Genomic DNA, 144,179 nt, shown 5'->3' with positions numbered 1-144,179 from the left:
CATTGAAGCGGAGGACAGAAGAGCAGAGTCCATCGAGGACATGACAGCGGCAGCTACTGCTCCAATACCGATGACAGAGATGTATGATGGTGTGAGGTACTGCAGGGCGATGGGGAGGATGGAGCCTGCCTGGTCCCGCTCATATGGGGTGGGCAGTCCATACCTAGTTGAGTTCCAGTCTGGGACGATGGACAGGTGATTATTTTGATTAAAACCAAATGAATGTTTGTAACACCAAGGGGAGAAAAAAAACAAAGATGCAAGAAAGGGGGGATAAATCTGATAAAGGAATTCAGTGAAATAATGAGGAAAGAAATTAATTGAAATGTCTAAAGGCCAATGCAAACATAAATCTCAAGAGGAAGAATGCCTTTTTTCTATTGTTTCTTTTCAAAACTCCAAGTTAAGAGTGCGTACCTGTAGATGCAGCCACAGCTCCCACTAGTATGGAGGGGATACCAAGCACCAGGCAGAAGGCCGAGGAGGCGAAGCAGGTCACTTGAGCCTGGGTGTAAGATGAGGCGGACAGGATTCTTTGGTAGAACGCCTGGTAGGCCAAGCCGCCCAGAGCCTGACACAAACAACACATAGTTGAGACAGGATGACAGAAATCAGTTTGTATAACTGTACAGGACAGGAAGAACAATCCTCTCATAACTCTCCTGTTTTTATGGAGAGTTATGGAGAGTTCCTTGGCTGTTTGCTGTTTAATTTAACTGCTGGGGTCAATTTAATTTAACTGTGTGAGTGCAGGAGTTCTGTAAATACTACATAAGCTGTGTATCCGTGTTGGTAGATGCACTGTATATACTGGAAGGACCTCTCACACTCCACTCACCAGCAGCATGAAGTCGTCAAACCACTTGCCGGCCTGATCGAGCTCCACCGTGCCAACCCAGGGAGCCTGGAAGGTGTAGTTGTAGGCCGTCAGTGAGATGTCCACAGAGTGAGGGTTGTCCATCAGGTAAGGAACACACACCCACTGTATAAACCCAACACAAGGACACAACTAATCTGATTATGGATCCGGTGGAGGTTTTCAGTCAGACACTGGGAATATGGAATCTAAACCTAGAGCTGGAGTTGAAGCTCCAGTTTGTGAGTGTTGTGCAGTGCTTTTGTGACTTCCGTGGCTAAATGTACATAGATCTTGTAGGTCCAGAATTATCAATATTTAGTTGACATAAAAAAAAAAACCACTTTGTGAGGAGCTTTTCAACCATATCATGTGTGGTGTTTTTGACAGGTGTTGCGCCTCACCAAACAGACTCTGACCAGAGAAAGCTCTTCTCTGAAAAAAGCACAGAACATTGTCCGAAATCAGAGGCAAAGACTGCATTACCCATAATGCCCGGCACAGCCGGACTACAGGACTACCGTAAACCCCCAGCTCACCGGTGGGCGGGGTCCTCTAAAAGGCCAACCAACGCAAAATATAAACGAAGAATGGACTTTCATTCCACCCTTTCGAACCGTGAGAAGACTGTAAGTAGTTGGACCATTGTAGACAGAAGGACCCGTAACTTCTTTGCAGAAGTTACCACGTGCACGGTAAATTTGGCCTTAAAGGATCTCCACTCGCAGGCTGAGCTGAAATCCTCACTCTGTGTATCACCAAGAATACACACAAAAACCCGGTTGAAGCCCGCTGCGACCCGCCCGGACTTTCTTTAACTGACGCCTGCAGAAGCGAGACAAAGGAACCCCATCGTGTCTCATTGATCGTCGACTGCTGTTCCTCCGACGCCCGGACAACAGCCCCGCCGTTAACGACTGTGCGCAGTCCCGGCCATGGTTCCTCACCGCAGCCCGCGACACAGCACGCCACGCGCCCAAGGAGGACTTCTTTTTCTTCACACTCGAACTCTTCCCCAGGAATCACAGTAAGATTCATCTTAGATCTGGGCAGATGTTAGTTTGATTTTTAAGTGTGTATTTATTGTTGCTTGTGATTTAAGGACCGCCGAGTCCCGTTTTGCTGCTACAACGCAGGTATTACTGTTAATGGTTTCTGTGCTGTTCTTTTCTGTTACCTCACAGTGTTCGTTTTATTGTTGTCTGACGCGATCAGACTTAGCGAGTGTTGCTCCGCTGTCCTGGTTGGATTCAGAACACCATCTGTTGATTGGGAATTCAGAGATGCGGCGGCGCGTCCCTTCGTAATAACAGATAGGCCACTCCCACTGAAGGTTTCCCCCTCTTTTTCTCTGTTACTAACACACTCTCAGGGCCGTAGATATTTGGGCGCGTGGTCCTTTCAGGTTGGAATTCAAACCTCCCTCCTGAAACGACCCCTTTGTTAAACACACGTGTATGATTCGCCATTACACAAAGACTCCGCCCAAGTACCTCCGCCATCGTCCTAGCGCGACGTCACCGACGCGGTCACGTCCGCCATTTTGTGTCTAGCCCCTTGTGTCGTGACGTCATCTACGCGGTTACATCCGCCTCACATATTCACAGATTCATATACTCACCCACATATAATTGTAATCACTCCGTACACACACATAGGGAGCACGCACATAGGCTATTTACGCACATATCTACCTCCCCATATCCACTAGAAGCGGATTGTTGTTCTTTGTGTTGAATGTTTGTGTAGGGCTAGTATATAATAGAGGTTTGTTATCATAAGTGTGGTTGGTTGTTAATTGATTTCACTGTTGTTAATAAATTCTGTTATACCTTAAAGAGAAATTTCCTAGTGTTGTTTGCATGTGTATTGTGACGAAGGTTTATTGACAGTCAGTGCTTGAATTCACAGACTTTCCCTGTTCAGTCTGAAATATCAATATCATAAATATTCCTATTCCAGGTGAACACCCTTTTGAGACTGAGATCACAGGTTTGGATAAATAGTCCCTGTTCACAGGGTGGTGCCCCGATTACTGATTTCAGTAATATTTTTATGAATATTAATATTTATCATTGGTAATTATTAATAATTTGCTAATTGACAAAATTGCTCCTATCAATCCACAACACAGGTGAAGCAGGACATAAATGCAGAATGCCCCCCAAAAAGGTGAACTTTATAAAAAAAACTAAAATCTAAATTCTTCTTGGGTAGTCCATCAAGAAAACAAAATGAGTAAAAACCAGAAGGAAAAACTGAACTGAATCACAGGGGAAAACCAGTGTGCAGGAACCTAACAGGAGCAAAATACACAGAACTGAACAGACGATTCAGCAACAACGACAGAAGGAAGCACAGAGACTATATACACAAAAGAAGAGTTGAGATAATTGCATTAGGTGAAACACAATAGTTCGAGCCAGAAAATCACTGAAGCAGGAAGTCCACAAAGAAAAAACTGAGTCTTTTAAGAGATCTTAAGGGCAGAACCATGACAATATGATCATCAGCTGACCATAATTGGCAAGTGTTCATGGAGCTTAAATGGAATTTGAAGCTCAACTTTTAAGTCAACACAAAAAAAAACCTTTTAAGTCCTTTACGGAAAAAAGAAACATTGAAATGACAACTGGCCAAACTCCATCTGCTGAAGGAGGTCATGTGATACGAATGAAAGCATCAAAAAACCTCTTAAATAGATCTCGTCTGGTCAGCTACTGTTTCTATGTTATAAAAAAAAAATTAAGCTTAATCTTGAAAAGCGGCTGGCTTGGTCATACAAAGATTTGAACTGGTAACATTTTACAAAAATCAATGGAACCACCACAATCTGTAATTCTGCGTGCAGGTCAAGGAAGCATTTATCTATGAAGAAACTGTCAGCTTGTTGCTAACTAACAATAGGCAATCTTGTTATGTCACACTGTGTGTCTGTGTATTATTCTCTTTGTAAATAACTCTGAAATAAAAAATTCACTTAATCCTGAAAAACAGTGTAAGCGGGAGTAAACATACATGGTACACATAAAACAAAAAGGTACTCAGGAAGCTGTTGTGGTGGACTAACATGTTCCCAGCTTTTGCATTTTACCAACTAGCCATGCCACTAATCCATACGCAACCACATATTTATATTTACAGGAGACATTTGGAACATGGAGTGAGGGAAAGTTCAAGTTTAGCAGGTAATTTAAGCTACTGGCTCCTCTCTTTATTAAAATTTGTTTCGTTTAGTCTTTCACCTACTTGTTTCTATTATGTAGTTGAGAGAGTAATCTGATAGGATGCATAATTGAATGATGTTGATCCTTCAAAACAGGAATTTAATTAGAGCGCTAATGTTCCCTGACCTGACAGTGAGTTTGGGGTTATTTTCCTTTCAGAAACTTTCTTCGCGTCTGTGACAACTGTCAGACAAACACAACCGCAAAAAAGAAAATATATCACAATTGAGGTGCTCCACAGCAACGTCACAACAACAGACAGTTAGCAGCAAAGTGCTCCACAGCAACATGAAACGTTCAAAATGGCTGACAAATACCCACCAGGCTGACAAAGATGAGGATGAGTTGGATGACGTCTGTGTAGGCCACAGAGTAGAGCCCCCCCAGCAGTGTGTAGATTATGGCCACCACTGAGGAGATGATGATGGAGTAGACGTAGGACAGATCCAGGATCACACTCATAGTTCCACCTGGAAAAATACAGAGTGGTGAGCACCGGAGGACTGGCACAGGCAGCAACTCTTATAATGTACATGTGTTGGTAGCAACAGATACATGCAACTATTTACTGTAATAATTTCATAAAGTGTTTTATTAGGTTCTCAGTCTCACTTTTGCTTTTAAGTCTTTTCTCTCACACACAAACACACTCATGTACATGCATACAGTACGCTCATATACTTTTACTTAGATTTAAGAAGCTAGGCAATGACATTGTCTTGTTGCCATGATGCTGTTTTTTTCAAAAGGACACTGACAAACATATTACACTTTTACCAACAAAGAGCAAAACCTTACATTTCTAATCTTCTGAGTCAAGAGCAAAGTTAAACTAAACATGGTAGGCATTGGTTTAAACCTTTAAAAAGCTTCATATTGCTTAAATGAAGCAACAAGGCAACATAAAAATGATAATGATAAAACTATAACAAACAAAACCGTACAGAGACATAACAGAAGCAGCCTATTGATTGTGACTCGAAAATATTCTTCTTTCACCCTCTTGGGTGAATTATCACACTTTAAATTGTGACAAATTTTGATATGAGTAAAATAAAAAGGAAAATATAAAGAGAAGTGTCTTCAAGTGGTGAAACAAATGTGTATGAAAAAAACAAAAGAAATGGGTAAATGTAAACAAGTGAATAACAAAAAAAAAGGAAAAGACATCTTGTTACTCAAACAAGGCAAGCAAAACGTCACTACCTTCACCGTCTCTTCTGCCACATTGCCAGGGTCCCCCCAGCAGCAGCCTGCAGCCACACCACAACAATGTCCTTAAACAGAGAAGTGTCAGATCGGCACCATCGCTCGCCACTCACCACCCCCACTGACCTTTCTGTCCTCCCCTCTAGTTTTGCATCATCTGTACGATACACACATGACCATTTCAGTTCGACCTTTCACCCTATGTGTTTGACAATATTGAAATATGATGATCTGTTATTCCATTTGCTTAATCACATTATCTGTTTTTTGTATCTTTCTTCAACAGACAGACTTACCCATCTCTTCATTACCTTTAAAACATGTAAATACTACAGTTATTAACCTTGTGTTCACACTTGGCACTCAAAGGCATCATGTCAGATAAGCTCTAAATACAGGTTGGAATGACCCCCAAACACACTGAACTTTTTCAGCAACACGACACTGCACAGCGTTGATGTGTGACCATCTCACCTCTACTATGACCCCAAGGCAAGGACTGTAACCCGTTTGTCTCTTTTTAGTCTTTTGAGTGCTCCTTTTAATTTTTACATTTTTCTGTCTGACTTTAAATTATTATGTGTAGCTTTGCTGTCTTTGAGTTTGTATGAAATTAAATCCGATAAGTAAAATCTGAACCACATGTGGCCAGTCTGGATGCTTTCTGATGCCATGTGTGAACTGAAATCCATCTCAACTAGATATTTACCGGATCTGGATACATGTGGGTACACATCCAGAACAAACAAACATAAGGCACTTATGGTGGAGCATGATGGAACACGTATCTTAAATAATTCCCGGGTGGTCTGTTTTCCAGATATAGCACTAGATTCTCTTATCTGTTCTGTGCTGAGCTGTGCTGTTCCCCTCTGTGCTAAATTTAGTAGGAGGAAAGGTGAAATGAGATTCAGTGGCTTCTGTGGCTTAATGGGCAGCACCAGGGATGGACAGAGGCAAAGAGCTGCCTAAATAGCCCTAGTGTTGTTTTTAGCTCTTTTTCCCACTTAAGACTTATGCACACACACACACACACACACTCACTCACTCACTCACACACTCACACACACACACACACACACACACACACACACACACACACACACACACACACACACACACACACACACACACACACACACACACACACACACACACACACACACACACACACACACGTCCCAAATTTCTTTCCAACAGAAATTGTACCATGCCTGTGTTGACAGCAAATGGCAAGTGTTAACCATCACACACAGTCTCCCAGCAACAAGGCCCTTATGGGTGAAATACTCAGCGCACTCTCTATAGTGTCAAGTGTTTCTGCGTGTCTATGTCTGTGTGTTTGAGTGTGCGTGTGATGCCAAGCACACATCAAGCATGTATCCATAACTGTCCCAGTAACAACGTCAGGAGGTGGAGGAGTGAGGGGGACCCCCCACCCCCCCGAGTCTATATTGGTTTAACAGGTTTGGATAAAAACGTCCCAGGAACATTCCTGCCTCCCTACCAGTCCTTTTGCGTCGCCACAGTGACTCGGATGCTGCCAATGGATTTCAGTTTCCCTTAAACTCTTTAGATTAAAAAAAAAAAGACTTTAACTTATTGAATTTCTAATTCAGCATGTAACCATAACCCTTATCAATCATTCAGAGTCCTGGCACATACAATGGAAAATAAGTTTGTAATGACACAATCTAGTTTGAATAATTGATCACCTTTCACAATCAACAGGCTGCTCGATCTTTAACCCCCTTTTTCAAATAACACTGGAAAAGAAAACAGCGTTAAAATACACACAAGAAAACATTATACACACACAACATGTTCTCTGCTCACAAACACCCACACACATTCACACTGTAGAGCACGTGCACACTTTCATCCCCAAAGTGCTTAAACACACACACATACACACACGCACAAAATTAAATCATCACAGATTAGAGCAAGAACAGTAAAAACAACAGTGCCACATGTAGTTACTTAAATAGAACAGTACACGCGGATCACATCACGAGGAGACACTTGTCCCCTGGTCCACATATAGTAATCATAATCCACTGCAGTGGTCAGTTATTCTTAGTGACTGACCCTCATTGTGCTAATAATACTAAGGGTCAACATGTTTTTTAATTTCATTTCAGCAGAGCAGCAAGAACAAGTGTCTACAGTCTCTAGGTGTGAAGTGTGTGTGGCAAATATTTTATGCTTTTCTACTTGGAGAGCTTGGTTCTGTCAAAGATTTAAGAATAAATAAAGAATTTTCTTTTTGACTGTTCGCTAAACTGCACCCCTAGTACTTACTGTGCTGTGCATGTAAGGCTTTCCTCATGCAGCAAATACACAGCGTACAATGTAAACTGTGGTAGATTTACCAGTAATTTTCGAAGCCATGGGTTGTTGATTTCAGACCATAGAAAAGCACAGGCCTCGTATTTGTAGGCAGCTGTGTCCAAATAGCTAATTGTGCTAATGTAAGCTCCAGCTCATGTGCTAATGTTAGCTTTTGAATATAAGGCTAACATCTTTCATACTGAGATTTTTTTATTATTATCTGAATTACTTTATACCACTATCCTAAGTCATGATGGTCAGCAGGTTAGTTGTATGACCACGAAATCGTTGTCATTGGCTGCTCCACCAAAAGGCGGGTTGGTGTTATATGTTGTTGCACGCACTGCTTTTCCTTCGCTAAAATTTTTAAAAAAAGAATTACATCGGGGCGAAGCTGAAAAGTTAGCAGGAGAGAGGACACAAGTCTCAAGCTCAGTGAGTGAAAGTTGGCCCTGCTTCCAGGGCCGACTTCCACATGGTTGCTGTGCTAGCTGTTCACTGGGAGTTTGGCTAACAGTCAACTTTGACTTTAACTTATTGAATATCCTACCAGTGTTGTTGTTTTTTTTCACTTAATGTATAATTCTTGTAATGCGAGTTTTATATTGAACTAAAGAATCTGATTACAGTGTATGCACCAAAAACAGATTCACCTGAGAATAAAATAAAAATACATCTGATACAGCCAATACAACAGCTCAGTAATAAATACTTTGTGAAAATGCTTTTCACCTTTTCAGAGGGGTGTTAACTGTTTGTGGTGGTGGTGGTTTTGTGATGTTGTCAGGTGTTCCCGTTAATGTACAACATACAAACCTGTCATGAATGATTTGGTGCCAAAAAATATCTTGGTACATCACTTCCAGCTGGGTTTTTTCTACTCTTGTTTGCGCACATCGTGTACCAAAACATGTCTGTGCCTGTGTGATTTCATAAGTACTCGTGTGCGTACAATATAGTGCCAGACAGTTTTAGAGTGTGAGCTGACTTACCCAGGCTGACGAGTGTGCGAGCCACCCACAGGACATCAGCCACTAATGCGGGAAGGATCAGCGCACTGCTCAGGACGTTCCCATACTTCTGTTGGAATGGATCCATCATTGTCACATACTTGCTTTCTCTCATGGGCTTTGCAAAAAAAAAGCCACCTGGAGCAGGAATGAGAGATCAGCATAAAATCAGACTCGATCAGGAAACGATGAGGCTATCAGGTTCAAGACATGCTTGCAGGAAGAGGGGCGAGCTGGAGAATGAAAAACAAGTGTGTGTGTGTGTGTGTGTGTGTCAACAATAAGAAAAACAAGTGTTCCCTCCAGATAACTCAATAAACACCTTCAGCTGAACCCATGGGTCCACTCCACTTGGTCAACAATGGACAAGAACAGAAAGGGGAATGTTAGATTTCCTGATCAGGGAATTTGGGGTTTCCATTTCCAGTTGAAGAGAACTGTAAAATGTGTTTCCCAAAGCTTCTACACACAGTTTATTAGGTGTGATATCAAACTGAACTTACTTCCGTCACGAGCTGAAGTGCTGTTGGCCACCAACACTGCTCCCATACCACCAACCCCCAACAGACTCCATGTACCAATAAAAGTGTCGCTCACGTTAAAAATAGGACCATGAGAAATCAGTTTGAGGCAACAGGTGCAAAGTGACTTAGATTGCCTGCTCCCAAATTCACCAAACTGACAAAGTAATTTGCCTGTAAAAATTTCAAACAGGTGACATTATAAGTGCACAGGCCCTCATGTTACAATGGCCTGCTTTTTTGGGGGGTGGGGGGTGGGGGGGTGACAATACTTATGGATTGTTACTTAGCTAGTAAACAATTGTCATCCCACAGGGCTTTCATTGGCTGTAGTGTAATCACTAGGGGTACAATGCATGTTAAATAATGACAACGAAAATCTTCTCTCCACCAAGCCTGAGTCATGTCAATATAATATTTTAATTTAACAGAAGAACCATAACCAAAAGAAAAGAAGAACAAAGTCTGCATTTATTGGAAGGTTTTCACACACTTTCAGCTTGTGTGTTAATATTTACCTTCCTGACCACAACTAATTTTACTGATGGTGTTCATTTAAAACTCTGCATACGAGACCATTACGCCTGGGGTACAAGACTATGTTAGGCTGCATAAAGTACACATCTACTTTTGTGTCTATTTAAATCTGCAATACTGTGTGTGGATGCTATGCACCATTATATCAGTTTCACTCAAGCAGTTGTATCCAATTAAATTTGGCCCCAGACTGCATCAGCTGACATGATTCGTTAAAAAACAAAACAAGGAGAGGATGACAGCACTGAGGGGAAGGTCAGGGTTTCTTGTTTCTGGATTTTGGCCTTGGGGGTCAATTGTGCCACTCACCTAAGAAGAAGGTCAGTACATAGGGCACAGGCATGAGAGCCCACACTGCTCCCAGTGTTGGGTTGTACGTTGCCTCAGCTATACCAAGGATGAAGCCTCCACCAACCCACGTAGCTGCCAGGAGACAAACACAGAAACATGACATGGCGTTCCCAGCTTTTTATGGATTCCAAATGGCCCCTTTTCTTAGACATCCTCCAAGCATTAATTATTTAAATATTTAACATCACAAAGACTCAAAATGATAAGTCTGTGTCTAAACTGAGTTCCCCTCTGACTGTTTTACCAGTAAGAGTGAAGATGCCAACTAGCAAGTTGATGTTGCGTCCAGCTAGTAGTGTCATCTCCATGCCGTCTCCCATGAACTTCTTCTCCTCTCTTCTGGAGCGCATGGATGCCCAGATGCCTGTGCCCAAGATCAACAGGTAGAACGCTGCCATCACCAGCAGACCAGGCACATTGAGGGCCATCCTGAACTACGCTGTGTGCGTTTTCCTGTTGGATAGAAAGAGAGAAAGACAAATATGAATTTTTGAATTGCTAAAAGCTAGAAAAGTTATTATAGAAATACAGTTTGCAAAGGTTGTTTATATCACTACAACATATAATACAGAGTGCATAAACAAAATCACATGATACATATTCTCATTTACTTTGTGTGTTCAAATATTTATATATAAAAGGGTGGGGGAGGCAGGTCTGCACAAATTCCTCTGTCATCTAAGATGATTCTGACAAACTAAAAATAGGCACATTCATCGCGTGAAGAAAGCTATTAAGCGCAAATGACAAACTAATGAATAGAAAACAGCAGCATGTATTCAAACAACTGCAGAGTGTTAGGTGAGCAAGTTGAAAAAGAAACTTTGTCTTCTTACAGAATGAAAAAGGATAAAGGTTGCAGTGGTGGATATTTATTTTACAGGAGTAGCCGCATCTCGGATGACCTGGCTGTACTTGGCAGACAGTGATGGGGAGTGGAAAAGAAGGAAAGGTGGGGTGGAGGTGGACGACAAAAAAAAGGCACAGGAAGGGAGGGATGAGCAGACGGAGAGGCGAATGGGGTCTCACCATAGTACTTGGCAGCACTGAACAAGATGGCGGACAGATGTTGTCCCCGTCTTCAGTGGTTGTGGTGGCACGAGTTTGGATCCCAAACATCGGAAAGTGAACACAACTCAGAGCCACGTTAGTCTGCATGTTTGTGTGTGTGTGTGTGCATATGTGTGTGTGGTTACTGTAACTGTGTATTGCACAGGTGGTTTCCTAAAAGAGGATTAAATTATGAGAAAAGCCTTTCTATAAACAAAGCATTCATTTTTTAACCTGTTGGTTTGCACCTACTTGCTCCCACTTCTCTGCACTTCAACATGGCTCATGTTAACTATGCTCAATCAGCTCTGTTTATGCAGCTGAAGGATAATCTTTTATTTATCTAAAATATCAGTCAGGCAGTTTTTTAGAACACCCCTTTCTTTATTACAGACAGAAACTTAGTTATCATGAAACACAGCCATCCTTTTTCGTGGTGAAAAACAAAACATGGCTCCCGCCCAACGGGATGAAAAACATCTGTTAAACAGAAAGCTTTGGCTCGAATCATAAAACGCGTGAAAGAAAGAATGCATGTATATCCACTTGGAAGAATATGGAAAGGAAAAGAAGGATATGCTTGTGAAAAGAAGGGTGTGAAAATACTGGTAGGAGGCAAATATGGGTGTATAAGTCTGTGTGCATGTGGGTATGGAAGGAATGAATAAGGGACGGGAGGCCTGGGGAGTTGACGCTGTGCCAAAGTCAACAAAAAGCCTGCAAGTGCACTCATGTGGCCCATATGTTTTACTGTATTCTGTATGTATGCATGTGTTTGTGCATACAGTATGCCCCCACATACCAGACATTGCACAATTCAGACTGCATCTTAGTTAAAGCACTGATATTTTTGGGCCAAACACATATCTTCAAAGAAGAATGAAAAGAAAAAAACATAGTAAAAATACAGTCTTCATTTGTAGGTGCAAAGCATTTTTGAAAAACAGTATTTCATAGCTCCTTTATGAGCATTTTTTCCTCAATACAAATATCTGAGAAGATGTAGTGACAAGTTCTTTGCAGGAAAACATATACATCAATTATTTAAGTTAATGTGAAAGATACTGTATGAACATGTTGACTTCATACATAATTTTTATTAAAACAACAACAGTCTCCTAGAGCAGTATTAGAACCTGTAAAAATGGATTCTCAGCATGGTCTAGCAGTACGAGCAGTCAAACTGCAGACCCCACCATTGCTTAGTCAAGTAATTGCTGCTGCCCGACAGCAAGCAATAACTCAGAGAATGCACACATTATAGTGTGTGATACCACAACTTGGAAGGCACACACCTCTTTTTTTTGGGTGCATGCCACCACTTAAACCAACAGCATTAATTTCGAAGAGAATGTTTGCAATCTTTCCAAGGGCTTGTACAAAAAAATAATAATGGGGCTTTATGCAACCACAGGGGTGGCAGAAATCCCAGTGGGCTTCTGGTATTTTGCATCTGCTTGTAAAACAAAAGAACATTCGAGGGAGTCGTGGGGACGCTTTGTACTCGTATACAATTACTTTTTTACTCTTTTTTAAGTTTGTTCACTTGAGATTTTCCGTTCAGGAACTTGAGTTTCCAGCACTAATCAATCTTTTATGCAACTTGAGGTGGAAGGGAGACCCACCTGACGTTACCGGCATATGTAGTCATTTGATTTATTGGTCAGGCCAAAAGTTCATCAAGGAGGCCAAAAGGAGATTTATAGTGCAAGTTCATTTCAGACTGAATTAGCTTTATTCATTTTTAATATGCTGTACACAGCAGGAATTTCACAGTCCCTACTTAAGCGTGCCCCCTCTTCTGTGTAACTGTATTCAAAATATTTCAGAGCAAGAGAGGTCTGGGGTCCCTCTATAGGGATCTGCACGCCTATTGACCTATTTTGGAGTGCAAGTCCCCTTATACATCTTCTACCCTCACTACACACATTTTTTTGCCCTCTTCTTTCAGTGTGATGACTTTGATGTCCATAATGAATTGGATCATCTGTCTTTTGCTCAGTGAGGCAGGATGTATTCATGTTACGGACTCTGGTCCAAATGAAACATAGGTAAAATGCATATTTCTGATATTTACAACTGATTCAGTCACAGTTCCTTTGCCTTTCTCTATTTATATTTTTGCAGTTATTGTATGTCTGGATTCACTGCGAGTTGAATTTCTCCTGTGCTAGATCAAGAAAACATCTGGCTGAAGTGATGGCGAGTTAATATTTAACTCATGTATGCCAACGGCAACTTCTAACTAGGCAACAAACTCGCAATAGCTGTTACTTTGAAGACACTCCAAACTGGCTAATGCAATGATATTCAAGAGTCAATGGGCAATTCATTGATTCTGTCAGAATCATTAATGCCAGGTACCATATGTAATAAAGGAGCTGTGCCTCAGTCCTTAAAGCACCCGTCTCTAACCTTTGGAGAAAACTTAGATCACATTCATTTCTGCAATTAGTAATGATAACGAGCAACAAGTAATGCAAAAGCTAAAAGTAAATGAACTGCATTGAAACCAGAAATCGAATTAGCGGTGTGCCACCATAAAGTGTCACGGGTGCTCAGTTTTAACTTATTTAAAGTTGACGAGAAAACATTTAGTCTTTGTTTCAGGTTATTATACATAAATGAACACATAGTTATGGACAATATATACAATTTCTGTGAATAAATTCTTCTCAATATTACACACTAGCTTTAAAAGAATTAAGGTTATATTCATTGCAATAATTCGGTTAGCAAAAGATGGCCAAAGAAGATTGTTTAGTTTTCCTTTTTTTTAACATCCTAAATCTTGTGCTTAATGATTCAAATGTTTTTTTAATCCTGATTAGGATGGTTATCAATTTTGTCATTCTAGAAATAGCTGTGGTGCATCCAGCTGTACATTCTATTCCTAACATAGTGCCAAGTGCTAACATACATTAGCCGCAAGGAAATATTTGCCAGCAGTCAGACAGAAAACTGCCAAACCTGCTCCATGGGTTAGTAGAAAATAAAAAATAAAAAACAAGTTAATGTTTCTATTGAAGCAGAATTTGGGAAGATTATCAAGCCTTCTGCGTGTGTTTATGAGTTGAAAATTGCATTTAAACTTCTCTATATTGGGGTAATTCACACTTACTGTCACAGCAGAGTTCTGTGGTGGTTGGATAGTTCGAAATGCTGTGGAGTACTTTTACAGAGAATGGTTCCAATATCCAGGACTTGTTGTGATGAAGAATTATTGTTTAATTCCTTTAAGCATCTGTCTGTGAAATTGTGGTTGTCTTCCTGTTTTGTGTTATAGATCAAAGATTGTGTGTGCCTTTGATTACAGGAGTGCGTTCCTTTGATTACACTTGTGTGTGTGCCGGATCACAGGAGTGTGTCTGTGCTTTGAACTTTTGATGATTGCATCAAGCAATCAACACAAGGAGCGCATAAACGACACACAAATCTAACAAGCAGAATGTGCACGACTGTAGCTAGCAGAACACTGTAACACAACTCAGAAATACTATCACAGGCTAGCAGTTAGCTTTGAATCACATTCAAATAGACAGAAGACAACTCTCCAAATACACTTACTGCTAAGTAGAAACACAAGCAACAGGCATGGCCTTTGTTTTTTAGTCTTCCTTGCTCCTCATTTGATCAGAAATAGCTGCTGAAAAAACTAAAATCCTTTGTTAAAATGTTTGAAAATTATGGATCTGACACAAAATGCTGACCTCAAGACACTTGGGGTTTCAAAAGATCATTTGGGTATACTTGATGCCTTCTGCACAAGGCGCCCAATGTCATGTAGAGGCTTGAATGCTACGTTTGGCTCTGCGGCTGAGAGTAAGCTGACATAGGCTTGATTGCCTCTGTGATAGTGTGTTTCAAGAATCCATGTGGTATTCTGTCATACAGGTGCCCAAGTGTGGCATGACATGAATGCAGCTACACTCTTTCTAGGAATACCTCCCTTCTAACCCCCACCCACCCTTCACACATCTCCCTACCTCTCAGTACTTTTCCGTTCTGAACAACTCTCGTACCAACTGGCAATGCCGCCTGATTCATCTCCATTTCCACCCTGTGCAGTTTTGTGATAGGGAGAAACATAATCGTCTGCTGCTGGTGGGTAGAAGGAGATGATTATGATGGTAAATGGCAACTTTCACTGTAAGCCTGCATGTGTACTCACATTATATAAAGGCTATAGGACTTCAGGTTGATGCAAACAGCCAATGATATTTTACCTTGCCACATTCCAGACACAAGCGTGTCGTCTTTCACACAAAGGGAAAGGAAGAAAGTGAGAGAGATGCTTTGTTAATAACCCTCTCCATCTTAATATGGAAAATTTTACTTTTAATGTCCACATCACCTCAGAGATTAGTTCTCTGGATCCAGTCTCGATAGAGATCATCTCATACGTCAAGCTCACAAGCAGAGCGAAAACAAGACGGAAGAGATGGCGGCCGGTCATCATAAACATTAGATTACTGCTCCCCATTGGTTTTGAAAGGTATTGCTCAACTAAATGTGAAGTAGGTATACCTACATACAGTCTGTTCAATTAATTCGAAAACCACGGTGTTACATTATTATTTTGAGTGGATTATCTGGTTATATTATTATTATTATTATCCCATTTAAAAAAGGCAAACAGGCCAATCACTTTGTGAACAATGGAATCTAATCTCTAAAGTCTTTGAATAGAGCCACTCACTTTGCTAGTTCACTCAATGTGCTGTGAAGGGGAGAAAGGTTTGGCGGCTATGCCCAGAGGGAATGACTTCAATTTACAGAGATTATTGAAGGCGAGATAACATAAAGGAATTAAGTTATTCCATGTGGTGAGCCTGCCAGGAAATACCACTGTGGGAAAAAAGTTATCACTGGTAAATTACAAAAACAATGAAAAAAAATGATAAAACTGCACCTATAGTGATGTACATGTAAAGATATATAGTTGAAAATGAATAAATGACAAGCATCCTTTGCTGCATCCTGCATAAACAGCCACTCTAAAGATGGCATATGGAATCAAACAAAAGTCTGTCCCAATAAAAACACATATATCTATATAGATATAGATATATATCTATATATATATATGTATCAATCTCAGCCGCTCTGTCTTCAGACCAAGTGCAGTGGAAAATTACAGCTTATCAAAAAGTAATAGAGTACAGAAAAAGGACACAGACAGATAGTTGTAGTCACAGAAGACAAACCACAAGAGCCAATTGGTCACTGCAGCAGAGCCCCTTGGTGCTATTTCTAGGACAGACACACACTGTCACTTAGTGTCCCAACTTGACTGAGCCAAAACGGAGTTTCTCATAGAAAAATGCACACATAATGTACATGCAAACAGACAGGAAAAAAACTGTCTTAAATACACAGTCAAAAAAGATTTGCATAGGGTAAACATCAAAACAGCAAAGGAGGAAAACCAGTGAGCACATTGGAGTTGTTGTGATTGCATACTGGATGATTCACTACATACCTGGGGTTAATGGTACGATTCTGTTCTTAGAGATGATGTGAAGAGCAAATAGAGGCTGCTCAGACAGGACGGAGAGTGGGCCAGCTGATGAATTCAGTCCAGGAGGTGAAACATTCACTCGACTCTCATCCACAGTGCTGGGGTGTCTTCCAAGAGATGTAGGCAACACACACACTCACAAAAAACAGTTCGTATTTCAAAAAGATAAAAGTCTATGTGAAAACTACAACAAGTGCTCGGCAGTGAAGAGGAGGGCTGAGAGTTAATGTTCAAGGCTCATGTGGAAGGTTAGAGGTGGGAGGACAGAACTCTCTGGAATCAACACTCAGCCCTCCTCTGGTTTTTAAACCTCACGGGGTGGGAGGGGTTGCAATGGACACAAAAAAGAGGGAAGCTGCTTCTGCTGCCACCTGATTGGTGACTGCGTCGGTCCTCCTGTGCTGCAGCCAATTAGCTGTGTTGGGAGCGCGGGGAGGGGTGGGGGGGTCCACATGAGGATGACTTTGTGGGGAGGCACTGACACCTCCAGCTGGTCCTGATGAGCTCTCTCTCTCTCTCTCTCTCTCTCTCTCTCACACACACACACACTCTCTTTTCTCTATTTATGTTGAAGACTTTCTCTTCACACTTCCTCTATTTCCAGCCAGACTAGAAACTTGATCAGACATCTCTCACCTACCTGCTGTGTTTCACAGTGACCGTACAGCCAAGGTGATACATGCCACCAGGGTCCTCTCCCATGCCCACAAAACATGCAGGGGAAAAAACAATCTTTTTTTGGTTTAACTTCTTTTCAGTTTATGACTGTGTGCTCATGTGTGAGTGTGGCCTCACATAAATGCCTCCTTGCCCAGGGCTTCCACAAAGCCTTGCTTGTTCTGTCCATATGGTTTAGTGTATCAAGCATTTAGTAAATCACATGGGAAGAGTCAGAGAGAAAAACAAGGGGTGGCAGACGCCGCAGTGGAGAATCAGGCATGAGAACTAGTTAAAAGAGACCGCAAAATAACAAGTGTGCAGTCTGTTTTCGCAGAGGAGCTCCCTTCTCAAAGTAAATGTAAATTGATACACTTTCATACACTGCTGGAAGAGCCAGCAGAAACTGGTCACAGTGGCAATAAACAGTTTTTATTCAGTGAGAACCTATGATTAATCATAACCCTGATTTAGTCTAAATTTCAGGACAATCATGACGGGATGAGGGACAACTGCTTGAAATTCGGTACTGTCACAAAGTATGTGTGAGTTCTTGCCTGGTTCTACAGTAAAAGGGAGCAACTCATCATTCAGCCTTCACATATAAAAAGAATGCAAAAACAACCATAACATGAATAAATAGTTCACATCTATATATAGTCGATCCAAATCATGGGATCAAAAACATTGCATCGTGTCTACGGATGGAGAAAAAGCAAAGAAAAAATAACTAAAAATAACTTTCCTATAACAGTTCCTCCTCATTTAGGAATGATTTATCCTAATTGAACTCCACAGGAGACCTGATCTGTCTGGCAACCACTTTGATCTCCCTCACATTAGGCAACTTCTGAAGTTTTTCTTTCCTCAGCTTGAGTCAACAGGGAGACCAGCAGTGCAGAGCTGAGGCCATGCTGTCCCTTTAAGAGTCCTCTTCCTGTAGCCTACCAAGAAACACTCAGGAACTCTCCATTTTATATACACACACACACACACACACACACACACACACACACACACACACACTGTCAGTCCTCTTCTCCTATGCCTTGCAGGCTTCCAAACATTAATTTTCTGTGCTTGTTATTTGTATGTCAGAATATCTGGGTCACAACCCCGCATATGGTTGAATCATAGCGTGAAAGGACGTAAATGAAAGGGAGGATAACATAATCTAAATGTAAGAAAAGGATTTGGGCAAGAATACAGGGACGAATTGGAAGAGGGACAGCAGTTGGGGAAGGAATATCATTACGGCCCGAGCGCCGACCTGCAAGAAGTCAGCCATTTTTTACTCTATTTGCATTAAACATCACACCGTCATAAACCATATGTGGTCATATATTTACCAAACTTTAAAGGAATGATAACAGTACTGACATTTTCATGTCAATGACAACAGGAAAAAAGACTTGTATGACAAACATCATCCGATTTACATGGTGCACTCGACGCGTTATGTACGTAGACACGGAAAGTGAAATCCGCAAATGACGACATGCTATAGTGTTAACTGTAAGTTCTGCCAATCAGTGAAATAGGGAGCGATCTCCAGAATTGAATATCAGCCTGGGGTTTTGCCACAAGAGAGGGATAATTGGCTTTGAAAAGAGAGGAGAATTCCTTAGTGATCTGAATCCCGAGATAAGTGAATGATTGACTGGAAATTTTGTAGTATAAATGTTGTCCTTTAAGCCAACTTGTATCAACTTACTTTTGGTCCAATTGATCCTGTTACCAGAGAAGGTTCCAAACATGTTTATTTTGTTTAGAATCGTGGGAAGACTAAGTTAGCACTAATTAAGTTAGCGCTTATTAGTCTATGTTAGACTAATAAGCAACAAAACATTGTCCGCATGAAGGGAAATTTTGTCAGATGTATCTGTAATGTTGACGCCATAAATATTACGGTCCATACGAATTGATATCAGGGCGCTGCTAGAACACACGGCGCCTCCATAAGGGAAGCTTAGAAGCGACAGAGCAATGAAATGAAAATAACTAAGTACACAAACATAAAAGGGACCTCTGTATAATCAAATGTCAACCTTAAAGGGGCCATATTATGCTCCAGGCACCTTTTCAGCCTGCCTCCACGTATATTTGTTATCTGGGGTGTCTGCCAGCCCACGGACAATGAAAAGAAAACAATGAGTCGTTGATTCGTGGTTTGGGTTGGCCGTGCAGACGGTCTGTAAATGAGCCATTCACAGCCCAGGCGACAAGTGACGTAAGTTGACTCCTGCTACTGGTGCAACCACGCAAATTTGACAATTCCACTGCACCCTGTGTCTTCCCGTGTTGTCCTTGCCAGATTGATGAAATGAATTGTATTATATAAATAAACTTGCCTTGCCTTGAACTCCACTACCTGCTGCACATCTTTCATACGTTTGGATCACATTATTCACTCTGTGAACTCTTTGTTTTTAAACCCCTTTAACTGATTCGTGAGTCTTGGTTCTGCGTTTGAGAGTCTTGGTTCTGCGTTTGAGAGATTTTTTGGGCCAGATTACAATCTGGCCAAAAAAATGGACCCAGCAGACTCACATTCTCTTCGCAAGGCTTTAGCTTCCCAAGGAGAACTATTTGGACAGCTTGACCACGCTCTACAAGAGGTAATTCACTGCCTTTGTTCATTGTAGAGGTGTGCACCTGTGTCCACACAGGCATGAACACAGGTGACTCCAATTAATCTAACGACCAAAGTTAAAAAAGTTTCAGTCTAGAGCATCAACAAATACAGTCCATACTCCACAGACGTTAAACACCTGAGATTGATCACAACATAGTTAGAACTGAAGAAAAGCCTCTTGGATGAAGGTGGAACGTCTTCAATTAACTTAAACCAAGTCCACTTGCTCCTGATTCAACACCTATGTGCATAACAATGACCTGGATGAATGAGAATGTCCACTGACATTTCTTAAATTGCAGTCAGGAAGTTGGAAGTTAGACAGAGGTGATGGTGTACATGAAGCATGTAATCTGAAACAAACTCTGACGGTCAGGGGCGCTAGTGAGCAGGCCATGGAGTAGGTTGAGTTTTTATTCAGCTCCTTCACCTTCACTTGATTTAATGAATAAACGCTTGTTTGTTTCCTCGTGGCAATAAAACTCTAAATAATGATCAAGAGCAAGAAATCGGCCACAAAGATGCAAGATAGTCCTCCAGTTTTGAGCGAGCTTGCTAGGGCTGGCTCACCGAGGTCGGCTAGCCCCATGGATGCCCCTGTGGAGGCGCCGGCGGAGGGATCCTCTTCCTCTATCCTGGAGGCCATAAGACGGATGAAAAACTTGAACACAAGGTTTGATAACTTGGAGTCAGCCCTCGCTGGGGTGAAATCGTCCATAGCCGCAAATTCAACCCACATTACGAACCTGGAAGAGACACGGGAAGACCAGGAGACGCGCCTCGCTGACCTGGAAAAAGTTTGCGATGAGCTGCAGACGCAGAGCAAACTCGTCCACCATCCAGGCTTTTGCCTTACAGATTGGATGAGAGGTCAATTTTAAATAATCATTTAACTTTTTTTTTCTTCGTATTCTTCCCTTGCACTGATTTCATCTACTTTGATGTTACATCTTGAATCCTTGTTAATGTAGTGTTTTAATGTAAAATTAGGCAAACTACAAACTAATCATCTGTCAAAGTGGAAAGAAATTTAGGGAAAAGTTTGCATAAACAGCTCAGAAAGTCTGCGAGAGAGCCCTCGCACAGTCAGTGTCACTGCCTTAGAGGGGCAGAAAGTGATTTTGGAGAAAGCTTGTCTCTCTTGTCTCTAGCGCGCATCTTAACGTGTCGGGGAGTGATGTTTACAAACTGCACTCACAGTGTTGCTCAGTGTCAGCTGGGATTGGCTCCAGCCCCTCTGTGACCCTTAAATGGATAAGTGATATAGATAATGGATAGATGGTGCTCTTGGTGATGTTGCCTGGTTCAATGTTGGCACTGGACAACTCATCACTACCCCATCAGTTGATCAAATGTATCCGTGGTTGTTCTGCAGTGTTCTTGTGGAGGAAGAAGAAAGGGTTTACTTAAAAAAAAAGAAAAAAGAAGCTCAGTGTAGAAAATGTTTCTTTGAATAGATTTATCTAATACTGTGGTGGACCATTCCTGTGAGTTTGAAACACCCGAGGCCTGTGCTACTAAGCAAGTTCAACATAGCCAGCATGTCTTTTCATTCTTTACTTTTCATGACTTCACTGAACCCATCATCAGCCATCGTGAATAACCTGTACAAGCAAATAGCTGGTTATCAACTGTCTCAGTTAATTCCCGGTTTTCAGATCCAGTTACAGGCGCATTCATGTGGAAGAGGCATAGCCGTTAATTACAAGCAAAATCTTCATAGCCATGAATTAAACTGCTTCACATAATATGAGAAAAAACGCTGATGAACCGTCAAGTTAATTTAATACAGGAACCATTCAACTAGTTGAAATGTCAAGAATATGATGAATATTTATCAATTGATAAAATCCTGCTAAGGAGATAAATTTAAATGAGCACAGGGATATAATTAAGATTCTGACTGCATGAGCATGTTTGCTCTCTGTCTGATGATTGAACAAATGTTATGACTGCTTTGCAAATTAAATAAAGTCCATTTTCCATGTCTGATGAGGTAAGTGTGCCTGTAATTGGGATAATTAAGAGATAATTATTATTATACAACAGCAACCTACCTGACTGTGTGTTGGCCAACAGCATTATGAGATATCATGTACTAGTGCAGATAAAAGTGATATCAATTTATGACACACAACATATTAATTATTCACCCTCTTTAACAGGACACTCTTCAATCGTAATTGGTGTAGTATTTACAAAACAAAAGTATTTGCAATAATGCAAACAATATTCATAATACATACACATGAAAAGGAGAAAAATATATTTTTTTGTTGTTTTATCCTTTTCTTTTATTGTGTTTGTATTTGGATTGTCTTGTTAGGGGGCAGTGAAGAGGAATCAGCCCTGGATGTACAGCAGAATAGGTGACCAGGTTTTATTGAAAGCAGTCATATTGTCTTTTTTTGATTTGCATGGTCAGTTAATAGATTGAGCCAATGATTAATTAAGAGTTTTGATCTGTCTTTCCGGTTGAGTAAAATTATTTTCTTGGCTACAGTAAGTGTGTGAAAGTTTGGAGATGTTATGGTACAGTGAGAGAGGAGAGAATGCCTAAAAGAGTGTTGAAGGGGGAGAATGGGATGCTGAGGCGGATGAACTCTGACCAAAACCGGCTTATAAGTGGGCAGAGCCAGAATGCATGGAAGAAGTCGCCTATTGTAGAGGGGCAGTGTGAGCATGTGTTGCTGTCTGTGAAACCCATATAGTGCATTTTGTGAGTGGTGAGTGGTACCCTGTATGATTTTATATTGAATGAGTTGAGTCTTAGAGTTGTGACATGGAGAATGTATAGTTGCATTTGGTTTGCCAGTCTATGTCGGTGTGTTCTAATAATGGAGGGTCAGGGTTGTGGGACTTATTGTTGATTGTCTCTTTTATGGCCTCTTTCAACTGTAGATACTGGTAGTGACAGGGGTGGGGTATGTTTTTATGTTTGTTTGAGAAGGTTGAAGGTCATGAGAGAGCTGCCAGAAAAAAAGGTGCCCCAGGCTGGTTATTCCTCTACATTTCCATGCAGGGAAATTGGTGGGTTGGTTATTTATATTGAACATGGGGTTGTGCCAGATGGGAGTGAGGGCAGAAGGAGATAGGTGAGTTTTAAGGATATAATTTGCTTTCCACCAGTCAGTAAGGGTGGTGTTTACTCTATGAAACATGTAGCAGTCGTGTGTTTCAATTGATTTGTCTATTAATGCAATGTGTTGAATGGGCAGATTATTACAGATAGTTTGTTCAATGTTAAGCCATGCAGGGGTATGGTTGTTTGTCCAGTGATGAATGTATTGAAGCTGGTGGGAAAGAAAGTAGTTGTAGAAATTTGGTTTCTTTTCTTTTGAGTAAAATGTATTAATAATTGTATTCAGAGAGGAGAACCAGCCAAGGGGTGGGTTAACAGGGGTCATGGCATATAGGTAGTTGATTTTTGGGAGAATTCTCATTTCGACGGTAGATATGCAGCCAATTAAGGAGAGTGGGAGTTTGTTCCATCTGTTCAAGTCTTCTTTGATGCTTTGTAGTAGTGGGGTGAATATATCATTTTGGTTGAAATATGTATTCCAAGGTATTTAATGAATTGAGTTAGTAAAGTCCCCAACCTCAGCAACCCGGTCGAAGTTGTTCGGAGGTAGAATCTCGGACTTAGACCAATTGATGGAGTAGCCAGAATCCCTGCTGTAGCCGTAGATCAGATTGTGGACTGACGGAAGGGATGGTTAGATAGAGTAAGATGTCATCAGCATAAAGACTTATTTTACTGTACCTGAAATACTGTAATTCTGTCTTACGACTGAAGCGAGTTGTTCGATGAAAAGTGCAAATAGTAATGGTGATAATGGGCATCCTTGCCTAGTACCTCAGTTTAAGCTGAATGATTAGGATATAATCCGTTGGTGTTTAATGATGCTGATCGTCTGTTATATAGTGTATTAATCCAGTTTATGAAGTGGGGACCAAATGGTTTAAGGAGGTGAAGAGAAAGGGCCACCCCACCCCGTCAAATGCATTTTCTGCATCTACAGTTGCAATGATAGCTGGGTGGTGATTCCTTTCTGTATCCAGGGTTTTGTATAGATGAATTATGTTAAATAATCTTTGCATGTTTTCTGAGGACTGTCTCTCTTTGATGAAACCAGTCTGATCTGGGTGCACGAGTTATGAGATTACAGGTTCCAATATTATTGCTAGAGTTTTGCTTATAATTTTGACATCTGTGTTTATAAATGATATGGGTCGGTAGTTGGCGCAGTGTGTAGGGTCTTTATTTGGTTTGGGGATCAGTGTGATCAAGGCAGAATTCATGTGGTGGGGAATTTTAAGGTTGATGTGGATTTCTGAGATTGTACTGAAAAAATAAGGGACCAGAAATTTTTGTAGAAATTAACAGGGTATCCATCTAATCCAGGGGATTTATTGTTGGGTATGAGCTGTAGTGCTTTCTTTAGTTTGTCTATGATGAGTGGTTTCTCCAGACTTTATGCTTGGTTGGTATTGATTTGCGGAAGGGAGGCGGCCCTCAGAAAGGTGTCTTCTTATGTAGGTGTAGTGTTGTTGTCAGGTGTGTATAGATTGATGTAGTATTTTCTGAATGCTTCATTTATTGCAGTTTTTTCAGTTTGCTGTTTTAATTGATTAACCAGAGGTTTACCAGTTTTATTGCCAAATTCAACATTTTGTTGCCGCAGTCTGAGGAGATTGAATTCTATTTTTTTATTTAGAAGTGTTAAGTTCATGTTTGGTTTTAAGTATTCCTTTCTGATTGTGTCTGTAGGCATAGGAGGCTAGGATGTCCTTTTCTTTTTTCTTTTTGTTTGTGGAGTATGCTATTATTTTACCTCTCAAGACTGCTTTTGCTGTTTCCCATAAAGTACTGATGCTTGTCACGCTCATTAGAGGATGGTCCCACAACTGCACGACTCAGGTAAGTACAAACGATTTTATTTGCAAACTGGCACAAGCTTACAAACAACAGTGTCCAAATCGACAGGCAAATGGGAAATCCAACAGACAGACAGGGTGTTGCCGGAAGAACTCACGAATGAGCTCCGGATCTAGGATGTTACTGGCTGAGACCCTGGACCTTTCTTCGGGCCCGTACCCCTCCCAATCGACCAGGTACTGACGGCCTCTCCCTCGTCTTCTGACCGCAAGAAGCCTCTTCACGGTATAGACAGGACCTCCATCAACAACGCGCGGAGGAGGGGGAGCGGGAGTCTCAGGAACCAACTGGCTCTGTCGAACCGGTTTCACGCAGCTCACGTGGAACGTCAGATGAACCCTCATGGTCCTAGGTAATTTCAGTCTCACAGCAACAGGGTTAATAATTTTTTTGACTGGAAATGGACCAATGAACCGGGGTGCCAACTTACGGCTCTCCACGCGAAGGGGAAGATCCCGGGTAGCCAACCATACTCTCTGACCCTCCGAATAGGTTGGAGCCTTGGACTTCCAGCGATCTGCAGACCTCTTGTACAGAGATGACTTATGGAGCAGGACTTGACGCGCCCTGGTCCATGTTTGCCGACAACGGTGAACTAATGCCTGGTCAGAAGGAACTCCCACCTCCTGCTCCAGGGCCGCGAAGAGGGGGGGGGGGGTTGGTAGCCATACGCACACTGGAAGAAAGTGAGGCCGATGGACGAGCAGGGCAGAGTGTTATGGGCGTACTCCACCCAAATCAGCTGTTTGCACCAACTGGCCGGATTCCTGGAAGACAGACAGCGAAGACCCACCTCCAACTCCTGGTTGAGCCGCTCCGTCTGGCGACTAGATTGCTGATGGTAACCAGAAGACAAACTCACAGTGGCTCCGAGAAGACTGCAGAATGCCCTCCAGAAACGGGAGATGAATTGGGGCCCCCTATCCGACACCACATCTCTAGGGAGTCCGTGCAATCTAAAAACATGCTGGAGCATTACCTCCGCCAACTCTTTGGCAGAAGGTCATTTAGGTAGGGGAACAAAATGAACCATCTTGGAAAATCTGTCAACAACCGTTAGGATAATAGTGTTCCTGCCGGTGGCTGATGAGACTGTTTGTTTTGAGCACACACAGGGCAGGCCGCCACGTACTCCTTCACCGAATCTCCAACTCCAGGCCACCAGAAACGCTACTGAACCACAAATATGGTTCTCCTCCCCCCCGGATGACAGGACAGAGAGCTTGAATGGGCCTAATGGATGACCTGTGACCTAAGCTCAGGAGGGACAAACAGGCGGTTCGGCGGACAACCAACTGGGACAGGTAAGTCAACAGTTGCTTGTCTCACCCTCTCCTCAACCTCCCACGAGACAGCGCCCACAACACAGGATACTGGGGGGATGGTCTCTTCAGACTTAGAAACGGCGTCAAACAGTCGGGACAACGCATCGGGTTTAACATTCTTGGAACCAGGACGATATGACAGGGTGAAGTTAAACCGATTGAAAAACAGGGCCCACCTGGCTTGACGAGAGTTTAACCGTTTGGCCGATCGTAGATATTCCAGATTCTTATGGTCTGTCCAAACCATGAATGGGTGCTCCGCCCCCTCCAACCAATGTCTCCTCTCCTCCAAGGCCACCTTGATTGCCAACAGCTCCCGGTTGCCTACATTGTAGTTTATCTCCGCAGGGGATCATTTACGGGAGAGAAAAGCACAAGGATGGAGCTTACGATCCGTGGGAAGACGTTGCGAGAGGACTACACCCATATCGATATTGGAGGCATCCACTTCCACCACGAATTGTCGACCTGGGTCAGGCAAAACCAGTACTGGGGCCGTCGCAAACCTCTCTTTGAGCCCCCCGAAGGCTGAGTCCGAGGTGAAGAGCCAGGCAACATATCAATGGCGCAGTCATATGGTCTGTGAGGAGGTAGAGCCGTAGCCCTAGCCTTGTTAAATACCTCCTTAATATCCATGTAGCAGGAGGGAATAGCAGAGAGATCAGGAAAATCTCTCTCCTCAGAAACCACCGTCACATGCGCCAGGGTCGACACCGGACTAATATTCCCCGAACTCCCTCCGGATCTGGACCCAAAACAAGTTCTGGAACAGTACTCTCCCCACCCCTAACAGCCCCCAAAGTCCAGTCAATGTGAGAGTTGTGTTTGAGGAGCCACGGAAATCCGAGGATAATTGGGTGTTGTGAGGACTCCACCAGAAGAAAATCAATAATCTCAGCATGTAGATCAGGAAAAACCAGGGTCACCAGAGTGGTCCGATGAGTAACCTGCCAAAGCAGCCGCCCATCCAGTGCTGTGGCCCTCAATGGCGCAGGCAGAAGAACAGAGTTCAGTCCCAACCCTCTAGCAAGGGAAATATCCATGAGGCTGGCATCCGTCCCGGAATCCACCATAACCTCCTGAACCCTGGAAATCCCTGTGGAGGACAGAGTCACAGTGAACATGGGACGAGAGGGAATGTTAGTAACGACCGCACGGCTCACCAGGACCCTCTCCTTTACTGGTAAGCCTCCCCTTTTTTTGGACACTCCCTCTTGGAATCTCCTCCGTCTCTCCTCAGGGGTTAGCCGAGTTCTCCCCAGTTGCATAGGCTCCTCCCCCGTGGCAGCTTGAAGTGACGCACCGGCCGGCCGGAATGATGGTGGCGAGGAGCGTTCCCTACCAGAGACGACACCTCTCTGAATATCCCGCGGAGAACCTCTGGAGTCTAACCTCTGGAGTCGAACCTCTGGAGTAGAACCTCTCCCTCTCCCGTTCGAAAAGCCGCTTGTCGATCCGAATGGCTAACGCAACGAGAGCGTCCAGGTGCTCTGGGAGCTCCAGTGCCGCCAGCTGATCCTTCAGCTCACCAGAGAGTCCATGAAGGAAAGCGTCTAGAAGAGCAGCCTGATTCCACCCGCTCTCTGCTGCCAGCGTGCGGAAATCTATAGCGTAGTCCAGCACTCGTTGTCTGCCCTGAGGAAGGCTCACCAGGCCTCGGGCCGGTTCTCTGCCCGGGGTGACATGTTGGAAGATCTGAGTGAAGGCTTGGGTGAAACGAGCAAATGAGTCGCAGAGAGGAGAATCTCTTCCCTACTCCGCCGTTGCCCACGCTTCCGCTCGACCCGTCAGATGTGAAATCAGGTAGGCAATCCTAGCCCGATCGGTGGGATAATGGGATGCCTGAAGCTCAAAATGTAGTCCAAACTGAGTCAAAAACGCTCGGCAGTCACCAGACTCACCGGAGAAACGTTCAGGCCGAGATAGATGAGGTTGCGCCGTGGAACTGACAGACGACTGGACCAGAGAAACAGCAGGACCACCCCCGACCGTGGAACCAGCAGACGAACCCGGGTCAGTGGAGCTCTGAGAAACCGGTGACGCAGCAGGAGACTGGAGAGCTTGAAACTGCGTCGTCAGGTGAGAAACTTGTTCGCCAACGGCCTGCTGTAATCCCAGCTGCCGCTTTGCCATGATTCTCATCTCTTGCTGCATGGTGGACAGAACCTCCTCGAACTGCTGAAGCTTCTGTCCTTGAGCTCGAAGAGCGTTCTGCACTTTACTAGAGTCGACGGAGTCCATTATAGTGGCGAGATTGTTCTGTCACGCTCACCAGAGGATGGACCCACAACTGCACGACTCAGGTAAATACAAACGGTTTTATTTGCAAACTGGCACAAGCTTACAAACAACAGTGTCCAAATCGACAGGCAAACGGGAAATCCAACAGACAGACAATGGTCAGAATCCAGGGGGGAATCAATACTCAGAAAATCAGGATACAGGGGAACAACGCTCAAATGCTGCACGTAAAGAAATCAGACAATCTCGCACTGGGGTAAGGGGAAGACAGAGCTTAGATATACTGGGCAGGAATGACAATGAGCCACAGGTGTCACACATTAAGGCGGGGGCAGGTAATCACCCAGGCGAAAGAAAACAGGAAGTATAACAAGCTCACACATAGGGGAACAGAGAATCACCAAAATAAAACAGGAAATGGAAACTAACAGCCGACATAACAATGCTGATATTCGGGTTATTGTTGGTTTCTAGGAAGAATGCCCATTCTTGTTCGAAATATTTGATAAAATCTGCGTCTTTTAGGAGGGATGTTTTAAATCGCCATCTGGGTGGGGGGTGAGGGTGAATTCCTTTTATTAGGGGCATGGTCTGAGATGGAAATACCGTGGATGTTGGATTCTGTTGCTCTGCGGAGTGAGTTGTCAATCAGAAAATAATCAATGCGTGAGTATGTCTTGTGGTACGGGGAGTAGTAAGAAAATAGTTTTTTGTCTGGGTTGCGCAGTCTCCAGATCCATCAGACCACATTCTGACATTGTTTGATTGTTAATGAGGAGTGGAAAGGCTTATTGGAGTTTGCCAACCAAGTGGTATTAAAAGACACAAAATTTGAATGGAGATCACAAATGTGTAGTCAAGGGGGTTCACTGTACTGCAGATCTGTCAGTCAGCATTGTTAATAGTATTGTGACTAAAAAAAATCCCCCATGAAGACAAAGGAAACCCCAAGCAGGGTTGGTGAAAAGCTTGAGTCAGGGGAAGGAGGGAAGAAAATTTCACTCACTGAACATTCCCCCAAAGTAGTCATTATAAAATGGAAAGGGCATGATACAACTGTATATCTAACTAGAACACACTGTCCTCAAAAACTGAGTGATTATGCAAGAAGGAGACAAGTGAGGAATCAACAAACTCTGAAGACATCTCAGATGCAGAGAGTGGAATGACTGGGCACACAACAACAACTGGCTGGGTCTCAGGTTTATTTGAGAGTGGAAAAAGGAAAGCCACTGTTAAAAAAACACACAGCATTTTAGCCAGAGGACACATGGTAGACTCTGAAATCATGTGGTCTAACACAACCAACATTAATCTATTTGTCTATCAGACTGAAAGTCATGTTTTGCATAAGTAAGAGGTATTTAAAATATAGACAACTGTGTTTGCTTGAGCTGTTAAATCGGTCTTAGTCATAGTAACAGAGTGAAGTAATCGGCATGTATACTGTGACATGGCTATCTCTGTGTGTATTCTTTATAACATGGCCTCCTGCTTGGCAATCCTAAATTGTCATTCAACTTTTCATCTCCATGGTGCTAGAACTTGAAACCACAACAAAAATACAATGAGTGCCATTATGAACATAACCGAGATATTTGCTACTTCAAGTACAGCTGATGGGCCTATCATGTACTTGTCAAACTAGCACTGAGGGAATCTTTGTTATGCAAGTGTGGAGGAAAAATTAGCTCAATGGTATTATCTGTGAGGAATGTGAAAATGATTAAGTTACCTCCTATTAGAAAGATACATTTTTGACACAACAAAGTCATTGTAGCAAAAGAGGGAGCACTGCATTCTTGGTAGCATGCTATGAGACACTTCAAAAAGTATGGCTTCCTGTATAGTAAAAAAAATATATATATTAAGAATATAATAAATTAATATCAGTTTATCACTAAAAAGTTAGGGACAGAGATGCAATTAAACACAAAAGAATAAAAATACTAAATAAAACAAAACAAACTAAACAACACAACAAAAAAAGAGCAAAGACAATACACAATAGAGAAACTAAATAAGCATGCCTCGCGGCTCTGTGAGGCTGTTTTTGTGCTAAATGCAAACCCCACCATCTTTTGTAAGAAGCATCTATATGTTTGTTTGATCGGGACTAAACACAAGTACAGTATTTGGCCATGAACCACAACACTGGACAAACTGCACATTTGGCATGATGGTTGTGCTCAAGGAAAATCCTTGCGATTCATCCTTTGGGGAAAATGTATATTCATGGTCTGGCCATGAACAAATTTGATAACTTAACAATTGCCCACATCTTTGGTCCTGAAAGATTTTGACTTGGTATTCATGACTTAAGACTTGACGTAGACTTGAGACAAATCAGACAATCAATGTATGTTTGCATTTTTTGTAGATTGAGTTTTGTTTTTTTAAACCCGAGTGAGTGATTTAGTGCAAAACGTGCAATACAGCAGAGCCAACCGCAAGAGGCAGATATCATGGAGGAAGCTTGTCCAAAAGTAATACAATTTGGATTCAAGGATTATGCTGTCGATGGAGGTAGTAAGAAGAGAACAGCAGTATATGCAAGGTCTGTAGCTCAGAAATCAGTGACACCATCAGCAAAACATCCAACTTTAACCCACAGATAAAAGTACACAAATGTCTTATTTGGCTGGTAAAATGTTAAATGCTAACAAGCTAGAGTAAAGTTCAAGCGATGTTATGCCAACCTGCTACAATTCCCATCTGACATTCGTATGACAAAAGCTGTTTTCACAGGAAAAAAGACAAATGTTATTTCAGGGCACTTTCAGAGCCAGCTACTGGCTTACAGCAGCTAACAATGGGTTTCCCCTGGCCCAGTTCACTGAGCCTTTCCTCCATCACAGCAAACAAACTATACATTCAAATATTACCTGTATTGCTAAAGGAGGCAGAGGAAGAGCTATACATAAGGCTCACAGAGCAAGAGAGAGCAGGAGAGGAAGAAGCTAGTATTTTAACAACTGTGGGATACGCAAGAAAGTTGCTAAAATAAGGAGTGCAATGTATGCTTGAGTAAAACTAGTGTACTTTTGAATGTACAATTAGCCGATGTGATGAAGAAAAATTGCTAAATTAACTGGGTTGGACACAGATTGAGCATCAGAACCCACTTCAAGTAACACCACTCACTACAAGTGAGATTGGCAACCAGAAGATGATACACTTAGTTCAGCATATCAGCATGTAGCCACGTCAGTGGAATATTGTGTGGAAAATTGTGGACAAATTGTGTCGTATTATTGATTGCCACAAAATGTCAAATAGAGGTAAGATTAATTAGCAGGTTGCAACCGTTTCTTTTAATGTTGAAAATAAAACTCATCTTTAACTCATAAGGACACTGAGGTAAGTCATCAGGATTTCGCATGACTTGTGACTTGCTTTTGCCAAGCAATGATTTATCTTGTGTTGCTTGACTCACAGCTTATAAGACCTGAGATGTATGACTTCCTCCCACCTCTGTCAATACCTCAGGAGAAACACACTGAACGAAAAAAAATCTCCATGTTCAACAGAAACAAAAAAGGTGTGAAGTGAACTTGTGTGAGCAGGGTGTTCCCAGAATCCTCTGTGTGCACACTAAACAGCAATTGTAAAGAGGAGAAGCACAACTGTACAAATGCATAGATCAATGCAGAGAGAAAGAGGCTGGTATGACAAGAGTGAAACAGACCAATAAGTAAAACTACTGAAATATGGAACGTAATGTGAGTGAGTGTGTGTATCACTCACTGTTCATCCCATTAAACAGGATGTGTTCAAAGCTAGGGAGGCAGTGTTCTGAAGGAATGCTGCTTCCAGCAAAAGGAAAAGACTTTCAAAAAGTTAAGAGACAAAATAACATAATTCAAATTTATTCATGAACTCAAAAACTCTTGCCAGGAAAGATAAAACAATCCAGGGGCATTTTGTCATAACAAAGCATAGCAACAAAGTTGTTCATCAGCTTAGGTCATCCTTCTCTGCTCTGCCTCATTCAAGGATTCAATGAAATGTCTCTCAGTTCTTTAAAGGTTTGTCTGACTTCAATCATCAAACATTTATAAGAAAGTGAAGGTGACACAAACCTTGCAGTGGTTTCCACGATATGCGTCTCTCAGTGAAACTTTTTCCCAAGATCTGTTTATTGTTTTCTGTAATGTTTTATAATTACTTTCCTTTTGTCTGCTTTTACCTGCTGTTTTTATGTTCCACCTATAGTATATACTGTATGTCTCATTAGGTAATTGGTTCTCTTTAGTGACCTCAAGGCAACCTTTGACCTCTGACCACCAAATTGTAATCAGTTCCTCAAGTGAATGTGTCAGATGAAATTAATTTCCCTCTTGATCTTCCTGATGCATTGTGTTCACAAAAATGGTACAGATATGAGTAACACTGACCTTAACCTTTAACTACCACAGTTAAATCAGTGCATCCTTGAATCCAAGTGAATATTTCCACCAAATTTGGAGAAATTCTCTGAAGGTGGTCGTGAGAAGGTTGTGTTCCACGTTGATGAAAATGGGATGAAAGGACGTACGGACGGATAGCCAACCCAGAAACAAAATACCTCCAGTCAGCAGAACGGTTCAAGACTAATATCATGGCCTCCTTCAGGATGCTTAATGCTGCCTCCTTGATCTCTCTCCAAGAGATACAGTATTTGACTTGCTGTGTGTCTTTATAGTGTCAACGCAATTTACTGAAGATACTAGGGATGCCCCAACCAAGTTTTTTTGCCCCCAATCTGAGTCATCTAATATTAAGTATCTGCCAATACCGAGTCCTGATCCAATACTTGTTCTTGAAAATACATTTTCACAGTGCACACTTCAAGTACATTTAAGTTGTTAAAAGCATCTGCGTCAAAGTTGTTCCTTAATGAGTTTGTTTGTTTGTTCTTTTGTTTTTGTTTTTAAAAACCCAACCAAAGATATTTTTATGGCTCTCATCATAATTCAATTTATTCCAGCATTTGTTTCCATTTGTTTTTATTTTTAAAAGAAAAATAACTAGCTTATGCATTGAGTCTATATTTTCCTGTAGTAATTGTAAACCTATTTCTTTTCTTTTCTCATATTTACTTCGTGGATCATATATACTGCTGCTGTCCACACGAAAAGCCGAAAGTATGTGTGCGAGTTTTGAAACTAAATAAACGCCACAGTCACATGTTTCGGGTCTAGAGTGAAGCTCCACAGCTGCATCGCTTTGCAGCCAGACCTGCTTGCAGCTGATGTGAAGATTTGGGCCTAGGTTCATGCTCAATAAACACTATCCTGATCAGTTAAAAATGCCTTGATCGGCCCCCACACAGATCGATCCCTAGAAGACATTAATAGGTATAATAGTGCAGACTTTTGGTCTCTTCTACAGGACACTCATGGTCTTGCGCTAATACAAGAAAACTAAGTTTTTGTGAAGAATTTAAGAAAAGTTGAGCTAAAGAGAGAAATTTACACACAACCTGGCCAATCAATGTGTGAATTAAACCAGCACATGTGCAATACCCTTTGTCTAAAAAACAAATAACACAACGAGCACTGCAATCATTTGTAAGTGTTCATTATGTGACTACATATAAACAGTCCAGACTCTCTTCTTGCTGTCCCTGCAGTGATATGGCGTCCATTTGTTTTTCTGACGCACATCAACAATTTCTCTGACCTTGAGAGATTCACTGTTAACCCACAGCTAAAGTCTCCTTTCCCTCTTTGGGGTAAAAGCAAGTTGACTGCAGCTTGTCTGCAGCTTGTGTCATTGCCTGGTGGAAGTGACAAATACAAGACAGAGATAGTTGTCTGTGTTTCTGTCTGTTCATGTGACAGTGATACCAGGCTGATTTATGCTACGTGTGCTAAGCTGAGCACACAGAGGTAGCTACCAAAGCCAGAGCAGACATTAACTTCAAAATTCCCAACAAAGATGAGGAAATAACCAGAGCTGAAAGGATCACTGACAAAAAATAATTTGGGCGGCTGTGGTTAAGGAGGTAGAGTCAGTCTTACACTAAACGCAAGGTCGGCGGTACGATCCAAGCTTCCCCTAGTCTGCATGCTGATGTGTCCTTGGGCAAGACACTTAACCCTAAATAGCCTCTTCTGACAGTGTATGATTGTGTCAAATATTGTCCATTCAATGTAATTGTATGTAATTTACTACACAACGCTGACATAGCAGCTAATGGCTACACAGGGCTGTTGTCTGGTTACCATGTGACTGTCTAAATAAAATGGCGATATAATGAAAAAAACAAAACTAGAAACCAGTTCAAAGAAGAACGTTTTGGAGATAAATCATGCCATTCAGACTTGCTAAATCTTACAAATGGAGGTCTACTGGACCAGCACCCCATCATACTGTATGAAGGATGAAATCATTATCACTACATTCGGATGCTTTCGTCCCCAAATAAATGCACAGATGCAGAGTTATAAAAATATGAAAATACAATATTTTAAAATTTTTATGAGGCAGTAAATAGGTTAGTCAAAAGAAAACAATACTTCAATAGCAATTCGTATAACACAGCCTTGGATTGGAAGGGTCATCTTGAGTTATAATAACTCCCTTGTCACCAATACTGGAATTCATATAATCCCGATAGCCAAATGGCTAGAGGGAATTAAAAATGTCAGAGCAGCTTAGCAATAGGGTAGCAACTGTTGCAGTCTGGAAAGGACACAAACATTATAAATCTCACAGTTCAACAGGTATCATACACACACTTGGCAAAGCTACAAGTCAAAAACATTAAAGATGGTTAACATGTTTACTCAGTATTTGCATATAAATTGCTCTACCACATACATAAAAACCAAGAACTGCACCGTTGAAAAATACTTGGAGCAGTGATCCAAAAGGTGCATTGTTCCTAACCGCCCACGCGTTTATCCCGAAGTATATTACCCTCACCCTGTTACCCAGCGGACTATGAAAGTCACTCAAGAATGTTTACGCCGTGTCCGAACACTGCCGTAGCTCACTCGCAAAGCTGAGTGTGGCTGCTCAATCATACACGTAGTGCCCCTTCCACTACGACACTCCGCAACTGGTCCGAACACTCTGCACCAGTCCGAACCCTCACAACACTGCCATACAAACGAGCACACTGCTAACTTTGCGCCCATGCGAGCCACTCTCAAAGGACCCAGGGCGCCTATTTGTATGCCTGCCGCCAGCAACAGTGCTCAGGACCCAAAGGTGTCTGCACACATGCCTGCTGCTAGGACCCACTCTTTGAACAGGCTAACTATTGTTGGCAAGCAGGAGTAAGTAGGCAATACCCTGGTCCACCAGGCTACATATATATAGCACACAGGTCAGACAAACATACTCCCACACTCAAAGAGGCAGTAAGCGATTTTAATCCAATACACTTTTTGTAAAAATCTGTGTGCGCCGTGAAAAAAAATCCTGTTTTTTGTCCCAGCCCTGGCTCTTTAAAATGAAAACCAAAAATATGGTGCGGACAGCACCTCACAACACGATGTGTGTTGTTTGTAAACATCCCTCTGCGACACCTTGAGACGTGCTAGGGAGTGATGCTACGACTTGCGGTTAGTGCCTTTGTCTCTTATACGCGAGGCTGTGGGTTCAAGGCCCACTCAGTGCATTAAAATCATCAAAAATAACAAAGAGAGAGATAAGCTTCCTCTGAACTCACCAAACCTCCATCCCCCCCCCCCCCCCCTACCCTTTTTCCTCTCATCTCTGTTCACTTACAAAGCAGATTCATAAGGATACAAAATAAATATCATCAACTGCACTGATGTGTTTTGGTGTCAGTGTGTCTTGCGTTGAATCGCGTTATTCAAATGACTTTGTGCAATTGTCTCACCTATGTGTTCCATTTGAACAAACGGGAAAGGGTTCTTGAATTTAAAAACAAACAAAACAAATACAACCTTGAAGGGAAAAGAAATATATCTAAAATTTTTCCTCCCTTCTTTGAAAGTACCTAGATACTTTCTTTTACTTTCTGAAATATTCATTGTTCTCTGTTCTGTGATAACGTGTGTACAGCTTGAAAAGTGTAAGTGATTAAAACCCTGCTGTTTGCTTAGTAGATTGTAGTTTATCAGTTTAGTGTGCATGACACACGCGCACAGCTACAATCAGGCTAACATGACTTTATATCAATAGTGAAAAGACCGAACCAGTCGGCTCACTCTGCCATGCCACAAGAGAGCTCACTCACAGTCGAGTGTTTTTCCATTACGTCTTGTGTGTGTGTGTGTGTGTGTGTGTGCGCAGTATATTTCCTCTCTTACATCACAAAACTTCACAACCTTTGGGATCTTTGCTTGCAGGAAGAGGATGACAGACACAGGTTCTCTGCCACTATGACTGACACTATGTAACACTTAGAAAATGCTACATTGCACTCATGGGCTGATTCTGAAACACACTTTTTTCCTTGAGTAATGCAAAACCACAGATATTTATGGATAAATAGGGTGTGAATCATTGAAATGAGCACGAATGTTAACTATTTCATGCTCACAACCTCTGCAACTCGTGGGTAATCTAGAAGATTTTACTGTATTTGTTTAGACAAATCACAGATTAAAGATATTTAATGTGTCATCACTCTACAAGGGGATGTGGGCACCTGTGTACCATAAACAAAGATGCAAAATAGTGTGTGTCCGGTGACAGTGTTTTGTGTTTTGTGTTTTTGCAAAAAAAACAACAAAGAAACAACTTTTGCACAGTAATGTATCAGAACACCTTTATATGAAATACAGTCACTAAAACACACTAGCATTTAGTCTGCTCTTGATCTCTTGTTTTAATAAGTGAGAAGGATGTGTAATTTGGTGAAAACCAGTTGGTTAACAGGTGCTAATCTTTTTGAGACAAGGCACAATTGACTTCTTCATAAATACCTTTAGTTAAGTACTGTAAAAATAATAACATAATCATAATGTTTGCCTGCCTACATAGACTTTTCTGTATATCATAATAATTCGGTACTGTCAAGCTTTCACACAAATTAATAGTTTGAATCCTTTTCATGACAGAGATTTTTTCTAGAAAAGAGAACCAGCTTTAGAATAAATGTGTAAAAAATAGACAAATTTAACCCTTCATGAGTAGACAATGGGCCGAAATCCAAGATCCTGATTAAATAAACTAATTAAATATGTAGCTTGGGCACCAAAGTGGACACCAGCAAACAGCAGTTTAAAAGTATAAGGTCTTTCAATGGCTGTTAACAGGCAAACAAGGATAGTAGAACTATAAGACGGAGAAGTAGCAAAAAGTAGCATCAAACAGAGCCAGATCTCAGCCAAGAATAAAGACGAAAGAGAGGGCTGGAGAGGTGACTGGTGCTAAGGCTCAAAACAATGGCTGAGGGACAAAAGCAGAAGAATGAGGAAAAGGAATTGGGAGGGAAGAGGTTGGCAGCAGAAAGAGATAAGGGCTATGGGGCTAGGTCGGACAGTTGAAGGGACTGCCCTGCTTGGTATCTGTGGAATGTTAAGTCGGACAACTTGGGGAAAACAAACTGAGTGACAGATAGTCGTTGAGCTAAGCAGCTGATAAAAACACCAGGAGCACTCTGACCAGCAGTAAGAGAGTTATTGAACAATGAAAAACAAATCCTTATTAAACTAGGAAGAAGTGGGACACCTTATCTCTGCTGATAGACTGAAACAGATCAAGTTTTTGGTGGATTCATATAATCGTAGCTGCTTAAACCTAAATGTATATTATATTTCTTAGAACATGGATACCTTACAACCCATATTACTCTGTTCCTAATCTGAGAACAACTGAGATTAAAAAATGTGAAAAAACAAATACAGGTAACCAGGAGCAGGATAGCAGCAGTAAAGACCATCTTAAAATGCAGTCCAGTATTGATCTGTAATTTAAATGTGATTTCTTAGGTCAGAGCAAAGTGCTTTCACATCATTTCAAAATGATTCGTTGACAGCTGCTTTTGGGTGTTTGATGAGAGAGATGTAAGTCATGAACTATAATGATAAAGACAATTTCAATTAGAGCTAAAGAAAACAAGCGGTATGAGGAAAAAGCTGGATCATTGTGTTTGCCTCTTGGATTGCAATGGCAATCAAAACCAGTCAAACCACTACTTTGGTTCTGACTAAAGTTTATCAACAACTATTTGATTGATTGCCATTAAATTTCGTAGCGACATCCACAGCCTCCAAAGTTTGAATCCTATTACTGATCAGTCTCAGCTGTACTGGATTTGAGCAAATTACCAAATCATAGTGTGCCAACATGCTAAACTATGATTATAAGAAATGTGAGGTCAGTAATTATAAAAATTAAACTCATTTTAAACTTTAGTTATGACACAACACTTACTGGGTCTAAAGTTGTATATGCACAAGGCTGCTGAAAAGAACAGCATTATATCATCTATTAACCTTTTTATCAATGGTATAACAGCTGCCTTTAGTGAGATATTGAAACCAGTGTCATCACAAAGACACATCTGTGTCAGGGATTCTGTCATGATCACGGGGATCATGGACTGTTGAGTTGGCCGACGCTCCTCGTCGCCGATCGGTGGGCCGATCGAGACATTCCTCGTCAGTGGTCCAGCTGAACCCTCCTTGTCGCCAGTCGGTGGGCTGATCGACAAGTTCCTCGTCGGTGGTCGGCCGAACCCTCCTCGTCGCCAGTTGGTGGGCCGATCGACAAGTTCCTCGTCAGTGGTCCGGCCAAAGCCTGCTCCTCGTCGCCAGTCGGCGGGCCAATTGATGCGTTCCTCTTGGGCCTTCCCCAAGAACTGCTATGCCTGCCTGCAAGGCCTCCGGGCTGTCCCCCATAACTGATACGCCTGCCTGCCCGACCTCCGGGCCTTACCCCAGAACTGCTACAACTGCCTGCACGGCCACCTGACCTCCAGGTCGTCCTGAACCCCCGAGCAAAGCCCATGCCCAGTTTTCCAGAGTCTTTTTATTTTTTGTTGTTGTTGGTTCTTGGATCCCTCCTCCGGATCCCCCTCCACCCACCCGGTTCAGTGCAAATTTTCTTTTTTTTGGGCCATCTGGAATTCGGCCCTTACTGTCATGATCTGTCATGGACTGTTGAGTTGAGTTGAGTTGTTTGTTTTGTTGTTCCCCTTGTTGTACTTTTCCTCGTGTGTCGGTTGTATTGCTTTCTTGATCCCTTGTTGTTTCCTGTTTTATTTTGAAGTCCTTTTCCTTGTGTTGCTGCACTTCCTTTCCCGTGTCTTGTTTCTGGTGTTTTGTTTTACTGTTTCTCCTGCCCTTGTGATTGTCTGCACCTGTTCCTAATGTGTCTCACTTGTGTTCAATTAGCCCCGCCCTCCTTGTGTCTATTTAGTCTCTGTGCTTCCCTTTGTCTTTGTTGGGTTGTTTGCTGTTTTCCCCCAGTCTGTACATGTGATTGTCTCCTGGTCTGTCCTTGTGATTATGTTCTGGTCTGTTCCTGTGATTTTTCCCCTGGCTCCAGTGTTTTAGTTGTACCTGTTTGGTACATGTTGTGGACACCCTTGGTTGGATTTGGATTTTTTTCATTTTATTATTAAATATCCTTTTTCACCACGTCTGCATTTGGGTCCAGTTCCTGCTCAACCACGACAGATTCTAGTCTAAATTTATGATGCATTTCTGAAAAGTCTTCCTGTTCTAAAATAGATTGACCCACATCTTAACTCAGTGGCTTTTTTAGGCTCTATACAACCCCATCCATCTGTCAGAAGCATATGGTGACAACCTCATGCAGACAAAAGGTCAACTCTAAACATGAAATTAAATAAGTTAGTCTCCTTGAAGTTTCAATAAAACATTCAGCTTTTCCAACTAAACCAATGGGGCATCCCCGGAGTTACTGGTGCTGCAGGTACAGAGACATAGTGTACAGCCTAGGTTGTTTTGTCAAATGAATTGGCCCTCTTTAAAATCAAAGGCCCAACTGTGGCAAAGGCCATCTGCTGAAGATTAGCTGCCCCTAAAGGCTCATGTTACACTAATGTTTACACTAAATTTAGCTCACTGGAACGATTTGCTGGGAGGTACAAAGTATTACATAACTCCAAGAAGATGTGCCTTCACTACTATTATTACCATACAGATATTACAATAATCTAAAAACAGATTTTTTCACCCCATATCAAGGTGGAAATAAATAGATAAATACTTCGACCACTGAATCTATATAAAGGGGACATCAGTCAAAGCTAAGCTAAGAAGCTTGGTTCCTACATTATCTAGGCTGCTCAGCGTTGCTAGCCAGCTTGCACTGTGGTCTTGTTGCTTCAGTTTGGTACTAGTTGTCCCAGTGAACATTACTTGAGAAAAGTTACACTGAAACTATACAACAGAACTGAAAAAAAAAAATCATCTGTCACTGAGATTATACTAGGCTAGACAAGTTGAAAATGCTTTTTAAATAATCAATTGTTCTACTGCATGTGCAACTCTTTTTGTCGAGACTTGGAAAAACTGTTACCAGTGTGCCTAAATTACATTGATTAAGATTTTCACACAACTTTTGGATGAAAAAATGAAACAATCAGCTGATTGAATGCACATCTGGCAAATAGGTGAATTCTTCCAGTCGATTGTGGTTTTGCTTTTTTCCCCTTCACTTTAAGACTCACAACAAGTGTGTAATACCCCAAGATCTTCTGAGAGGCAACAACTTCAAAAATACATTCTATGTCCTTAAGGGGATTAAAACTATTCCGTGTGCACATGCATTTTGGTTTTTAAAATATAAGTAGGCTTTCTCTTTTCTATATTTCTATTCAGTTTAATTAAATTGAATAGTTGTTTAGATCACCACTATATTGATCACCACTATGTGTCCAATTAATGAGAAACTCTACAGAGTTTCTTCCCTATCTTTATTCAACAGCATCGTCTTTCATTTTGAGTGTACTGTTATTTCTTCCTTTCATATCAATGTTGTTATACCTTCCCTAAAACCCTGCCCTCTCTCTTTCAAATGACCCCTGCTCTCGTGCAAATTTTCTCTGCTGCTGCTCAAAACTGTTTTTATGTAGCTCTAGCGTAAGTTCAGTCAGGAAGACATCTCCCATGCTTGCATTCGGCCTTTGCTTATTCTCATTCATCCTGCCTGTCACCCTCTCATGCATTCTCTATCAGTTTCTTGCTGTCATTTCCCTGGGCTGTCATTCTAGTGATCAGCTGTTCATCAGCTGGTCTTGTCTATCCAATAGCATGGCAACACGCCTGCCTTGTTAGCCTATCATCTTGCTGCTGTTTGTTTAAATATTATTCTCTCCCTGCCTTAGTCCTCTCATGCTGTCGGTGCATGCCCTGCAATCAGATATGCTATAGTTGGATAAAAAACTGCTTCAGCTTGAATTTGATTTCTTACACTTTGGACTGCTTCTGTGCACTCGTGAAACATTGCTTTTTTTGGTGAAATGACGCTGTCAAAATCCCCCAACTAATAGAATGCCAGGTACAACTTTGACCAATGACATCATAGTCTCATATTCACTGTTCAGGCTACTGTACCTACTGTTTAACCAGGATAAGTGGGTCATTCACATGATAGACATCACCTCCACCTTCCCGATTGTTCAAAAGGGTCTCGAATACATCCAATTCAAGGCCCTCTATTCTACTCTCCTTATGGTTTAAGTTTCAGATAATGGAGTTTACTTCTTCAAATCAATAGTTGTTTTAGGTTTTTCTCATCTGTAACCCCATTCTTGGTTGATGCAAGCTAACACACTCTGTATCTATAAATGGCTTTTTCTCTTTGCTTGTGCCACTCTTAGTGATCTATTGCGCTGAACAAGCAAGAAACGGGATACGACACCTTTGCTCATAAAATGAGGTTAGCCCCCAAATCTTCTTGTTGCAAACACCAGAGCCCCTTGGCAAAGTAGTGTCAAATTAAAATGGATTTTCTTAAATATGCAATATGTCCAGTACTCGTAGCAGAGTGAACACCAAAACAAACTCGGGCCTCACAAATATAAACACATACTTCTCTGTCCATTCACTATCGAAATTCCTGTTTTTTGAGTCAGTTTTTCTTTCTTTTGAAGTAGAAAGCTACATGACGTCAGAGATCTTTTATGTAATTATGAGATTCAGTTTGGAAACTGTTTGGTTCAGTATGAAACTGGCAGGACAAATTATTCAATTAGACTGTGGTTTAATGGGAAACACTGGGCCCAGTTGTTCAGAAGTTATCTGACTGGACTTTGGATTGGATCAAATCTTGAAAATGGGTTGTTCAAAACTAGAAAAAGGATAATGGATTTGGATTAGATCACGTAATCCAATCTTGCTTTTGATCTGGATCAAACCTTCAGTCTGTGTTCAAAACTTTTTGGTGGGATTGAGATAATTTTGAATCAGAAAATCTGGATTATTCTGATCCCAACAGAAGGCTGGATTCAGACTGGATTCCAGGAACCATTGTTTGCATGTTCTCCTTGTGTATGCGTGTGTTCCTCAACAACTATACGTGAAAGCAACTTCAAATTGACATTTCTCTAATTATATACACTAGTTAAGATCGTATTTAAAGGCAGACCAGCAACTCATGAAAGGGTAAAACAAAACGTAATGATGCCTTCGACACATTGGCTTTAAGGCAACTCTGTGTCTGTGGTCATCACACTCACCATCACCTTCAGCTTCTTCTTAGAGATGCTGTGTGACAGCATCTGCTGGCGATACAGCAGATGCTGTCAGATGGCTTGCCACCTTTCAGGCAGCAGGCCATGGTTGAACATGAACAAAGCGAGAGCAGAAAAAACTATGATGGTTATCAGGTTTTGGGGACTTTTGGACGTAGATGTCATCTTCGAGTCTGCAACCGGGAAGATGAAGAACAACAGGAAGACGTACAGCGTACTCGCCCAACAAAATCCTTACAATCAGCCCAATAACGTAACCCACCATGGCACCATAAGCATTTGTCACTTCAACAAAGAGCACACAGACCAGATGGGGGAATATGAGGGTGTAGGAAATGTCTGCTCCAAGAATCCAGAGGACCAGGGTGCTGTTGGTGAAGAAAGTTATAGATGTCCCAACCACACCCACAACCACCACTGTGATCCGAATCACCCATTGCATTTCATAGTCTGAGGCCTGGGAAAGGGAGACATACAAAAGGAGACTACACTTCCCTATTCATTCACGAACCTGTGCTTTCGGAAAAAAAAAATCATTTGACTTTTTTTAGTTTGCTATCATTATATAAAGGTTCAGGACAAAGAGCAATCAGCCCCCGTCCGCATCTCTAGAGACACCATCAACGCCTTGTACAGCTCACTTCTTTGCGCAGGATGTTCTTGTAGATGTTTGACGAGAGAATCGACGTAGCGGATAGCAGGCCTGAGTCTGTGGACGACATGACGGCAGCGCCCACAGCTCCGATTCCAGTGATTGAGATGTAAGACGGAGTGAGGTATTGTAGGTTCAGGGGAAGGATAAACATCTTTTCGCCACGTAAAAATGGAGATGGAGAGCCATACAACGTCAGGTTCCAGTCTGAGAAAAAGATCAACAGTCAGATTTTGGGGAGATTTTCCTCACAAAAGCAGAGTGATATTTCTGAAAGAGTTTGTCCATTTAACATTGTTGCACTGTTAAAATGAAAATACTGTGTAAGTGTTTTAAGGTGTGACTTGAAGGTGCAGTAACAAAGTAACCTGGTTCAGGTTGATCAAAATGATTCATATTTTATGGTAAATCAGTGAACTATATTCTCACAGAGAGCACAGCTTAGAGGTATATAAATGTGTGTAGGACCACCACTATGTGAGTATAGTTGGGTTTACAGTAGTACTGCACATCTTGCTGCTGTAAATATGTTTTACCACTAGCACTAACCATTGCGCAGAGTCCACATGTCGATAAAGGAAGGTAACTCGCCAAATTAGCACCGGCAAAGTTTCTAATCATCAATAAACACAAATTACTCAGGCCACGTGTTTGTATTAATGGTCTGTTATCTCTAAGACAATTCCCACCTGTGGAAGCAGCGACAGCCCCAACTAAGACAGGAGGAATTCCTAGTATGGCAATCATGAGTGGAGCAGCATAGCAGGTTAACTGGGCTGTTTGTGATGAGGAGGCAGACAGCGTCCTCTGGTGGAAGCACTGAAATGAAACACTTCCGAGAGCCTGGGGAAAAAACAGCAGAGGGAGATGAAGAGGACACATGATGAGGCCAGGTGATTCACTTTTGGAGCAAAGGTCAAGGTCAACATAAATATGGTCTGAAAAACACATTCTCCTAGATATCTCTGTAAATAATAGAAAGACTGTCTAAGCTTATGTTGATCTGAAAATTATTCATCAAATGATGTGATATGATAAGCAACGCCATGAAGAAGTCACCAAGAAGTCAGAAAATGACGTCATGAGTTTGAAAATGCACTTTTAAGGGATCACTGCATTCTATGTGAGTAGAAGCTCTACCTAGAGCTTATATGGATCATTTATGATCATTTATGTGGTAGGAATGAGAGAGACAGAGAGAGAGAGAGAGAAAGAGACCCTGGGGAACAGAGCACTGCACACAGCTCTACAATGAAGTGTCTACCTGTGTGTGTGTGTGTGTGTGTGTGTGTGTGTGTGTGTGTGTGTGTGTGTGTGTGTGTGTGTGTGTGTGTGTGTGTGTGTGTGTGTGTGTGTGTGTGTGTGTGTGTGTGTGTGTGCGTATATATAAAAAGCCTACTCAAAGTCACTTAGAAAAGCACGGTTACAGTTTCACTCCAACATCATCAATACAAGTCCTGGAAACTCCAAGCAGCTTTTCTCTACCAAAAATCATCTCCTCAAGCCTCAAACTCTCTCACACACCGATACCACAGAAGAGCAGTGCAATAACTTCATCAGCTTCTTCGCGAAAAAAGATGACACCATACGCTCTCTTCTCTCCAGCTCCTGTGCTCTGCCTGTCCCTACTGCCGACCCACTTCCTGAGAGTTTCCATTCTCTCTGCTGCTTCCCCAAGATCTCTCAGCGAGAGCTTGAGGACATCATCCACAGGATGAAACCTGTACCCTTGACGCTTTTCCTACAGCCCTGGTAAAATCCAACATCTGCGCTCTAAGTCCCCTAATCACCCAAGTCATCAACCACTCACTCCAGACTGGATATGTTCCATCTGCTCTCAAAACTGCTGTCATCAGACCCCTCCTCAAAAAACCCACCTTAGACCCAGAAATCCTCGCCAACTACAGGCCCATTTCCAACCTCCCATTTCTGTCCAAAGTGCTGGAAAAAGTAGTAGCCACACATCTTCAGGACCACCTAAATTCTCACTCCCTATTTGAGAAGTTCCAGTCCGGATACCGTTCCGCCCACAGCACCGAAACAGCCCTGTTCAGGGTCACAAACGACCTGCTGATGGCGGCTGACACTGGATCACCATCGCTCTTCATCCTTCTGGATCTGTCTGCAGCTTTCGACACGGTTGACCATAACATCCTCCTTCAGCCCCTCCACCACACCATCGGACTCTCTGACTCCGCCCTGAGCTGGTTCAAGTCCTACCTGTCTGGAAGAACAGAATACGTCTCCTTGGGAGGAGCAAAATCGCAAACACTCACTGTCACTTGTGGAGTCCCCCAAGGGTCGGTTCTCAGCCCCACTCTGTACACCCTCTACACTCTTCCCCTTGGCCGCATCATCAGCCAGCTTGGAATATCATTCCATTGCTATGCTGATGACACACAGCTCTACATAAAAAAACGATCCTATCTCATCTGCAGCCTCACTGTCATCGTCATCATCATCTCTGAGCTCCTGCCTTGAGGAGATAAAGGTGTGGATGACAGAAAACTTTCTAAAGCTTAATAGTTCCAAAATAGAAGCTATTTTAGTTGGCACACCACACCAGGTCGAGTCATCCCCCATAACCCAAATTACCTTCTCTGGTCAAAGTATACCCCTAACATCAACAGTCACCAACCTGGGTGTAAGATTTGATCCTCATCTTACATTTGAAACCCACATTAAAAATCTGTGCTAGACCTCCTTCTATCACCTCAGGAACATTGCCAAACTCCGTCCCACACTCTGTCTGTCAGATGCCGAAAAACTTCTCCACGCCTTTGTCTCCTCAAGGATGGACTACCGCAACGCTCTCCTCATCGGGACTCCTAGCAAGAGCATTCATAAGCTTCAATACGTCCAAAACAGCGCCGCTAGGATCCTGATGAGGATACGAAAACTTGATCACATCAGACCCGTCCTTCACTCACTACACTGGCTTCCTGTCTCATTCAGGATTGAATACAATATCTCCCTACTCACCCATCAGTGCATCCATGGCAATGCCCCTCCCTACCTCAAAGATCTACTCTCACCACAAACCTCCTCACCCAACCTCCGCTCCGGAAACAAAACCTTCATCCTTCACCCATCCAGGACCAGGCTGCGCACCATGGGGGATCGACCTTTCTGCTCAGCCGCTCCTCCCCTGTGGAATTTCCTCCCAGACCACCTGAGGGCTCCTAGAAGGAATATCTCTTAAGATGTGCCGAAAAACCTAACCTTTTAAGCAAGCATTTGCATCCTAAACATTGTACTTTTTCTTCTACCAATCTTTTTTCTTTTTAAACCTATTTTTTGTAGCACTTTGAGATTGCTTTTAGCAATGAAAAGTGCTCTATAAATAAAATGTTTTATTATTATTATTATTATTATTATTATTATTATATTTACACACATACAAAAGCAATGTGCATGCAGGTTATGTATTGCCCCTCTGATGCTTTACACTTAAAACTAAACTTGCAGTGACATCAAATGTCAGTGTAAAGGAGGACACACTCAGTTGGTATGTCTGTCCAGTGGCTTTCGCTGATCTTGATGATTTAACCAGGAAAAATGCAGCACATATACTTGCCTGTAGATATTAACGTTGTGTGAGTCAAATGAGTATGCTACTGACGATGGAAGTTCATTATTTACCAGCAATAAGAAGTCATCAATCCCATTCCAGACTTTGTCCAGCTCCAGAGAACCAACCCATGGTTCTTGAAAAGTGTGGTTGAAAGCAGTCTGCGCAATGTTTGCAGATGTGGAGTTGAACAGAAGGAAGGGGACACACAGCCACTGCAAACAGATACTGAGATCATCATAAGGAAGACCTTAGCACAACAGGTTAGTTATTTAGTCAGATGGAAAACCTTAAATATGACCTTTAAACATTCACTGGTATTCCCTCTTTTTTTAAATTTCTATTGACAGATCCCATGTGTTGGTCTCCCCTACGGCCAATTGCTGTTAACCGAATTGAGGTAAATTTTCAAAGATTGCTTTCCGCTTTCAACAGTTGACAGTGGAGACATACAGGAAACATGGACAGAAAGCAAGAGATGTGAACACACAGCAAAGGTTCCTGGTTGGTATCAACCCCTGGTCTTTGCAATCATGCTTCTGCCTTGGAGACCTTCAAGGAGAGGTGTAATTATTCTTGGTGTTTGCCATGTATCAAACATGGCTCCTCAAGTTATCAAATCGATCTCAAAGTAATTCGGCTGCTTCAGTATCGACCTGTGAAATCTTCCCTGCTGTCCACACTGAGTCAACACTGCTTGAGAACTTAAATTTAAATTTGTACCACCTCAAACAAAAGCAACAAGCTTATTTCCCAGGGTTAAACCTAACCCTGAGAGTAAAAAAAGTGATTTAAGTAATTTGGAAACAATGACAGATGAACATCTATTTTCAGACAATATTTCACCCGTACTTACTTAAAATCAAAAATAAACTCCTTATGCCCTTTCGGTGGCACTGCTACTAAAATATATATTGAATATATAAATTGAGCTTTATACAAGCTATTAATGAACTGTACATAACTGAAGATACGGTAAGTCTTTCAAATGAACGCATGCTACTGTAGATGCTGTCTAACTCACCAAACTGAGGAAAGCTAGAGAGAGCTGAATGATGTCAGTGTAGGCCACTGAGTACAGGCCTCCTAACAAAGTGTAGATAATGGCCACAGCCGATGAGATCTTAACAGTATAGACATAGGGCAAGTCAAGTATCACACTCATAGTGGCTCCTGTTAGACAAACCAACAAGCAAAGATGTGCAAATATTAATGTTTTGCAACCACTAAATGAAAATGTGTGTTCTTTTCTTGGCTTGTCTGTTTGTTTACCTAAGCCGAGCAGAGTGCAGGACACCCACAGCACATCCACAAGCAGGGCAGGCAGTACCAGAGCACCGCTCAGCACTCTGCCGTACCTGATCTGGAATGGGTCCATCATGGTGACACACCTCTTGTCCCTCATTGGTTTGGTGAAGAAGAGACCACCTTGTGCAGTGGATGAGATGTTAACTGTTATTTTGAAGTTGATATCTGAATATATTTGAATAACTCATAGTTATCCTGGAATTTGTTGGGTCTATGTGCACTGTAAGTTACCAATTTGTTGGGTCTATGTGCACTGTAAGTTACCAATATTAAGTACATCAAGTGCACCAAAACAAATTGTGTAGCTGTTGAATAAAAATGATTTATATTGTTGTAAAGGACAAAAAATGAATAACATTTTGATTACAGAACAAATGAGTCATATAAAAACAATGTGTTTATGTCTGGTATCCAGATCAGCACAGCTGATCCTGTCTTTATGGTGTATATCTTACCTAGTATGAAAGACAGAGTAGTGTATAGGCATAAGAGCCCATATCAAACCCATTGTAGGAGTGTACACTGCCTCAGCAAACCCATGTAGCTGCACAGGCATCACACACACACACACGCACGCGCGCGCACACAGAATTTGGCACTATCCTTATTTAACATGCTAATGGTCTAGCTGTGGAATAAAGTCTTTAAAACAAAGTAAATGTTTTAGAGGGGCAACGTGTACATTTTAACCATAAGGTTCATGCTATGCAGACCGCACATCATTCTGAATGCGTGCACCTGTGCCTTGAATCATGAATCCACAGCCCACCACTTGACTAAAATGTAATCCTTCAATTAGTTTGCTAAAAGTAATCTGCACCCCAAGACATAATTTGAATGAAACTAACAGTATCCACAGGATTAATGAATTGCCTTGGTCTGTGAATCTGCAGCCTGGCTACCCTTCTCTTTCATAAAAAAAAAAACAACTTGCACTCTGATGCACTGATCAAACAATAAACCATTCACGATTCAAATCATCAGGTCAAAATCAGTTGCTACTCAAGCAAAGATCTCAAATATGTGCATGCGGAAATTTGTGTTTGTTTCAAATGTTGTTTTGAGATAATAAATGTTCTCAGGATAACATGATGATAACAAGAACAAGTCTTCACGTATAATTACAGGTTAAATAAACAAATAGATTAACTTAGCACATCAAACATTTTAATGCAAATGTACCTATGATTAGCTGGGCAAAGATGAGTGTCTCAGCCCCACTGACGAACTTACCAGTCATGGTGAAAATCCCCACCAGCAAGCTGATATTCCTGTCACCAAGAAGCAACACTTCGGTCCTGTCCCCACGGCTGTACCTCTCAATCGCCCTGGACTTTCGGGCGGCCCACATCCCCGTCCCCAGAATAAGGATGTAGAACAACACCACCGCGACCACACCAGCAATGTTCAGAGCCATGTTTGTCGGCCACTGCGGAGCACACTGAGATGCAGGTCAGCTGAACGGCTAAATATTGACACTGCGAGTTGTGTGCTAAAATAGTTCACCTAGGGGTCAGGCAGGGACATCGAAAACATGCTTTAGTGACACTTTTGCTGTTCACCAGGGGTATTTGTATTGCTGATGTTCAACTTAATCTCGTTAACTTCAAATTAAAGCAAGGCAAAGCAAAGAATAGGTGGGCCTTGCACATCCAAGACCAATCATATATTTACAGGTTCTGAATATAGCCAATGTTAACCAAAACAGACCACTACCACTATAATTGAATGAAAGCAGTTTTATCATAACTTAATTTAGCCTACATAGATGATTATAACAAGAGGCGACGGTGCTTGCTGTTGATCCCTGCAATGATTTCATTGAAGTTCAATAATTCAGTCAGTTCTCTTTCAAAGGACAGCAGGGACAAAGAGTTCAGTATGTTAGTCATTCATTGATGCCCTGACGCCAGTTTTTATCCGAGTGACAGCTGAAAAGAGTCTCTCAACAGTACAGCTTGTTATAGGCAAGGTGACGAGGGCAAATGTCGCCATGTGCCTCTGCTTCAGCTGCAATGACTGAAGTGTGAGGCAGGTTCTGAGAGCAGTCCTGAGAACTCCCTCTATCGCACCTAAGATGAACTTTCTATCACACGGTCACTGAAAGACCTGGCAACACAACTCACTCTTGGACATTTCGAATGGGGTTAGGGTTAGGGTGTCCTCATGTAGCCTGCTATTATTACTGCAGTTATATACTGCAGAGACACTTTCCTGCCTGCGCAAACTACCACTTCTACTGATTCTACTCAACTAAAATTACCACTGCTTTATATAACTCTTACCCCTGGACTTCCCCTTTTCACTACTTCTGCTATGTCACGACTAATGCCGATAATGATATAGCTAAAGTATTTATAGTACTATAAATAGTATTTGAATTAAAATAAATATTATGATGACGGCTAGTTAATGTATCTCTCTATTCTCTATTTCTCAAGGCTCCGTTGTTTTTTTCTATTCAAATTTATACGTCTCATTGTCAGACCATATTCAGCACTAGTGATTACGTTTCACTGCAAGTTGCATTATCTTGGGATTTCAGACATTTTCACTATTTTCAAGCATTCAATGCAAATCATTAACATGTGACTGCAGCTCTACCCACTGAAGCTAAAACACCACAAGCCCCACTAACACCATGGCTCAGCACAAGCTCAAAAGAGAGTTCCTACGTTGACTTTCAAGGGTCTGAAGTTGTGACAATGTGAAATACAAGCAGGTTCGTGTCAGATAATACATAGACACAAGATATACAAATCTTACAGTATGCTATATAGACTATAGCTGTTATATATAACTTTATACATCATAATATGCACTTGCAACTTGTTGATCATGTTATAGTAACCTATTGAGGATAGCCTATACACAGTAACCTATAATCTCTAGAAGTGTGCTGTTTTTTAAAACAGCTTCAGTCCAATTGTGTTTATCTGAACTGCGGCCAATGTAAAGTGCCCAGAGATAATGTATGTTGTGATTTGGCGCTAGACGTAAAGTTGAATTGAATAGTAAAGTGAAAACAATGTCCAATACATCCATTACAATGACAAACATGTGAAGAGTTTAACAATTCAATTCAATACATTCCTACCCGTTTATATGGGAAAATGTCAGAGACCATCTTGTGCCATGGTTATGTTTTAAAAAGGAGGTGCAAACTTGAAAAAATTAAAAATAAAACAAATTTCTTCCTTTTCTTTTACACCTCATAACCACAGCCATCTGCGCTAGTCTAGATAAGTGTTTGATGGTGCTTTTAGGAATGCATGAAAACGGTTTATAACTCAATGGACAGGGAATGATTAGAAGAATGGCTGCTTCATATATGACATATTTATGAAAATATTGTGTAAAAAACCTAGTTAAACAATGTTGAACCGGGGGGTTGCGATACTGAAAAATCGAAAGGCTCAAAGTTCAAAGTCCAACAACTGTGACAAAGTGCAAACAGTTTGAACAGGTTCCAATGCCTACGTCAAATTAGACAAGAGCATTGGGAAAGTGCAGACCCCCGCCAAGGCTGAGAAATCCCCCACCCATGGCTGGACTGGGACAATCATTCAGTCCAGGAAATATAGCCCAAGCCAGGCCACTTTTTAAGCGGGGATCCTTTTCATATTTTGTTTTGGCAGATTTAGTCCTCCATACCTCAATATCAAACACATGTAAATAAAGTCAAAAGAAAGAAATTAGATGACTTTATTATTCTTATTAGATAAATTTTTCCAACAATGTTAAAACTCAGAGAAATCTGTAATTTTGTTCAAGCTAACAGTCCATAAGTGTTTCCCATAGGATTGCGAGACATGGTGGGACGTCAGATCACAGGGTCTGACATCCATTTTCTTCATTCAAAATGTTGTAAATTTCAAAGTTAAATCCATCAATCTGTTGAACTTTGATAGCAATTTAGGAGGCTCTATATATAAGAACTGTATACTGTACTAGCAAACAATTGTGCTGTAGTAAAGAATTAAATCTAAAACACAGGTATGAATGATGATCACCACTATTAATATCCTTAAAACCTATATATGTGATGTACGGACACTAACCCCCAGCCACATACTATTTGTGTTCTTCATAGAAATTAAGTTCATTTTCAATCCGTTCATCTTGTCATCACCTGTGTTGTTTAGGATCCAATAAAGTGCAGTGTTGAGTTTGGACACGTTACGTTTAGTACTGATTTCAATAAACAGCTGATCAGCGCTGTGGAGCAGCGACATAAGACACGTTGTCAATCACAACAACAGCGTGGTCATGACAACGGCAACAACAGCTGATTCTCTGGTTGAGCCGTTCAGGGTTCCTTGTACTGGGTCGGGCTTTACCGAACTTTGAATAAACAAATATCCCTAAAATGTAATCACCCGTTACCACGTCTGAAACCTGTCCTTGATAGAAGTTTCCCACTCATCCCCTTTTAACTTTCTGAGTAGCCTTATCCTGCTTACAAACAAACTAACAGAACCAGTCACATTACCTCCGAGGCGAAAAGGAACAATGATTCCCAGCAGGTTTAATTTCAAATGGTTTTGTGTACACAGCTCATATACATACAACCCAGTTATATTAATCATTTAACAACGTATCTATATTGTGAACATGAAAATGTTAAGAATATTACTCATTATAGAAAAATATTTTGTACATACACACCTTCTTTGGTAATACTGAATTTCACTTGGATGATTTCAGTCTGTAGTATTTGGTAGAAGACACTCATTCACTGAGTGATGGATGTGTTGCTAATTAATACATTTAAGGAACACTGAATGCCATTTATGTGCATACTAAATACCAGATATCAGTGATACAGGAACAAAAATCATTCAATATCATCCACACACGTACAGTATTGTACTACAATATCAATAATGATATTAGGGTAATAATAAGATAAGAGTCCCCAGCAGATAACATATCTCCCCAGCAAACCCAAAACATCAACGACTGGCCGGACATACTGATCAATATATCCCTGCATTATATGTCAGAATTCTATCAGAGTTTTTGTTTTGGTCTGGCAACAACCCTTTGTTGACAAAATAAGGATTACTATAGATATTAGTAATGTTGAACAGGTAAATAGTTCTGTGATTATTGACACAAAGTCCATCCGGAAAGTATTCACACTCCTTCAATTTTTTTTTACAATTTGTTTCATAGCAGCCTTTACTCCTCAATCTACAAATCAATATCTCATTGGCATAAGTATTCAGACCCTTTGCACGGACACTTGAAAACCAGCTGAGCTGCTCCCATTCCTCCTGATCATCTTGGAGATGTTTCTAAACCTGGATCAGACTACACAAGTGGTTAAATTCAATGAATTGGACATGATTAAAAAAGGCACATCCGTCTTTTTAAAGGTGTCACAGCTGAGCATATCAGAACAACAAGCAAACAATGAGGTTGAACGAACTGTCTGCAGAGCTCAGAGATAGGATCGTGTTGAGGCACAGATCTGTGGAAGGCTACAAAAAATGTGTTGCATTTAAGTGAGAGACACATGGAAGCACCTTAAGCAACAACACGTTTGTTGCCGTTTTATACAAGAAGGCAGTTGTTCCCAAAGTTTTTTGCAGGGCACCCCTTTTGGCAAGTAAAACACTACATGCACCCATATAAATACGCTGTCAGGCATGTCCTTTGCTTGCAAACTCCAATAGAATTTATTTGAAACATGTCTGAAATAATTAATACAGAGGTGTAACTTCAATGTTTTACTGAAAAAACTAACGAACAAGTCACAGCATTAAAAGTGACTATGCGGCGTGCATCTTCCTGCAGGTTCAGCCTGGGAAATTTTTTTTTTTCAGTATTATCACGGTATTTTTAATTCAAAAAGAAAACAGAGATGTGCCTGTGTTTTTTCTACTTTGTGTTCTGCCCTGAACCTTGACAGCATATATCTCTCATAACTGACTGATTATCTCTGCTCACGTCAAGGGGAGTGCATGGTTTAGGACAGATGAGAATTTGGCAGAGCATCATAGTGAAATACAAAGAACTGCTCCCAAGCGCGACTCGGATCCACAACAAACCCACGTTGCATGCTGCGCCTGCGTCTTAAGACTGGTGCCAACTGAGCTGGACAGTATCTACTGGGGTAATCTACCGTGGTAATCAACGGGGATCTCAATGATAATTAAAATTTGAAACGGTAGAAACTAATCGTCAGGAATCTCACCGTGGTTTACAGCATGCATCATTTGTTTAAATCTGGCCTAACTGTGGCTCCCAGTTTTGATCACTCAGTGTTAACATAAAAATATTGTTTGGTGGCACTTAATGCGATCCAACCTGACAACCATTCCTCTGATTACCCACTTTGCATCATCAGAGGACTCAATTCAGCAGCCTGGTGAGGAAGACGTTGGCTAATATTCCGGCGACGAGGATGACGACCATTAACAGCAATGCCAGTCCTCGCCGTAAAACAAGTTGTGTTACTGAGAGAACATCTCCCACTATAGTAGTAGTGGATTTATTCTGGCATGGACTTTCCTCATCCTCGTCCGCCTTCTCATTACTCTCACAACTTGACGCAGCAGTATTGACCTGGGCCTGGTTGTAAGTCGGGTCTGGAAGGTTTAAGGGAGAACATTTGGTATTAACACTAAACTGCAAACTCAATGGATGTTTCAGTGAGTGTGTAGGTGTTTACCTTTATTTTCCATCATCTCTTTTTCTTCTTTGATCTGGACTCCTGCTCTCACAAGAGCCTGATTATAGAAATTAAGAACAATTAATAGAATGTTTTTGACTTTAGATAGTGCTCAAGAAAATATACATTTTTTAAAATTGGTCAAGGGGTGTAGGTACAAACCTCATCAGCAGCCTTCTTCCAATCAAGTTTGCACAGAAAAGCGATGAAGAAAATTGATTGCATTAGCACACATACGGTTAATCCTGTCCATAGTCCTATAACAGAAATGAAAAAGGGTTTTTACAGCTTTCCTGAATGTTTCATGACTAACAGGAGACAAGACTATATCATAATTGCAGGACATTATTGTTCTATTCTCACCTACAATCCCCATGTTTGCTGCAAACATCAGGGACACACCAATGGGGAAGCCAATGAAGTAGAATCCCACCAGGTTACACAGAGCACCAACCAACTGTTTTCCTGCTCCCCTGAGAACTCCACCAGTCACAGCCTGTAAAATCCAATAGATTGTAGTAGATTGTAGTTTGTCAACATCAGATTTCAAATGCATGAAATTGTTGTGGAAACCGTATCTCACCGCAATGGCATCAGCAAGATGCATGAAACCAAATATAAACATGACGTCAGCGACCCTCTGTAAAATGTCTCTAAAAAACATGGAGATGGAGATAAGATGTATAGAATTCATGTATCTAGAAATATCTCTAACCAAGTCAAAAATATGTAGAACACAGATCAGATCTTGTGATTGAACAAGACACATGTAATACAACATTACATAATAACATGATAACTTTCATGCCACTCCAGACAAGTCATCATTAGATATTACTGTTTCTGTTTGGTCACAGTTTTCCAGACCACCATCATGTCCAAGATCGGTTAATATTTCATTCAAACTGGGAAAGTGTGCTTATGTAATCATTTGAAAAGGTTTGTTAAGGTTAACTGTACTGGAACTAACTGGGAAGCAGATCGCTTTGGCATCACCAATAAGGTGGTTTAGTGTTTCTGAGTCAGCATGACGATGATGACCTTAGTCAATGTGTGACAAGTGTGTACATCATTGTAAAACTGGCACATAGACAAGATACCTGAATTATTCTGTCAAAGCAAGAATGTGAAAGGTTATTGTGTCCATGATGATACTCACTGCTCTGTGGTGAAAATGTATCCAATGGCATATCTGGCCAGGCTGAGACTAGCTCCAACAAAACATGCAATAATGACTGAAACAAGAAAAAGAAAAAATATATATTGCAAAATATATTGTTTCCAAATGTTGCACAATTAATTACAGTCGGCATTTTATGACTTCAAGACTTTGTGACTTTGTGTATTGGTTCTTACATGCACAGATGATGGGGACTTTGCATGATAACTTGGCCTGCTCTATGTTTCCTGAACCAAGAGCATTCCCAACCCGTACACTGGCAGCAGCAGAGAATCCTAGTGGGAACTGAAAGAAAACTAGATGAGTAATACTCAAAAGTGTATTAAAGCTTTTCCTCAACTATGCCTTGATTGGAGCGAGGGCCATATTCAGCAGAGAATCAGCGTTCATAATTACCATGTAAGCTACAACAGCCAGCTCGTATGTTATTGACTGAGCTCCCAGCTCAGTCTCACTAATCACTCCGGCCAGGAATCCTCCCAACTCAAACATCCACCACTCCAGACAAAGCATGAGCATACTGGGAATGGCCAACTGGATGAATGGTCCCCACTCCTGCAGACAGTCGAGTGACCAGCCTGTGGGTCACAGGACCAGAGGTTAAGCAAGTGTGTACAATACAATATTACCTTTTCATTTAATCTGTTTTCATTTCCTTCCAGGGGAAACATGGTCATAAGCCAATGTGAAATTTGTCCATGAGAAAAGTTCATTGTTTTAAATTATTCACATACTCCATCTGTGTTTTTGGGCTTAGAGTTTAATAGAGTCAAGGTTGACAGTGCTCTCTCAATACATAACCAACCTTTTACTTATTCTGCAACTATGTCATCGATGGAGTTTCTCTTCTATCTTTATTCAAGATTCATGGTCTTTCACGGTGAGAGCCTTGTCTTTCTGTATTTCACATTCAGATTTTTACTGCCAGCATTATCAACTTCATACCTGCTATTCTATTGGTGGGCTAGGGCGGCTGGGGCTCAGCAGGTATCGTCTACTAACCAGAAGGTCGATGGTTCGATCCCCGGCTCCTCCAGTCCGTGTGTCTAAAGTGTCCTTAACCCAATAACCCTAAATAGCCCCTGTATGAATGACATGCGAAAGGAAAAGTGTGTGTATAGAAGCGATGTATGAATGTGCGTGAATGGGTGAATTTGACTTCTGCTGTTAACTGCTTTGGGTGTTTAAATATAGTCCATTTACCATGGGTTGGGGAATTTCGACAGCGTTAATATAGCAAGAGCAGAAATAGCGAGAACAGAAATCGGAGGTTTTGTTAGCACACAGATGCAGTACAAGCGAGAGGAGAAGGAATAAGACTGAAGCACAGGACATGAAGCAACACTATATCTGGGTGTAGACAGAGAGAGGACAGAGTTTGGAAGGGAAACGTTTCAAAATGTGAAATTAAGAAATAATGCTTTGAAAATGAAAGACCATGCTCTTGATAAAGAGAGTAAAGAAACTCCACAGTGTACACTGTGAGCTCTCCTCTACACAGCATTACAGAGTCATAGAGTCATTCATTTGTCAAACATTACACACTGGAATGTTTACAATGGACACCTTTTTTTTTTGAGACCACAAATTTGATGGATGAAAGAGGATCAAATTACGAGACAAGAGTGCGTCAATTAACACAGTCTACCAGATAAAAAAATATGATTTTAATCAATTTCATGTAGTTGTCAAAGATGGTTAGACAACATACCTCCCCAGGTGGCCTTGTGCAGACCTCTCCAGCATATGTACATGTATAAAACCACAGCCAGCGTATACTGAGAGATGGCATTAGCAGCTGCAGATCCACTTGAAAAAACAACAACAATAAAACAATTTCAGAGCACAGATGAAACAGTATAAAGCAGTGGTCTGCCATAAAAGCAAGTAAGTCAAACACTGCTTGACCTTTTAAAACAAAAAGTATGTATGAATTAGTTGATAACATGGTGGAAGTATATCTCCATACAAGGATCTGATGTTGCCCGTTTGCGTTTATTTTGTACCACCTGTGGCAGCAGCAGGTTGTTGTCTCTCGCAGCTAGCTTGACTTCCAGCTGATACTTCTATCATTTCTGCCATTTTCATGGATGCCTCTGTGACAAAGTCGAGGATCAAACCTGGGATCTCCGACGGATGACTGACTATACAGTGGCTAGCTATAGATAAGTGTGCATGTCGAGCTGCCCTCGACTTCGCTTCCACTGTTCTGAGATCAGGTATCTTGCTCACAATATTATACACATACAGTGTGGGAACTGGGCTTGCTCTTAAAAAAATACTCAATAAGTGGTAAACAAGCAATTTACACAAATTTATTCTCTCTGACTGTTTAGCCTGCATGTAAAATCACAGTACACCATTGGTACAAATCCTTTGTCTGTTACAGATATGTGGTTGTCGTCTGTATTGCTGTATTGGATTGTATATTCAATCTGGTTATCAGGCTAGTACAGGCAGATGGCCATTCCAATACTAATCAGATCAAGCATTAAGTTATTTTGTTAGCAGAAATTATAGCAAGTGTCATTATTTCTACAGATAAGATTGGAAAAAAAAATAAACTTACGCAACACCCAAATCCAGAGGATAGAGGAAGATGTAGTTGATGATTGCATTGAGGACATTTGCAATCACTCCAGTTATAACCTGAGGCCATATAATTCCCTGTGAACCACAGTGCAAAATTTGTCTCAATATTAATTTCAATGACTAAATGAAGTTAGTATCAGGACAGATTGTTAAAGTGAAAGAAAGTGTCACCTGATTTTGAAGATACCTCCCCTGCAGCTGGTACATAAAAGCTGCCTGCAGAAGGAAAATGTGAAATCATGATCGTGTAACTTTGGTATAGGTAGACAAAAATTTGAGCATGAGAGTTTTGCTTTAAGAATATGACTAATACATTTATCAAATCCTATACTTCAGTTAGAACACTTAGTACACATTACATTGACTAGCGTTGTTCAAAATGACAACTGCAACATGAATCCACAGCTGTCGCCCGCCAAATGATCTGCCGATTGCTTTGCTTACTTGACTTCAATATGTTTCACTAAAGTTTCACCCTTTTTCAAGTGTGCCCCCTGTTGAACGCATTTGATCATTTAACTCAAGGGGGAGGGTGCTCCAAACACATCACCAGAGAAAACGTTTACAGAAACAAAAAACATGATTGGGAACATTAAACAGTGTGTGTTCCGTGGCGCAATAAACTTTTTGTTTCTGACATGTTTTGCTAGCAAAAAAAGCTCAACTACCTTCTCCCTCATTAAAAATTCAGAATCTATGAATATGTAAATATTTTCATTTTCAAGGTTGAGCAATTGCACTCAATAGGTCTCCCACATATTGTTCAGCGTATGTACAGTATGTGCACTGGCTGTTTCATGTTCCACAGTACATTTGTGGCATCATGTGTTTCATGAGCACAATGAATTCCAGACCGAGACATCTTTAGAAGATGAACGTGAAAACAGCCTTGCAATGTCAAAATCTGAAAATACAAAACATGCAACTGAAGTATCAAGAAGAAAAACATGATTTTGAGTGGGGACTTTATCCCTGGTCTACTGCTCCACAGAGAAAAGAAGGAAACTTCCTGACGAACCAATGACTATATGTGGAAGGGAAGAGATGGGAAGGAGGCATGTTTCATAGTTTTATAATTTCATAAATTGTTCAATCAATTAATAGTTACTTATTTGAAATAGGTAATTTGAAATGTTCATAATATAAATTAAGTTATTTCTAATGTTATTATTAATTAAGCAATTTAAAAGCTAAGTATGAATCTAAATGCTTTAAATGTTTTATATTAAAGTACCCATCAACTCAAAAAAAGTGTTTTTCCTCGGTTTCTGGCCTCTAGAATGTCTGACATTGACTTTAGGGACATGTATCAGAGAAAACTTTGTCACTGTAGAAGTGTTTTCACATTCCTCTCCTGGAGTAGGAGATTTCTGTGCACTTCTCCGCAATTTGAAATTCAAACGAATCATGGCAAGGTAGATTTGGTACGTCAAGAGTACAGAAAAACAATCGCTGTTGAATATGCAAATGTAGGCAAATAAACCGAAAACTTCCAATGCAGCAGAGGCAGCGCATCCACGAGAGGATGGCAGGTGTCAGCACTGGGTAAGCGTTAGCATTAGCAATTCGTGTAAGTTTTATTGCTGAATCTCGCCGATTATGCCGCTACCCATCTTGTTGTGCACATTCTTTCACAGGTCAACCTAGCACGAACAGCTGTGGTGGGCGGGGCATAAAGCCTGTGTTATTTGCATATCATGAATATTCATGGTCTCAGAATTCCTCAATGACGGAGAGAGAGTGGATGGTCTCCAACTTTTTTTGGGATAAACAATGTTGAACAAAATATTAGGAATAGCAGATTATTTTTATATACATTAAAACGTGACTGGAGGGGTCTTTAAGTCTTACATGATGAGCCTTAGTGGTGGACTGACTGACAGAGGGACATTGCCATCCATAGAGCCATGCAGCCAGGGCCGGTTCTTGGCATAGGCGACATAGGCCGTCGCCTAGAACGAAGAATGTCAGGGGGGCGCCGCAAGGATGACTTCTTTTTTTTTTTATGACTGCAGCATCGAGCGAGAGCGAGACCAGTGTGCGCTGCGCTCCCCCGTTCACCGTAGTACAATGGGGGAGTGGCACGACCGGGCGGGGAAAGAGACCCGAGGGAGAAGTGGCGATCCCCAGTTAGGCTGCACAGATCAGCGAGGGGGGCGACGGACCGAAGAACGGGAGGAGGCGTTGTGGGATTCGCGGGGGTGAAGCGCCCCGTGCAGGACTCAGTCCTCAGAGTTTTGAAGCCCCCTGCTGCACTCACTAAGAGCAGTTCACCTGGTTATTCAGAGTTTGACTCAGCCAGAACCGTGAACCGGAGAACAACACGCCTTTGTGCTGATTGACAACGTGTCTCACTGATGAGTCCCAGCTGCAGCTGCTCCAGAGCGCTGATCATCTGTTTATTAAAAATGTATCATGCTCATAACATGTCCAAATTTAACACTGCACTTTCTTGGCCCGTACGCGACAGACAGACTTCTTGCAAAATCAGTCAAATGTCTCCAGCGGTGGATAGTACATTCTGCTGCCATTATATATAAATTGTATGTCTGAAAAGTATCTTAATTTCTTTGATGATCACAAAACACATTTATGATAGGGGCAAAGAAATGAAAATCATAATATAGACAGAATTGTGGTCTTAGAAATTTGAGGAAAAATCATCTAGTATATTACAATATCGTCAGGAGCATAATGTTCTTCATATAGATGTAGCCTCCTAAATTGCTATCAAACTTCACCATGAATTTAGCTATGAAATGTACAAAATTTTCTTCCGGGGGGGGGGGGGGTCTGACACCCACCACCACAGTCTCTCAAAATCCTATGGGAAACACTGAACCCATCAAAGGATTCTACAAAAGGTGACTTATTGGAATTTACATACAGCTCTTTGCAATCGTGAAGGGGTTCTTTTTTGGGGGGGGGGGGAGGGGGGCAGTCATAATTTGGCCTAGGGCATCAAAATGGCTAGAGCCGGCCCTGCATGCAGCTAACCATGGCTGAAAACTGAAAAAGGTGTCTAGTGTCTAGACTGTTCCAAACTCACCGGCAGAGCAGGCATGAAGATCTTCACATATAGCTGAGACATACTTCATGCAGAAAGACAACAGAACAAATAATGTTTGCATGTGAAACTGTGGGATTGAGATTTATGATTGTACATTGTGGTGGAAATCTTGATTTCCTCAAGAAATGGACAAATAATCATTCAAATATAACAAGTTTGTCTACAAGTCATATTTAATTGAATCAAAGTCAAGAGAACAACAGAGTCTGTTCAGCTGGTTCAGAGCTCCTTCACCATGGAATGGTTCAGAGGTCTGACCCAGATCATACAGAAAAGACATCTCAAATAGCCAGGCCAAGGCGGCTGGGGTCAACAAGAGTGTTGGCCCTATCAACATTATTGTATCATTATTACCTCTCGTAAACAGTCTTTCCCACATAACAGAAACACAATTCAAACAGAGTATATGTTAATACATGATTATATGAGAAATTGACACCACATACATAAAATGGACAAGTATGAGGTTATAGTGTCAACAATGTCAACTTTGGGACAGTTCACTCTGAACGACAATTAAGTTTGCTGTGACAAAGCATCAGTAGCTGGCTAAAAGCTGTTTCAATCAATACTTACTTAGTAATACTTACTAATCAATACCATTGTTATGTTATCAATGGATCACATGATTAAGTGAACTTAATAAGCCCATAACTCCATTCAGTGTTGTGTTTACAACTTGCTTCTGCTGACCCCATGTGGCTGAATCAGGTAAGTACAAGTAATTTTCACAAAGTTAACAGCCTTACCGCCTTAAGTAATAGCATTCATTCAATTTGTACATTTTTAAAAGTGCAGATTGTCAGTCTGGATAAAACCTCTAGGAGTGTAACTGAAAGAGAAGCTGAAGGCATGTGTTGTAACTGACCTGGCGACCTCTGGGCTCTGTTTGACAGCTAGTAGGAGAGGTTCAGTGTTGATGAGGATTGCCCAGCAGGGGAAACAGGCCAGCAGCAGAATCAGAATCCCCCTCTGGAGAATCACACCCACGCGCTTCAAGTTACCGCTCCCATATGTCTGCATGAAAAAGACAGACACGGACCCTTAAATAAGCAGAGTTGGAAAACACAGAATCACAAAATAACTAAGGCCGTGAGCAAACCCGTTACGAAAGCCCATAGTTGAGTTGTTTTTAAGGGGACCCCAGGGTTACCTGGGAACCCAGCAGTACTGTGTGTGTCTTGGTTAGATAAGCACAACCTCTGGTGAGGACACTACCTGAGATATGAGGGTATCGCAGGTTAACGACAAACCAGTTCCAATGGAAATACCGGTTACGTTAACAACCTGCAAACGACAAAAAATTATAATTCAGAGAAAAACATTTACATTAATAGTTGTACAGACAGGCTGGGACACCAGGATAAACATAGATTTAGACAGAGTAGGACTCAAACAAGTCTACTTACCGCAATTGATAATGCTACTCCTGCAAGTTCAGTTTTTCCCAGGTGACCACAGAACACTGTGCTGACGAAACTGATCATAAATACCATCATCTGGGAAATGATCTTAGGACAAAAACGGACAATACAGTGAGTTAAGAGAGATCCTTAAAAAATAAATAAATTTAAAAAAAATCTTCGGATTCTGCAAGGTCACGGGGAAGTATCCGTCACTGATACAGTATGGATGAATACTGGCATGTTTTCTGCTGGTGCTGGATCAGTACACCTTTGTTCGTTATAATATAATACAGTATTATTATATTAATTTGATGTGTCTTATCTGGCGTCTAGAGCAGTGGATGCCCAAAAAAACAACGTTATTTGGTGGCCACAGCAGCAGGATCACAAATAACAAGAAGCAGTACGAGTGGTGACGTGTTGCTGCAGCTGTCAACTGTCAGTGGGATAGAACGGACAGTGGTCTATCTGAAGGTATATAACATCTTTCTACTCCTTTACCAACATGTATTTAAAGGGATAGTTCAGTGATTTTGAAGTGGGGTTGTATGAGCTACTTATGCATAGTTAATATGTTACCTTATGGAGATGGTGATCAGAGATGCAATTTTATGGAGTTTGGAGAAGAAGTGGAAGTAGCAAAAGTCTGAGTCCCACTGTAGCAGAGGGAACCACCGAAAAACGTATTTCTCTCTCTGAATTCATTCACAGTTGCTGTTTTTTTGACAAGTGTCTTTTTATTGCAGACGAAATTCAAGATGTAGGACGATAAAATGCAGTTTACATCTTCATTTAAAAAGAGAACAAAAAAAGTACAGCAAACAGAACAGATACTGTGACAAACACAAAAATAGCACACGGTGTCAAAATATAAATATATATAATAAGTTACAGGTTGCTATGGAAAATTATAAAGTTAACAGGTGAAGAGCAGTGGTGGACAGTCACCTACACAAGGGGTGTCCACTATGAATTATTTCTTAAGTAACAGACAAGGGGCAGCCAAATCCTGTTAAATTGTGACTCTGTTCCTCAGCGAATATCAATTTTTTTTCCAGATGAAGGGTGTCAGTCATTGCCTTGAGCCATAACCTTAAGGTGGGAACCACATTCCCTTTCCAGAATGTCAAAATTCATTTTTTGGAAGTAATCAGCCCATAGGAGAGAAGTTGCTGTTTATATTTTCTTAATACAGATGTGACATCCGAAGTCCCCAGCACTATTAAGACAGGATCAGGTTCAATATGGATATTGAGAATATGAGAGAATGTTTTAAAAAAAATTGTCCAGTACTTCTCTATCTCGGGGCAGAGCGCGAAGCTGTGGATGACATTTCCCTCCGTTATATTGCATTTGTCACATTGTGAGGATACGTCTGGAAAAATCTTGTGGAGGTTTGATTGTGAATAGTGAAGTCTGTGGATGACACAAAGGCGAATGAGGCAGTGCCTCGAGTTGATTGAGCCAGCATTTATCCCTTTAAGGCTCTCCTCCCAGGTCTCATCTGGGATCTGTATCCCAAGCTCGTCCTCCCAAGCAGTCTTGACTGTTACAGTAGAGGGGGGGTTAACTGATTGTAGTGACTCATAGAAGTATGACACCCTTCTATCTGAGCCCAGATTTGGGAGGAGACACTTGTCTAAAGCTGAGGGTTAAGAATTTTCGAAAGAGGACAAGTGGGCATGCGCAGTTTCTTATTTGTAGAAACCTAAAAAAATGGCTCCCAGGCAGTTTATAATTTTCTTGTAAATGAGTATACAACGCGAAAGTTCAACTCAGATAGAGGTCACTAATATTGCAAATACCCAGGATTCTCCATTGTTGGAATCCATTATCGAGCTGAGATGGTGGGAACGAGGGATTCTCAGCTACGGGGAGCAGGAAAGAGAGCGGGCTGAAGCCAAAAATGGGTCCTAATTTGCTTCCAGATTTTGACCATTGCATTTATAGTAAGACTTCCACCATAAACAGATCTATCCAATGCCACTGGAGACGTAAACACTGCGCCAAAACAGTATGGACGGCACTGCTCACGCTCCATCCGCAGGCAGCGAGGGGGCTCAGCCGAATCCACCAGACACATAAAAATTATTTGATGTTAGAAGCCCATAGAAGAGGCAGAAATCTGGAAGAGCAAGTCTGCCGGCTTGCTTTGGTTTGCAGAGGTGACTCAACCCTCAACTGTAATATTTGCTCGTCTCCCACGAGGGCTGACATGCATTCTCTCTATCTAATTGATGAATTTTTTTTTCTAAATCCAGGAGCCGAGCTTTGTTCATTTTATTTCTATGCCCCAAGTAGGAGATTATAAAACCCCTCAGATATCCTTTTAGAGTATCCCACAACAAACCTGGGGAGGTTTCTGGGGTATTGTTGGTTTTGAAAAATATTTCCATTTGCGTGTGTAAATATTCTGAGAATTTAGGGTCATTAACAAGTTGAGGGTCCATCCTCCACAGTGGCCGAGAGGAGTGTAGGCCACCTAAGTTGAGTTCAAACATGAGGATATCATGATATCTAGGGTTGTGAATGTGATGCAATAATTTAGAAACTGCCAGAAAGTAGTCAATGCGGGTATAAACGTTGTGTACATGCGAGTGAAAAGAGTAGACTTTTTCAGGCCCTGTCCACACCAAAAGATATTTCATAAACGACGAGACAAATTCGCATTCGTGTAGACAGGGCCTCAGTGGGGTGGAAAAATCGCCCATCAGCTAGGTTTGAGGTGTTAATGTATGCTTTTAAGAAGTCCCTTGTGTTAGAGTGTGAGGCTTCTTGGAGGAGCTATCCATTTAAGGGTCTAGAGTACAATTTAAATCCCCTCCAACAATGAGTTTGGTTTGTGATATATCAGTTATTAAGGGAAACACCTTCCTGAAGAAAGTAGGGTGATAAAAATCAGGACCATAAATACTGACCAAGGCTACAGGGGCCGAGTGGATTTCCCCCATAACTATAAGGTAGTTTGCATAACAACAAAAGGAATAAACATCATAGAGCAGAATACCCACCCCCCAACATGAACATGAAACCCCAAGATATAACGCCGCTGCTAGAACAGAACACACGGCACACCTCCATATGGGAGGTTGAGAAGCGACAGAGCAATAAAACGAAAATAACTAAGTACACAAACATAAAAGGATCCTCTATGTAATCAAAGGGTTAACCTAATGTCAACCTTAAAAAAAAGAAAATATGCCTCATAAGCGGCTCCGCAGTCAGTGCGGGTGTTGAGAAACAAGATAAACGGGTCTGCAACCATATAGTGGAAAAATAGCAAAATAACGAAATAGTCTGACCTCGTGGTCATGTTAAAGTGATAAATGAATGAAGTTAGATGTACATGCATGAAAAGGGGAAAGCATATAAGGTTGAATCCAAAAGTTGAATTAGTGAAACTAAATGAGATAGGGAAATAAATCAAATAAGTAAGTACCATAAGTGGATTATTTTAATACTAAGAATTATCAGTGTTAAAATAAAAAAGATAAATAATAACAATTTAAAAATAATAATAATAATAATTTAATTTAAAAAATATAATAATAATAGTAATACAATTAAATAAGTAGAAAGGTAAACAGAGTGGAGCTTATGCCACAGTGCAGAACAAGAAACTAATGTTTGCCAGATGATACAAATAGGATATAAACAGAGTCGTGCGCCCTAGTATTTGACTACAAGTGCTCGCCATAGCCTACTGTGGCACATCATGAGAGGAAAAGTTCTTGTGAGCTGAGCTCAACACCTTCAACAGAGAGTGTATGCAGTTCAACAGAAGTGACAGAGACAAAATGGTTTTAATCGGGTCTGGTAATAAGTTCTGTGTTCAGTATTTAGTTTAGGGTAATGTCGTCATCTCACCACGACTATGACACCTCCAGAGAGACTTCAGCTGCTCGATGATTGTTGGGGCTTGCCACAGACAGGTTGACCTTGCTTTGTGCCCGAGAAGACTCGTCTTAACAGTTTCTCAGGGGAGGATAGACAAAATTCCGAGACAAAAAAGCTCACATGATTCAGTTGCAAAAAAAAAGACAATAGTGTCGTTAACTGTAATAATTCTGTAATATATTGTCTGACAAAAAGTAGTTATCGTGACAGGCCTAAGTAATACCATTTTTGTTTTGTTTTTGGGCTACGATGATTTTTTTGCCCCTGATCACCAAGGCCTACAAAAACACATTTCAAAAGGAAATCATTACTTTGTTCTGTATTTTTTTTAAATTTTTTTTAGGATACTTTTGTTACAACCATCCATTTCATGAAGGGGGTATATCAAAATTGTGGTCGCATTTCGTTCTACCTCGAGTAGGGGTACCCCCCCCCCCCCCCCTACCTTTGAGATCAAAGCTCCGCCCCTGCAGTCAACTCTCAAGTAGCCGCTTCATTTCAAAGCCGTCTGTGCTGGAGTGGTGAACACTGTGCCAATACACACTGAACATGGATGATACATAGGGAATACAGCTGGAGGTCTTACCACTGGTCCCGCGAGTTTGCACAGTTGTACCAGCTCCTGGCGGTACTCCGGCGGGATGCGGACCCGCATTCTCTCCGGCCAGGAGCCCCCACTTTTACCGGACTCCTCCTTATTAATAGTCGCGCTGCCATCTTTTAAAACTTCGTCCACCTCTCCAGAGTGTTCGCCGTGTGTTTGACCGGACACGTCCATCACTGCGCAAACTCAATGCTTTTGTCTGCAGACGCGAGGTAGACACATGGTGTGCGGCAGGCAGCGGAGGATTCAGGGGGAGGGGCCGCGAAACCAACCACCCCTCGCTGATCATTTCGGGGCGTCACTAACGCTGGGTCGCTCTCGTGTTGCGTTCACGTACACGTCGGTCTCCTTTACACACGTGGCGTACGCACAAAACGGGGCTGGGAACGTGCGTACGCCACTTGCCACGCAAAGGTTGAGCAGACACCGTGGGCAAAGTCTGACCCATTCGTACGCACATTGTGGTGACGAGGGGAATAGGCGACACCGATGGCGAGTTAGAGAACGGAAGTCAGATAGCCGAAAGTAAAGGTGAGAACGACGATTATGAATATTGATGCCTACTTTTTCTTAAGTTCTGCCACTGTCCGCTCTGTTGCACTGACAGTTGACCGCCGCAGCAACACGTCGCCACTCGCACTGCTTCTTTTTATTAGTGATCCCGCTCCTGTGGCAACAAATAACGCTGTTTTCCGGGCGTCCACCTCCCTACAGGTCAGTGTCTGAGAAGTGACGTGTTTTTGTTCTTTTCGCACCTTGTTGAAACGAAAGAACAATTGGACGCCACGGTCATTAATATACGGATCAGCATTCATGAGGTGATTTGCATTGACTATTTATGGTTAAAAATTGGTGTGTACAGGGCGGGATATGAGGCTGATTCACGTACGCACACTTGTTGGTGATCAGCAGTGTTGGGCGAGTTACTTCAAAAAAGTAATGCATTACGCATTACTTGTTACTGTCATTTCAAAGTATTTAGTTACATTATAATATTACTGTATTTGAAATGTAAGGCATTACACTACTATTGCATTACTTTTAAGTTACTCTCACCAAAATAACTGGAAATATGGATTTGGCATTCTAAATGTAGCTTATTAAGCTCAATAAGGTGATATGGTATTTGATTGAGCTATAGGCGTAAGGCTAAAAACAGTAGAATATAATAAATATAACTTTAGGCCTATTCATATTAAAATCAATAGAGCTAGAGCCTACTGTATTGTAACCTAACGTCTAAAGACATGACAAGATACAAAATCTTTTTTTGCATTTCTATCCCTTTATTTTCAATTTCACAGCATAGTGAAGCATAGTTTATGCTTTATCAAAAATAAAAAAAAGATTAGCCCATGGCCTCAAGGGATATGACTCCATCATATCAGTAACTTCACAAAAATGAACATATTATGGTTAATCTTAGCCTAAAATAAATCTGGCCTGAGAAAAAAAAAAACACAGGCGAAAGGTTTCCTTTAAAAATCACTTACAGGCTCAGCCTTGGAATCAATTGTTGCAGGAAATCGAGTTTTGATTGCTCCCACAATAACCTCATGCAACCCAGTGGTCATTGGTAATAGACCATTTTCCATTGCTAAGGTTTTGGCCATTAGAACCTCTAGTGTTGGTTGAAGCGTCCCATAAAAACAAGTGTCCTCACCCTGTAGGATGTCCAGCGCGGCTGTGAAAGGCTTCATGATGGCACAGTATTCCTTGAGAAATTGGTATTCCCTGAATCTGAATCTGAAACTGTGTGCAGAGATTATTAATGTCAGTGAGAGGCATTTCTGTGATTCGTGCATAGGCATCATAGAATGAGTTCCACCTTGTTACTTTGGGGACAATCAACTTTTTCTCACTAACCTCTTCTAGGCATTCAGCTGCAACTGTGGAGCGGCTGGACTTTGTCCACAGCGCTGAACATTTGGCTGTAGCACTCTTGATTCTGGATTGGTTGAAAGCCATTTAACAACCTCATTGTTTGCAATTAGATTCAGTGTATGGGGTGCGCATCTATGGTGGGGAGGCAGTACACATAGCCCAACCTGGGCCTCTTCATCATCAGCGGTAAGCACACTGGGAAGGTCTGTAAAGTCCACGTCCCCTTCGCTGCCCTCCTCCCCCTCCTCTTCAGACTCAACATGCTGATACTCCTTAAATGCCTTCACAAAGTTGTTACTGTTATCGGTCACACATGCAGTGACTTTGTCGTGAGTAAGGCCATATTCTGAGAAAATGTCCTCAATCTCTGTATTTTATTATAAGTGTGGCGACCCCTGAATCGTCTACCGGCTATTGCCGCCTTCCTCCGTTTCAAACTTTCATTATCGATCCAGTGCACCGTGACCCCGAGGTACCTTCTGTTATTTGCACTCCAAATATCAGCGGTGGTGGACACATAGTTCTGTGCTTCAATGGTCTTTTTAAGTTCCCTCGCCATGATTGTGTATGCCTTACCCAAGTCCTTTGCAAAGGTTTTTCTGTCTGGAAGTACATGCTGAAAATATAAGAAAATAGCCAGATATTAAATTCTAGAGCTTAATGCATTAAGCACTACACATTAGCTAAAGGGCCTTACAATGTACGACCCTATGAAACCAACTATTTTTGTAAGGGCTGGCTATGCTGAACATGAATTTCAATGAATGTTGAAACGTTGGGGGTGCACTAGGCTACCTGTCCCATGAGAAGATTTACATTGAAAATCGATGTGTGTCAGAAACTTTCAATATGTATGTAGAGACCTTGGTCTCTATCAAGGGAAAGCTAATTAGCCTATACAATAAATTTTATAAAAGCAATGTCCTCTAGATGTGATTAAACATGCACCGACATAGCCTACATCATCATATTGTCTATTGTGTTTAACAGAAGTTTTGGTATGTTTTATCTGGATAAATATTGACGTGATTCACATTGACGTTATGTCTCTGTTCTGATGGCCCATTTATAGTATAGCTATAGCCCAGTGACAATTAACCTGTTGAGACAATGATAGCTTACCTTGTCATTGCTAGTCGCGACGGGGATCTTGCCGACAAGTTTTTTTTGTGTGTTATGCCTTACATTACTGCGTTACAGCAAAAAGCAATGCATTACAGTAATTACATTACTTTTGTAATGCGTTACTGCCAACACTGGTGATCAGTGATTTATAAAGGGAGAATTGTGCACAGGTGTACTCAAGGTTTATTAAGTCAGAATATTTTTTGGCGTACGCCATTTTTGGCTTTTGGGCGTACGTGCACTGTTAGTAAGGATCCTACGCACAGTTTTATAAATGAGACCGTAACTAAAACTTGAGCAAAAAGACTCACCAGTATCCAAGTGCAATATCAATATAACAATATTACTCAGTGTAGTGTTTAATGACACATAACTGCAGTCGTACAACGTGTGTGTGCGCGTGTGTGTATGTGTGTGTGTGTGTGTGTGACTGCACCGTGAGTGCACGGCAAAATGTGTGCGTGCCATAACCAGCTGGTGTTTCTCATGTTCTATAACAAATGAATACACATTAGCTGTCCATTAAAATTAAAATTAAACTTAAATAGGGTTTTTGGTTATACTTGTTAGATAAAATTGAAACCCAAGATGTCATACAAGGAAATATCTGAACCAACAGAGGTGTTTGGTGCAGGACCACATACATTGTGAATAAACAGTTCTGATAACAGGTTTCAACTAGTCCGAACTCTGGTTCAATGGAATAGTTTGACCCTGTGTTTTGAGATAACTCAAGTCAGGACAATTTTCGAGTCCTTTAGTCCTTTAATTTAATTATTATTATACCATTGTCTAAATATGTTTGTAAAAAAAGATGGCAGGTATGAACTGAAAGGAAAGTTTATGTTTAAAAAACATTGAGGACTAATAAACGGTGAATCTATGGAGCAAACTTGAGGATAGATTGAAAGCATGTAATACAATTTACAGTTTGAAAATATTTATTCAAAATAGAGTAATAGGTAAATGGAAGACACTTGATGAATGATAAATGAAATCTTGTGATATTGGGTTTGACTACATACACTTGTATTACAGATGGTAATAGTACAGTAATGTCCAGCCATGTGTATCTATGGTTATTATTGGGACTGTGTAGTATGTATAAGTTTGGATGAGGTGTAATGTGTGATAAAAGAAGACGTGATAAGCTCACCTTTTCTTTTCCCTACACCTCTTCTTCAATTTATTTTTTGTTGTTTTGTTATTATTCGAGTTTGTTTGAAATGGTAAACTCTCAATTTATATCTTATTTATAACCCCATATGATATTGATTTATGTTCAATTGACTGATTAAACTATAAATGATCCCTAGATAACCTATGAATAATGAACAGACTAAGAGACTGACTTTGACATTGCCACATTTCCATCCCTTATTTTTTTGCTAAGCCCAGTTTAGAGATTGCTCATAAAAAAATAATTAAAAAAAGTTAGCTCAAGTTATTCTTTATTTTGAGTGAGTGTGAACCTTGGTTAATGGTTAGCCGAGATTAGGAGGCATGGAATGCAACTACGTATACACAAAATTGTGTCAAAGGCTGTATCCATCCTTTTCGCGATGGTGAGAGTAGCTCCAACAAAACATGAAACTAACTAAACTAAACCAAAAAAACCAGCTTATTTTGAGTTGAATGATGACTCTAACTTGCATGAAAGCGCTCTTGTCTAAGTGAGTTGGTGACACTGTGTCTAGTCCTCATTTCAAAGGCACGTATCTGGCAGTATAGTTATGGAGTTCTGACATTGATGTCGAGGGATACTAACTCTTTCCCAAGAGTTTAATGTATTAAATGTGTAGATTTATCAGTTTATGATGTGTTTACCTGGACCTGTATTGATGGATTGTATTCACTGATATTATGACCAATTTATATTTTCATTTGAGTGGCCATTTTATGGCAAAAGGAGGAGTTGTGTCAATTTCTCATAGAATCATGCATTTAACATTTATTCTGAAAACACACCACACCACTACAAGCAAAGGTACGGTAGAGTCAAGAAAACAAACCTGACTCCAAGGTCATAGCTGAGCTGCTTTTACACGGGAAAAACAACTTTTGTTGAAGACACTCCCTGAGATATAAGGGTAACACAAGCTGACAACAAACCAGTGCCAATGGAAATAACAGTGAGAGAAATTAACATTACAGGCTGGGAGGCCACTATATACACAGATACAATTTAAAAAAACAAGTGTCTGCAGCTGTCAGTGATACGCCTGTTAGTTCTGTTGTCCCCAGGTGACCACAGAAAACCATGCTGATGTTACTGACCATAAAGACCATCAGCTGGGAAATGACCTGGAATACAAAAACAAACACAATACCCGCTGGATATTAATAACAAAAAAAAACACGTTTGTGTTGTAATACTAGTCATGAAAGAAACTGTTCAAACCACCGTGGAGTCCTAATGGTGCGGAGCCTTGTGGGAAAGCTGTAGCTTTGAGCAGATTTGTACCATTGAACAGTGAACGCACCACTCCTCTTCCCCTCTTTGTCTCAAACACATATGGCAAAACCAAAACATGGTTATCAGTTGTTTTGGTTTTGTGAAGGTAACCTTGTTCAGATTTCCTCCATCTCATAATTACTATCTCGATATTCTGGTTTATGTGTATTTTCTTGTGGTGTGAGCAATAGTCATTTTCATACAGTATAAAATAATTCAGCAAAATATTTAACTGGGGAAAAACAGCATCCTATTTTTCTACTTTTGTACAGACAATAGTTTCTTCTATTCACCAGCAGATATGTGTTATATCTATACAAAAAAATTGAGTGATGAGGTGAATTCCGTTTTACAAAAATGGGGAAGAAAATCAACCTCTATCCTTAAAATTTGAAATAAGGCAATAGTACCATTTTCACGAGGCAGTTGAATGGTAAAAGGTGGCTCTCAATCATGTGAAGTCATTAATGCTGCTGCACTATTAATTCAAACTGAAATGAAATAACTGATATTACATCAAAGTGCCAAGTCTCAGCTTTAATTTGTAGGTTTACAGGTTTACATTGATATTAGAAGAACTGTAACTGGGAGATGTAGCCCTGTCAACATGCAGTGACTTTGGACTTGATATAACACAGTGGACCAGCACCAGCAGATGACATGGCAGCGCAAATCATCACTGACTTCAAACTTCACACTGGACCTCAAGCAATTTGCATTCTGTACCTCTGCACTTTTCCTCCAGACTCTGGGACCTTGATTTGCAAATGAAATGCAAAATGCACTTTCATCTGAAAAGAGGACTTTGGACCACCAAGCACCGTCCAGTTCTTGACAACTGTCAAGTCAGTGGTTTTCCCCAGGATTGTGTTTTTGTGTATTCCACTACACCAGGAGAGATGCACAAACTCGAAATGAAATACTAGAATATTTTGGGATATGTTTTCTTCTTTTTTAGCTGTAGGCTGTAATTATCGAAATAAAAATTTAAAAATTTACATGTAATGAGTCTAGGATATGTTCAATTTTCACACATGATTTGTTCCCAGCATCATTTGCCGTCAGGCATCACACTCATTTCTCAAACAGCAGGAGCTGAAAATATTCCTCACCATCTGTGCAGCCTCTACTCAGGTACCTCCGACCAAATTTGTTCCTCTGGCCTCACGATCCCAGTGTCCACTGCATGGTTGAACCAATCCAAACTCCAAGGTGTGGTATAGAGGCTGGGTACCTGGAATAGCTGATGGCTAACAGAGGGTAGAGGAAAGAGAAGATTAGGCTAATTTTTATTTGCTCGTGGTATGCCCCTCTGTCATGTGGGAAACAGGGTGACATGATCAACTGAGGGGGGATAAAGGTTTAAAGCACTGTTCCCATAAAAGGTAAAACATACTAGTAGTTGTAGTTCAGAAATAAATCTAAATATCTAATTTATTATAGAGTTTAGTGCTAGTAAACTTTTTTTGCTCTTGATTTCCCCCCCTTTGATTTGCCCCAAAACTGCACAGTATGATTCAAAATGTATCTGATCACAGACAGTCATGGATCTGAACAGGAAGGCTTTACAGCAAATGCATTGAGGAATCTGTGAGTTTGCATGTTGTCCCTGCAGAACTGTAAACACTTAAAATTTTTCTTTAGCTTTTAATCACATCATATGATCCTTACCAGCAGATGAAATGTACCCAGTTTCATGAAATTGAAGAAGTCAAAGTTTCCATTTCCGCAGCACTTGAAACGTTGCGTTTCACTGAACCAATAAAACATGTTCCTGCCCTCTAGTGGCAAAATCGTGTATTGCTTCCCCTTCTTCTGGGGGCCAGGAGCTTGGGAAATAATGTAATGACTGCAGTCTCACTAAAAGCTGGAGAAATGTGATGTGAAAGATGTTTTAATGATTTAGCATGACCTACATATGCACCACCCTCAGTGTGAGAAGCTTTGTTCTACTGGCTCAAGTTTAAGATTGCATGACCTGTATATTTTACACCATATACTATGAGGATACAACTTTTTAATATTATAAACATGTTTATAAAGGATAATAAAATGTTCACTGTTAACTTAATAGGTATGTCAGACACTGCGTCGTGAAAAAAGTAAAGCAATGATGGCACAAGAAGACGAGCAATAAAAGAACCTGAAAAATAAAATCTTGACATTGTTTTTAATGGTGACAATTGAGCATTACAAAGCAGGAGCAGACATCATCATTCAGTCATTCACAGATAAAATCCCTGAAGAAACAACAATGCATTTTATGGCTTATTACAGCATGCTTCGTGAGCACAGATGATGATGATGAAAAGAATCCATTCCGTCGATTGTTTGGGGGAAATTTCCACATGGAGATAGTGTTAAAATTAGTTTTTCTTTGGGAGTAAAGTACAGGAAATTATATTCTGTTACAAACAAAAGGGAACAAAACACTACACATTAGCAAATAAAAGTGTTTCAATTGTGATTATGCATACAAATAGAAACACTCCTTCAAAATATATTGTGTTCCAAGTACTGTAGAGGTGAAACATTTCCGATAACTTGCATCTCTCCAGTGAACATGCAGGTCCGATGTGCACTAATCCTTTCCATTTTAAGATTGTAAGTGAAAATGCTCCAATACATCAGCTTATCCACAACAATAAGCTTTAGGGAAATTAGTGATTTGCAAATAGTTTTGTGATCAGTGTGCCTAATTTTCGATGAGCTGAGTTCTGATGAGAGGCTGTCAACCAATGATTGGATCAGCGTAAATGATATTTGCTGACACTCCTTCTTAGCATGTTGATCAAAGGCTAAGGAAAAATTATTAAGAGAGCCGACAGTACTGCATACTGTCTTCCTGTACTACTAGGGCTATCTGTGCCCATATTAAGTCACAGGATTCATACCATTTGTGGTCAAAATAGGAAAATCTGTGGTAATAATGCACTAAGTGTAAGCGACAGTGTAGTCTAAGTCAAGGTATGTCAGCGTCCCTCCTGACTGTCCCAAAAGCTCAGACAGCGTCAAGTGTGAAATAAATACTTAAAATTCCCATAAAACTATACAGTTTACCATTAATATCTGTAGGGCAGCATCTTCACCAGGTCTCATTTAGAATGAAGGTGCTTGTTATCAATGGACAAATGTTAGTACTAAATAAAAAAACATAAACAATGTATGGAAAAGACCAGAGGTTGACAGCCACATCAACATGCACTGGAGCGTTCAGTGTTTCAACTGGAGGTTGAGAAAGCAAGTGCCAACAAACCAATGAGAGAAAAGCTAGTTAAATGCATTATATTGAGATCAAATCAAACCAAACGTCTGTGCAAAATGACAACACACTCAATGTGTGAAGGACCATACCTCATTCAAATGATTGTTTTATAAAGTCATATAATGGGCATACATCAGCATTCTGCTACTATATTTATAAAATGGCAAACTTCAGGCTTGATTTGCATGAATCCATCAAATCATTTCCTTGCTCTAGCTTTTGGTTTGTAAACAGTAACATTCAGAGAAGTCCTCACTGTCTGCCTGGAGAACATTACGTATATATGCATCAGTAAACTGCAGTGTCTCTTATCAGAAGATCAGAGGACATAAAGTTCACATCATCAGTCAGTGGGCCTGGGTATGAATGGATGAATCAAAGATTGATTCACTTTCTGTGTATGAGGGTTTATGTGCTTGTAAAAGACCCTCTACTCTCACACGCCACTGTTCCTAGGGTATGCCTGTAAACATTTCTAAATGTCTTCCTTCCTTATCTTTACATTGCTTGCTTGCTCAGACACTCATCGATTGGATAAAATAATAAATTAATAAGGATAATAGACAACATTAAATACATTCATGTACATCACTTCTTCAATACTGGAATGCAAGCAGGTTCTGCTTTAGCAGCTTGCACCACTCCACAGTGAGTTGTTGCCTGACTGTGGTTTGTGGGCTACAGTACGTGCATACAGCATATAGTCAGTCACCACATGCATCTCAACCAAACTTTGCCATGTAAACCTAACACACTGGCCCTATGATGGTGAGAGATTCTGTGGTGGTTTGAACAGTCGTGGAGATCCCTGGTAACCTCACCTCCCTCTTTACTGCCCATTCGAAACTCGCTGTCCCAGGTGACTGAGCTGCATGGTCTCTGGTGACCCCATATATCTGAGGTCACACACAACAGGTAGCTGGAAGGTAATTTCAAATTCTTCAGAGGCTGTAGTCCGCTCAAAGTGCAGTGAGGGTGCGGAACAACTGAGTGAGGCAGAAGACGGAGGCGGTGAGCGCAGTGCACTGTTTGGCGAGCAGCTTGGTGCTCAGGTCCTGGCAGCTTCGCTTGCTGCTGGCTCGCTCTGCTGCCAGACAGAAGTCCCTGAAAGAGCGGGCCACATCTGCCAGACCTGCAACTGCCTCTGCATTCCTCCGGTCACACCTGTCACAACCGGAGAACCACAGGCATAGGCCAGCCAACTCTACCAGTGTCCGGAAGCTGTCTGCCAGGGAGTGAAGCATTTCCTCTGGGCTCTGTCCAATCCCCACTACCTTCTGGCAGCTTGACATCAGACGCCGGGCCTCAATCTGGAGTACCCGCTTGTTCTCTGTAAAGTGAGCAGGACAGGTGTCCCTTGGGTGGCGACCTCCGTGACCGACCACAGATCGGTCGCTACCACTACCCTCCAGAATGGAGAGGAGCTGGTCGACATCCACACGAAGTTCTTGGAAACCCATTGGGGGTTCTGGATAGCGCTGCTGACCTAACCGACTGATTGTGTCCTTGTGCGTTCGAGACAGGAAACAGTTAGAGGTGTCAGACAGCGGTGAGAGGAGAGGGCTGAGCTCAGAGGTAGAGGAGGAGAAGAGGATGGAGCGTGGAAAGGAGGGCGAGTGGGTCGAGGAGGTGGAGAGTAGGGGGACAGGGGGAGAGGTCATGAGAGGAAAACCTGCTCCTGAAGCCTCAGTCACACCACTGCTCTGTGTGCGGCGAGAGAACTCGTAGACTGTCAGCTCGTCGTCAAAGCTGTCCCCACCACTAAAGCAGTTGGTATAGACTGCTGGGCAACCACAAGCGTCTAGTGGTACCTGCACCCCCTCCAAAACTGACTCACAACCAGATGATAGTACCGAGCTGCAGCCAAACTCAGACTTTAGGGGCAGGGTACTCTGAAGCTCGGCTGGAGTCTTTGTTTGAGATGGATCTTCACAGATTGTAAACACTCTGCAGCCTGAGGAAAGTGTTTGTGGTGAGTTAGAATTTTGCTCTGAAGGCCTACACAGACCCATCAAAGGCCTGTCGCTACTGGTCCGTCTTACTTTCTGTGACTGATTATGAAAAGGAAGCCCTGCCCTATTTAGATTCTGTGTAGTCACTACTATTGGAGAGGGAATGGAAGGTGACTGATTGGTAATTTTATAACCTGAATTGTCTTCACCTGGGGTTGTGACTGTATTTGGTTCTGGAGCAAGTTTTATAGGACCAGGAATGTCTGTCTTCATGTCTGAAGTATCTCTCTGGAGGCTGTTCACTATAGAGGCTGGAGGTTCTGTTATTGGTCCCGGTGTGTTCTGGATTGGGTACAAAGGCTGATGTTGGTGTTGGGGTTTGGGCTCAGTCTGGATAGGCAATGAAGAGTCAACTTCCTTCAACTCTAAACCTGAATGAGACGCTATTAGGGTTGTTGCCACAAAATACTCACCGTCCACCTCTGATCCTGTAACTGTTGTATCTGAATCGTCTGAATCTACTGTCTCTGCAGTTGTGTCCATTTCACTATCTATAGTTTGTGTGACATCTTCAACATCTGTGACTTTTATGGTAATCTCAACATTCTGGCTTCTGCCATCCTCAGAGGGACTCTGGGCTACATTCTCCACACCAGCCTGGTGGAGGTTTTCCTGGGAGCGCGATAGATACAGGGGCAGATTCTGAATCTTTCCCCTAAGTGTTGAGGCCGATAATCGGCCCATGATGCTGGAGGAACAGGTCTGGAAGAGGAAGTGAGTTGGAGAAGGAGGCTCTTTGGTGAGATCATGGATTATGGCTGTGTTAGCCGTCACTAAACTAGGACTAGCTAAACTATTTTTAGCGTCAACAGGGTATGGTATGGTGGAATCACTTCTGGGTTTATCAACATTTTGAATTGCGCATGAAGTATTTTCTTGTGTCACTGCACTTTTTGATTTAGTAACTGAATTAAACGTCGGAGATGTGATGCTAGTTGCAGCTCCAAGCTTTGCTGTGATAGAGTTTATAGCACGAGTATAATCAGAATTCACCGAATGAATTTGTGTACGAGCTTCAGTGCTGGTTAGAGACTTATTACTCACTTGTGACTCACCTTTACTGACGGTGACTGAATTAGATCTGATGATTTGCTTTGTAGCCAAACTCCAGTCATCTTTCTTGTCACTTGAACTAGAGTTTAAGGAACTGCTCACCTCATCATCATCGAAAACATTGTCAGAATTGGTGCTGTCGCTAATTTCATCGCTTGTGGTCATGGTAGAATTAACAATACGTATAGCTTCATCTTCATTAACAATGAGAGGGAATTGTAAATGTAATTGTGCTTTCTTAGTGTGATTTTCTTTGCCAAGCGGCAACTCCATAGAAGATATTTGGGTTGAGGTTTCCATGTTTTTGTTTTCCTCTTCTTCTCTCTCCAAATAGTGACTTGGGGACTTGGGGAAAACTGGTACTGGAGGAAGAGGAGAGGAAGGTGGAGGGGGGGGTGGTGAGTATGACGCAGGGTTTGACTTGTCGCAAACACCTTCAAGCTTGTGTTCCTCTACATTTGAATTTAGTTCTTTTGCAATTAGATGAGATGCCAAAAAAACATTACTACCTTTTTTATTCATATCCATCAAACATGTTGGCAGTGTGTTGGCATCTAACTGTCTATCAGGACATACGAGTGGTGTCTTTGAACTGTACCCTCTCACTCTGTCTATCCTCTCTTCTCCAATGTCTTCCCCCTTCCGTACCTCCTCAGCAATCTCTGGCAAAAACATTTGACTAGTGAATGGCCCCTTCCCAGACACACCTGTTGTCTCTTCCTTCTCTTCCTCCTCTTTCCCCTCACTCATCTCCGCCTGTCCCTCCCCTTCCTCCTTTCCATCACCCCTCCGATCGCCACTCTCCTTCCCATCTGGATCCACCCGGCAGCGGACGACAGTAATGGTAGGAGATGTAGCCTTCACCAGAGCAGTGACCGATTTGGATTCCATTGTGTCAGGTTCCATTTCCATTTCTTTCTTCCTGGTCCTGGAGGGGGGCTGTGGCTCTCGAGTCTGCTCATGGGACACAAAACCAGGAGACCTTGGTCCATGAGAACATGCTTTTGACAGGATGGGTTTTGACTCGAGCTGAGTCGGTTCCCCTTCAGAGTGAGTCAGGGAGGAGACAGTAGGGCTGGGATTCTGGGTTTGCTCTGAAGGTTCAGGATCTGAACTCAGCATCTGAGCATCAATAGCTTCTGCCAAAAGGTTTTTATGAAGCCTATTGGAAACTCGGTCATGCTTTGATTCTAGATTTGGTTCTGGATATGACACCATAGAGGTATAATCGGTTTCCATGAAGGAACGGCGCTTGCGAGATCTTTTTCTGAGCTGGAACAACGTTTCTCTTCCTCCTCCTTCCTCCTCTCCTCCGTCTTTATCTTCTGTTGCATTGTCTCCATCTGTCACAGAGACTCTGATGTCACTGAGACTGACTGTGCTGAGGAAGTCCAGCTTCATCTCTGTGCAAATATCTGCAGGATAGTAGGAAAAGGCTCAGTTAAACATGTCTTAAAACAAAGTGTACTGTATCTAAAATAAGCCTTTTATGTTCCAGGAAGATCACTAGTTCCACTTGTGTTTTACTAACATACACAGAAGCAGAAACTAGACACAGATTATCCAAAGATGTTGACCAAATAAAATATAATTTTGCATTACTTTAACTTTCCTATTTATGCTAAAGTCAGTGTAGTTATTGTAAGGATGTAGTTTTCATTGTTTCAGTTTGATTAATAAAATTTCCGTCCCATTATTGTCGCGCTGCCAAAATCCAAATAGCAGAGGAGGTTATATAAATCCCTCAATTATAACACTTAATCTTAAATGACTGAAGTCACATCTCAGGCTACATAAAATGACCTATCTTAATGGGTAAGTTTGTGCATGCCGAGGGCTGTCCAAATCCACAATCCACAAAGGGGGACTCAAGTGGTCTGTCCCAGACCTCATATCTACCATATCCATTTTTTAAGACATTAGCTTGTTTCATAATAGATTCATTTTGTAGTTTCATGCTGCACATAAAGAATATGACTAGAATAAATAGAATAAATTAAGGTTTGTTAAAATCAGTAAAACTATATGGGCAGAGATTGTTTTTTTTTTACTATAGGTGGTGGGGCATCCCCAGTTGAAGGTTTACTGTTGATACAAACTTGTGTTTGGCTGGAAAATGAGAATTTTTCAGAACTTTCTGATGAGATGTGTATGGCTATTATGTAATGTAGCAGAGCTGCACATATAAGTTGCAATAAATCATAACTGTCAACAGCCATTCAGAAAAATGCCTTGAAATGATTAAGGGTCAGAAATTGCTATGTTGCTGTCCAGCACCATTGTAGCTGGTGTTGATGGTGATTTTGAACACATTACTGTACGTATGACTTAAAATTGTGAGGGCTGTTCTCAAATCTTGATGGTGCACATTTAGATTCAGCCATAATGGTTGTGCGGAGCCTACAGGGATAAGGAAGTAACCCTCCTCTGTCCTGTCTGCCATTCAGGTAAGAGAAAAATATATAAAAAATGTATGTTTTTATTTTTACTATATTTTCATAAAAATAGGATATGATTGGACACTGATCAAATAATCAGCAGGAATGACAGTCTCAAGTACAGATGTAAAATACAATATTTGACATTTGTCCTGATGTATCATGTCTCTATCTACTAAATAACATTATTACCGCTGGATTTTTATCACTAGTAAGCAAAGCACATAACTACTTTCACTATGTTATTTTTGTAAGTTTGATTAAAATATTTTGTGGTTCACTTCAACATCAGTCAAACAAACGTAATAGGGTAAAAATGCACCTCAAAATTGCACCTATACAGTGCTACTTGAGTGTGTGCACTTCTTCCACAGAACCAACTAAGTACATTGAACGGTTAAGTGAAATTCTATATCTCTTCTGGCAGGAGAGCACAGTTGCACTGAGCTCTATAGGCTCTATAGGCTGATTCTTTATAGCCACTGGACCACATCCAACATTATTGTTAGGTGCGGTCACGAGTGTGCTGCTTTACTGGCAATGATGTTACATTGCACTATAACACAGTGTTCTATCACTTTTGCAAAGCAGAAGCTCCAGCCACTAGATGGTAGCAAAGGCAGATTTGACAGCCTGTGTTGTTATCACTGTACAGGGCCCGTCACTACCCTGTATGATAAACATTTGAATAAGAAGCTCAAAGAGCAATGAAAACTCAAACACCTCTTGGCAAGGCCCCTGCGGTTGGGTCTTCAGGCGAGGCGAAGCGATCTCTGGCGTCAAAAAACTCCTCGTCAGAGCTGCTGTCTCCAAAGCCAGGTGGTGGCTGGAGGATGGGGATTGGCTCCAGCTCCTCAGCCTTATCCTCATCCCCCTCCACTTCCTCCCAGTCCTCTCCTTCGTTATGGTGCAGGGGGCGGGGGAGGCTACGGGCACTGTCGGGGGTGATGTTGGAGCAGAGTTTGTAATAGCAGCGGGCGTCACTCTGGTCAAAGTTAAACACAAATTCCATGTGGGAGGAGGGGGACGATGGATATTCTTGAAAACAGCCCTCCCCACTTAAGCTTCCTCCTTCACCTGCTCTTCTCACCAACTGGTCCATTTCTTTCAACATTTTCCTCCTCCTCCTCCTCAACTCCTCTTCTTCCTCCTCCTCATCATCGCTGGCCTCCGGAGGGCTCGGCAAGAAGTCCACGAGGCGAGAGAGCTCCGCAAAGCACAGGGAGCTCTCATCAGAGCAGGGGTCACTTGAACATTTTTGGACGCAGTGAAGGCTCTGAGAGGTGGAGGCCGGTGCATCGAGGTGAGGATCGGCTCCGTCGCCTGACCTCCTGTAGTGCCCTCCTTCTCTGTCGTGACTTGTGAAGTGCATGAGAGGGTGGAAGTGAGCTGGTGGAGGGGCGAGGAGGTGAGGCTGGGCGTAACTATGAGAATAAGGGTAAACCTGAAGGGGTGAGAGGACGTCGGGGTGAGTTTGCGAGGGAGCAATGAGATGGCTAGAGGAAGAAGAACACATTAGTAAATCGTCTTCCTCCAAAGCGTCGAGGGAGTCGCTGGAGGGGCTGGTGAGGACACGAGAGTCTGTTTGACAAGAATCTGATGGATCTGATAAGGAAGGCTGCTCCTCTGCTGCTTGCACCTCTTCTCCCACCCCAACCTTCACTTCTCCTCCCACTTTTTCCAATTGTTCTTGTGAGACATCGTTTGTCACCTCAATCTGTATTCGTCCACCATCCTGCACTCCTGTCTCCGTCTTGTACTCAGCTTCTTCATTCTTACCCTCTGTTTTCTTGTCAAGCAAAGACTTTTCCTTTTCGGTGTCAGCATCCTTCTCTTCATTTTGTTTTTTATCTTCCCAAGATTTCTCTTTCCCATCTTTGACTCTCCTTCTGTCTTTTCTTTTTCTTCCATCCGGATCAGATGAGGATCTGGCGCGAGGGCAGGGCTTCTCTTTGAGCGACACCAGGGTGACTAGTGGTTCCATGTCTAGGTCGGATGAGTCATCTGAGTCACTGCAGCACCGGGACACGTAACCTGTGAATATGAATGAACACACATTAGGATTTGAAATTGACTTACTGCAGTGGGGGCAATGTCTACAAAATTGGCATATGATAGTTTGTGTGAGACATTGTGATGGCCGATGTGAGTGGGCCATGGTAGTTGGTGGGGTCGGGGGTACATGACAAAAATTAATCATTAGCAATGCAGTGTAAAGAACATCTTGCAGCAGGTTCTCATTAACTGGTGCTGAGCATCACTGTTGACAGTTAAAATAAAAAAAACGTGCTAGTGGTTCATTGCTGTTAAACCTGAATGTTGTCAGTTTGTCTCTCTTTGCACACAGATATCAGTAATTGTCAAAGATTTTTTTAGAAGTTCATGGGAGAAGAATTCACACTCTGTAACACCACTGTACAACCACACGTTTTTCTGCAGTTCCAACAAATCTGACAGATTGAGAAATCATAGTGTCACGTCACTGTCAGGAAGGACATTCTCCAAAATGAACTTTCATTCATATCATATAAGATTAAACCTGGCATGCACCCAACACTGTTCAACTGTCAGCCATCTGCAATGGATGATGGTCTGGTCCATCGGCCCAACCCAAGATGTCTGCACACTGTAAATCAATGGCTGTATATTACTGTATACATGTGTTTCCTTTGTACCTTCCTCAGCGGACACTCTGTGTTTCTTGGGGTCATCTATCCAGGGAAAGATGTTGAGGCTGGGGTCAACAAACACTCGACAGTAGCCTGCTATTAGGCAGGACATATCTTTGGCCGCCATAGACTCCAACAGTAATGTGATGGGCTTTGTGTAAGAGAGAGGAGACAAGATGATATGAGATGAGATGAGGAAAGAGAGGAAGTCAAAAGATGACACACTTAATGTACAGTTCACATAATCCTGTTGTATCCAAAAGGGTCACAATACCGATGAAAAAGTAATTATACTTCTGTTAATACTGAAGTCTGCACATCATGTACACAAAAAAAATACAGATCAGGAAAATATTTTTGAAGTCATTAATCACCATTATAAAACAGCTACAACGGTAGCTCATAATGCTAATAGCAGTATTCCTAAGCTTTTGAAGAGGTCCGGCTGGTAGAGGTTTGACTTGTTCGCAACCAGATCTCCAACGAGGCTAAACCTTCCATGTCCAAACTATAGATGCATCAAAACAGTCACATTACACTTTTTAAGATGCAAAATATCCCAACACAAGTCAAATACAGACAGGGCACCACAAAGGTGAATGAATACTGTACTATAATTGGTGCACAACCTTATATGACCCACCTTTGTAGCAGTATCTGATTCAGTTACTTCAAAGCAAAAGTGCTTATAGTATTGTGTGTGTGCGATTGTGTGTGTGTGTCTGTGTGATTGTGTGTGTGTGTGTGTGTGTGTGTGTGTATTCCTGCTCTTACCTTGATGTCCTGCAGGTATATTTTGACCAGGCTGACCTTATCTGATTCGGGCAGCAGCTCGATGCGTGTGATGCAGGTGAACTCTGTGAGGGCGGACAGGATACTAAGCTTGTGGTTCACCACCTGGCTCACCCCGTACCGTGCCCCCACCAGCAGGGTCACCATCGACTCCCTGTCCTGGAGCTTTAGAACGGGGGAGGATTTTTTTTTTAGAAGAGAGACGGGGGAGAAATCACAGAGACCTCAATCAAACAAATCTCATAAACAAAAATCAATTCAACATGTACAATTTACCGTCCCAAACACTACCATCATGGTGGCACTGAAGGATTTGCCTCCAAATGACTTGAGATCGGCCAGCTCCTCCAGATAGTTTATCCGTGCCTGGTTGACCGACAGGCTCTTCTGCTTGGGGTCGTTCTGGGTCTGGCTCTTCTTCATGTGGTAGCTGATGGCCTTCCTCAGATCTTTCTCTCGCATGTTCCTCAACAATGTAGATGACACAAAGTTCTCTATGCCCCACGTCTTCCTGGAGCAAAGAGGAAAACACAGATTGAGGGGAAGTCTTTACAGGACTGTTGGAGGGCTGAACCTAATGTTTACATGTGTATGAAAGAAAGGAATATAGGGTAAAAGTTAGAACCCCCGCTTTGTCTGTGCGAACTGAATAAAGCCTGCAGTGTACAGTATTGGACAGTATTAGTATTTAACGGGAAAATAATAGAGAAATAATTTAATATAATATTTGCATCGTAGTATTCACGTCTGCACTGAGGTTATGTAATGGTTGCTATTCCTTTTAGCCCTGAAACATTGTTGGATCTTGTTAGACATTCAGAAATTTGAAGTGACTATATTTTGGCCATTTACAGGTTAATTTTAATTTGGGGGGGGTTTGAGTTACATATTGTAATGTTCAAAATACACATTTCTTTTGTCTCATAGCCTACATTTGCTCGGCCAGAATACGTACTGGATCCCCTCCATTGGAAATTGATTTCCCTGCAGCAGAAAGCGTACCTATTATCTGGTAATGGGCGGGGTTTATACCGTGACGCGGAGAGAAGTGACTTTTGTAAACAACCAAGGCTGCTGCTGATGAACGAGCATTTGACTAAAAGTGCCTGATATTTTAAAATGTATCCCACAACAACGGCAACACTCTTTCAGAGACATTGTGGAATCATCATCACAGGCATCTCCTCTCTGCTCTAGTCTGATGACATTTTCGCCTCCGGAGGCATTTTGGTCTGAGTCCGTTGGTAACGCCTCTTGGAAATCGAAAATGAACTGAGAGGTCCCAGTATTAGTCTGACTATGCCATGCTACTACATTCCTGCAGCGCCCCAAACCCCCCCTGTCTGCTCTGATTGGTCAACCTCCCAGAGCATGCTAGAATGTCACACCCCTTACCCAGAGGCTTCCTGATCAGCTGTAAGCACCACTGAAGTAATGGTAACAATGGTGTTGGTATAACTGTACCAGTTCGAAGCATTACTAGCTGGTAGGCGGCCGTGCGACATATTGTTTGGTGACGTAGACGCTTTATGGACAAAAGGCAGGGATGCAAACATGTCATCTACTTCAGCAGCAGTGTTTTCTACTGGAGAGGAACTCCCTTTGCTGTAGACTTTGGTCTTTGTAAAACCTTTTTATAAGATACACGAAAGAAAAGAGAAAAGCACTTTAATATCTAATATGGGCACTTAACAGTAATACCACTGGCCAATGCCTAATTGGATGATTATTATAAATATGAACCATGGCTTTTATGAAACCAAGACTCTTCCTGTTATTTCAGGCCGAGTCACTTGTGTTAATTGAGTTGATCCTTCTATATAAATTTGGCCTGAAACACCTTTTGAGCCTTGACTTCATTAATGCCCCTTCAACATGGCCGTACAAGCATGGAAGCCCACTACGTCTTGACCTAATCCTATGTTAATTTTGGTTTAAATTAGTGGCTGAACATGTCATTTAAAATCTGTTCAGGTCTCACATAATGATCTTCAGGTTGGTCTTTGGTGAGTGTCCACAGCTCGCCAACCTCTCCTGGATGTGCAGGGCAGCGAGTCGCAAGGCGGTGTTACACCTCATCTCGACTGCAAAGCGTTCCTGTAGCACATCATTCACCCCCTAACAAAAACAGATGGTAACTAACAAAACATAACATAACAGTAGACATGGTAAGAATGACATGAAAAGTGTGTAAAAAATGTCATCGGAGAAATAGTATTCTAATCCATGCTTTTTAAACAACTGGCAACATTTTCTGAACCTACAAGAAAAAGTAAAAAGCGCACACTGTGGGTAGGATATTTTGGCGCTCCCTTAGCAATGATAAGTGCTCTTTAAATGAAATTTCTTCTTCTTCTTCTTCTTCTTCTTATTATTATTATTAATAATGTTGATTGTTTCTTTCATTCATGCATCATTTACAAGGGATTACTTGTCAAAGGGTCAGTAAGCGATTCTAAAGCAATACAAGTTTTGTAAAAATATGTGAAAATTTCCTCACGGTCTGGGTTTTTTCGGCTCAGCCCAGGCTCTGTTAATCGAAAACAAAACAAATGTTTTGTGAACCGCACCACACAACACTGCGAGTGCAGTTTGTAAACATCACTCGTCGACACACTAAGAGATGTGCTGGCTGGTGGCGCTGCGGCACTAAGGTTTTGGCCTAGTGGTTAGAGGTATGGTCTCCCATACCCGAGGTCGCGGCCGGCCAGAGCAGCAACAGAAAATCACGACAACAACAAAGAGAGAAACAAGGTTTCTCCAAAATCACTTACTGCCCCTTTAAGTGAAAAAAAAATTTGAGGAATTATTGTGAAGGAATAAAACTGATGGGATTTGATGAACATTTCAAAACAAGCTGAATGATCGTGATGAAATGTGTCAGCTGCAGCAGTGCAGTGACTGGACCCTTTGGGTGTGTTACAAGACTTTGTCTCCTAATTTGATTCAGATTCAGAAAGAGAATTTGAAACAGTTCAAACTGATTTCCATCCGTCGTCTAACTGGTCGGGTGAATCACAATCATTCTAATATTGGGTGGATTTCAGACGATGGCTGACAGAAGAGCGCCTGATGCAGCACCACTGAAGCATTTGTCGTTAACGACTGCTGATGTGAAAAGGTCTGTTGAATCTTCTCACAGTAGAGAGTTATAAACAAACCAGGCATTTACATTTTTCTGTCACGTTGATAGAAAGAACAAACTGAGCAGTTTCGCATGCAAATGCGAGTTTGTATGTTGTATTGATGCTGACCAATGATGTGTACTGAATGCTCGGTGTTGCCCTGTTATTCCTTTCATGGATTTCTCCTTGCAGGTCAATAAAAACTAACTAACCAACTACCTGCAGGTAAAGGTATTCGAAGGCTGTGGGATCCTCCTGCAGCAGCGTCTGGAGGTTTCTGTGCAAGAAACAAACACGGAACAGACACCTGTAGTCATGGGCCTCTTTCTTCTGGACCACCTGGAGACACACACAGATGCAGCACTTACTGTATTTTTGTAGATTAAACCACTCTTCGATACTGTAAATACAGTATGTGCATTTGATGATACAGTATGTCTGTGTGTGTATTTGTGTGTACCTGCTGTATCCTCTCCTCATCATGTAGCAGCAGTAGTTTGCTGATACTGTGCTGCTGCTCCAGCACCAGGGAGAAGTGTTCAATACGGCTCAGGGAGAGTTTTTCCTTCAGTGTCATCACAATGTCCTAATGCACACAGAAAGACACGTGTTACGGGCTATATCTAATAAAAGCAGGAAACACATTTGCTGAGGTGAGCTGAGTTGAGGTTGAAAGGAAAACAGCAAATCCAGGATACTGATGTTTTGGATATTCATACTGGTGCAGGCCGAGGGAGCGAGGGAATCACAACAGGTGCATTTTTTAAAAATGAGACTCTTATTTCAATCTAATGTTGTCTCTATTGTACACTTTTATTTTGACATAGAGTTAGGGTTCCTCATACACGGAATATTTTGACCAACAAGGAAGTGAGCATGGAAATTGACTATAGGTTTTGACCAAGGTAAGAATATCAGATAATTTTATCATTTCATAAGCACATTAAAGGTCTCACAGTAAACTCTGAAACCCCCCTAAACACTCTATTAAGGTATTTAAGGCTGTCAGTCTAAGGTAGGAATGGATGTCAGTATGGTAGACTGTCATTGCACAGTACCTTGACCGTGGTGCTGGGTTCAAATTTGAAGGCCTTGGTCTGCCCGTTCTCCAGATAAACCTTCAGCACATTAGGCAGGAAAAGCAGCGAGTTACCCTGCAAGCCAGACAGGGGTCACGGTCAGGGTCAGAGATCAAGGGAAGGTGTCAGACGAAAATATGAGCATCTTAAAGCCTGCTGGTTGAAGGGGATTATAATTAACAAGCTTAACAGGAAAGAGATAAGATAGATCTGGATGCCCTAGATAAACAAGAAGAACATGTATGTAAAAACACGGATAACATTAAATGCACACTGCAGATTCTAACATACTTGCAGTAAGAAAAGAAAGACTTGTCTAATGTTCAGCTCTTCTCGCGGAGCATTTCTTCGCATCATTTTCTCTGGTCCGTTTCTGTCTGCCAGGTTTGTTTGCTGTGGTGACTAATTTTTCCCAGCCATCCCATCCCTGTTCTCTTATGGTTTTAGAAAGTGTTTTTCTGTATTGACATTGTGTTATAATGCAACATTGATGTCTGAATGATTCGAAGTTCAAATGGAGAGCTTTCAAATTTAAGAAAGCCTCTCCCTTGACAACCTCCTCATATTTCATTTCTCTTGTCTTCTCTTCCTTTTAACAATGGCGACAATGCCCCCCCCCCCCCCCCTCCCTCTGCCTCGCTCTCCCTAATCTGATGTTTACTGTCCTGTAATCACAGACATAAAGACTGGAGGATGAGGAAGATATCGATCCGTGTTTTCGCTGTAATTAGTAATGGGCACTCCGGCCCGTGGTTTTCCTCATCCAGTTTATTTCACATCCGCTGGCAGGGTGGCTGCACCTGATTATAACGAATCCCATTTCAAAGCACCGTCTATTGTCAGAAATTTTGATTTATCAAAATCTAGGAGAGTTTAACTACGCGGTTCACAAGAGGGTTTCCAAGATAACTGTGATAAGTCACGAGATGAATACAGAAATAAGAAGGAGAAAGTGATTGAAATCCATTTCACAACATTACATCTATTGATCTTTTTCTTGTGAAATGTTCCTAATTTTGCACATCCTCAGGCCTCTAAAAATCCAAATTAAATCTTGCTTTGGTTGATCTCCTTAGAATACCTGTCTCAAATCAAAACCTATACAATATAATACATGATACAGTGTTTATCAGGATTAAACCACAAATATCTCAGTTGGCAAAGATATTTCCCCAGTCTTACCAGCAGATGGATTTGCTATATATCTACGGCAACTCTTAGTTTTTTTGTATTAATTCTTTATTTGGAAAGATGGTTTGAAAGTGCCTTGTCAACTGGTTTTCTTCCTCTGGCCACCGAGGTTGACAGATTCAAAAATATTGAAGAGAAAAAGAGATTGCATGAGCTCTATTTTGACAGTAAATTGTCAATGAAATGCCTTGACAAAACTGACCGCAATAGTCTGTTGTACAGATGATCCAAAACAAAATTGTTGTTTGATTTTGATAAATTTGTTCATGAAAGATTGGAAGTGTGATAGAAGTGTGCCAGATACATCAATTAATTAGCATTAACTCCAGTGTAATGAAGTAAATGTTGTTGCTGGTGAAGTATGAATTAATTGTACACAAAGAATGTCTGAATATCTAATTATGAAAGTTTAACTTGGTTCAATTTTCTTGGACTTTTTCTTTTTAAATTGTACTGCTCTCTTGTTCAGGATCATGAGTGGACTGGACATGGTTGCATGCATGAAACAATGATTTAAAGGTAAGCAAAATAAAACATTACTGAACTAATTGCCTGACACTAGACAACATGTCAAAGCTAGGGATATATGAAATGTAAATGAAAAACTGACAATATCTCATGAACTAAAATGTGTGACTAAAAGCCTAGTTCAGAATAAATTGTCATTAGGTTGAAAGGTTCCTCAGCAATCTCAGCAGAAAAGCTACAGCAAAGGAAAAGTGAGCAGAGTAAATAAAGCAGTGTTGGTTCACTTGATGTGGGATGACCAATGGTTGTCGACTACTCCAGTTTACAGGTTGAGGGACTTAACAAGAACACTTTATCAATAACAGCTTTGTCATAATGACAACTGTGACTGGACGGATGATCTGATGATTGATAATGCATGTGATGAATATCAACTCAAGGAAGCACAGCCAAATAGGTGATAATCAGCTTACATTGAAGAAGGGATGGGGGAGTTAAAGCTGGGTTTTAGCATCAAGGTGTGGAACACCAGCACGGCATGTTCTCTTACTCACCTGACAGTGGCCATTGACTTCCACCTCCTGGGCAAAGTGAACTTTCACAGGGTTGGACCTGAGTTTGGCCCTCTTCTCTGGTGTGATGAACGACGACTTTGGGCCCTGGGAGGGAAACAAAATCAATAAATCATGTTTTCTTTTTTTTAATTATAATTAATCAGCACTGAATATGATTGTGTGATGTATACATTTCAGTCAGGCACAGTGAAGTGGAACATATGAGGAGAATAAAAAATGATTTAACTAAAGATATTATTTTATAATTTAATGAATTGAGAATATAAACTCAGATGTGACACCACTCAAGGCTCAAAGCTTGCAGTTTGTTGTTTCATATACTGTAGTTGTTCCTTGTCTCATTTTACTAACATACAACATATACTGCATATCAACATTAAATATGATGTTAATGCAGTGTGTTGAGTATAAGGTTTAACAATGTAAATTAAGGCTGTTTAAATGTTGGCAGATACTATAAAATAATAGGCAATGACAGGGACCATCGTGTGCACTGGGTACTGAATAGCAGATCTGCAAATATTGCCAAAAATAGAAAACCGGGAATAAAACATTAATCACAGTACCTCGATACACTCATACATTATTAGAAATACAAAATGGATGGAGCATCCATTACAGCATCCTAATACAGTTTTGGCATTCTGCAGACCTATCAAGGGATATACTTCCAAGTACATGTACTCAGTAGCAAACATAAGCACACTGATTCCTTCATTAATACACGCAGTTGGTGAACTGAGGGCACTAGAAACTTAAATCACTGTCTCATTGTAATTAAAGTCTTGATTTAGACTATCGGTTCAGAGCTCCTGTGATGTTTTGTAACCATCAACACAGCAGCTATGAATATTTTCTGGGAAACGTTCATAAATCCTTGCAGTTCAGCAATGATTTCTTGGAGGAGCTGGTGAGCGATGAATCAGATGGTGAAGGTGCCTCCATCAGCAGAGCTGCTGATGAGACCCAATGAGGAGCAGCCACTTGATTACCGATGTGCTTCACATTAGTGCAAACACATACGTCAACTTCACAGGTACAGCACACACACACACACACACACACACACACACACACACACACACACACACACACACACACACACGCACACGCACACGCACACGCACACAGATTGTGTGATGATTAGATTGAGTAATCAGGACAGAGTGTGTGCCCAAAGGAAGAGCTGTCCATCTGAGTTTGTGGGGCGAGAGGTGGGGGTGACGAGGGTGTAACATGTTGTCACTGTTCACAATGATGTAGTGGTAGGACCTTGTGGTAGGATACTTGTTACCGATGAGGCTTGACCCCAAACCTCATTGACATGCGGATTAAGGGGGTTTATTGACAACAGCATTTTAGAGTCCAATGTGTATATACTGTAGTATACAGTATGAATGGTATGTACTCATGTGTAAATACACTGCACAGGCTTATGTATGTATTTTTACAACCTAATGTTTATCTAAATTTCTGCTGAAAGGGGCCAGCCATTATCCAGTTATCAAAGTGTCAATCAGTGTAACTTTGTGTGTAATGGAGTGTTTCTGTTATGTGTGGTAAGCTGGATTCAACAGACTCACCAGCATTGTTCTGAGGACCGTCATTGTCAAGGTATCTTGACACTCCCTGAAATACAAAAAGGGACGGTGGTGAGGTTAGACAAGGCGCGCATAACTCAATTCTAAACAGAAGTCTGTGGCGTGTGTACCAAACGATGCTGCATGTGCGCGTGTTTGTGAATACAGCTGTCGGTTTGGACCTGATTATTTCGGCAGCTTGCTCCGGGGTCAGGTCATCGACTGCGACGTTATTGATCTTCACAAGCTGGTCGCCGGGGACGAGCCGGCCATCTGCAGGACCACCTGCGCACACAAAATGCCCTTGTGTTGTCAAGCCTGAGGCTGTTCAATTGGCCTGCATTCATTCTGCAACTTGAGTTGATGAGAGACAGTAGCTTGTGCTTTCATCTCACACAGATGCATATTCATTTCATTTTTGCTTAATTTTTTGGGATTTACAATGCTCTCCAGATCAAATTGTCCCACTGCAGACAGACCAGAAATCCAGGTTAATTCAATCATTAGCTATCAAACAACTACAGTACTGTATACATACTGTATCCTTATTCATTTATACCTTTACTCTTTCCATTTAACATCAGCATCACCTTTCCTTGATTATTCATCATTAAAGTACATGATTAAGGTATTGTTTAGGCACAAATTAGGGCTGATTTAAACCACCCAGCATCCCTTAAAACTTATTCTTTATGACTACCATTCTAAAGTTTATATTATCTTCAAATTATTATACATTTTTATTTCTAACGTACACTGTACACCACTGTAGAGTTTAAAGAGCAGTTGGCATCTGCTCTCAAACTGCACTGAATTCCTGCTGTCACGACTAAACCCAGTCTAACAATTAGTTAAATAGTAACAAGATGTCATGTATTGATTGGTGTGAATATACAGTTTCCTTTTTTTGTGATAGTCAGTAAAACTTTATAGCTAATGTATTTCTGGTACGCCAGGCCGTTGCCATAGTAATCAACGTCCAAAACAGTATTCGAATGCTTTCTGTGTTTTAAAATATATATATATATATATATATATATATATATATATATATATATATATATATATATATATATATATATATATAAAATTATCATATGTGCATCCCTAAAAATTCCAAATAGTCCAAATTGTAATTTAAGGTAGTCTGACATTGGTTCAGTGCTCAGTTATTTCATTGTGAACCATGTTATCACTAGATAGTTCATCTGTATGAACAAGGAAAGAGAACTGCTGGCAGATCTGAAATTATTTCAAATCAAGGATTCTTATTTTACTGTCAAGAAAGATACTGCAGCACATGCCAGTGACAGATTGAGTCAAAACTCAGCAGGTCCAATGGAGGCAGGACCAACAATGTGTGTGTGTGTGTGTGTGTGTGTTTGAGACCGACGAAAGCAGATGTCGCTCCCTGGACCTCAGGGGCTCGTGGCTATGCAGACTTTTTAAGTGATTGCCTCCCCCCAATTCAAAATCATCTCCTCATTCCAAAAAAGCATGCAAGAGGGGAGCTATCATCTGTCAAATGCATTCAGTTATTAAGTATTAATAAGGAATGCGAACAAGAGTGAGTAGATCAATATTATTGATTGGTGTTCCAAAACTGATACAGATTTTGCAACTTCACCTCTGTTCATTATTTTAGCTCTCTATTTTTTTATTTCTACTTTTATGGCGATTACTTGTGTTGTGTGCCTATTGTCTCTTTAGACTCACGGAAATCTTGTTGCTTGAACCTCAAAAGGGAGACAGATATCTTCAACCCCTAGCTGGCGAAATAATAAGATTCAACTCACAGAAACACTGGATACAAACAAATATTTTCTAAATTGGACAAATCACAATTTAGAGCAATACACTGGCAATGTGTTCACACCACACAGGAGTCAGGTAAAACGTAAGTGCATTCATTAATGATTTACTGGGTGTGGCACATACGCTGGCATCAGCATTAAAAGGCAATTAATCATAAAATGAGTTAGATATTTGAGTTGCCCTTCTTGCTGTAGAACTACAGTGGTGTGACAACAAGGTTACATTAATTTCTGTGGAAGCTACACAACTTTTCCTGGGCTGCTCTTCTTATACTGTACATGCTGGTGCAGGGCTGCTCAGGTGCAGAGCTGCAGCTGTGTATGTTGGGCAGGAGGTACTGACAAAGCAGACCAGAACACTGCAGACCCTGCCGATGGAAACTGACCATAGACTTGGATCTCAGTGGAGGAATGAGTCAAAGCTGATGCAGAGGAACCAAGCAGACACACAGTAGCTGGAGTGAAGATGCAATGTCAGCTATGAAACCAAACTCCCCGACACTGTGTGATGAAGTGTTCCTTTTCCACCTGTACATCTGTGTACAGAAGACCCTCATACAGTATAAACACAACAAGGTTTGTAGACCAGATTCACAATTCAGTCATCTGCTTCATTCAGCAGGGGGAGGAGCTGAGCATTCAATAACTACGTCATACCTGGGGCGACCTCATGTACCAGGATAGGGCTTTGGGAGGAGAGGGTGAGGCCGTGGGAGTTAAGGGTCGGGTCCCGTTGAATCTGAATGTTAAAGCGGAAGGGGAAATTCCTCTGATCAGAGCCACTTGACTCGGCTGTCTTCCCGTCCACTGCAACCCGGTCTCTGGAGAGGAACAGGCATACAGCTGTAAGTTCTGAATGACAGCTTACTACAGTATTTCCAATTCTGTTTTGGAAATGTCATCAGTTCTAATATGCAAGAATATTAAGGATAGAACGAACAGCTTCAACAGACAGTAGCAAAACCAAGCACAGATGGAAAAGGCTCATTCAAATGGCTTGGTGGGTCACTGATGTGGACTTAGGTTCCGCCCTGTCCAATGACACACAGCTCAGATGAAATGGAGACTCTAACTGATGAAACTGAATAAGAGAGTTTCACCTGGTCAGAGAGTGAGACCTGCTGCCTAAGTCCCGGGACCGCCTCAGCCATCGTCCCACCACCTGCTCCACCCGGCTGGTCCTACGGGATGGGGAGCGGCTCCTGTCCTGCACCTCCATTTACCTGGCATGGGAGAACGGGTCAAATGAGTCATAACTGGTGTCATGATGATTTTTTTTTTTAAATTTGCAAGACACAAACCAGAAACAATAGCAAATCAAACAGGCAAGTTTGTCAGATAGTTTTGTCAGATCAGAATATACACACACACACACACACACCAAGCCATTAGGGTTGGCAGTGGGACTTCTGGGTATCAGACATGGACTGAGACCAACAATGATGTCACTTGTGGCTTAAGGGGATCCTAATAGGCTCTCAGCCCCTCCCTGCCCCTGTTTACATTCTGTGTTCAATTCTCAGTATCAGTACGTCCTAATGTCCAATAACAATGGTGTTTCCATGAGTGTCTGTTGCGTCTGCTGTGAGCACGGTGGTTGTCATAAATGATTTTTGACAGTGGTGGTAGTTGGTGGGATGGGTGTAATGGACATGGCTTACCTCTGGTGTCTCTGAGGTTGAGTCAGGCTAATGCATGGGCCCACGGTAGAGACTTAATGGGTCCTTGTGGAACAAGGGGCTCGTACAAAATCAGCCTACATACACATGCACTCTTACAAGGGCATTTGTAAAATGTTATCCTTGACTCCTTCATGGATTTTCATTACATGTGCCTATTGAACATAATGTGATTACCCTCGGCAGACTCATCTACAGCTCTTGCTTTATACAAAATGCCTTCAAAAAGGTAAATCCAAAGCTCATATGAAGCTTCACCAGTCTGATTTAGAAGATTTATTTTGTGTTGCATTGCAGTCTATCAATCAAAATATCATATGGGCCATTTGTCCCTTTTAAGAACTAAGGGTGGATAATGTCCAGCATCATCCACATGAGGATGCACAGGTGCAGCACGCGACATGGGTTTGTCTGTCTTACTTTTCTCATGTAAACAGAAGTCTTCAGTGTCACATATACAGTATTCGTAGAAAAAAACAATTAGTAACCCTGCGTGACGTCACCCATTGTTTTTGCGAACTGCCATTTGGAAGAATTGAGTTTATCATATTGACCAGCGCCATGTTGGATTATTTGAGAGCAGACGTAGGAGAAGGGGGGTTTGACTGAGAGCTTGTCCACTGTGTGGTAGGTACTAGCTGTCAATCATGCTGTATCTATGCTCAATGCATAATTTATCGTCTATTTTACTCTAAATGAGACCATAACAAAATGGACATCATGCTGTATTGAAGAAAGACTTGAAACTAGAGATTGAACCATAAACTCCTGAGGTAAATGTTTACTGACGTTAAAAATCAAGTGAGCAGTAGAGTAATTTTCTTATATACTGCTATAGAAACAGACTTCTTATTGCAACCAGTTAGAAGCCCTCTGCTGGTGATTCCAGAGAATACAGGCTCCAGGCATTGGATTAATTTTCCAGACCCGGTGACTACGTCCATTTTCATACACAATCTAAACACGGCATGTTGTTGTGCTGATGTTTGCATAGTACCCTCCCACTGCAGACGATAACGCAAAAATGGGCAATTTTCAGGGTCTTGCTTTTTGAAAAACAAGCATGCACGCACGCACGCACGCACGCACGCACACACACACACACACACACACACACACACACACACACACACAAACAAGGGAGTCAGACAAAGACTTGGTCATTAGCTGACACCTAATACCCCTCTCACATCATCACAGGCTGAATCTATTCGACTGTTACTGGGAAATAGATGCTGATGGTGAGCGTTCATGTAGATTCACCTTTCTATGAATGAGAGAAGGAAAAGTATGAGGGTGAATGAGCATGTGAGCAAACGGACGAATCATCTGATTTTGCAATGAACCAATTACACAGTGGGCAACGGGTGGAAAAAATTCAAAGAGAAGAAAAATAAGCAAAAGGACAGATGGATGAAAAGAACATAATTGACAAATGCTATGGAAGGATGAATGAATGATAGGATGAAGGAATACAATGGAGGATGGTTGGATGAATGAGAGAAAGACAGCGCATCCCTACCACAAGGAGTAGAGGTGTTTTTGGAAAAAAGTCTGTGAAAATGGGTAATGAGCCAGAGGGATGGATGAGTCCATGAAAACATTTACGGACTGATGGATAGAATGAATGAGTGAATGATCTCAGAAGGCCTGAGCAGCTGCAGGAAGGAATCTCCCTCCAGAAGGATGCTGCTGATGATGAGCATTAGCATCATCCATTAGAGCAAACAAGAGGGCAGGGAGGAGAGGAGGGTAGATGAGACAAGAGAAGAGGCGAGGAGAGTCCACCATGCACAGTATGATGTAACAAGCACAGAAAACTGAATGAGAGGAAGACATATACCATAAAAAAGTGTGATAAAAGGTGAGACAGGAGGAGGGCTTCGTGATGAGAGTGGTGTGTGACACAGTCAGACAGCAATGTCTCCTGGGGGATCTCGAGTCATAAGCACATTATCCATCCATCTGTCTGTGAATACCCCTCTCTCCTGCTTCTGTCTGTCTCTCCCTTTTCATCTGCTTGTCTCCTCACGCCCTTCCATATTTCGCACTCCCTGTTTGCTTTGCTCGCAGAATCTCGCTGCTCAGGTTACAGAGACACAATGCAGTGTGTTCAGGTGTGTCTGTTAGGCTCAGAATAATCCAGCTAGCTAGCTCACCACCAGCAAGGTGATTTACCAGTGAAATGGATACATACAGAAATGTATATGATTTCCAGTGGATATACCTTCTTCTAAAAGTGGATAATCAGTGATGTCTATTCATTTTAAATGTCAAACACCAGGCCGTCACACAAAGCCAATCCTGTCTGATCCCAGAAGAATCTTTTCCTGCTGTGGCTTTCATTGACTATAAGTATATATCAATACTATAGTAAGCAGATAAGTATGTATCTGCCCTGTGGTCTGATCAAATCCACTCTGGTAAGACAGCATTGAGAACGTATAGAAATCACATCAGTCACAAGACACATTACGTTTCTCAACCTTAAACTTTATAAATATTCCCTCACCATGCATCCATTGCTGACCCTTGCAATCCCTGCTATTGGTTTGTTATTTTTTTTTTTACTCATACTTATTGTTATACAGTTGAAATAAGAGATTTGTGAGTCATGACGCAGAATTTGAGCTTTTGTGAAAACTGAGTTTTTAGTAAGGAACTTGCATGACACAGAATAGGACACAAGCGCAATAAACCTCTGATTTACCTCAGGATTTATCAAGCAAACTCTGTGCTGACTAAACACGTTACCATGGTTACCAAATAATCTTGCTGAATAGTTTTCTTATCTTCTGTGGCAGTTCCCACACTTAACACCTGACTTGTGTGAATCTAACAAGTATATTAGCTTTTTTTTTTTTACAATTCATCCATTGATTAGGTGAACTGTTTACCAGTCGCTTCTGGTCATCCCCAGGTGAAGGTTGAAGCAAAGGGGAGATCGTGCTTTTGCGGTAGTAGCCCCCAAACTTAAATGTACTCTATAAATAAATTTGTTTGATTTGATTTGAGGGTCAACAATACATCACACATTCATGCTATAATCAAATATGCACCATTACAAAATCCTTCAGTGGGTCAAGTTTGTGTTCACACCACAGTTGAACTGTTTGTAAGTTAGTTTGTTAGAAAATGCTCCAGTGGATTTCTATCAGAGCAGAAATACAACATGGGGAAAACGCTTCCTTTTACTAGGAGTTGAAATACAATGTTAGTTCTTTGTTTGTCCACTACAGAGAGGTAGAGACAGTTAAAGTAAAAGAGACAAAGCTGTTTTGTGTTGGAGAAATTATTTTTTTCTCCCAATCCTGTTAATGATGTTGTGGTTGAAAGGCACTGGTTTAAGGAGTAGTAGAGCAAGTTGAGGAGCATCTTGACAAACAATAGTTGTATAAAAAGTTACATAATTAGATAATAGATATCATCATCATCATTATCTTCAACTGCTTATCCGGGGTCGGGTCTCGGCGGCAGCAAATTCAGTAGGGGACCCCAAACTTCCCTTTGCCGGGCCACATTAACCAGCTCTGACCGGGGGATCCAGAGGCGTTCCAAGGCCAGTGTGGAGATATAATCTCTCCTCCTAGTCCTGGGTCTACCCCGAGGTCTCTTCCCAGCTGGACGTGCCTGGAACACCTCCCAGGGGAGGCCCCCAGGGGGCATCCTTACCAGTTGCCCGAACCACCTCAACTGTCTCCTTTCTACGCAAAGGAGCAGCGGCTCTACTCCGAGTTCCTCACGGATGACTGAGCTTCTCACCCTATCTCTAAGGGAGACACCAGCCACCATTCTAAGATATCCCATTTCGGCCCCTTGTACCCGCAATCTCGTTTTTTCGGTCACGACCCATCCTTCATGACCATAGGTGAAGGTAGGAACAAAGATTGACCGGTAGATCGAGAGCTTTGCTTTCCGGCTCAGCTCCCTCTTTGTCACAACGGTGCGGCAAAGCGAGTGCAATACCGCCCCCGCTGCTCCAATTCTCCGGCCAATCTCACGCTCCATTGTCCCCTCACTCGCAAACAAGACCCCGAGGTACTTAAACTCCTTCACTTGAGGTAAGGGCTCATCCCCTACCTGGAGTAAACAATCCACCGGTTTCCTGCTGAGAACCATGGGCTCAGATTTAGAGGTGCTGATCCTCATCTCAACCGCTTCACACTCAGCTGCGAACTGATCCAGTGAGTGCTGAAGGTCACAGACCGATGGTGCCATCAGGACCACATCATCTGCAAAGAGCAGTGATGAGATCCCCTCTGATTCCTGTATTTTTAAGGATGAAATTAAATTTTTCTTCATCTTGTACAGACAGCAAATACTGAAACTGTGTTTCCTTAAATGGCCTGTTAATAGATAGTTAGATTAAACAAATTCAACATGTGCTGCCAGGTACTTGTTCTACCTAGTGACCCAGAGGCTGGCAGAGTTACAACACCAAACCTGGCAACCAATCAGAGGACAGGTGTAAGTAATAGGTTCAAAGTTCTACATAAATCTGTTTTCTGTTTTTTATTTTCTGTTTTAATTTTTTTTACAAAGTCACTGTAACACATTGTTAATGACAGCTAGTTGATTCCCTCTGATTCCTGTATTTTTAAGGATGAAATTTAATTTTCTCTTGTACAGACAGCAAATACTGTAACTGTGTTTCCTTAAATGGCCTCTTACTGTAAGCAGGCACTAGGGTGTGTCCTGCACATGTGTTGGTAAAACGTTGCTCCTTGGATTTCATCTAGATTATCTGTCTGTTGTCTCTAAATTTCACATAAATATTTTGCAACCTATCCCACTATTCACTGTGTAATCGCTTGCTTGTGTGTCCCTCTCCCTGTCTTTCTATTAGATTACTGTTTAGCTGTGGGAGGAATCAGGTTTCTCACATTTGTTTCTGTCTCTGTGCCTCTCACACAACTGCAAAGAAAATTCATACTTTACTATGTTAACATATCATTTTTTCCATATCTTACAAATTATATTTTGGATTTGAACGACCCGGATATCCTCCACAGAGCATGTTCATCTTTCAGGATGTTCAGTTGAGTTAATGTGCCCACATCCACACATCATGGAACAGCTAAGATCAAGTAACATTTATAGTCGAAATCACCATTTTTTTCTCATACTGAACAGATTGTATCCCAATTTATAAAAATCACAACATTTTCTTTTTATCAAACATTACATCATACATAATAAATCATGATACAGTACCTATTCTATTAAATTGCAGCAGGAAACTTTAATGACGTCTGCCAGAAATGTTGGACGGGGGCTGGGCAGTAAAACAACTGCTGCAGAGAAACACACTCACAAGCTGATGGCTAGGGCTGCAGCAGCACATTAACAGCAGACTATTCCCCACTGCCCACACTTACGATCCCACCTTATTCATTCACTTTGACAACTGCTCAGTCCCTCTAAACATATTCGTCTTTGTGTCTTTGAATTTTACACATATCCACACCATGTCCAACGTGTCTCACTATGGGTAACGCCCCTTGCGTGCCCTCAACAGAAGCCTTCTATCACATTATGCCAGCCTATTGGCTTGCCCTGATGTTGTGTATGACGTAGGCGGTGACAGCTCTCCTATATAAGGGGTAGGCGTACCGACATTCATCATTCAATAAACATCCCACCTCTTCCTCGCTTCACCAAAGCAAGGAGGGCGGTCTGGTGAGACACTCGCTCATGCTACTCAGAGAACCGGGGTTATGCAAATAACTTGAAGTTCTCTTTGATAGCATTCGTTTCGTGTCTCACTATGGGATATACTGACTCCCGGATTGCTCCAAACAACGTACAGGGACCAGCCACAGTAAAACTCACTGTAGCGCCACCCCCTCACCCCGAGACACCCCCACACTCAGCACTGAGTGAGCCAGTGAGGGAACATGCTCAAACCGTCAGGTGCGAAGTGCATACAAGCCTCATTCACCGATAGAGCGTGAATTTCCCCCACCCTCTTTGCAGAGGATAGGGCAACCAGCAGTGCCGTTTTTAACGACACCAACTTCAAATCCACCTGTCTCAGGGGTTCAAAAGGTGTCAGTGAGATAGCTTCCAGGACTATAGGAAGATCCCATGATGTGGCCATAGACCTCACCGAAGGCAATTTTCTACGAGCCCCCTTCATAAACCGACCCACCAGAGGTTGTTGACCCACTGTGTGACCATCAAACCCCACATGGCAAGCCGAAATAGCAGCCAAATAGACCTTGATTGTGTAAAAACGCCTTGCCTTTCTCAAGCAATTCTTGCAAAAACGACAATATTGATAACACAGAGCACTGGAAGGGAATAACATTGCTCTGTGTACACCAATTCTCAAACACCCCCCACTTACAGTCATATAATGACCTAGTGGACAGGGCTCTGGTGATTGTATCAATAACGTTCTGAGGAAGACCCTCAGATTGGACCTCTCAGGGGCCAAACCCATAGAGCCAGTCTCTCTGGGTGAGGGTGGAATATTTCTCCCTGCGCCTGCGACAGTAGGTCTCTGCAGAGGGGCAGCGGAGCTGGCAGGCCTCCTGTCGGATCCTCGCAAGGGTCGGAGATATTAGCGCTATCGGCGGAAAAGCATACAGCAGAGCTCTGGGCCACTGTGCGCTAACGCATCCATCCCAAGGGGTGCTTTGGGATCTCGAAGAGAGAAAAACAGGGGGCACTGAGTGTTTTCCCGAGTCGCGAAGAAGTCTACCTTCGCCCGACCGTAATTCTGCCAGATCGTCTTCACCACCTCCTGGTGCAACTTCCACTCTGCGTAGTGGGCTGCCCCTCGAAAGTAGATCCGCCCCAATGTTCATTACTCCTGGTACATGGGTCGCAGATCCAGCCTCTGTGCTGCCTGTTTATCGTTCTTAACACCCATTCTGATTTTGTGCACGCCATCCACTCCGCTCTTTTCAATGAGAGGGGCCTGGCCGGCCAAATAATGTCTGGGACAATGGTGCCCTCTTGAGGCGATGTTTGACATCGCCCCCCCGAAGGCCAGTCCCCACACTCCCTTTCCCACCCCGGGCGGACAGGTCTCCTACCCATGGGTTCATGTGGGAGCTCTATTTGTTTTTCAAACATTGTCTTTTCTTTATTATTGCCACTTGAAGAACTGTGTCTCTAGCTTCTGGGGGCTCCGACTTCACGGGAGCTGGTCCCTGCCGTGCACGCTACGGCGAACTGGTCCCACTGAACATACTCACGACCGGAGTTTGGGGGGACAGAACAGGTGAGGGGGCGCGAGCAAGCCCTTTGTTCAATTGTGTGTCAAACTGCTTTTTTCTTCCTCCTTGTTCCATGAGAGGGTGGAGGAGCTCGCTGACCTCCCTGTGGGTTGGCCTGGGTCGTAGACTTTCTCTCCAAAGGGGACCTGGTGTGTGTGGTCCCTTGAGCGTTGCAGACTGAGCTCTGGGGAATTTTGGGATCTTGTAGCCCGGCGTGGGACCGGGGCGTGTTCCCGCTTGTGCAAACGCCTGCCGCGGGGGTCCAGCAGCGCCTGGTTTGACCTTCCTGTGCAGGCAAGTCTTTAGAGCCTCCTTTCTCTTGTCCTCACATCTCTTCTGCATCGAGTCCACTGCTGAGCCGAAGAGACCCTCTGGGGAAACAGGTGTATCCAGGAGGTCCTCTCTGTCACGAGTAGCTAGGTTGGTGAGATTCAACCACCTGGCTCTCTCCTGTATGACCATAAGACCCATCGCCCTGCCTGTGGCCTGGACTGCGATCTTGTGGAGGGGTAGGCAGTGATCTGTAACAATACAGATCTCCTCCCACAGTTTTGCATCTGGCTTTGCCGTCATCTCCTCCTCCAACTCTGCCTGGTAGGCCATCAGGAGTGAAGATGCGTTCAATGCCGGGCCGTGAGGGCGGAGGCTTTGTAGCCTTTGTCCATCAGGCTGGACTGAAAACAGTCGGTCTTAGAGGGCAGGGAGGACCCGGACGACGCCGTAGGAGTGCTAGGATGGAGGTGAGAGGCCCCCACTGGCTCCACCTGCGGCATCTGTCGCAGTCCTTGCGCCTCCATCCTTTCGCAGTCAAGAAGAAAGCTAACGGGGATGGGGTGCTTTTCTCTGTATGGCTTGGCTTTCCATGTTAGGGCCAGCTCATCCAGGAGTTCTGGGACGATGAGTAGGATCATAGCGGGATCTGGATATCTCTGCCTGCATCGTGGGCCACGGGATATTGAGCTTTGCAGCCGCGCGTTTACAAACGTCCTGCATGTTCATATCCAATACAGTCGAAGGCGTCGCCGTCTCATCCTGCTCTGTGCCCGCTGCCGCAGGTACGGGCTTTGCAGCCCGACCCGATGGTGTCAGGGAGTCCTCATACTCGTCATCATCAGAAACAAGCAGCTCCGACTCCCCATCCGACCCGCTGTCATCCACGCCCAGGAGCAGCTCCGGTATGTATGCCGGTGCTGGCCGCTTCGCAGCGTAGAGGTCCGCTGCGAGGTCCTCCATGGCTTCTTGTGGCAGGGGGTGAAGTATATCCAACTGGTCGGCCCAGCTCGGTGCCGCGGTGGTGGATTGCTCCAAGCTAGCGGTCAGGGCGTTTCCACCGTTATCAAGAGAGGATTGCCTCCAGACAGGTTAGCCTGACGAGCTAGTCTCCGCCTCAGCAGCTTAAGCGAGAACCGCGTACAGTGGATGCACTCGTCCGGTGAGCGTGTTTCAGCCAGAGATAGTTCGCGCAGACCGGGCTTATCCTCCTCTGCGGAGACTGAAAGTGTTTGTGGTATAACCATTGCTAACCAACCACAGGTGTGCCAGCTGACTAGTCGAGAAGTGTAAAATAGCTACGGGCGGCTATACACTGACAGCTTTATCGTACACCGTAGCTGTGAAGCCTGGCGGTGAGTACTAAATAAAGCAATCGCTCGGCTAGCGAGTGTGGGGGAAAATATTGCTATTTTATTCTTTACTCGTTTAGCTAACGCTAACCACAGAACATTGCTACCCTGTAGAGCTAGCGCTATGGGGATAGATATTGCTATCTGGCGAGTGGGGAATATTGCTATTCACCGGACTGTTTAGGCTACAGCATAAGTATTACTACTTTTTGCTGCCCGTCGCACCGAACAGTGAAGCGTTTGGCGACCGAGTTGTTAGCTCAAATCTGTGAACGGTTAAGCTAGGCTCCAGTGGCTGTCCCGTCGTGGGCCTTTGGCTTTGTGAAGCGAGAAGAGGTTTTTGAATAATGAATGTCGGTACGCCTACCCCTTATATATGGGGAGGGCTGTCACCGCCTACGTCGTACACGACATTAGTAATGTGATAGAAAGCTTCTGTTGAGGGCAAGCAAGGGGCGTTACCCATAGTGAGACACGAAACGAATGCTATGAAATAGAACCTCTGACCACCGGCATGGGAGAAGGGCGCACTGCCAAGGGAGCTAAAACTTGTGAGGGCTAGCATTAGCCCTGCTAGCAAGGCTCTCAACATGTCCGGGAGTGCGGTATACACACTGCACAGCACAGCACTCGACTGCCTGGACCACCGTTACACATAAACAATAAAACACAGGGTCAGGGGGAGAAAGGTAGTGTTGGCTGTCTTCATATTATACAGCGCCTCAAGCTAAAAGAGAAGTCACGCTGTTACGGAAAGTCAGGGGGTTGGTCCCGGGAGAGAGACAGCGCTTCAGCCCTGGAGATCTCATGCTTTCCTACTGCGCTGGACGCCAAGAAGGAAAAGATCTAGACCAGTGTAGTGACGGCTAACGCTCCACAAGTAAAATGTAAAAACGCCCCATCAACATTGGCAAATTCTCAATGATCTATCACTTGTGGGTCCGGGTCAGGATAGGACGGCGTCTGGGTCTATTAGTGACCCCTGTCTTAAAGCACCATTGAGCCTGACAGAACTGTTAGCATGGCTGTAAAGTCAAATTTTTTGTTTGTACATGAAAAAACATTCACTTTCACCATATTTGAGGTAGGCCTATGTCTGAAGTAGGCAACACGGTATCGACAATACGATAAGAATGAGGTTGTTCATTGCTTCACCGCTTGCACATTGTATGTTCACGTCTCCAGGAATTACAATGATGGTGGGTGACGACATAACATCTCATGTATTTCTTCGATTTTACACTTTTAAAAGCTGCGTTTAACTCCAATCAGGTTAGGGTTAGAGTCAGGGTCAGGGTTTGGACATGAAACAACAACTTTTTAGAAACCTATCATTGTGAATGTATTGGTTTTAAAAACAAATAATGACTACAATCTTTATAACGTCAACATAGGTACCACTTTTCTTTCGCTTTGCCACCACATTTTAATATCATGCCACTGTCAGAGGAAAGGAACGAGCAGAAGTACTATTACGCAAGTTGCCAACTGCCATTCAAACGACGAAGAAAAGTGTGTACAAGCGATCACGCTGCAGTCTCTTATCGTGTTGTGGCCATACAACATGGCCGCAACCATAGCTCCCGCATAATTTTTAACTTAGAATAGCCATTCAAGGCAACTTGAACGTGATTGTTTAGGCTGGTTAAAGGAGGGTTAAGGTTATAGACAGCTTGAGGTTAAATAAAGGAAGTCAATGCAACAACGGGGAAGGATATAAACCAAAATCGCATTTAAAATTTGTATAACATTCCATCCACCCACCCAGCCATCCTCCCTGTGACTTATCTGTAGCATAGGTGGTTACGTTTACATTAAATCAAACTATAAAGAAGTGACATCCCTATGGTACAGTAAATTAAGCACAGCATATGATGAAACATATAATTCTTACAATTTGATGCACATACACATACGTATACACAGACACTTACATTCAGAGGAGGCAAGAGGGATTACTGAGGGTGACTGAAAGTCTGTGACAGGGAGTTCGTGCGTCACCCGTGCGCGCTGAGCCAGATTAGACTGAGCTTCACCTCAACCTTGCAGGTCTGTTACGGCTAACAGACGGGCTAAAACCATAACTCTACTACACTAGCACACTGCTCACTTTCCTCCCACTGTCTGTCCGACTCATTATCCCCTTATCCTTCACTGTCTTAATGCTCTAAGCTATCATCTTTCTTTTTGTGTACACGTAGGAAAACACATTTGTATTTACTGATCAAGACACACACACACAGACACAGACACACACTGGTCCTACGGGATTGGGAGCGGCTCCTGTCCTGCACCTACATTTACCTGGCATGGGAGGAAGGGACTCCACTTAAACAACCAAGTGTCTTTATGTACTGTGATGAAATGTTTTTGTACAAGAAACAAACAAGGAACATTAGCAAATCAAACAGGCAAGTTTGTCAGATATTTACCATCAGAACAACCAGTACAACACACAAACACACACACACACACACACACACACACCTACTCTCTGCCCTGTGTATCAGGGCTCCATGAAGGTGCCAGTTATAGTCCCGCTCTGCTGTCTGTCTGTCCATCGCTCTGCTGAAGAGGGCCGAGGCGACTCGTCTTCATCTCCTGAGGGCAGGAACACAACATTACAATCATGCATTAGTGGAGTTGTAGTTTTAATCACAGACCTTCACGCAGACTGATGGATCAACACGCACGCACGCACACATGCGCGCACACACACACACAAGCAGGCAGATATAGATACGTGCTGTAGATCACAGACACGTATTTATTCTATGATTTTCATCTGAAATAGATGAAAGCTATTATGAAGGGAGTGAACAATGGAGAGGAGCCTTGCTTTTGATTGAAATGCACAAATCAAACAACTAGATCATCACACAGAGCGAGAAAGTGCAATGCCGCACTGAGGGAGGGAGAAAAGCAGGGATGAAAGGGGGAGGCAAAGAGGAGGAAGGAGAAAATGAGGGAGGGAAAAGACAAGAGCAAACAGGCCAAGCAGCAAAAAAAACAAAAAAACAACAACATGACACACTTTCCCATCAGAGAGTGTGACAGACAGAAACAGATGGGGCAGAGATGAAGGTCAGAAAAAAAGGTATGGTTTGGGAAATAAGGGAGGGAGAGTGAATTGAGCTGATGGACGAAAGAAGGATGACAGATGAAAAAGGTGAAAAAGACAGCAGGGCTCCAAAAGGGCAGGGTGGGCCTGCCTGGCTGTTTGTGGAGTCCCACTTGCCCCTGCACTGCTCCAAACACCATCCATATTTAATGAGGCCCATACAAAGCTCTGGGAAAAGAGATCCTGGGAACTCTGCCGTCCCCCCTCCCTCCCCACCTCTGCAGTCCCACCACTCAAATTCTCACCCCTCAGTACTTTTCTCTTTCATAATTCTCCCTCCTCTCACTGTTTCCTGTTGTCTTGCTCTGCCTTTGTGAATCTGTCTCTTTTCATCATTCTTCAGTTATTTTTAAAGATGGATTGTTTCCTCCAGTTCCGCTCTATCTCCAGCTCCTCCCAAAGTACTTCAGTGTGTTGAGCAAAGCACACAGCACTAAACTATTAGCTCATCATGAGGCTGCGGCTGGAGCGTTGGCTTAATTTTAATCTGTGCATTTCAAACAGCGTGAATGCTTCATTTTTTGATTACAAACAGTGAAGAAGGTAGGTAGAATCAGCTGTGTTCTCGCAACTGTAAAAAAACAGCATGAACACGTGCTGCCGTTCTTCTTTTCTCTCTGGTACCCAATCACATTCAAAAAGAGGACCATGCTGTTTGTGAGATGTATATGTGTGTTTATATGCAACAATATGTTTGATTTTGTGAGTGTATACATGGTTTTATTATGTGAGTGAGTGGAAGAAGTTTGTGTGCGTGTGCGTGTGTGTGTGTGCGCACGCGTGTATGCATGTTAGTCAGAGTGCTGCGTGCATCAATAATGTATCTAGATAATGCAGCCACTTCACTCTACCAACAACTAACAGGCATACCGACGCACAGAGGAAGACAGAGAATGCGGGAGAGAAGGAGAGAGAGAAAACACATGAGGTAGCAAAGAGAGGAAAGATGAGAAAGGGAAATGTGAGCAATACAAAAAGGGAGCGAGACGAAGGTGAGGGTGTTGCTTTCATTCTTGGCGGCTAAGGGAGCGTTATGCTATTCAGCTTCCTGGAAAATAAAAGCAATTTTTCAATATCTAATGTAAGTTAATAACCAGTTGCACGTATCTGACCTGATTAAAAGGAGAAAGGACTTGTGCAAAGACCTGGAGGCTTTGTTGCTGCTCAGGAATGATGGCCTCTGCTACATATCTCCCCATTGAGTCTATCAATACTTTGTCATCTAATAGGATTCTGTTAAACTGTAATAAATATAATTACTTCATTCTCTTGTCTCTCCAGATTGAAATAGAATAGTTAGGGCTAAGTGTCACAGGTTTGAAGGACCAGGACCCAATTGCAGCTAAGGGAAAAATTAGTTTTTAATAACTTATATAACAAAAAACAGACTAACAGACTATATAGGGCAGAGATAATAGAACACAGGTGAGACACATTAGGAACAGGTACAGACAATCACAGGGAAACAAAAGAAAACGTGAAACATGCGAACAGGAAGTAAATTCAAAATAAAACAATCAATGCCCAACTGAAGATGATCAAAACACAAGGGATCACAAGAAGGTAACTTTACATAAGCAGAGACACACACAAGGAAGGGCAATCACAGAAATCACATGTTCATATGTTAAATATATTTGTTGACAAAAAGACACAGCAACAGATAAGATAATTATCATCATTAACTGTAAAATAATAAACCAATGTATATCAGTACGAGATCCCTTAACTTTCATATTGAAATAGTTTTCAAATAGTCTATCTACGACAATGGCATAATAGGATTCCTGAAATTCAGTTATGGCTTTTGGTTTTGGTGTGCCACCCTGAGATTTTCAGTGGCCCCATCTGTCCACGAAACACATGAATGACAAATTAGTCTGCTGATCTTTACTCTTCGATACTAGCACGACTTGAGCTGAACACATGCATTAAAGCTGTTTTACACATTTATCTGAATACATTAAAGACATTAAAGGTCATGAACATCCACACAGGTGTATTGAATCATTCTGTCTGATTAGACCTCTTCTCTGATTGATGGTAGGCGGAACTATCCTGAAATTTTAATTATTTAAAGGTCCTGAATACCCATGAACAAAATTAAAAGTCACCAAATTTTACAAGAATAACTATAATTGTGATTTGTACCATCCAACAAAGCCCACTGGAGAGTGAGAGAGATGTGAATCAGGCACAGTTTTTCCACTCCTGCCCCCCCCCGAGAGGACATCTAATCAAACAAGATGCCACCCAAGTGGCTTCACTATAGGTGTGCGGGGCCTTCAAATTACCCTGCTCTTCTTATTATTCTCTATTGTTTTCTATTACAGACAGAGTTCATGAGCTCTTTGTTGCAAAGGGGCCTTATTTACTGTGAAGAACTGCGATTTTTATGGGGACATGAAATTTGAGTAAGAATCAGATTGTGTTCGGCGCCAAAGAAAATCAAAATTTTGGGAATTGTGTGATGCCACCATACTTTATGAACAAATGAAAATTACAATGAAAATAATGAGGTTTTAAGAGTGTGAGGTCGATGTCAGTCAAGTCGTTTTGTCATGCCTACACAGTCCTGAGAAAGGCTCTGAACACAACGTGTCTGTGCACTATGAGTGAGCAGGGAAATGAGATTGGCAAACTCCTAAAATTTCATCGGCATTGCTCAGAGTTAATTTACCATCCATAAACAGATTTGCCAACTCAGCTTTTCATGACTGTTTTAGGACAAATATACTTTCCCCTCTCAAGACTGGACTACAAAATGAAGAAGAACGTAAAAGTGTGGATGTTTTACAACATTGATAATTCACAAGCCTTTAAAAATAATCTCAATATTACTCAACAAATAAACACTGGAGTATTATACATAGCAATATTAAAGCTTGGTATGATGTGATCATGTTTGGTATGTATGGAAAACCACAGCACCCACAAGCCTTATCAGCTGTTGTCAAGCTAAATTCATGATTTTATTACCCCAACTGTCTGACAAAATCACCATACGGCTGAGTTTGACTGTGATTCTTGGCGGTATATGAAAATGGACGTAGTCACTGGGTATGGAAAATGAAGGCAATGCAAAAATGCCTAAAGCCTGTGTTCTCTGGAATCACCAGCAGAGGACGACTCCTTGGATGAAAAAATAAGTCTGTTTCTATAGAAGTCTATTACAAAGTGACCCTACTTCTTTCTCACTTGATCGAGTCTATGGTTCAATCTCTAGTTACAAGTCTTCTTCAATACAGCATGACATTCATTTGTCATTGTGGTCTCATTAGAGTAAAATAGTCGATAAAGCATTGGAGCATGGATACAGCATGATTGACAGTTGATCCATCCAATCAGTGCACAGTTACAGGTGTAGGTGGAAGCGCAGTGGACAGGCTGCAGTCAGACCCACCCCCAATTCTACCTCCGCTAGCAAAAAACTGGTCAAAATGTGAAACTCTAGGCTTCAAAACAGCAGCTCAAAAACCAACGGGTGACGTCAAGGTGGGCTGCCACTTGGTTTTTACACAGGGTTGTCCTGTCTGCTTAGTATAAATATATGGAGTTTCTTATACTCACTATAAAATAATGTTAGCAGTAGTCTTCGTTGTCTGTCTGTTTGTTTGTTTAAATTTTACTGAGGCATAATAAGCAAAAAGAGAAGAGGAAGATTTTTTTGCTTTTTGAGAATTAAATTGAAATGTTAAGAATAAAATTCAACTGAATCGGATCTTTTTATTTTGCAAATTCAGAATGGACTAAAAATGTCAAGAATAAACTTCGAATTTCAAGATTTAAGACGACCCTTTAAGAATATTTCAAACTACTAACATCAGATCAAATGTCTGACTACAAAATGCCATGTGGATTGATGAAATAGTGCGGAAAAATCTGTTCAAATGGAGGGTGGCCACAATAGACTTTCATAAAAAACAAACATCACATCAATCTTTTCTGCATTTCTTTTGTGCTAAAATCATTACATGTGAAATCTGTTTTGAAACTGTCAAACTCATGGAATATTGCTTTTTAAAATGAATGATAATTTGTTGTACAAAACGTGCATACAATACATCACAGTCAGATTACTCATATTTGCCATCTTTTACACTGTATGCATATGTTCACTCCTCTGAAGGCAGCAAAGAAGGGACACAATCCAATTAGCAGCTCACCTCTCAGGCAGACACACAGACACACACACACACACACACACACACAATCCTTGTAACCTAATGACCTCTTCAGGTAAATGCCTCTCATTTAATTGCCACCGACAGTGGGTGGCTGGGTAACACTGCATGTCTTACGTTGCACATGTTACATGTGTTTCCAAACGCAAAGAGAGCGAAGGTCTAGATGATATGTTGCATTTCACTCATTAGCTGATTCGTACAGAAGGTTGGCTTTGATTCGGAAGACATATTTTCCCTAGATTCTTCACTCCATCAATAAAGTAGATTGGTGTATATATATATTTCTATATATATATATATATATATATATATATTTAAGGTAGAATCACGTCAAGCAGTGAGACTATGTACAAGAGGTACAAAAGCCAAGTACTCACAAGAAACCCCAGACATTTGAAGAGGGTTTTGCCCACCGCACAACATTTGGCAAAGATTCACCAACATAGAAAGAGGCAACATCTGCCATTACAACTTATATCTCCAAAGACATAGATAAGGCATTAGTAACAAGTTAGGAGTCACAGTAACAATTATTATCTAGATATGAAATTACCTCTATGGATATGAGATTTTTGGTCATATTGCACAACCCTACCATGACTCTTAAACAAGTACTTGTAGGAACACATGTGTATATCAATGGATGGGTCTCCAGGCCAACGCAAAGCTAAAACTGTGAGTCTTCACTGAGTATAAGCATACATGTAAATGTGTTCAACTAAAAATACATATAGAACATAAACTGCACTGATGCCTCTAATGGTACATTTACAGTGAGTCAGTAATATACTATACTTCTATCACATAACAAGACAAGTATATTACTTGTCTATTATAATAATTCTGAAGCGTTACCGATGTTTTGAAATTGGTGTTCATTTTCTACATGAACATATGCCAACGACTTTCCAAAAGAAATGATGGCAAACTATTTATTTCCTGCATTTCTTTTTTCTTTCCTCCCAAAAACCTGAAACTATAACTACAAAACCAAGGTATTGGTCAAACTTTTCATGATGTGTACTGTTACACCCCTACTGTCGGTACTACACTGGGTTAAGTTACCCAGAATTCCTCTAACACAGCTGTTATTGAGGTAAAATCTAAAAGGAATTGCACTGAATCAGCAGGCAGCTATCAGTTCCTTGTCTATCTCTGTCCAATAAGAAGTGATGGATAGCCTCTTATGGATCTACTGCACTGAAAGCACTTGAGCAAACTTGGATGAATGTGTTGTGTATACCGTACGGGAGATTAAGGTTGACCTGAAACCTTTTCCACCTTGTTAGAGCAGTTTCTCTTAACCTTCTTGTTTTCTGATGCATCACAGACGCCCTCACATCCTCAGATGGCTTGAGAAGATTTTTTAAAAAAGGGATCAAGTCAACCTCTTACAATACTCAGGTTTTCAAAAGTAGACTAAGTAAAGCATAATCTTAAGTCTGAGGTCTGCGTTCTGAGGTCGAGAGTTCAATATCTCACTTCATTAGTCTGGAGAACAAAAATAAAATGTGACTGCTTCTTATTTTGCTGTTGAGTCTAAAGCTTTGAGGTTCTGACAGTGAAAACAGAGCAGAGGGAGATTTGGTTACATCAGGAACCAAAGCGTAACAATGCCCTTTGATATCGATGGTCTTTAAAGGTGCTGAACTAATTAATTTCATAATTATAATAGTAATAATTAAACAGTGTGAAATGATCTTTTAAGTATCCAGTCACACCTGTGCTGTTTGACTGTATGTGTGTGTGTGTGTGTGTGTGTGTGCCCACTGCCCAGTAACGTACGACACACCCCAAGTTTTCGTTCAGTATTAAACTTGACAAATACGAAGCATCAAAAATGTAGCCGGGCCTAAAAATAACATCATAAATTAGTAAAGGGAGAGCCGTCACAATGCTGCACGCCTCATATTCTTCTTCTTCTACTCCTTTTTCTTCTCCATCCTCTAATTCAGTTCTGTGCTGGGTGTCAGGACTCTCTATGTACACCGATACACATCAACTCTGCGCGCGCGCGCACACACACACACACACACACACACACGCGCACACTGATCTGGGCACATACAGTTCCCATGCAGATGGAGTCAGCCGGAACACTGTGCCTTTTATTAACATGTTACAATGGCATGCTGTGTTTCAAGATGTTTCAAGAGGCTGGAGCATGATGCGGCAAAAGATCTGGAGCAACATCTTACTGTAATATGCACATGTAGCAGTGTCTGTCTCTGTGCGGGCGCGTGTGTGTGTGTCTACTTGACTGTGTATCCTCCTGCTTGCAGTGATGCATAAGTAAAGCACATTTTGATGTCACACAGACCACGTACTATTAGTGTTTTTATCAATTCTTTAGCAGCAGTCGAATATAGGAAATGAGTGAGCACTTTGCTTTGAGAGGATGTGGCGGGGGGGGGGGGGGGGGGGGGCTGTCTCAGTCTGTTTGTATCTAAACGGACTGAGGTGATACATCTCGAGCGGTAGGATGGATCACCTTCCTCCCACCTGCTGGCCACCTGCTTAGCAGAAGAATCCCCCCCCCCCCCCCCCCCCCATCAAGCTGCCCGCTCCTCTTCGTCATGTGCTCCCCTGCCTCATCACATGACTCAGGTGTATTTGAACAGGTGAAGTGGGACCTGCCCACCCTTCCCCTCCCAGCCAGAGTAATGTTGTGTGGAGAGGAGCGCCGACTGTTTACATGTGAGAGTTTAATGATAAATGATTAGATGGCTTTATTAGTTCTGCTGAAATTTATCATAGGGAGGGCTTTTTTTTTTTTCATTTTTGCCCAGACAAATGTATGCTAACGGTGTTTACATGGAGTCAAAGCAGCGTCGCTTGCTAGCTAGCTTGCAGCCAGGCACTAAGGGGAAACAAATACAGTTCCCACTGACCGAAGCTATTTGAAGCACTCCGTGGCTGTTGCTCAGTCTAGGTGGCGGTGTAAAGACCTTACTGAGTAGCGGGCGCCTCCTCTGCAATCCCCTCCTGGGCGCCGGGCGGGTCGTGCCGACCGTCCCGGGTGCGGGACAACTTCCGAAAGAGCCGCAAAAGACGCGGGAGCCCTCGTCCGGACTGCGAGGAACTCAGGTAATCCGCATCAGCCGGCGTTCGGGCGACTCACGCGTCGAGATCCCCGCAACAAGACGAGGAGGCGCGTCCCGCGGAGTCCCGCGGAGTCCCAGAGCCGGGGAGCGAGCAGCGAGCCGCTGGGACGCGCGCGGCTTAATCGCCAGTAAATCTCCCGTCTCTCCCTCTCTCTCCCTCCCTCGCGCACGCACACGCACGCACCAAGTGTGTAAGGTGGTGACGAGGTCGTCGCTCCATACAGAAAAAAAAAAAATCCAAAAACAACAACTATGGAAGCATACACATCCTCCGTGTCTGCCCTGCGTGCGGATTTGTAAGATATACGCACGTGCCAGCGTCCGTGCCCTTTGTGGTAACACGGACCCAATGCTGATTGACAGAAAACCACCCGGCTTCAGACATCACGCGAGGGAGCAACACAAATAACCGAAAATTACCATATATTTATATTCATTTATTTCTTTTCTCCTGAATTAGCCTCCTACTACTTGTCCAGCCCACAAAAAAATGGAATTAATGACACAGACAAGAGATCGATAGATGGAGGAACATAGATAGATTTAGATAATTGACCTCTGCCGCCTCCTACTGGCGTCAGTGATTTATTGCCACTTCACTATTTATAATGGACACTATTACTGGATTTCGACATTGTAATATCAACTGGGTGCTCCTTCATCGTTATATATTTATGTGTGTTAATGTAATGTAATGATATATATATATATTCCTATTCCCAGACACATTTATTTCACCGCACTTGTTTTAAGGACGCTTTGGCACGCTGACTGATGTAAGGGGATATCGAACCAGCACATTTCTTGTTTGTGTACGACCCTCTCTATATCTTGAGCCACAGCTGCCCACATACAGTATAAAGATAAAACAACCTTACAAGCATACAGTTTATCCAGTGTTGCCAGCTATTCATTCACATTGCATTCACATCCATTAATTAATGTGGAACAATCCACAAAGTTCCTTCCAAGCACGGTTGTATTTTCAGTGGTCTATGGTGCTTTGGACTTTACACTCATAACCTAGAGCAAAATTTTAGGCTATTCAGTATATTTAGGGATGGGTCATATGCTTTGGGTATTATGATAAATCAGTGAGCTCGTACACATTTTTATGTCACAATATGTAATGATATCATAATACAGTGTTAAAGTGTTATGATGGAGAGGCGTATCTATAGTGATTTCTCCATGCATGTGCAGGTGATAGTTAGATTAGAATCGGTGGTGGTAAATGAATCCGTCAAGTACTTTTAATAGACCACACAAATGGACCACACGACGCCACTGCGAGAAGAAAGATGCGCATAAACATTCTTTGTTTTTATTTCGTTCAGTGAATTGTGTTGATTGTGGTACTGTACTGTAATAGTGCTCTCAGGGAAATAAATCTGTTACAGGAATCAACTGCTTCCTGTCGTCCAACTTTAAAGTAGTAGCTCAGTTTGCACATTTTGGTCACAAGATGTCAGTGTTACACAACTGTGCTGCTGCTCTCTCTCTTTCTGACTCACTTTGAAACACATGCACAACACACACAGACACACAGCATTAGCACTTGTCCACCCTCCACGCTGCCTTTATTAATAATATCATAACCACACAGTCCACTTCCAGTCACTGCTCAAGCCCCATTATCCTCTCCAGGAAGCCCACACTGCAACGCACGTCTATTGTAATTTAACAGAGATTAAGAGAGGAAACTATTTTATTGGTCTTGTTTGGTCTCCCCCCACCGCCCACCCCACTTTGTGGTTGGTTTGATCTCTGTCCTTGGCCGTCAGCTGGTGCTCAGAACTATTTTGGGTGGGTGCGAGGGGATTGTTTTTTGGCCTGCTGATTGTACTGAGTCATAAGAATTGGCTAAGAAGAGGGAGAGGGGCTGCTGTGGGAGGAGAAGCACATTCTAGTGCTAAAATGAGGGGTGGGTGGGATTTTATCTGCAGTGAGTGAAGATAAAATAATACAAGTTTAAAAGAAGAAGAAGAAGAAGAAGACACAAGTGTCGGAGGTCATAAAGTTTCTTGTGGCTCAGGCTTGATTACCTCCGCCAAGGGGGTTGCGTTTTTTCTCCTGTGAGTTTTGTTTTGTTTTGTTTTTTGTTAGCAGGATTTCACAAAAATTACTGAGCGTATTTCTACGGAACTTGGTGGACGGATATGACACAGACCAAGAAAAAAACAATTCTGATTTGGCGAAGGAGTCGATCCGGGAATTTTTTAAAGTTGCGATATAGTGTTTTTTGATATTTTCACAGATTTCCCAGGTAATAATCCGTGGATCTCTATGAAAAAAAGGGGCATTTTTAGGGGACTGATATCTACGAGTGTGTGCAATTTGGTGAGGACCCAAATGAAAAAATCCAAATCCAGCAGATTTAAATGTGGTTTCATTAGGGGACTGTATGGTGGAGGTACAATCTACTGAATGACATTCAAGTTTAACATGTTCCTTTTTTGCCCTTGATTGAGCACATGACAAGACTGTAAACGAGAAACACATTTCTACTTTTGACCGTGTTTCAAAGGTTCAAATTAAAGTCCCCAAAAAATATTGTATTGACTATAGAAATGAGCGTATACACATTCGTATTGCTTCTTTCCCCCTCATCTCTATATGAAGATGAAAAGATCTTTCATGTTGTTTCCTCTCGTTGCATTATTTATTGCCGTGTGGCGCTTTATTAGCTGGTTTCATCTCAGATTTCGCAGGCTGTTTTTGGGGAAGCCTTTGAAATGTGTTTCTGACTCCAAACAATCCCTTTCCCACTTTCTTTCTCTTGCTCCAGTTGCTCCCTCTGTCATGATAATTTTTTCTTAAAAAAAAAAAAAAGTACCCTCTTCAGCCAAAATCCATCCAATACTGTCCTAAGGAGGCGAGATGTTCTCGTTCCGCGGCTGGCATGAAAGGAGAACAGAGGATCTTCTATTTCATTAGCCTTATTAGCATCATTAGCACAGCATGGATGATCTTCAAATGACTGGAGTTATTTGTGTTGCCATAAAAGCAACATGAGTACTATTTTATGTCATTTGAGACCATTGAATTTAGAATGAGGTGGGTGCAATTTGAAGAAAACTGGTATGTTTCAGATGCAGCCACTAGATGGTGGAGCTACTCCTGGCTCAAGATGAGATGTGACGGAAGAGGAGAGAGGAGGAGAATTAAAAACCACTGGAAGATATTAGAGATTTTCTTTTTTATAAACCCCATAAGCACACTTTAAACCAAATATGTTTTCATCCAGTATTGACAAACATGTCCAAGGTATACACATCTCCTGAAATCGCATCTATATTTACCTGTCCTATATATTTACTGATACGTATATTGTCAGTGACAGACAGAAAGAGAGCAAAATCAAAAGCAGCACAATAAAATTCCTTTGACTGGATTGGATCTGCCATTTTTATTTGAATGCATAAAGCTAATCAAACACCTTATGTCACTGGTTCAGTGGATGACACTGAAGTTTTTGAAGTTCATTTCTACCTTGTCCATCTTGAATTGTATAAAAAGACAACATATAGAAAACATCCTCACAGTGCCCACCGGTGGTTCGTGCTATGTGATAACATTAAGTGTTTTAAAATGAGTGAAACAAGACATAACAGGAGAGATTTGTGAAATTTTATGTCCAGTGGTGGAGAGACCAGTCTAATCTATTATCTAATCTAATCTATAATCTATATTACATTGTGCAATCAACATTAACCTCAAATTCTGTCTATTTTCCACTTGGATGAATAAATGAATGAGCGATGTGTCTCTTATCACATGATGAATATAGGTAGAGAAAGATGAAAAATCTCCATGGGCTCGTTAAGAGCTTAAAGGCCCAACTTGACTCTGAATCCAAGCGTCCATCCCATCGGGTGAGAGATGAGATGAAGGTGAAGGAAGAAAGAGGCGGGCAGGTTTCGGATAACATGCAAACAGTAGGTGGTGGGGATTGAAACTTATGTAAACTTTATGGTTCAGCATTTTTTTCCCCCACCCTCCTTCTTCTTCACAACATGGTTTCTGCATCTTTATCAGGAAGCTCCAACCACTCTGCAGTAGATGATGGATAAGCCCAGCAGGCCTGATTTGGTTTGAACTCGTATTTCATTCAGTCCACTTCTCCCAGTACCCACACCTCCACCATGGCCCGGTTTCTTCTGGCAGGCCTTAATCTCTCTCCCTAATCGGCTGCAGACGTGAGGCTTTGCCATTCCCTACAGTCCTGCCCATGGGATATGGGCAAGTTTTCAGATTGGATGCAGCGGTACCAGGCATAATAATGGTAAAAGCATTGTCACTATAAGGTTTTGCGAAATGCGCATGCCACCTTTCTCTTTAGGTGTGTTTTTCTGATGAGGAGAGGGAGCACATGCTAGTGGAGAACCTGAGGTCGCGCTACATCATGCCTGGGTGTCAGCAGATTTAATGAACCTAGAGTAACCAGCTGATTCCAGCATTTGAGACCACTCGGGTCCAGCATCAAACGCACAACAGCACTTTGATTCCCTCCCTCAATGTTCCTATTACAAACCCAAGTCATAATAAACACACATAAACAGCTCTGTCTTTCATGTCAGCCTTATAAAAGAAGAATAAAGAAGTACAATCCACTTCAGCGAAGGCCTGTGTGGAGAGGAAGCAGCTGGAGATGGCACGGGGCCCTGGTATTGTTTGCCAGCAGCTCCCTAATCGGACCATGGTGCCTCGCTGACGTCTCCCGGAGAAGCGGGCAGGACACGTCACCCACATGAAAGACATAGCCTTGAGTCTCAAAGTGCTGCGATGGCCACGTTGGGTCACTTTGTTGGCAGTGTTTTGACCACACACTGGATGGAAGCCTCCTTGATACTTGAACACAATTGTTTGGCTCAGTGATGAATCTTTTGGGACCGAGAGTGATCAAATTACTTTTGATAATCTTTTCAGAATAGCAGAGATCAGACAAAACTTCTTGTTGAGTGAGGAACTCAAACTTATTGAAGAAATTATAATATAATCAAGAAATTATTCATGTCTCCAAGGTTTGCTCTGGACTTACCCCTGTTGGACCTCTTGTATTCGTCTTGCATTAGAGTGCATTGAACAGTATTGTATTTTTCTATCTCCCTTTCTCTTCCCAGAGTCGGTGTTTTCTTACTAATTCTGTCTCTCCCTTAGATGTGGTTCAAGCTATTTACAATTCCAACTTTTGGAATGAGTGTCCAACTCCCTTTCGTCTGGGATTAGATAGAAAGAGAGAGGGATGAGGGATAGGGAGGGAGCGGGGGACGGATCTTAGCCTTTCCAGTACTGCTGACGACAAACTTGAAAGGATTAGGGGGGGAAATACAGAGTGTCTAGCAAGTAATAAAAGTGCATGTCATTTGTTGTCGGCAACAAAGTGAGATTAGTGCAGCGTTAAAGGACATCTGATTAGTACTGTGAAGTCACCAGATACCGTCATACAAAAGTGTGGCCAAAGAATATTTACCGATACACAGAGCATGGCTTGGGTTCCCAGCCAGCTGGCAGCAGATCCTGAGAAGCAGACAGAGAAAGTGTGGAGGAGGCCAGCAACAGCGATACAGCCTGAACAAAGGGAGAGGTATGTTTTATGTTAAGGCAAAATGCTCAGAGGGAGAGTATGGTGCTCATTAATGCAGAAGAAGCATCTGGAGGGTACATATTTTTCAGATGACTGTTTGGTCAAATGCTACATCTATCACCTAACCTTTCCCCATTTAGATGCAATATGTTCTGATAGAAACATTCTCTTTTTGCTTGCCCTCCATCAGAGATGTCTGTGCTGTGACAATGCCACTGGAGCCCGAAGGAGTCAATGTCCTGCTCAAGAACCCTTCAGGCAGTGAAGTATCCTCAAACCGAACTGGTTTGTATGAAGTGCTGTGGCGGCAAAAGTGTTGATGCATGTTCTTAATGGCCACATACAATGGTGGGGCAAAAAGCCTCATGGAGGACCCTTCTGGGCTGTCGCCCATGTGTGTTGTATTTGTTCATATACAAAAAGAGTGACAAAAATCCTTTCCAATTTTTAAACAGCTGTGATTGTCAATGTCATGACTGTCTACACAAAAGTGTCACAAAACTTTTGGGACACAGTCTTCCCAAGTCAAGTGTTGGAAGCGTGGGGATGGGAGGGGTTTCAGAAAATGTTTGATGGTCTGACAGGGTTGTCATTTGAAGCATAGTTCCATCTTGACATACATCATTGTCCAGAGCAACGCCAGTATTTCCAATGGCGAGTAGATACCAATGAGTGCCTGAATATGCTGACCCCCCACGGCACTTCAACTCTTAACCCTTAATAATCAGACAAAAATGGAATTTGAGGTTAAAGGTAATATATAATAATAATATAATGTTTACAGGATTTACATTATTTACATTCCTGCATATTTGTAGGAATGGTGATAATGTCATTTTTTTTACGCTGCATCCTACAAGAGGTAAAGTTGTATGTTACTGAAGGTGACACAGTGAAGGGCATTAGCTGACTGATGATGTGGCTGCTGTGCCTGCTCTCGGGCCTCAAGTTGGACAAAAAGCAGTCTATAGGTGCAGCATGCCAACACATGCTGGCCTTATGTTCAAGAGACTGTCTGTCTTCACTGCACATTGTTAGACCCTCTCTCTATCAAACACAGAAGAACGCGAGACAGACAGATAGAGGAACATTCATTTTCCTTTCCATCTGGTCAAGATCTAGATGGCGTGCAGGTGGTTACAGTAAATCACACAACTGTGAGAAAAACAGTTTCTGTACCATCAAAAAAGTGGAGCAGGAGAAGCCCCTCGAGGACCTCATTTCCAACCCAAGTGCCAACTGGCTCACTGAATTCCTTTATTGTGACAGTGTATGTACTTTGTGTAGGCTGCCCATAGACTAAACTTCCAAAGTTGCATAAGATTATTTGAATCATATAGTTAATTTGTGCATTCATATCTGATTTATTTAATGTGAAACAAATGTGTTTAACTACTGTTGTGTTGAAACCAGTGCCACGCAGCGCTCCGCAAAAAAAATAAATCATCAACAGGAAGCAGGTACTAATGGCTCCCAAGTTGTGGTTTTTGAAGGACACATGTCGTGACAATTAATCAGGGCCTGGAGGAAGCGGCTTACTTGCAACACAATGCCCCAGTGTGGCCTGATATATGCTTGTCTGATAAACACTCTGGTCAGAGGAAAACCAAGTGTCAGTCGGAAACTCTTTTGAAGTCTGTTTGTATTGTTTTTTGCAGATAAAAGAGACAGGTGCCTTTTTTGTCGGAGAGTGGAGGAATGTGTGAATAGGCGCTGCCATTTTGTGTCATTATATCCTCTTTCATATTGGTTCCCATTGAAAAAGGCACGTACAATATTTACAGGAAAGGCAAAGCTCCATTACCTGCTAGTTTTATGTTACCTTGAGGTAGGGGAGGTTAAAAAGACTGCTGGCCTTTGATGAAATGGAGCAACACTTAAGCCCAAGAAACCAAGGGTCTTTGATCACTTAACCTGATCGTCTTATATTCAACAGCAAGACCCAAGGAACAAGCTTGGGAACGGACTCCACCTCCTTTGATGATCTGAACATTGTTTGTGTACATGCACCTCAGCAGAAAAGAGGAAAAACTTCATAATGTAATAGTAGAAATCACAGGACTGAGAAAAGACGCAGAGAGAAGTGTAGGTACAGTACAACTAAAGACACAAGAATTTGTCTTTTCTCTTCTCTTTCAACAAGATATTTTCCTTTGTATTGAGTGTTTAAAACTTGTATTAAAGCTGCAATAATCTGTTTTTATGAAATCAAAGGCTTGAAAGATTGCGTAATGTGACAGAGGTTGCTCATGATAAATACATTTTCACTCAAATCGGCAATTAGCTTCAGCTCCTCTGAGATTTTTTGTTTCTTTCAGCTCATTGTTTTGGTTTCATGGCCCACAACCTCACTGTTTCGGTTCACTCTCACTGCTCTAGTCACTGTCCCTGGACTTCTGAAAAACAAGCCACTGTCATTGGATGGATAAATGTTACCTAATATTAATCACATGTATGTCAATCACACACCCAAACGAGACAGTGGAGCTCAAATATGCAAATATCAAAGAGAGGAAGTGCAGCTTGAGTCACAACTAATGAGGCAAATAAGAACACGCCCCCCCCCCCCCCAAAAAAAAGCTGACAGGCTGTTATTCAGATGACATTTTAGTGCTTTTGTTGAATAGTAAATTTTTTAGGGGATACTAATAACTGAATCGATGGTGACAACATTTTCTTCTTATTATTATTAATATAATCAATATTGACTAAATTTTATTATTAATATAATATATAATTTTGGCCCATGCTTCCTCCATGTTTAAATAAGCAACCTTTGCTAATAGTTGTTCTACTGTTTGTTCTGCAGGATGCTTAAAATTTTGACTTGAATAGAATGTAATTTGGAAATTAATTTCAATCCTGCTAATTTGGCGACACCTACTGGTGGTAAAAACATTCGTGGTTTGATTCTACAGGTCTCAGGATTTTGGATTCAGCCAAATAAATTATTGTTGTTTAATAAAGAAATCAGGCAACAATTGGCCGTTCTGTCAGTAAACATGGTCTGATTTTTTTATGCTGTACACGGCAGGAGTCTGCTAACAGCAGGGCACAGTAAAATACCTGGCTGAGAGGTTGGAGGTGTGCAGCTTGTCGCCTGCAGGGCTTCATCTAACAGCTGCAGTATTTCAAACTGATTCCCTGTGAAAAAAAAATTCTAAAACACCATTGTTTGTTGATGCATTTTTGATAAATTGTATCAGATAGTGTTGAGCTCACTGACATTTAATTTCCTGTGACGTTTTCATGATAAAAGTCAACTTGTGTTTTGCCACATAAATGCTTTTAATGTAAAGCTGCTGCAGTAGCAAATAGTCATTTTAACAGAAACCTTGGAACCCTACAGCTATTATCTGACGATAATTTAGCATTCTGCATTCATATGCAAATATGTGTTTTTAGAGATAAGATTAGCAGCAACTTAAAAGAGTCTTTTTTCTGGGAATGTTGCCAGTTTGTAATACTGCAAATAGCATATTGTCATCAGTGGGCCATAGGATCAATCCCCATTGTGTTACCTTAATCTGCAAGGCCGTGCATGTCCATGTGAGCCATTTATATCTATCAAAAAAAAGATATGTAAAGTTCAAAATGATCTGGGGTAGTCTTGTTTACCAAAACAAGAGCAACACTGGATTATTCTGATAGCTAATCGAAGAGGATCTAAGTGTATTGTAGTGTCAGAGAAAGAATAGATGGGTCTGTCAAATAAGATAGTTAATGAAGCTAAGGAGGCTTTGGAGCGGATTTTTCAAGGAGGCTGTGGAGAGGCAAATCAATGATGATAATACGGTTAGTGTTTTCCTGTAAGTAATACTCATCTTTATAGCATGCAGTAAATGTATAGTGTGTATACATTGTTCTATCATTGCATATGGTGAAAATAAACAGTATGTGTCATAGTCCAAATACTTCTGTGATCTTCTTTAGTAATTTCAAACAAGATAATGAGCATCATGCCAGATGTGTGTGATTCCGATCATGAACTGTCATGCAGCATATCATGTTTAAGGATATTAGGGATATGCAAAAAATGGAAAACAAATGAGATTTACTGTAAAAAACAAAAAAATTTGAATAAAAGAAGTGAGTGTAAAACCTGATGATAGTGATGTAAGAAAAACACACAAAGTTATGCAAAAACACAAAGTTTTCAATTTACATTTGAATTGAAATCTTTGATATTACCAGGCCTCTGGTGGAGAGAATGATTTTAATTTTGAATACTGAAACAAAAGAACATTATTGCACCTGCATGTGAACAAGTTAAAAGCCCCCTTTGATGGAACTTTTTGGAAATGTTTATGTCCCGCACAAGTTTAACACACATCTACCTTGTTACGGTATCATTAATAATGGTCCATTTTTTAATATTGTAGCATCACATTTTGAAAGAAATATATAATGGGCATTATATAAGGTGTTATATAATGCAAATATCGTTATGTTAGAGACCAGTGTCCACCTCATCACTTCTCTCTTAAAATCCTAAAGTCAGGGCTTTTGTAAAATAGCAATGATGTAGAAACATGTGCTTTAGTAGCAAACCTCCAATGTACGAATCTATAATAAGTACAGCACATCCAAGTGTTTTTTGCTTTCACAGTGAAATGCTGCAGTGGTGCTCAGCGAAACACCCCGTCGCATTCATACAGCAGTGTTTCACAAACATCTATCATTAAATCATTTCAGTAAGTAATGGTGCAAAAGTGGATTCTCTCTTCAGGCGTGTGCCAAAATTGCCAGATGGCCCAGTCTGGGTTTGGCTGCAGCTCGGCTCTCTTTTTTTTCCCTCTCTACTAATATATGTTACATCTGATTCACTAACTCTGACCTACATGACAGTGGGTGGAATGGAGGATAAATAAACTATTTTTTCTTTATCCGAAACAGAGGGAAAAAAACTGTCCGTCGCCAAGTTTAATGATGAAGACAGTTTGTCTTTTTTGCCCAGAAAAAACAACCCCCTGTTTTAAGTGGCCTTTGATGTAACTCCTTTCTGACTTGTACCATTAAATTTAACACTGGGTACAACTTGGCATAAATTCCTTTCTTTTTCTCTCTTTTTCCTCTTAGCACTGTGCTGTGTTCAGTTTGATAAACTTCCATCAAAGTGCATATGTCGATCCATCAGACATCTTATATAATCTATGCTGCTCATTATTACTGTAATGTACTTTTTTTTGGAGAGATCAGCTCCTTCTTGTGGTCGTTATTATTCCATTGCAGTTGAACGGATTTTCTAAGTTGGCTGTTTGGCTGGGTACCGCAGATGAAAAGGTTTGCCTTGAGCAAAGAGAGGGAGACAGAGTTAGAAAGAGAGGCTGATCTTTGTGTGAAACAGGCTTTGCCTTCTCAGTTTTTGTTTCTTCTTCTCTTACTGCAGAGCTGACTTCTGAAGGCTGCCGTTGCACAACCAGTACTTTATTTTCATCTCATTCTACACACCACGTTTCAGACCTGTAACGTAGATTCAACCCACATATCAGCTTCCAGAAGACAAGGTTTTGGCCTCTCTTATGAGATACAGTACATGCATGTTGAAAGTGTTTTTCATTTTATTCCCCCTTCCAAATGTCTGATTAAAAAATGTTCACGTTCAATTTCATCCTCGATAAAAAGCCAGCAGAATAATTGAAAATAAATGGCGATTCAAGTTGTTCAGTTTGTGGATAGAATTAACACTTTAACCTTGTGATGGAAATTTAAGGCAGTTATAATTAATGTTTTTATATCAACAATGGATCAGATAACTCTGTATGTGCAGACTATTAGATCACCCGACTCTGCAGTTCCCCTCAGCTCTGCATTGTCTTGTAGCTAATTATTTTGAGCGCAAAACTTAACAATTTTGGTTCTCAACGCTCTCATTAAGGCGACACGTAGGCAGCTGCTTTGATAGACCTAGACTAGATGCCCAGCACTGAACACCAGAATGAAGAAATTTTGCAACTAGCATTAGCATTTATCTGCTATAGAGCTAGATATTTCCCTTGGGAGAACATGAAAGGAGAGTGAATGTTAGACTTCCATTCGCCAGGTGGACAGAAACGAAACTCCAAATGAATGCTAATGTTGCTCTGTTTCTGCTGAAAGTGTAAACTGCTTGCCAATAAGCTTGCCATATCAAATTAAGAGCTGATGATATGTCAAAATGTCAAAGCTCTCAAGTAGCCAAAAATCAATTATTGCAGGTTTAAATAGAAATGCATTTTGGTAATTCTGGATGTGAAACTTCGAAAACTTCCGAAATACAAAATACCTTATCAATGTTGATGACTTCGAGTGTTGTATGAAAAACAACAAAACACTTGCAGTAGATATTCCCCTAGCCATTCATGAGCCTCCGTTGCAACAAGAAATAATGTCCCACTGAGGTTATATTTGGGAATAAACCTCACAAATCAGAAATTATAAATGCTTTATTTGTTTTTAGTTTAAGGCAAGTCACCGCACAGTGTGGCGTGATTTTGCAAATAGCCTCCGTGCTAAACTGGGCAGTCCAACAAAGTGCAATTGTGGGATCTTGAAAGAGTTGCCCAACATTAAAGCGGAGGCAGTGGTAGCAGGTGGTGTGCTGGAGGATGAGGATCTCCCTCTGGTCTCATTCAGGCCTGAGAGAGATGACTGAGACAGGTGGTCAACCTCTTTAATGTTGCTAAGCTTTTAATCTGTGCATGTGGCTGTAAAACGGACTGTACGCTGACCAAGAACTCTTTGCTGGCTGACCTGTGATACAGTTTCTGATGCTGCTGGCTGTTTCATGTGGTTCCACCCTGTGTGCGCCTGCATTCGCTGGACTTTGTGCATGGCATGGCTACTTAATCCGCCAGTGACATGTGTATTGCCCTTCGTGTATTTGACATGCAGTGTTGTCCAAGCACTGAGAAAGTCTTTGTCACCTGTCCATGACAACTGCCAGTTTACGTACAACAATTTCTCTGTTCCTGCTTGTTCTACATAATGTTATTTGGAAAGATGAAAGGATAGTTTGTGTAATCCCGGGGTATCAGACACTATTTCAACAAACACAAAGAACAGAAGTGAAACTCTGACAACTACGACGTCCCCTGAGCAGCCACAGTTTAGACATGTTTCCGTTCTACTTGAGTGTGACCATAGCCGATTCAGAGCCATTAGGTCAACGTGTAAAAAGAGTCATTGGCTCTCAAATGTGAGCCAATTGTCTTGTGTTGTGGAAACAAGCAGGTGCATCATGAGAGCCTTAAAGCACAGCAGTATCACTTTGCATAGGGGCTGCCCCTCGTTGCTGCCTCTGCTTGATGGATTGCATCATTATCCTAACTCTGTTTTCCTGTGTGCAAACAGGGGGAATTGTCAATATGACCGTTTTGGGTTTCATGTTCCCAGGTCCCGAGTGCCACAGAAAGAAAGGATTTTGTTTTGGTCGGGAGCTGTTGAGGCTCATTTGTATTGGGCCTCCGGGTATGTTTGATTTTGGCAGGGTCCAGCCTTCATCTAAAGTACTGATGAATTTGACAACAGAGGCAGGTTCCCAAAAGCAAAATTTTGTTCAAATTCTTACCCTGGGTACACTACAACCCTTTTCATTATTTATAAAATGTACTGTCATTGTCTTGAGCAATCGAAAAATATATAATTTGTAAAAACTGTGAAACGATGAAAATGCCCTTGCACCTAAGGTGGCATCTTTAAATCAGTCAAAACCAGTCAAAAACAGTCAAAAACCCTGAGACACTCAGTTTTCAACCACATAAAGTGTGATATTTTCTGCTTGAAATAAGTCTGACAAAAGAAAGATTAGGTCAAGTTTAGGTCAAGCTCCAGAAAGGGGGGATCCTACAAATCCCATAATTCAGCACAGCAGAATCTTGACCCAGATCCTTCCTGCCTGGCAAATATCCACAAACTCAACACCTGCAGCCAGGACAATTACTACAATGAATTTTTCGTCTCCAGACTCAAACTGTTATAACCCTCATGCCATCTCAGACTTGACGATGCTCCACCAGAGCCACAGAAAACATGAAACCGTCTTCACATCCTTAGTGGTACTCCTCATGGTGAGTAAACTGATGTTGTGATTGTTGGACTTCCCTTTTGGCTGAAAACAAGAAAAGTGCATTTTACAGCGACAACATTTCAAAGCAGGACATCAGTTAAGAAGCCTTTATAACCTCTTAACTTGGCGACAGGGAGAAAACGCATCGTTCAAACTGATGAGTGTGTGACTGAAGCGCCGGGTGCAACTTTTCCCTTATCCTTCACACACGGAAAGTGCTCTGGCTCTTTTCATTAGCACCTGTTTTTTCATCCTTGGTAATGATCTCATAAGGGGCTTTTTAGTAGAACATGGTGCTCTGTGATTGAATGGTTTTATGTGGAGTCAAAGCACTCAGGTTTGCACAGTGGGGTGCCACTTCAGATCACTCAGCGCAAATCCCCGGTGAGCTCTGGGGGGAAAAAAACATTGATTGCTGCTCAGCCTCCCTCTCCCTTTTTCCCTCTTCTACCCCCATATTTTTTTTTGCCCTCATCCAAAATAATCCACTCTAACCGTCCCACTCCGTTTCCTCCTTTCCCCTGAAACTAGCGATTAAGTGCTTAACCAGTTTACACACAAAAAGAGATGTGTTTGAAATACAAACAAAAAAAACCAACTGGGATTTTTGTGGTTTACTATCAATATGTACATGTAAAGGGCTGTTGGCAGTGGAAATTGTAAATTCCCATGTGGCACTATTTTATCAAACAAAACACGGAACACCTTCAACATAAAGTCTATTATAAATAAATTGTAAGCAAAACTGAGTGAATAGTTTATTCTTTTTTAAAATTTGTCACATTTTCACCTGCAGGAAGAATTAAGGTGTAATCATGTGTGTCATATATGACAGTATGTATTCATCTATGTACACTATACCTCACAGCTCCTAACTCTGCAGGTACTGGTGCATACGTATTAAGTTTAAAAGTAGATGTAGTGGGAATTATGAGTTATACTGGAACATGACAGCACTACACTCCAGCAGAAGGTAGATAGGCTTTTTATAGGTTATTTGCAATACTAACAGATTTGCTGGTACCCTTTATCACTCTCATTTTGATCACTTTTCTTTCAAGCCAAACACACACTCTAAACCCTATAGTTTCAGACCTAATGTTTGACCTTTTTCCTTTTTATGCAAACCACGTCTTGTTCCATGTATGGGAAATAGTAATAAAGAAAAAACAATAAAAGTATCATAACGACACAACATAACAATAGTGCTCACAAACACTGCACCAGTGAACAAGCTACCATTCTGTGAGCTGCATTGTTACCATGTTCTCCAGTACCGTGCTCTCGGCCGCAGACGTCATACCTCTGGGCCTGACGAGGACATGCGGTGTAGCCTGTGTGCCTGCGTCCTGATCTTCTTTCATGTCAGTAACTCTTTATGACCATGTGGTAATTATATGTCTATCATTTCATTAAATAATGTTGCATATTTATATCCGCATAATTATATCATCACAATATATATTCCCTTTGTTTTAGATTCCCACAACCCAAAACACCAGTCTTATTGGCAGCAAAACCTAATTATTTGATACATTTGATCACAGGTTTATCATCACATTGATCAGAGAGATTGATTTTTTGAGGGGGGGGGGGGGGGCAACATAGAATAGAATTAGCTAATATGGCTAACATGTCAGCACAACAGCTTATTCTGTTAAGCCTAGCTCATTAGAGCAAACAGAGCTGAACCCAAAATGAGGACAACAAATTGAAAGGAGATCAAGCTGAGTTTTTTTACTGGTTTACACAAAGTCACAGGTTGAATTAGCAAAGGTACCCCGAGTGGGAAGTGGGATCAGGGGGGAAATCCAGTGGGCAGATGACAGAGGGGTCCAGGGGATCATGAGCCTGAGGGATCCGAGTGTGGGGACACCAGAACGGAGGAAGCGGCTGGACGCGGGAGGCGGAGATGCTGGAGGTGACCTGCTGAAAGAGGAGAGCAAGGTAAAAATACTGGGAGCACGACAGACTGGAGCAAAAAACGAGAAGGTACGAGGACTGGATTTTCATCGTAACGTTTACCACATGAGTTTATGGAATGAACTGGCAAAGACTGAAGAGGAGGACCAGGTATTTAAGCAGGAGCAGGTGAGTGGTGGCAATCATCATGATGAGCAGAAGATGAGAAGGTGAAGTGGCGAGAACACACACACACACACACACACACACAGACAAACAACACAAAGAAACAAGAGACCCTATCATATTCACTGTACAAGCAGACACAGAGCAACATTAGCATTACCGGTATTGATCTGGAGCAGTGTTTCTGGTCATATAGAGAATTGTCGATTCAATATTCACTCTTAGCTCCTAATACGGTCCCCACTGACTCATGAGGGAAATATCTGGCTCATGTTATGTCCTGCTATAGAGCTCTATAACATGTTAGTTGCTGGAGTATAGCGTGAAGCACGGAGGACACAGAATACTGAAACCTTCATTGAAAACAACTGCTGACCTCAACAGATGTGAGCTGTGAGAGTGAAACAAAACAGTAAAGTTGTGAGCCCAAAAACCAAAACAAAGAGCCATGGAAGACACTTAAAATAACCTTGGAGTTGAGGAGAACTGCGGGTCCAGGTCATAATTCTCTGTTGGTCCCACGCCTTCTGCATTTCACCTGGTCATTTGGTTAATCGTTAATAGAAAAAATATTGATCAGAGCAGCTTTTAAAGGCACACATCTACTGTTAAAACTCATATGTGACCACTAGCCAGAGATCTTAAACTGAAAGACGAGGGAAAGGAAAACATTTTTTTAAGCAGGATGGTGTTTTGGAAATGAACCAACAGATCTGTGCATCTGTTGACATGTCCCCCCCCAACCACCACACACACACACACACACACACACACACACACACACACAGACACAAGGTTTAGATAATATCTCCCTCGGTCTGTCAGAGTGCCATCTGCAGGGCTCAGCCTGGGCCTGTGACATCACTTCCTCTCACACATGCAGGCGCTGGTGGGAAATTGTACCACCATGACATCATGTAATGGTTCCAACATGTGGTGAGACGATTTGTATCCAACCACCAGCGGATGCAGGAATGCAAACTCAACTTTACTACAAAGTCAGTGTCTCAGTCCACCTCAACCACCTTAACCACTGTGGTCCCAATCCTGATTGAACTCACATTCATTTGGACTCAGATTTCACGTCGTGACCAGACCCGGCCTTGAAATGAAGCCCTTCCAGCCTGCTTAAGTCACAGCCGGCCGATTACAATCCATTTCCACCTTAACTCTTAAAGTGAAAACTGCACATTAATCCCCCCTTTTAATGATGTCACAGTGACCTCCGCTCTCGCAGTCTCTGTTGTTATTATCATATTGCTCAAAGCCTCAGTCCAATAACTCAATATGACTCCTCAAACTCTTTCATCCTGCCCAAGGATCTTCACACATCTTGCATCCATCATCTGTCCCTCCCACACGCGATACACTCCTCCTCTGTTCTCACGTTAATCTGCACGTTCCTCCCTCACTCATTTCCACTCTCCTCCGAGCATTTACTCGTGTGAGACCCCCCCCCCCCTCCGCTTTCTCAGACATGGTACACCACTGAGAACAGCCAGTTGTGAGCGCTAGCTACATTTGTCTTGGCACACACTCCGGGATCTAATATTGCCACTTCAGATTAAGTGTACTAGATGACTGTAGAAGGGGGCTTCCTTCTCATGAGGCTGCAGTAAAAGATCAGAGGATGTGGGAGGAGATGTCCACTAATCCACCTACTTATTCTTGCCGTTTTGTTCCACTAACTTAAACCACCAGTCACGCAAAATGACTTGTGAAAGCTATTTACTGTACAAGACACATTTTTTGAGCATCTGTGGATAACACACTTTCACACGCAGACTCGCCCTCACAATCCGGAAATAAGACAAAGACGAGAAAAAAAAACCGAATGATCGTGCAGGAACCGTTCCAAAGCTTCCCAACTTTTTGGCCAAGCTGAACTGTTTATGAGCTGAACTCTCCCCTCTTGTAGTTGACTCACACACACACTCTGTCAAAGAGGGTAATAGTTCTGCCACTCGTTATGAACTTCAGAGGAAGCAGGCCCAAATATGTAAGCTGGTGTTTGTGTATGTGTGGGTGTGTGTACGGCGCTTTGCAAATGGGGGTGGCCTTTGATGTAGCACTCCTCGGGTCCTCTGGTAGTTAGCCGTTCCCAGGCTGTCTGAGCCTGTCCTCTTCTTTTTCAAGGGCAGGACACAGAGATAGAGACGGGAAAATGAGCCAGGAAGGCCGGCTTTTCTCAGCGTACCTCTTTTTGGTTGATGCTATAATGAGGAAAACAAGCTTAAGAGGACATTTATTCCTAAATCCCCCCCATTTGTGTGCATTTGTGTCAAGTATCATGCGAGGGCACACGTTTGAATTACACTGCATGTCATCAAGCAGGCAAACATTTTTGTCCCAGCAGCACGTCCGTGCAAGAGGGATCCCATGATCCTTCGGTGTAACAGGTCACGTGGCAATATTTCCATTTGGTGGTCTGCACGTTCAATTCAGTGGATGATTGATACGTTAAGTATTTTGGCCAATAATAAACAAATTACAAAGCTCATTGGTTAGTGTCTGTGTCCAAAATATATTTAGTCTAATCGGGTTGGGGTGAATTTCCCTGAATTACTGCCGAACTAGGACCTTAATGACTGTACCATGGGAACTGAACCTGCACCTCCTTTAGTCAGTGTCTCAACAGGTGATTTACATTTGATCCAAACATGTTTCAAATATACATGACTAATTTAACTACATAGGCTGTAAAGCTGACTCTCCTCAGTACACATATTGTGTACTTCCTCACTGTTCAGTGTTAATGTCTCATACAGAATGTGCATCAGAGTCAGTCTGAAAGGAAAAAATAACTGCTCCAGTAATTTGTAAAATAATTCACTGATACAGTAATCTGTAATACTTTTAATTCTCGTTTGAGCTAATGGCTTAGATTGTGATATTTTTGGGTGTGTGGAAATCTCTTGGCCTGTAATTCTGACTGTGGCCACCACTTCAAAATCACAGCCCAGCACCGATCCTGGGGGCTTGCTTTATAGTACCGTATAAATCACTTCCTTTGAGGTCAAAGGCCACGTATTTTTTCCTCCTCACACCTTTCCTGTCTCTCTCTAAAACAGCGCCTTTGGAAACATCCAAGCTGCTCCTCCTGTGTCTGGGATGTGCTTTTAACATACCAGATAAAGCTTGTCTTACTGTGTGTGTGTGTGTGTGTGTGTGTGTGTGTGTGTGTGTGTGATTGAAGCAACCTGCAGGTGGAGGAACATCCAGTAACCTACAGTATCTCCAGCCTTCAAAAAAACCCTTTATGTTCCACCGCCAGATGTGGAGAGAAGCAGTGAGCGAATGTGGCAAAGAGCCAGAGGGAATTGTGTCAGAAAGCTGCGTTAGCAGGTCATCATCTGTTTTCACTCACTTTCTCTTTTTGTCTCTCAGTCATTTTACTTTAAGCTGCAATTTCCAAATCATCAGTGCAGTTCTTACATATGAGGCGATGGACTGATTGATGAGAGAGACATCATCAACAGCCAAGTGGAAGAGACTTCTCTCCCATCTCCATCTGGGGTCATTAATATCATGGTTTACATGTCTATTTTTCTTTTTTTTAATGAAAACATAAAAACACCGTTACACTTAACACCTGATCTTCTGATGGTCTCAGCCTTCAGTCAAATATTCTGTCACTCTGTGCATGTCACAAAAATTAACTGATAAAAATGAAGGCAATGAAAAGTGAAGAGAATAAATGGACGTGAAATGAAAACTGATGTGATATATTTTCAGGCGAATTGATTCATTTGAAGCCGATTTGATTAAAGCGGTTGTGATATGATGAAAACAGAGCTGTGATTTATCAATTTCCCTGTCCCTGACGTTCAACATTCATCATTCGCAAACACAAAAACACAAAACGCTATTTATCATTTAAGGAAAGTGGCCTCAAAGGTTTGAGTCACACAAACAACAGAGAAGAATTAAAGAGGTGATGACAATGCCTACAAATTAATAATGGGAGTGATGACATATATGCAAGTTGAAAAACAGTGTGATTGATTGTCAATTGATTTTACACTTTATTTGAAACACTGCAGCTCTGATAATCAGCTGTTCGTCATGTAAAAACACCCAACTGATATTTAATCTTTACAGAAAGCAGTTTCTGTTTACATCTGTCCAAAATGTCAATGAAAAAAAACATGGCCACATCAAGTCGAAAGCCAAAGACTCAATCATTAAGTCAGTGGACATTTTTGCGTTGTAACTGTCGCACCTCATGTCAGGACACATGTTCAGAAAGGAAAGGCTCTGCCTGAATTCACCCTCTCGGGGTGAAGAGCAGAAAGGACAGCAGAGGAAAAGAGGAGCAAATCCTTTCCATTCAAGAGCTCTGCTTTTTATTTTATTTTTTTCCACCCTCATACCTTTTGGTTTGGGATTTGGGCAAAGTCATCTCAGAGCTCATTTTATCTTAGAGGCAGACACATCACAGAGATAAGAGGAACATTTACACAGCAGATGGGCGAAGATGTGTGAGCACACTCCCATCATCAAGTTTAGTCAAAGACACGATGGAGAAATCCAACCTGACAAGCGCAAAACACATTAAGGCTGTCTATCAGTCGTTCACATTTCAAAGCTTGTAATTTTAAAGGTATGAAATGCTTCCTCCTCCAAAGCTTTTTCTGCCTGAAGGATGAAGCTCTCAGGAAGAGGGTTCCCTCAGGGATCCTCTATATCTGGTCTCTCACACGTACCTCAACGCACATGCATGTTCAAACACATGCTTATGTTGAGACACACACACACACACACACACACACACCTCACTTATCTTTGTACAGAGCATCTGCTAAACCATACTCTTCACCCCTCCACCTGACCATGTGAAAATCTTCCATCAATTGATCCCCATAAATGTTCCACAACTTTCCCCAGAACAGATGTCAGACGAGCATCACACATGCTGATGTTTTTAATAAAAGTGCAATAAGGAGAAAGAAGTGGAGGAGGAGGAGGAAGAGGAGGAGGAAGAAAGGACACTCTTTTCATGGAGGAGAAACATGGAGGTAGGTGTGTCGGTGCGTGTGTGTTTGTGTCTTACTTGGCAGCCCTTTTCACAAGTTTCGCCTCTACTGATGTGGTTGGCGAGAAAACTTTTTTTAAAAGTGCATTTGAAGAATCTCTGATGTTACAAGACGAAACACCCACATGTGTTTGTGTGTGTGCGTGCGTGCGTGCCAGCGAGTGAGCTCAGATTGACTTGACTCTTTCACTTCAATCACATCTTTGTAGGTCTAGTTGTGGATCCTATAAGCAAAGCGCAGGGGGGAAAAGGTTGCGTAGCAGAGCTTCAATGGTTTCTTTGGCTGCGCTATGAGGGATCTATAGCACCAGCAAGTTGACTGGCAGGAAGATGGGTGAGGACCAAATGATAAAATATCAGATAAAGAATCTGTCAAAATTCCAAAATGCACTGGTTTATAATCCGTGATTTTAGCCAAGCCACCTGAACAAGCCCTTTGAGTTTGAGTTTTGAGAAACAGTCAGACAGACAAGGGGAGGACAAAAAACAAGATCAAGGAGAATGAGGGGGGTAATACTCACTTGATGGAAAGGCAGACGGATAGACAGAGTGTGTTGAAAGATGCATTGAGCAAAAGGACAGCCATTACTCTCTAAATGGTTATAAATCTAGGAAGGAGATGGTGAAAATCCCAAACCATCCCTGAACCCGCCCAGCTCCTCCCGCCTCCTCCTCTGCTGATGTATTTACCCGCCTGACATATACATGTGTTGGCCCATCGACGGATTGAAAAAGATGTGTGTATAAATAATAAATCTATGGCAGCTGTACATTTTTAATTGATTCTTCCCAAGTACAAACAGCATGGAGATTGTGAGGCTTCACACGCTCCCTCTGGGAGCCGGTTTTGATTTTCTTTTATCCACTAACATATTTATTACTATTGAAGGTTGAATGAAATCGGGAGGGGAACGGGATGTGATAAATATTTGACAAGGAGAGTTTGTGACGTGCAACATGTCAGCGTGGTTTCCTCACAGTCAGTTTTAACCTGCTGCGCTCGTTTCACTCGTTCTTGTCAGGAGTTGCATCTCTGTTCTATAAAATCTTTGATAATAATGTATTCACAATATTATCGTCACCGTTCATGGTTCTTCCGTACCATTGTTCTTCCACCTCCACAGACCAAACATCGTATGCTCCTGTCCATCAAACCCTCAGTTGTAAAGGCTAAATAAACAAATTAATTAATTAAACCCAAGCAATTATTTGTTGACAAGGATTATTAGAAATGCCACATAACCATTTTGAAAAAATAAGTATAATTACCAATATTTCATTAATTCACAGTCTCTGCTGACTTTTTTACCTAAAGCGATGTGAATTACTGAGACACAGACTAAAGCACCATCATTTTTATTTTATTCACTCGCAGTAGCATTTTTTGTTATATTTTTTTCCCAGGGCACCTTGTAGTTCATTTTTACATGAAACATTTTATTTGTGGGGTCATCAGGTCAAACTGATCAGACAGTGTCATACTCACTATAGTGTCTGTCTCTGAAGAGATTAAAGATAGACCATGCACTGTAAATGACTGTAAACTAAGACTGTAGACTGGAGTTTTACCTGTGAACAACCAGTGCCATCATAAAACTGTCACATTTTTGCATTGTATAATGATGAACCATTTCTTTTTTCCTCCAATAACTACATCCACAGAAGTGGGATATTTTATTACAAAATTGCTGGACGTGTGGTGATATAACCTACAACTATAGTGGCTAAAGAACATGTGAATCCTGAGGATGGGACCAGAAGGACAATGCTGCTTGGTAAGTAAACAGGTTTATTTTTATAGTATCCATTTTAGGACATTTAGATCTCAAGCGCTGCAGTGACTGACTTGGCTCAAGCAGAGACGTTAGAAGAGAGAGACAAGTCCCTAACGCCAAGGATAGCGGTTGTATGACACATAGCCTCTCAGCCCAATAAGCCTAACACTGCTGAATGTAAAACATATCGATCGTGTTGTTGCGGTGAAGTAAATGAAACCTTGCGCATCCAACGTACAAGTACAAACCGGTTAAAAAAAAAATTAAACCTGATTTTGTGTCATACAAATGTTTTAAGTGATTATCTGTTGAGCAAAAACGTGAATGAAAAGTGGACTTACTCGTTCCTTAGCTTGACACGAACACAACTGAATGCATAATAATGATGTGAGCTAATAACTGGTTTCCTGTGATGAAAGCTTTCACCAGTGGAAGTACAGGAATAGTAAATCAACTCACTGATATACTGTGCAACAGCTTCAAATGGCTAAAAAACAACATTATATTATAAGTATTCTGTAGGGTGAATTAAAGTGGCTTGAACACATGATGAAAGAAAAAAAAAAGGGTAATCTGAATATTCATACAAATATGAGCGTCACACGAGTTACATAATATCCAAACATACATTTATGTGCTTCTTTTTTAACAGACGGGTTGTTATCTTTGACTAATCTCTCTCTGATTTGATTGGATATAGATTCACCTGCCGCGTGTTTATTGACTTCATTTATGTGAGGTTGATTATCTCCATATTGCCGAACAGATGGCTGTCTCCAAGTGTTAACTCCAGTCAACTATGTTTGTCACAACCTGGTTACGCATCACACTGATAATACAGACAAGGTCAGTCTTCATGAGTAATTTCAGAATGTCTTTGCCTCCTTTACACTTTGTAATTACTGTTAATCAACCCATTTTAAGTGCAGAATGAGAAAGCGCTGTGGTAGTTTGGTATCATCCACAGGAGCATGGAAAAATCCCATTTTTAATCATCTATTCTTTTATGTATGGGACTTTCTTATGTATTATTGAGGGTTCTTGTGAACTTAAATAAAGACAACTCAGGCAGAGTTGCTGTTAATATTTTTCGCTCTCAGTGGAAGGTCATCCTCAAAAGCAACATGGGACTTGTGGCAGGGGAAACGTGCTGTAAGAGATATTTCTAGACTTCTGACTCATGAGTGGTATCCTCATTAACTGGGAATCACAAAGTGTGGCAGAAAATTCCACTAAAACATATCAGTGTATTAAAGAGAATATTTGATTAAAAGTTGAGTGTAGTTTGTAGAAATTACTACACAGCATTTCGTCCAATAATAAATGGGGAAATAATAATAATACATAGAGTACATATAATGCAAGTAGTAAAATAGACCCCTATGACAATGTACTGTAATGATGTAATCTACTATTTCTCCTATCTACGTGAGTAAAGAATAACACCATTCAATCCAGTCAGCATCACGGATTAATGCAGTACAATGCAGATTAAAAGGTCAATTCACCCAAATCACTAAGAAACATCTCACCATTTAGTGTTGTTTCCAGTGCTTGTGTTGTTCATGTCTGGAGAACACTTTGCTTTTGAGTTTTGCTTTAAAGCTTCCAGCATCATAAAACCCAAGTTTTGATTAGTTACAGCAAAACATTAAATACTGATTATTATGAAATATTCCATAGCCTATGATAATTGTGTCTGTTTCATTTTTTTTCTAGCCCTGTACAGTAGGCTGGTGCCATGAATAAAAACAACTTAAATTATATTGTTGAATTATAACAGTTAAATGAGACATTATGCTTATATTCAGATGCATCATTTTAATTTGGGTTATTACTTGAAAAGATGATATGCTTTAATATTCAGAAGGTTCCTCATACTGTCACATTCCTGCAGCTCCTATGTCAGCCTTTGTCTGAAACACTTGGTTTTAGCACCTGTCTCTTTAAGGCCCCTCCCTCCCAACGAAGCCTAGTCTGCTGTAATTGGCCACATGGACCACTCTGTTGTGATTGGCCAACCGCTTCCAGTGTGTGTATGAAGTTCTCTTGCTCTGGCTTTACTCTGCTTTGTTGGGGTTTGCCAGAGTAGCTGCTGGACATGCTTTATACACATCCGTAATATGGTGATGTCTCCATTTTATGGAAATATCGTCCGGACTACTGACGAGGGGTTTCAGGAGCTTCAGGAGCAGTGTTTTCTGTCAGGCATAGGAGCTCCCTTTACTGCAGACTTTGGGCTTTTTAACTTTGCAGACCTTTTACATACACACAAAAAAACCTATATAATACACTAGAGGAAAGGGAAAAAATGAAAAAGCATAATATGTCTCTTTTGCCTACATATTGGCAGCAAGTAAAAATGCCACATATCCACTGTACAGACCAACATGTTGGCTTTATCCTTCTTAAAGCAACAGGATGACTCCATTATGTATAATTAACGTTTTAATATTTAACTCACCAAGAATCATACAGATCCGTTGACTGTACTTTGCAGTTGACACCAAAACTGTACTCTGACTCGGCCACAGCTAAGCAACCGGTCGCACAGAAGCAGCAGCACTCATCACAAGCGCAGCAGCACCCCCCCTCACTTCTGAATTGATCCAGAGCATACAGAACATAAAAGGTAACTAGTGTCTTTAGAAAAATGAAATAAAGGCCTGCAATAATCAGTATCAGAAATTTGATTTGTTGAAAATGTTAAAGGTTGTCAAAGGCCTCTCTGGAAGATGGACCGCCAGGTGTCACCTTTAAAACCCCTGACTTTTCAGTCTCTATTCTGCTTTTAATGTTGCATTCTGTTACAAGGTAAATTTGCAACTAATCAAATGAACACAAACAGCACTAGCCGAACTCCCATCGTAGTTGCTGACTTTATCTGAGTTATAATGCAGCCCTATCAACATGAATATAATAAAGTTGAGTGGGAGTGAGTACAATGTTTGTTTATGATTTAAACAAAAGGAGGAACCTTTAACTTCACCAGTAAGTGCCCTGGGATTTTTTCCTACTGTTCTAACTTTGAGAAAGTGATGATTACAAAAAGCATGGAGGACAATAATAGCAGGAAGGACGAGCCCTGGGCTTCACTGATAAGAACTGATGATCAATATTGTTTAATTTACCATTCCTGTTTGATTCGTCTCGGTAATGTTATCGTCATTCGCAGGCAATACAGGAAAATGCCATCAAAGAATGACATTTCCTTCTGCACACGTCCTTGGACCAGTGCTGAGTTTAGATGGATAGACAAAGTCATTGTCAAAGACTTTTTTACACATCGATGATAAACCGACAGTCACATCATTAATGGATTTTCTGCCACTGGCATTGGGCAGATGTATGAAGTGCTTAACTGTGATACAAACTGCTTCGGGGTAATTTTCTGCAGATTGGACCATGGAGGATGACCTTGGTCTCTGAAAACTATACAATCTGTCTCGCCTCACTACTTTCTGTGTGAATATGTTTGTATCTAAGGTTAGAAAAATAGCAAAGACTTCCATCTGGTTAGTATGTACCACTATATGTATCAAGATTTTATTCCTATTCTAAACAAGCTGTTGGGCTGCTCAGAAGGCCACAGCTATGTTCCAAGCTTGTAACAAAGACATCCCACACCAGTGCTCCATGGTTGCCTGGGCTCCTAAACTCCAGGCATGTACTGTATGTTAGACTGAGGTCTGTTTACGCGTTCTCTCCAGCAGCAGCAGCAGTACTGCATGTCTTCAACAGTCTGCATATTGTCAGTGAGACGGTTATGAAACACATCAGTCTCGCAGTTCCACAGATGTTGGGCTGACTGGCTTCCGGCTCCTTTGATGTGACACTGGAGTTTCTACATTCCACGTCTGTCTATCTGTGTTGGCTGATGAAAAGAGGCTGCTGAAGGTTAGATTTTATTCATATATATATAGCCAAGTCTACCTGGCATCCAAAGAACGGAGAACGGCAGAGTAAGCAACGCTTCGAGATTGGGCCCAGGCTTACAGTAAGCCAGTGTAATCACTAACACTGATGGAATCGGTGCAGATGTGGGATGGAGGTCTTGTGCCATAAACAAAGGGCTAGGCTAATTTGTAAGATAATTTGGTAAACAGTTTATAAAAAAGTGTCTGTTGTCGGGCGATAGAAAGTTCAAAGGCGATGCAGGGATCATGGGATGGAAGAGGCAGGAGGCAGGAGGGGATTTGGTTGGGACAGGGCTCCTGTTGTCCCCAGCTGTCCTGTCCATGTCCCCCCTGATCGGCGGGCAGCCCCAGAAGGTCAGAGGGCCACCAAGAAGAAAGGGAAGACGGAGATGAGGGGGGTTCAAATACAGGCTATAAACCGGAGGAGTCTGGCAGAGGGGTGGAGTCTATGAGTGTGCATGTGTGTGTTTTGTGACAACACACAATGTCATCCACTCCGTTCCCCTGTTCTCACACACAGAGGGACAGCGTTGCCAGACGTCCCTTTGGCCCTTTGGATATATTTATAAGCACAGGGCAGTCTCTGCTCAGAGAGGGAGACCCGCGAGATGCACCTGAGCAAATATTAACATCCTCCATAAGGAGCCTTTGATGTGAGGGGGCCAAAGCCTTGGGTCGGCTCCCCTCAGTGGGCTCAGCTCAGAGCACGGGGTCTGCAGAGTCAATAGATGGAGTGGGAAGATTCTGAGGAGCAGATGGGTCAGACTCTCAGCCAGACATTTCGTGGTTAGGGAAATCTGCATCCAAATAATCAAAAAAACAACCTGTTAAGTACATTAACATGTCAAAGTAGTTTTCTCCAAACATTGTTTTTTATATTGAGCAGCAGGAACACTTGCTCTCTTGACAGTTTTAAAGCTGAATTTAAAAAAAAAAAATTATTAAAAGGCCATAGTTAGCACAGGAAATTCTGTCATTCAACCCTCCATGAACTACTGTCAAAACTTCATAAAACTCAACAGCTTGCAAACAAAAAAAAAATACTTATTTGAAAGAGGAAAAAGAAAGATTAACTTCCAGAGACTTAAGTGTCTTTGCTGCTAAATCCCTTTTCAAACGTTGCGAAGAGACTTGTGGGAAATAAATATATAAAGTCATCCAAGAACCAGGCTAAGTGGTTTATCTCCTTTCATCTTGCCACCGCTATATGAGGACTAATCCTGCCTTGTGTCTTCAGTGTGGAGCCGGTGCCCCTCTGAACT

General features: G+C 41.8%; 3 protein-coding genes, 1 long non-coding RNA gene and 1 pseudogene across 6 annotated transcripts in view; 1 reads left to right on the top strand and 4 right to left on the bottom strand.

The window, feature by feature from the left end:
• LOC118312144 (high affinity choline transporter 1) overlaps positions 1–16,905 on the bottom strand; it is a 21,788-nt gene extending 4,883 nt beyond the window's left edge. Inside the window, exons 1-8 of one of the 3 annotated variants that reach the window (XM_035636508.2) lie at positions 16,578–16,905; positions 10,290–10,498; positions 10,004–10,117; positions 8,619–8,774; positions 4,405–4,553; positions 839–982; positions 418–571; positions 1–179 (exon numbers count right to left, since the gene is read on the bottom strand). The exon at positions 1–179 is cut by the window's left edge and continues 39 nt beyond it. In XM_035636508.2, coding sequence (XP_035492401.1) covers positions 1–179; positions 418–571; positions 839–982; positions 4,405–4,553; positions 8,619–8,774; positions 10,004–10,117; positions 10,290–10,473 — 1,080 coding nt within the window. In that variant the 5' untranslated portion in view covers positions 10,474–10,498; positions 16,578–16,905. Of the gene's footprint in view, positions 180–417; positions 572–838; positions 983–4,404; positions 4,554–8,618; positions 8,775–10,003; positions 10,118–10,289; positions 10,499–11,074; positions 11,270–14,216; positions 15,041–16,577 lie in introns of those variants that run through there. The other 2 variants (XM_035636509.2, XM_035636510.2) reach the window with 2 other exon arrangements.
• Positions 16,906–42,538: 25,633 nt separating this feature from the next.
• LOC118312087 lies at positions 42,539–51,407 on the bottom strand (annotated as a pseudogene).
• Positions 51,408–53,069: 1,662 nt separating this feature from the next.
• On the bottom strand, positions 53,070–68,298 carry LOC118312086 (multidrug and toxin extrusion protein 1). The gene is made up of 16 exons (XM_035636381.2): positions 67,987–68,298; positions 63,507–63,608; positions 63,316–63,384; positions 62,966–63,114; positions 62,077–62,119; positions 59,199–59,243; positions 59,005–59,102; positions 58,147–58,244; positions 56,832–57,013; positions 56,612–56,720; positions 56,415–56,490; positions 55,839–55,908; positions 55,619–55,751; positions 55,418–55,512; positions 55,256–55,313; positions 53,070–55,172 (listed from the first exon to the last, which is right to left on the bottom strand). Exons 1-16 carry the CDS (start codon positions 68,176–68,178, stop codon positions 54,937–54,939), a joined length of 1,755 nt encoding a protein of 584 aa, XP_035492274.2. The 5' UTR covers positions 68,179–68,298; the 3' UTR covers positions 53,070–54,936.
• On the top strand, positions 68,190–74,466 carry LOC118312088. The gene is made up of 2 exons (XR_007031307.1): positions 68,190–68,718; positions 69,999–74,466. It is a non-coding gene; the product is annotated as an uncharacterized LOC118312088 (long non-coding RNA).
• A 1,160-nt stretch (positions 74,467–75,626) lies between these two features.
• Positions 75,627–117,466, bottom strand: LOC118312084 (FERM and PDZ domain-containing protein 1). The gene is made up of 16 exons (XM_035636380.2): positions 116,318–117,466; positions 108,544–108,657; positions 96,630–96,752; positions 96,187–96,350; positions 93,898–94,000; positions 93,719–93,764; positions 92,115–92,219; positions 89,881–89,976; positions 89,283–89,408; positions 89,042–89,161; positions 87,679–87,815; positions 85,989–86,208; positions 85,680–85,862; positions 84,912–85,056; positions 82,960–84,270; positions 75,627–81,213 (listed from the first exon to the last, which is right to left on the bottom strand). The coding sequence occupies exons 3-16, from the start codon at positions 96,746–96,748 to the stop codon at positions 77,693–77,695; spliced, it is 6,396 nt and encodes a 2,131-aa protein (XP_035492273.2). The 5' UTR covers positions 96,749–96,752; positions 108,544–108,657; positions 116,318–117,466; the 3' UTR covers positions 75,627–77,692.
• Between the last annotated feature and the right edge of the window lie 26,713 nt (positions 117,467–144,179).

The sequence above is a fragment of the Scophthalmus maximus genome, chromosome 8 (genome assembly GCF_022379125.1).
Source record: "Scophthalmus maximus strain ysfricsl-2021 chromosome 8, ASM2237912v1, whole genome shotgun sequence".
Lineage (NCBI taxonomy): Eukaryota > Metazoa > Chordata > Actinopteri > Pleuronectiformes > Scophthalmidae > Scophthalmus > Scophthalmus maximus.
This window is presented reverse-complemented; position numbering and strand designations above follow the sequence as displayed.

Excerpts from the sequence above, each read along its gene's own strand:
- LOC118312086 (XM_035636381.2), bottom strand. The coding sequence starts at position 68,178 with ATGGACGTGTCCGGTCAAACACACGGCGAACACTCTGGAGAGGTGGAC. Across the intron at positions 59,103-59,198 it reads GGAGGTATCTTCAAAATCAG|GGAATTATATGGCCTCAGGT; the intron begins GTGACACTTTCT and ends TGTGGTTCACAG. Across the intron at positions 55,752-55,838 it reads ATCTTGCTGATGCCATTGCG|GCTGTGACTGGTGGAGTTCT; the intron begins GTGAGATACGGT and ends TGGATTTTACAG.
- LOC118312084 (XM_035636380.2), bottom strand. The coding sequence starts at position 96,748 with ATGGAGGTGCAGGACAGGAGCCGCTCCCCATCCCGTAGGACCAGCCGG. Across the intron at positions 93,765-93,897 it reads CAAGCTGCCGAAATAATCAG|GGAGTGTCAAGATACCTTGA; the intron begins GTCCAAACCGAC and ends TTTGTATTTCAG. Across the intron at positions 84,271-84,911 it reads CAGAGTGTCCGCTGAGGAAG|GTTACGTGTCCCGGTGCTGC; the intron begins GTACAAAGGAAA and ends TCATATTCACAG.